Source organism: Ruditapes philippinarum, unplaced genomic scaffold (genome assembly GCF_026571515.1).
Source record: "Ruditapes philippinarum isolate M1 unplaced genomic scaffold, ASM2657151v2 ctg2104_1_1_1_1, whole genome shotgun sequence".
Lineage (NCBI taxonomy): Eukaryota > Metazoa > Mollusca > Bivalvia > Venerida > Veneridae > Ruditapes > Ruditapes philippinarum.
In genome coordinates, this window is record NW_026860666.1 from 153,965 (window position 1) to 298,143 (window position 144,179).

General features: G+C 33.3%; 2 protein-coding genes, 1 long non-coding RNA gene and 1 other non-coding gene across 4 annotated transcripts; all 4 read left to right on the forward strand.

Annotated features, from left to right (window-relative positions):
* The first annotated feature begins 12,757 nt into the window (after nt 1-12,757).
* LOC132712979 (uncharacterized) lies at nt 12,758-21,054 on the forward strand. Its single transcript, XM_060695421.1, has 4 exons — nt 12,758-13,377; nt 16,015-16,167; nt 17,333-17,660; nt 18,312-21,054. The coding sequence occupies exons 1-4, from the start codon at nt 12,835-12,837 to the stop codon at nt 20,903-20,905; spliced, it is 3,618 nt and encodes a 1,205-aa protein (XP_060551404.1). The 5' UTR covers nt 12,758-12,834; the 3' UTR covers nt 20,906-21,054.
* A 3,759-nt stretch (nt 21,055-24,813) lies between these two features.
* Nucleotides 24,814-30,676, forward strand: LOC132712980 (uncharacterized). Its single transcript, XR_009623389.1, has 4 exons — nt 24,814-24,974; nt 26,088-26,158; nt 26,744-26,822; nt 27,957-30,676. It is a non-coding gene; the product is annotated as an uncharacterized LOC132712980 (long non-coding RNA).
* Nucleotides 30,677-33,849: 3,173 nt separating this feature from the next.
* On the forward strand, nt 33,850-34,067 carry LOC132712983 (small nucleolar RNA U3). The gene has a single exon (XR_009623390.1). It is a non-coding gene; the product is annotated as a small nucleolar RNA U3 (small nucleolar RNA).
* A 5,720-nt stretch (nt 34,068-39,787) lies between these two features.
* LOC132712974 (stalled ribosome sensor GCN1-like) lies at nt 39,788-106,307 on the forward strand. The gene is made up of 51 exons (XM_060695416.1): nt 39,788-39,939; nt 40,028-40,130; nt 43,501-43,699; nt 46,471-46,573; nt 47,048-47,146; nt 50,566-50,700; nt 50,973-51,041; nt 51,591-51,699; nt 52,780-52,854; nt 53,158-53,286; nt 54,030-54,182; nt 54,637-54,734; nt 55,463-55,538; nt 57,032-57,184; nt 58,438-58,530; nt 59,126-59,201; nt 59,737-59,896; nt 61,336-61,525; nt 61,970-62,094; nt 62,950-63,128; nt 64,181-64,274; nt 64,978-65,094; nt 67,326-67,518; nt 69,687-70,009; nt 70,669-70,896; nt 75,326-75,453; nt 76,371-76,563; nt 78,800-79,036; nt 79,428-79,622; nt 81,337-81,583; nt 81,966-82,087; nt 82,548-82,662; nt 83,392-83,556; nt 84,095-84,315; nt 84,987-85,194; nt 85,974-86,170; nt 87,072-87,261; nt 89,655-89,941; nt 90,355-90,519; nt 90,826-90,987; nt 91,494-91,589; nt 93,926-94,069; nt 94,465-94,734; nt 95,344-95,469; nt 96,014-96,244; nt 97,955-98,148; nt 101,599-101,810; nt 102,449-102,594; nt 103,481-103,582; nt 105,192-105,410; nt 105,817-106,307. The coding sequence occupies exons 1-51, from the start codon at nt 39,916-39,918 to the stop codon at nt 105,943-105,945; spliced, it is 8,004 nt and encodes a 2,667-aa protein (XP_060551399.1). The 5' UTR covers nt 39,788-39,915; the 3' UTR covers nt 105,946-106,307.
* The last annotated feature ends 37,872 nt before the right edge of the window (nt 106,308-144,179 follow it).

The window sequence follows — 144,179 nt, forward strand, 5'->3', positions numbered from 1 at the left end:
TTAAGGACTAGTCATTATTCCGGATGTTTTGTAAATCAATCAAATTTTCATAATTATACATATCGTATGCACTGTCCATGACAGAAGGGCCAGATATAAGTTTTTAAAAAAATGCTTTCACTGATGCCTACCTGGTACAGAAAGTAATTAAAATACAAACAAGACTTACAAGACAATATTAAAATCCACATGTTAATAAGCAATATGGACTTTATTTTCAAAATGTCCGTTACATGTTTCGCTCCAAATGGTATATCATGTTAAACAAGAAAGTCTTTGATGCAAAGCATCAAATGGCGTCCAAACAAGAAATGCAGCAAGTGACGATGAACTAGAAGACTTTTGATTGCCAGATATTCCTCTAAAACATTGTTCATCATGAACTTTGGTCGGCTTGCTAAAAATAAAAATATTAAATGTATTTTCTTTGGAACATACAAAAACATTAGTCAAATTGAACAAAGTCTGTTTTTATTATAATTGTAACAAATATACAAACATCATATAAAAATAAAAACAAAAGAGACTAATATTGTAACATAACAGGCATTTTTTCTATCAAATTAAGAAAAATGCTTTGTTTTGGTGCCTTGGTCTTAAAATACAGTAGCTTCATTTAAGTCTCAGATAAATACTGAAAGAAGAACACACTCACTGGAATAAAAAAGTTGGAATGAAGTTCTAAAAGACCAAGTTCAAGATTTGTTTTCTTATACGCGTTAACAAAAATAATGGTACAATATAAAATCATGATTAGAATAAATTTACATTTCATGTTGATAATATTATATTGAAACATTATTTATCAATGGAAGACTGTTACCTGTATTTTAGACAGGTATCATAGGGTATGAGGAAATTAACTAACATCATGTTCATGCGAGTCAAAGATATAAAAGCTTCTTGACACTAGTAATATATAAAGAGCTAATTGGGAGATGAATCTACTATTTTGTTGAATTGCTTCAAAATCCTCGTCTGACCCACCAGTGTGTTTACATTTTTTAGTGTAAAAAGTATTTACTTGTCTATACATACCTGTCATATAATTATGTAATTGATAACATTTATCTAATTTCATTTTTATTGTTGTTTTGCGTTTTGTTTGTTTTTTATATTGCTTTCTTTTGTTGTTTTTTTATATTATTTTTTCTGTACCACATTTAAATATTGAACCGTTCGTTTTGTGAATGATGTTATCTTGTCTCGTGTTTTGTTTGTTTGTTCTATTGCTTTATTTTTTTATTTTTTCTGTGCCACTTAAATATTGAACAGTTTTTTTTTTTGCAAATGATCAAATGATCTTATTTACATGTAAAGCCATGTAAAATAGGCCACAAAACTCATAAATAACTGTACAAGGCAATAATTGTCTGAATATAAATTTAAGGATGATAATTTTTTATCACTCTTTACCATGTTGTTAAACTTGTTATTTCTTGTTTTGATATTTGACTTATTATGCAAAATTTTATATAAAATTTCCGGACTCTTCATATTTGTTGAACTAATAAATATTGTCCTGTCTTTAAATTAAAAGTAATGATGCACCAGCCATTTTTGGTAAAGAGTTCAGTTGCATAAAAGCATAAAGTACTAAGTCTTTACATCTCTTTCAAATTCAAATTTAACAAAAAACAAAATATTTTTTTATCCATGCTTAACTCAATTACTTGTAATTATTTTGTTTTCATGTATATGATTTTCTTTGTAAATAATGCTAATTGTTTGTCTTTATGTGCTTGTCAAATTTTGTAAATGTTACTAATTGTCCCTTTTTGAATCAGTATTATTTCATACCATGCCTTTTGCTACAGACTTAATATAAAGTTTATAGAAAACAGTAATATTTATCGACACTAAAGAAAATACAATTCTCTATAATTTTCAAGACACATTTCCGTAGTAATCTTAATCATAAACGCTGCATCAACACTCTTATTATGACTACCATTGATTCATTTTTTATTCGATTTTTTTTTTAAAGTTCCCATTTTAAATGTAATGCCCCCCAAATATTTTTGTGAAGGGTTGACACAAAAACAATTTTATATTCGTTCTGGCTCAATACCTTATTAAAAGGTTTAAAAACCCCCAGCTATCGTTGATGCAGCAAATATACAATGTCACAGGGCGGAACCTGGGAACAATTTCAAGTAACCCTTGGGTATCAACACCCTTTTTAAAACCCGGATTTTTTACTTTCTCAATGGGTATCAAAAATTTACTTTGGCTGGAGATATTTATTCTAATCTGGGCCCTCTGCTTTAAAAAAACTCTTTGCAACCCCAAACCCCTCTTTTTTTGTATTTTTTTAGCTTTAAAAATGGGGAAGTTTATTGTTTAAATTTCAGAGTCTTAGACCTAACTTTATATACTTTAACCCCAAAAAACAGCCCCTTGGTATTTTTTATTTTTTCAGAAAACCCGGCTGGGGTCCGAAGGCAAACAAACATTGAAATTCAAAAATTTCCCCAAACCCCGGTTCGTTTCGACAGGGAAAGACAGAAATCGGGGGGGGAGCATTATGTAGAGAGGGTTTTTAAAATTTCATACAAATTTTGATTTTTTCCCGTACTTTGGGATCGAATGTGTAAAGGGTTGGGAATTGATATAAACAGCTTTAAAATTTTTCTAGTTTTATTTATTTGACCCCCCAAACCAACAATCAACCAAAATTTGGCCCTTTTTCTTTTTAAAATGTTTTAGGGGGAACATTTTAAAGAGAGATCTGACAAAATCCCGGGGCCCTTTGGGGATTTTTAACCCGAAATCTTCTAATTCTAATTTTAAAAAAAACGTCTAACTTATGCCCCTTTCAAAGCAGTTTCACCCGACGGTTTGATCCCCCAAACGGGCCCTTTAATTTTTTAAATTTACTCGCTGTTATGATCGTTGTCATGCGTGATTTTATTTCTGGTTTTCTGTGTAAACGGCCATCGTTGACAGAAAGCAAACTCAAATGGGTTGGATCGGTGATAAAAATGCTGAAAATACTATCGTTTTTATCGTTTGTTAATCGCAGCTAAATCGGACGTAACGCTTATTAATCGGTGTTTGATAGCTGGTCATCAGTGGTTAAACACTTTCCGTCAGATATGGCCGGTGATTCATATTTGGTTATCTTTGTCCGATCGGCGATATCGGTGATTAAGAGCTTGTATATCTCGTGATATAGTTTGCTGTTGGTTATTTGTAAAATATTTTCACCGATCAAGAATTTTAAACGTTTAAAAATCCCAATCGGTAATTTTTTACCGATAAAATCTGGAAACAAAGTGATCCCTCGGAAGCATTAATCACAACAAAATTATAAGAGAATTGCAGACTCGGTTTGATTGAGTCTGTACATTGAGGGATAATGAATACGTGCAAACATTCCCTCACGCCCCCTAGCACCGGCTTGAAGCGGTACTCAATTCTCAACACTTAATAGTGCTGGCATCAATGATCCCGAAGGACCAGAAAAAATATAACAACACTGAACTTATTCTTTCCCCAAAAGCAGTTGATTAGATGGAAAAACAGGCGAACCATTAGGTGATATCGGTGTTAAATACGTTGTTAACTCCATAATTTGGCTAAAACAAACTACCGATCAATCGCGATGCTCTGTTTTAACTACATCATTTTTGGATCTTCATATCACTATCAAAAAACAATTCGATTCACACGAAAATCTATGATAAAAGAGATGACTTTGATTTTAGTATAGTTAATTATCCTCATTTGGATGGAGACGTACCGCATGCAACATCTTACGGGGTTTATATATCTCAGTTAATTAGATTCGCTAGAGCTTGTAGCAACGTAAAGGATTTTAACGAGCGAAATATTTTCATTACCGGTAAGCTACTAAAACAGGGCTACCGCTATTATAAATTACGTAAATATTTTACAAAATTTTACAATCGTAACTTTGATTTAATTTCAAAATTCAATAGTGATCTAAAAACACTTCTGTGACAAGGGATATGACAGCCTGATTTTTACGGGGATGTTGTTTACAAACTTCGTAAGATCTTGGGTCATTGTAATTTTTCTGTTGTGTTTACTAAAACTATTAAACGTTTTATTAAAAGGGGTTATGACCCTACTATTTTGAGACATACCGCATGCTTAGTGTTCAACCCATTTACAGTTGGACACTACGCTTTCCTCTTTTGATTTACAATCTGACGGGCCCCAAGGGGAAAACTATTTTGAGGGCAGTTCTTAAAAACCCTTTTGGGGGGAAATTTCCTTAATTTTGTCTTTTGTCTTGCTTCGTCGGGCCCCTGTAGGGGTTTTTTTGGCCCTGTCTTTTTTTTAAGAAAAATTCCCAGTCCTTTTTTTATGGCATTTTGGTTTTTTTATATTTCTCATTATCATTTTGGTGTTTTAAATTATTTAAAACCTTTTTAAACCCTAACAACGGTTTAGAAATTTCACTTGGCGGGATTTCATTTTTTTTACACTTCTTTTTATAGAACATAAATGGGGCTAAGACGAGGTTTTGGGGCACCATAAAGGTTTTTAAAATCCCCATTAAATCATTATTAGCCGGGGGAAACCCTTCCCCAAGGGGGCGCCCCCCGGTTTTTAGATGTATGTCTATGTTGTTTTATACTGTTTTGGTGACATTTTTGCTTGAGTCTCTTGTTGTTTCTCGTCTACGGTAAGTATCTTCCCCTTTGTCCCTAGTTTTTATTTATTTTATTTATTCCCCCCTTCCCCGTGTCTCATGTCCCCTTCCCCTGTGCCTTTTGACTTTATGGGCCTAATATTAAATCATTTATTTGTTTTCTTTTAGTTCCTTATCAGTTACTTATTATTTATTCTTATGTAGTGGTTTGCATACCCGTGCTCTGCCTTATGCCCTGTCCTATTTTTCTTTGGGGTCCTCCTGGGCTCCTTGCCGCTGGCGCTTGTTGCTGGGTCGGGTGGGGGCTGCGTTCATTGAACGCCGCCTTTCCTTGTCGATCTTGTTTATCATATTCTGTGTAACTGGGGTGTTACAGAAAGCTCTTGCACACTACTCGATGTAATGTTTGTAAAGAACACAAATCATATCTTAATTAACATGTTTTGTTGCAGACCCATTTATTCCAGATGTTATTCGTTTTTATTGTCCAGTTGTATCAGAAATGAAATTTTCGAAACCAAAGGGTACCACATACAAACGCAAAATATGGTTTTATGATAGGGGTGATTACTCTGGCTACAGAAATGAAATTAACTCAGCAGACAGGCAATCCATTATAAACACTGACAATGATATAGATGAAACAGTCAACCGAATAACTAGTATCATATTAAACGCCGCAGAAAACAATATTCCTAACATAATAGTAACAATAAGACCACATGATATTCCATGGATGACCAACAAAATACGTAAACTAATAAGAAAACGCAAAAAGGCCCATAAAAAGCAAAACATATGAATACAGAGTTATCTTAGCAACAATATAGAACAATCAGAAATGCGGTTACCAAACAAATAAGATAAGGAAAAATGAATTTCAAAATAAATTAATTGAACAAATAAACTCATCAGATACTTCAACGAAAAATTGTTTAAAACTGACAAAATCTTTCACACAAAGACAATCAAAACCAGCAATCCTAGTCCTCCTTGATAACGGAATTTCTGCAAATAATGACAAAGAGAAGGTAGAACTACTAAATAATTTCTTTTGTACATAATCAAACATTGACGTTCAAAACACATAACTCCCAAATCTGAACTTGCATTCCCCAAATTACAATTACAGAAGAAGATGTCAAAGATGCTCGTTAATTGACCCATCGAAAGCCTGTGGGCCAGATCTTATTCATCCCTGATTACTGAGAAAAGGATCGTCTGTTCTGTCTAAACCTATGGCTGACTTTTTCAACATGCTACTTTCAAAATGTACCTTTCCTACCTTCTGGAAAATAGCAAATGTCACTGCTATATTTAAAAAGAATGACCCATCTAAGCCTTCGAACTACCGACCCATTTCTCTTTTAAGCTGTATAGGTAAACTAATGGAGAGGTGTATTCACAAATACTTGTACAACTATATTATTACCAACAACCTCCTCACGTCTTATAAATCCGGTTTCATCAAAGGTGACTCCAACATTAATCAAATTACATACATATACAACGATATTTGCAAGGCTCTGAAGGAAGGCTTGGAGTTTCGCGCTGTGTTTTGCGATATTTTTAAAGCATTCGACCGAGTATGGCATCGAGGTCTCCTCAATTGGAATAAACGGCTACCTTCTTAACTTGTTCACTTCCTATCTCTCTGATCGCAAACAACGCGTTGTATACGCTAATTGTTCTTCTAACTTGTCATCAATAAATGCCGGCGTACCCCAGGGATCGATCCTCGGACCTCTTCTTTTCTTGATATATATAAACGATATTGTTGACGATGTAAATTCGAGCATACGACTTTTTGCAGACGACACGAGCCTTCATATCATTGTAGAGAATCAAATAGAGGCAGACAAGAATTTAAATGATGACCTTCAAAAAACTCATGAATGGTCAAAGGCTTGGCTGGTCATTTTTAATCCGTCCAAAACAGAATTCATGATAGTTTCAAGAAAAATAAAACAAGTAAACCATTCCCCAATTGAAATGAATGGAATTCCAATCAAACGTGTACAAAATAGCACACATCTTGGTGTTACCCTTTCTGAAAATGTTAAATACTGCGAAAAGCTTGGCAGAGAGAATGCATCATCAGATCAATGAAATTTCTCCTCAATCGTTAAAGCTTGGAAAGAATGTATATGTCTTTTATCCGCCCTATCCTTGAGTACACCGATGTTACATGGGATAACTCCTCGAACATGTTAAAAAATGAAATTGAAACAGTTCAAAACGAGGCAGCAAGAATAGTAACAATTGCAACAAAATTATGTAATATAAGTAAACTACTAAACGACATCAAATGGGATACCCTGGCCGAAAGGCGTAAACAGCATAAACTAGTTTTATTCTTAAAAATGTACAATGGAATTACTCCAAAGAAGAATGGAACTTACTACCTGTAGAGAAATTCATCCTCTGTTGCTGCCGTCAAAATCTAACCAGTGTTTGAACTTGTGCTACTTGTGTTTCTAAATTCAAAATTTTACCATTTCATGTTTCAATGTTGAATTCTGCTTAAGCCGGTGCTAGGGGCTGTTGACGGTAGTTTGTAAGTTACAGTACCGTCCATGAACAGGCTCAATCAAACCGAGCCTGCAACATTTTCAATTTTGTCGTTTTGGGCTTTCTTTAGAGATTCTTATTTTCTCTATTTTATCGCAACATCAGCGTTGTTTGTGCCGTGATGAGGCTGTAAAAAGTCACCCCGTACATTCAATCAGAGATGTTATATTTCCGATCCTTAAAGATCGTTTAGCATGACATTATGGTTGTGCTTGTGGTATTTTTAGTTTTTACCTTTCGGCTTCTTCAAGTTGGGTGGTTCCCATATTCCTTCTTGAATAATATTGAATCACCCTAAGGATATGTTGCCTGCATTTTCACTTTGTCTTTTGACGTCTTATCTGTGATATGCAGGTTTCTTAACCTCTGATCCCCTTTCAAAATTCCATTTTATTTAGCTCCGCTCATTGTTTTCTTGTTTAGAACACACGCTTTTTATTACTTGGGGACCATGCGGTGCTTTTCATGGAATGACACGAAAGTGTCACATTGAAGGTTCCATGATAACCGCCGTATGAACACATCTGCGGATGTTTCTAAATTCAAAATTTCTCGTTAAATGTTGAATTCTGCTTAAGCCGGTGCTAGGGGTCGTGGACGGTAGTTTGCGCTTTACAGTACCGTCCATGAAGAGGCTCAATCAAACCGAGCCTGCAACATTTTCAATTTTGTCGTTTTGGGCTTTCTTTAGGGATTCTTATTTTCGCTAGTTTGTGATGCTGCCATCTAAATGTAACCAGTCTCTGAGCTTGTGATGCTGCCGTCGAAGTCAAACCAGGATCTTAGCTTGTGGTGCTGCCATCGAAATCTTACCAGGATCTGAGCTTGTAGTTCTGTCGTCGAAATCTAACCAGGATCTGAGCTTGTAGTTCTGTCGTCGAAATCTAACCACTGTTTGAACTTGTGGTGATGCCCTCGAAATCTAACAAGTGTCTGAGCTTGTGGTTATGTCGCCGAAATCTAACCAGGATCTGAACTTGTGATGCTGTCACCGAAATCAAACCAGTCTCTTAAGTCAGTAACGGAATTAGGCCCAGGCCTCAGGGCTGCAGCCCCTTCCTCCCTGAATATATTCGTGTCAGTTTCATGCATTATCTAGTCAATAAAGCAATTGGGAACATCCATCATATTTCTAACGTTTTGGGGTTTGCAATTATTATATACATGTAAATATCGAACTCGAGCGCTATCTTACAATATCATGGTCTGGGGCTGCATAAGGTAATTGTGGCCTTGAGTGATTGTTACTCTCCTGCCCGGGGGGATCAGCAGAGATCTTTCTTGAATAAATTCGGAATTCTGGAAACAAAGTGATCCCTCGGATGCATTAATCACAACAAAATAACATAAGAATTGCAGACTCGGTTTGATTGAGTCTGTACATGAGGGATAATGAATAAGTGCAACATCCCTCACGCCCCCTAGCACCGGCTTGAGCGGTACTCAATTCTCAACACTTTATAGTGTTGGCATCAATGATCCCGAGGGACCAGAAAATATAACAACACTGAAGTGAAGTACGGGGCAACTTTTTACGGCTGCCACACGGCACTTGACACCTGCTGTTGTGAAGTTCAAAATTCTGGAAACAAAGTGATCCCTCGGATGCATTAATCACAACAAAATAACATAAGAATTGCAGACTCGGTTTGATTGAGTCTGTACATGAGGGATAATGAATAAGTGCAACATCCCTCACGCCCCCTAGCACCGGCTTGAGCGGTACTCAATTCTCAACACTTTATAGTGTTGGCATCAATGAAGACGGAACGGCATATTCGATAACTTTAATTATTACTTTCCAAAGTCCAGTTTTCAAAAGTGACAAAAAGGTGTGTTATGCCTCAGCCACAAATAAGAAACGGCAGCCGGGTGGCATCTATTTCTCCAAAATATCACAATATATGCCGTCGTTCGTCCGGCGGCAGTGACATTCGGACGGCAGCCCATCGGACGGGCCCCGTCGAGTTATAAGTACAACTTAAAAGCTAACGGCGTCCGGGCGATAATTTTTGGGGTCAGTGAGTTAAAGAAATGATCGGGCGGATACCGTCCGGCGGACAGGCGGTTCCCGGGCGATTTTTTTTTTGGATCGGGCAATTGTTTTTGATTCAAAAAATGCAAAAAAGTCACCGTCCGATTTAAGAAATCCGGGCGGACATCTCCCGGCCCTCGCCCGGGGCTCGAACAGACACCAGTTGGCGAACGATTATCGCTGAGTACCCAGACGATTCATGAGCAGGCACCGGGTGGTCATCGGTTTGAAATCCGGCGACCGGGCGGCTTGAGTTTGTGAAATTGTAATTGCGGCTTGAGTGTGTTGTTATTGTCTCAAAAATGCATTTTTGTGAATTCCAATGGATTTAACATGAACTTTTTCTTCAATTAAAGGCAAAATATAATTGTTGCAGCAGCATTATATGACGAGGATCAGCACAGTGGTGGCCTTTAGAATAGGTTTGAGTTGGTGAAGCAACGGCTGTAGTCTGGAGTTCCTTCCCCTTATACTCCGCTATACTTTCCTTCGGAAATGAAGACAGGGAAAAAAGACTACCACGACTGCAGAGAAGGATTACCTATGCCTCTAGCAAGTGCGTTCTTTGCTGGCATATTGACAACTGGCTGATTTATAAAAGAATATCATAATATATCAAGCTTTTACAGCCCGGCCCGGTTTTTTTTCTTTTCTTTTTTTTTCTTTTTTCTTTCTTTTCTTTTATTCTTTTTCTTTTTTTGTCAAATATAGTCTTATCTTGGGTAAACTTCGATGCATTTATTTACCTTGTCCTACATTAGTTTACACTTTCTTGCGATTATCTGTGATAATCTTTAAAAGAAAAAAATAATAAGAGGGCCATAATGGCCCTCAATACAAAACTCTCCATGACAAGGAACAAGTAATATTGTAAACTATAACCACAAACAGATATAGAATCTAAGTCTTAAACTGATATCAAAAAGTTCAATCTGAAATAGTGCAGGAGTAAAATCTTTACTGGTTGCTATTGCTAAGGGAAAACAACAGTTCCAAAAGATATGTACATATAAGGAAAATCAATGACCACCCCCCCCCAAAGGCGGGGCCAATTTTGACCCGAGGGCATTTATTTAAACAAACTTGGTAGACTTCCATATGAAGATTTGTCATGTTAAATATCTAAGCTCTATCTTTCGGGTTTAAAAGAAGATTTTTTTTAAAAGTTTTTACTATATACACATAAGGAAAATCAATTTTGACCCTAGAACTTTTAATTGAACAACTTTGTAGACATCCACTAGAAGATTTTTCTCGCTTATATGTAAGCTCTAGATAGCTCTTTGGGCTCTTTGGTTTTCTTTAAAAGACGATTTTTAAAGTTGTTTTTTTTTAACTTTTCTTTCGGTTGCCATGGCAACCAGAGAGTTTTGCATGAAATTAGAATATTTTAACAAATATTTAAGTTGAGCACCAAAGGAATATTCCTGTGAAGTTTTGATGAAATTGACTCATTGGTTTAGGAGGAGATGTCGTTTAAATTTAAGTAAAAGTTTACGGAAGGATGGACGCAGGACGAATTTTGATCACAAAATCTCACCTTGCCACTTTGTGACAGGTGAGCTCAAAAGTCAAGAGTCAAGGTATAAAACGGGAAAAAACTCACGTGCGAGTACTTAATACCTCTTATCTGTTTTTACAGTAACTGTATTCATTTAAACAGACAAACAGTTAAGTATAGTTTTATTATAGCAGCCATAAAAATATTATTGTTTAAATTACGATATGTATCAAATTAAATTTTTACTCCGTCATTAAACTTCCTATATTTCTGTCTTATGGTGAAACAGAAATCATGCTGTACAATTTCTTCTTCTTTAAATCTTGAACATACCCGAATTTTATAAATTAAAGGCAATGGAAGCATGTATCGACAGCTAATTTGACACAGTTTTCTTAATATGTATACATTTCGATAATAGACCGACGTGCAGGATGTCATGCCATAGCTAATAAGATGCTGACTATATCTACTCTGAATATATATTTATTTCTGATGAACGATAAAATAAACAACTCGTGGAAGCTTTAAAATGACCTGCTTGTTCAAGCGTTTTCGTTTTGAAAGATGACATGTTTACATATTAAATAAAAGAAAAGACGGGGATTACCCTAGAAAATGAAACTAAAAAGAGCGCATGCTCATACTTTTTAAGCAGACGGATCGATAGTTGTGATAGTTTATAACCAAACTATGTCATACACGCTTTAAAAGTAAAACGTTTACATCAACCGGACTGGATAAAGGAATGAGTAACTATATTTTAGATTGCACATTTTCTCTTTCCACATTGTTATAATTATATTCTTAACGTTTCTATCAGGACTGTGCATGGAATGGTTTGCGCTAGTTAATTAATTTGAAAATTTTCAAACTGTTTTGGAAATTATGAAATTATGGATATTAAGTGTGATAAACAAACCCTACAATGGTGCGCTTGAGTAGCTTTTTGTCATATTTTGCTTTGCCCTGATCGGTTATTATCTCAAAAAAACAACATCAATCTAAAGGATCGAGAACCGTTGTAGGCCGCTTGAAGTAAGGACTGCTTAAAAAAAAATAATTTAAAATTGGCGTTTACGTACGTATAGTATAAAGGTAAGGTTATATTTATATATATATTCTCAATGGTCGTATGTTTGATAACATAGAAAATAAAGACGAAAACAGACAGTTTACACAGATAAACAAAAAATAAAATAAAAATTATAAAGTTGTCGTGCGTGTATATAATTGTTGCTTATTCTACATACAAGTCAAGGTCAAAAGTAGTACGTACAAGTTATATCCGCCCTATCTTATTGACGATCAACAAATATGTGCATTGAAAGCATTGTTTTAGAACATTACATTAATTTTGCTTTATGTTTTTTCAATTGAACAAAAGCATATTTAATTGATGGCTATGTAATAGTCCACTCTGGTAGTTATGGATAAAAATCTTGATGCAATATGCCTTTCAAATGTCATTATCGACTGAAGCGCATTACAAAATGTTTTTAAAATCTAAATTCCTTACTTAAGGAACGGATCGATAAAAATGGAAGAGATGTGGAATAAAACAAATGGGAGAGGACTTAAATGTTGGTAATTAATAAATGTGATTTGCTTGTATAGGAATGTTAAAGATTGCACGTTGTGACTCAGAAACGAATATACTTTATTACTTTAGAAGGAGCAAACATGAGTTTTATAACGTTACCATAGTGGTTTAGACCCTGTTAGAGGATTGTTACCTGCCGAAAGTAGCGTTAAGTGTAAAGTTAATTGTCATAAAAGTAGCAAAACAAAGTAGAATTTTGACTTTTATACAAAATACTGATTCACTATAGATGCGCTAACTGCCTAGAAGCAACAGAAGAAAAAGATGGTTTAGGTAACTGGCCAAAGAGTAACTTTATAACTATAACCTTGGATAAGAATTAAATTAAAGTTATTCCTGTGGCATAATGTGTTTTTATTTATATGTTTTCTCACACACGAAAGTATTTTTTTCTACATTACAGTGCCATACGACGATGTGCAAATAATATAGACAAATAGAAATAAGAAAAGGGAAATAAAAAGTCTCTGAAGTGTGATATCGTTTTGCGCAGAATCATCATGGCAGCTGTACAAAAGCCAGTCTTGTCCGAAATGAAGTTCCATAACTGGATAAAAAATGGAGTTGTTTTAGTACTAACGAAAGAAGGACTACAGGATATTGTTGCAAATGAAATAACAAATTTTCATGATGAACTTTATCGTGACAAAACTACAAAAACAAAAATAACAACACCTTGTAAGACTTGCTTGACAGAAAATGTCGTAAAATGTTCTTCCAAGAATAAGATCTGTAGATTCTATCAACGGAAATGTGTTAACGTCCATAAAACATGCCCTTTTGGTGTTTGTCAAAACGTGAGAGATGGTATTGAAGATGCACACAGATTTAACCGACCCTCGTGGAAGAATACCGATGCCCGGCAATGGTCTGACGCACCTTGGCAGATAGCCAAATGTTTCATGTCCACTGATGGTTATGAATCTTCACTTTCGGCTGCAGAAACAGATTTTAATGGCATAATCAATGTGATAATAAATTGTAAAAGGTTTGACAGCAAGGTACAGACAGATTTATCAAACAACAACAATATTTTCTGCAAGGTAACTTTACATTTTTAGCTCAACTATACGAAAGCTGTCCTACTCGCCTCGGCGTCGGCGTCCAGATTTCAGATTAAAGTTTTGGTGCAGTAAAATCTTTTTCACTCTAACTTTTTTATTGTCAATTCAAACTTCAAATATATGTACCTTATCATCAACCACATCGTATGTGACAAGGTTCATAACTCTTGCACCAATATTTTCAGATTTATCTCCCCTTTAACTTAGAATTTTCCTTAAAATATTATTTTTACTGTTACTTCTTTATTTCTGAAGGGATCAACTTCATACTTCAAATATATGTTCCTTATCATCAACCAAATCTTATGTGACAATATCAGTATCAATATTGCAAGAATTATCTCACCATAAACGTAGATTTCTTTACTTGAAAACTGTTGTTTACTACTTATCATCAACCACATCTTATGTGACAAGGTTCATTACTCTTGAAGCAATATTTTCAGATTTATCTCCCTTTGAACATAGAATTTTCTTAAAGAAATATTATAACTTCTTTACATTTTAAGGTATCTACTTCAAAGTTGAAACTTCAAATATATAAATTTCTTATCATTACACACATGTTGTGTGAAAAGATTCATAACTCTAGCGTGACTATTTCCAGAATTAATTATTTCCCCTTGAACTTTTATTTGATGTTAAAAATGTTATTTTTTACTATAACTTCTTGTCATATGGTGTTATTAAACGCAAGCTCCTGTATTCCCAGAATTATCTTTATTTTATTTTTGAACTTAGAAATCATTTGTACATTAATTTTTTTAGTATTATCTTTATTATTATAAATGGTATCTTCTCTCCACTTAAGATAAATAATTGTGCATTGTCTTTACTCACATCATGCATGACAAAGTTCATAACTCTAGCTTCTTTTTTCAAGAGTTATTTCCTCTTTGAACGTATAATATTTCTTTAAAAACGTTTCTGTTTTTGAAGGGATCAACTTCAGATTTCAAATTGCTGTCTTTTATACATTTATTGACAAGATCATATGAACATTATGTTGTGCAAAAAGTGCTGTCTTGATATTGATACAGCAATACATATATATTTATATCATAATTGATTTTTCTCACATAGTTGTGTCTTCCTTACAGCGCCAAGTATTTAATTAGTCGAGCTTCGCTGTCTCCCGTGACAGCTCTTGTTAAGAATATGTTGAAGTCGAGCATAGTAGACTGTTCCACCATGACATAATGCGAGTATTTCACTATGTGCGACTGCAAATAATATATAAATATTTAAAATTGGCAGACCAGCGTCAAATATTTTTTACCTCTTAACAATGTTCAATAATAAAGATTCAGCATTTTTGTACTTCAAAAATGAACTCGACAACATGTAAAATTTGAGATATCTGGCACTTAGAAATCTTTATTATGTCAGTGATAATCATTTAAGGGGCATATTTATAGGAAGAAGATAATAATTTGAAGATGGTTTGATAGTAGTCCTTGTGTGTGTAAGGTCAAAATGGTATCTATATTTTCTAGTTATGATTCTTGAAATATAATGCTATTTCAGTAAAACCACACTGAGAAGTAATTTATTTTGAAGATATTGAGGATTTACTTTGCTGTTTATCATAATTATAACTGCCTTGTGCCCTGTCCTGGTTTTGTTTGGGGTCCTCCTGGGCTCCTGGCCACTGGTCCTTGTTGCTGCATCTTGTGGGGGTTGCGTTCATTGAACGCCGCCTTTCCTTGTTGATCATGTTATCATACTTTATTACAGTTTGTTTATCATATACCAACTGATTCGTTGTAACGGTTACCGAAGCTAAAATATACATCTTCGCATGAACAATTGGTTGAATCATCACCAAACTTTATCTGAAGTAATAGAAAGAACATCAAAACACGAGGCTATCTGATTTGTACAAGGGGGCGTAGACGCCGAGTATAAATCAGATTGCTAAGTGTTTTGGTGTTAAATATATCAGGTTTCCTCTTTTTAGCCGTCGGTAGGGTTAACATAAAAATAACATCTCTAGACATTTTTTCTCATGATGCAATGGATGAATCTTTAGCACACCTGCATGGGCTGAATCATTCCTGGGTATGTGGCTCCTCTCTTCTGATTATTTTAGTATAAATTAGAAGCCGCTATAGCTAATCATAGCAATATAAATAAACATCTCGGGACTTACTGTATAGATCATCATAAAATGTGGTATATAGCATCCATAGATGGTCCTTTAGACATAATTGGTCGGTACTTGCTAGGGGCATCGAATGCGAAAACACTTATTAACAAATTCTCATTGTGTTGTTGTTTTCTTTTATGATCCACTTTCAAGTTTGCACACATAGTTTTCATTTGTCTGTTTATAGGGATCCCAAAACAACATGATTTTGTATGAGCCATAAGTAATAAGTGTCAAATGTAATTTTGGTGGGAAAAATGCTTTTTCTCACAAACAAGCGGTTGTTTAACGGGTAAACCTCAGCTATTGTTTGTACTGAGGAAATCATTTAAACTAAATCATATTGTAGACCACTGATGTAGATGAACAACTAATTTCCATCATTCTCGTGCCTTTTTTCGTTTCGAAGGTAGCAATGTAAAATGTTTGTTTGAATTGTTTTTAGTCTTCTTCTTTTCGTTTTCTAGGCTAGAGCAATAGGTAATAAACATAGACATCATCATGGCTATGAACTGTCGAGTAAGGAATTTCAAGACAACATCAGCATACTTATTAAGGTATTGGAGGACTTTGTACAAAGTAACCAAAAAGCTGAGTCAGCCATAAAGAGCATCAGAGAGGTGACTATTACACGGCACATAATATTCATAATATCATTTTTTATACTGCTACAAGTATTTATTTTACTATTATAAAATGTATTGTGGTTTACATTTTCAAGTTTGCCGTGTAAGGCTTTCTTTAGCGATACTTATTTTCTCTATTTTATTGCCACATCAGCGTTGTTTGTGCCGTGTGTAGGCTTAAAAAGTCGCCCCGTACATAATATTTTCGATCCTTGAAGATCGTTTAGCACTACATAATTGTTGTTTGTGGTACTTTTTAGTTCTTACTTTTCGGCTTTTTTTCAACTTGGGTGGTTCCAATATTCCTACTTGAATAATGTTGAATCACCCTTAGGCTATATTGCCTGCTTTTGACATCTTATCTGTGATATGCAGGCTTCATAACCTCTGATCCCCTTTCAAAATTCCATTTTCTTTAGTTCCGCCGGTTGTTTTCTCGTTTCGGGCAAACGCTTCCTATTACTTGGGGCCATACGCTGCTTTTCATTGGATGGCACAGATGTTTCTGAATTCAAAATTTAACCATTTCGTGTTTAAATGTTAAATTCTGCTAAAGCTGGTGCTAGGGGGCGTGGACGGTAGTTTGCACTTGACAGTACCGTCCATGAACAGGCTCAATTAAACCGAGCATGCTACATTTTCAATTTTGCCGTTTTGGGCTTCTTTGAGGATTCTTATTGTCTCCATTTATATGTATAGCAGATAATGCATTGTTCTTGAACAAAATATCATTATTCATCATATAAATGTTCATACTAAGTCATTTGGAACTATATCAACATTTGTTTTCAAAAAAGAAAAATTATATCCGAATGATAAATTTCTGTTGCTTTTATCCTCATTTGAAATTCTTATCTAAAATGTTACCATTGTATATCAATTCACTTAAAAATGTCTCTAATATAGTAGCGGCAAATAAGAGTAAGGTTATGTTAGCTGATTTGAGAGTATCTTCTATTTAAATCGCGCAGACACAAATATAGTTCTATTCAAACTCTAGTGTATACTTACAACATATAGTTATAATTAATTATACAAAGCCTGGCATGTTCAGACAAATAGATTCTCAAAGTAGTATATTTTACTTTGTTTTGACATATTACATAAGCAAGCAATATTTTTTTATCTAGTATTGGAAACGAATATCTCTTTATTTTAGCTAAGTTCTGACTCATGGACCATAACAGATACTAGTAGAGACATCACAAAGTATCTTCAAGACGCTATAGACGAGGCTAAAGAAAGTATCGACAAGTCAAAGCAAAATCTCTTGGATGCGGCAAAGCAATCTATCAAATCGAATGCGCAGGAAGGTATCAGTGAAGTTTTAGGGGAACTTCGACAACTTTTCTCTAAACACAAAAGTGAAATAGAACATGCAGTCAGACGTGGTATCAAGAGAATAAGAAGAGAATCTGAAACGGCGCTTGAAGAAATGCAAAAGAAACAAAAACAAGACAATGCCGTTTACACGAAACAAAAAGACGGTGGGTAAATTTAAGTAGCTAAGAAAGTGACTATATCTCTATCAATTTTCTTTAATACTCAAAATGTTTGTCATGTCTTTGAAGGTCGTTCTGCTCGACATTATTGTTGCGTTTACATGTTATACGGTATATTTAATTTCTTCTTTTCGGCCTTAGGGTGGTTCCAGTTTTCCTACTTGAAGATTGTATTATCTTCAGGATGTATGTCTGATTTTTATTTGTCTTTTGACGTCTTGTCTGTGATATGCCGGCTTCATAACGCAATATACCCTTTTAAAATTCCATTGTTTTTAGTTCCGCCCATTGTTTTCTCGTTTAGGGCACACGCATTTTTAAGCTCCCCGAAGGGAGAGCATATAGTCGCCGCTTTGTCAGTCCGTCTGGATGGCCGTCCGTCTGTCCCTCTGTCCTTCCGTTTGAATTTCTTTGTTAGACATAACTCTGAAACTACTAGAGGTATCAACAAGAAACTTTGTAGGTAGATAGACCTCATTGAGTAAGAATGCAGTGCAAAATAACCATAACTCTTCCTTAAATTTGGAGTAACTGGCCTTTGCTCATTTTTACACTTTGAACTTTGTCCGGGACATAACTCTGAAACCTTTTGTATTACATGGCAATGTCTTTACTAAATGTAATTGTTTATTTCAGAGATCCGCAATCGTTTGATTCAAACATATAAACACCAGTGCTCTAATCTCCCAGTTTCTTCTCTTCTGGAGGAGGAAAATTTACCCTTATTAACATTCTATGTCAAGCCATATATGCGACAGTTAGAACATCACAAAATTCAGAAGGAAGAAGTACCAGTAGAAACATACAACAACATATTTCATAAACATGGTAAAAAGTGTAGAAGTATATACGTGACTGGCGATGCTGGCATTGGAAAAACTGCATTTTGTCAGAGGCTTGCATTGCTGTGGAGTATTGCTCAAGTTCATCCAAAGTTAGACGTTGAGGACGAATCTGTGAAGGAAGACGCTGAAATCATTGGTGATTTTGATTTCCTGTTTTACATATCTTTGAGAGATACCTCTTTTTGCCATATAGAAGACATTATTCAACATCAACTGATGGGTACTTTAGATAGAAAGGAAGTTCTCTTGGAAATTCTTAACACAGAAAAATGTATCGTTGTGTTGGATGGACTTGATGAGTGGACACATCCATTAAAAAGAAAACATTGTCCAGGAAATATTAAAATTCCACATAGGCCTGCAGTAGAAAAATGTGTTTATCTGACAACTAGTAGACCATACAAACTTGAACGTTTGCGATTAAGTTCGCAAGAAATCGACCAGCAGATAGAAATTTTACCAATGGAAGAAGGTGTTGGATTCACATTTGTTGAACTTCTAATCGATTGCTTGAATGAGAAATGTGGTCTTCAAAAAGATCCCGAGGAATTCATTAAAAATGTTGCTGAAAACAAACTTGAAGATCTATTGGATGTACCTCTGCTTACTACTCATCTTGTATGTCTTTGGTTTGATGGTGAGCTGACACAAATGTCACTGTCAGAAGTATACGCAAATACATTAGAAATGATGTTTCAACGATCACTACAGAAAGAGACTAGAAATGAGGCTATACAATATCCATCAATAAATGAAAAGCCAGATACTAGAGTTCCTAAATGTCTGTCTAAATTGACAAATGTTGGAAAGCATGTATCTTTGCTGTATAGACTTGGTCGCCTTGCATTTGAAGCTCTGTTTATAGAAACAGAATCTAGTCTGATTTTCAAAGGTTCAGATTTAGAGAGATATGAATTAACGGAAGATGTGGTTTCTTACCTATGTTCAGTTGGCGTTCTCTCAAAGAACAAAGCAATAGGTTTTCTAACGAAGAGGAAACACACACTGTCGTTTCCCCATAAACTATATCAGGAGTTCATGGGTGCTTTGTACATTTCAATGAGCGTAAATAAAGAAGATGAAATACGCAAAACTATTGTAAAGGCTTGCAAGACATTGCAAGATCTTAAGAAGTTTTCTAATGTCTTCGTCTTTTTAGCTAGTTTAGCTCCCTCAGCCATTGAGACATTGTTCCACACGATGAATGTGTTTTTATCGAAAGAAGTGTCGAATTACAGGGAATTTTCTTGCTCAGTAATGTTCAATTTCATTTCGCAGCGTCGCAAACAAGTAGAATATGATGTGCAAACCGTACAAGACCTAGCTGAGAAATGTTTTGAAGAGTGCAAGCGATCTGGTGGGGAAAGTATCAATATGAACTTAGAGGATGTATTCATTTATAAAAGAAATGCACCAATAATTTGGAAATTGCTTCGGTCAAACAAGAGAACCATAAAATCAATGTTTGCAGCCGGAATTACGGAAATAGAAATCACACCAGTGCTGTCGGAGCTCGTAAGACTTGAAGTAAGATTCATTAACTCAGGTTCAGAGTTTCAGCATTACAATCAATTGATTGAGTTATCCAAAGGCACATTGAAAAATCTGTCTGTTAGTTACTGCCATCAAATTTCGGACATACCGTTCCATACGTGTGAGAATTTGACATCACTGTACTTCCATGACGTCAAAATCAGACACGGCCATCTTGTTGAACTAATAAGATTCGTCTCTGAGAAACATGACATGTCTCAAATTGGACTGGATTGTGTTGAATGTGAAGACGATGGTGATAAATGTATTCTTGGAAATCTTGACCTGCGGAATCACACGAAAATTTTCTTGTTAGGCATTGGTGGCATAAACATTAAAAACGTGTTGGTAAATGTTGAAGAGTTGTATAGGCTTAGGTTAAACAATACAGAAAAAGGTGAGCCTGCTCCCTGGTCAAAACCTCTTTTGGACGATTTGACCTGTGCACCAGTCTTGAAGAAATTTTTTGTCAGTAACATTACTGATGATGATACAATTGGAGCATTGGTTAGAATGATTTACTCACTACAGAAGCTCAAGTACCTATATATTTTAAAAATGAACTTTGGTGACCATATACTTTCTGTAGATCCAGAAGGGGAAGATGTGGAAATTGAAATGTCCCATGTTACTCTGAGCAATGAATCATTTCGTTGTTTTATCCGCAGTATTGCAAACGCCCTGAAGGAGATAACCGTGAATTTATTGTTTTATGAGATACCAGGGACGACTCGGGAAGACATTGTTAAATACATTAAGTCAATCCGGACCTTGCACGTAATTAGGAATACTGAATACAATATGAAATTCATTAAGAGATCTAATTCGATACAAGACCAAAGTAACCCATGATTGAAAAGAATGGGAATATTTAGAGTGCACTGTGTATAAAACATAATGACAAAACCAACATAATGGGTTTGCAACCAGCATGGATTCAGACCAGCCTGCGCATCCGCGCAGTCTGATCGGGATCCATGATGTTCGCTTACCAACCGTATTACAAGTAGAGAAACTGATGGCGAACAGCATGGATCCTGATCAGACTGCGCGGATGCGCATTTGTTCTTATTCAAAAACTATAGTTCTTTATTTTCACTTTTCAAGTCGGAAAAATATTAAATAAATCAGATAATGTTGTTGTTGTATAGTTGAAGTTTAATTGTCAATATTTTTTCAAGCAAGATGGTAAACTTTTGTAATTTTTTTGTATTTATGTCCTGAATATAGTCAAGTTTAATAATATAAAGTGTTAAACGCCTTTGGAAAAAGTGTCAGTTATACGTCTAATACTTTAAAGAAATATATGACTAGATACCGGATTCTGTTCCTTACAAGCAAAGCACAAAAACATCTTTTAGAAACTTAACTACTAGTAGTATGGACCTGAATAAAAATCACCTACATCTCTTCCCATAAATAATCCTCCATCCTGTAACCGAAATACGCGATACTGTAACACGTTCCCTACGGTGGTAACAGGGACATCATCTGTCATAAAAACCTTTAGAGAGTTGTTTCCCCTGGACCAGTGTGATTTCCCGCCAGTTTGATCACAGTTGAGGAACAGTCTTTTATTTTTTTTAATTTATGGATTATTATTATTATTATTATTATTATTAAGAATTAACAGCACACTGGAGAGAGTGAGAACAGTGCGTTTGATGTAAACACTTTGTAAATTGTGGTTAACTAGAAAGTTGATTGTCTATTGAATTCGTCTAAGATACATGTTGTGCCAACAAAAATAAATAAAGATTCAGAACCTGCCAAATCCTTTATTCACCCTTTATTATTGAATGTAATAGGATGATCTTACGGTAATCTAAGTTAACAGTTTATCTATAAGTTATGAGTTACTATCTTTCATTCTTATTGCATGGTATATACAATATTATTGTCAACCAATCAAATTGTTGCAGTGAATACATACTAAAAAGTATAAATAAGCTGACATTGGCAATGTTAGCGATGTTAGGTACTGTACCTACTCTGGTCAGTATTGTCAAACAACATTGACCTGGCACTCTTGCATTTGACCCCATAGTCGGTAAATTCCGTAAACGTTATCTATTGTAAATCGATATGAATGTTAAATGATCTAAATTACAAATCCTTCTTAGCACAGTCGTAAAGTGCTTTCACTTCAAGAATATAGACGCACACTCGTAGTTCAGTCACTTTTATATATTTTTTTTCTTATTTTAAAATTGCTATTTCTCTCTTAACTCGTGCAAAACGTTTTGAGTTTTGGTTGTGTATGAATTTAATTTGTATTATGGACGTGCTGTCATTTTTATTAATTAAAGATAATGTAATGAAATAAAAAATAAAATTGTATAAAAACACTACTTAAAAGGTATCCTAAAAACAAGATGTAGTAAAACGATTTCAAATTAATTCTTGCAAGTTAATTTCAAAACGTGGTGTTGGTAAGGTATCGAACCAGAGAATTTGAGATCAGTAGTCAGGCATCTATACCAATACACCACAATTCATTGACGTGTGAAGTTAATAGAGATATCGATATATTCGTTAGATACCACTGTTTATCACCTGACCTTTACGGAAATTAATGAAGTGCCAGGTCAATATTGTTGGACAATACTACAAGTCTTAGCCTTGAAACATTAAACTGGACTTAGTCCTAAACACAAACATTTACGTTTATTATATAATCGACCACATATAAAAATATCATAAATATAATCTTAATTAAATAATAAGTAGAGTTATTTTTAATATAAAACTAAATATCATTTGATAAGTATAATTATTAAAAATTTTAGGGTTATTCATATATTAAAAGCATTGAGTGGAAATGTTTTTAATTGTTGTTGTTGTTTAGTCCATCACCTTAATATAGAGACACTTATATAAGTCTACTGAGCCCTGGGAATATTACTCCAGTTATAATTTGTAATCGTTTGGTCTCCGTGTAAATCATTGATTCTCATTAGAACCTGACCACTATTACATTGGTGCCGTGACCAGGATTCGAACCTGGGTTGTCGCGGCCACAACGCGAAGTACTAACCACTATACGATTTACTGTTGATTTACGAGCTTTAAATTCCGTAACAATATTTGATGCATACCCTCTTCCTAGAATTGATCAGACACTAGATCGCCCAGCAAATAGCCATTATTATCATTTATTAGACCTAGCTAGCGGTTATTGGCAATTAAAGTTAAACGAATTTGATGCTCAAAAGAACCTGACCACTATTACAGATAAATTTCAAAGGAGTTACAATTATTTTCTCGCATTTTCAATAACGATGCATTTCAAATTTAATCTGATGCATGGTTACACTGTACACAGAAGCTAGAAATATGTGGAAATATAGAGGTAAACATTGATATGTTATAATACAAATCAGAGGTTTAACATATCTAAACTGTTGGATTTGCGATTGGCCGATTGATGTTATGATATATTTATTCTCTACATATGCATATACAATGCACGGAAATCACGTGCACTCACAAGCAAAAGCATTAAACGTGTAACTTTGTTCCTTATTTCAACACATGTGCCTGAACATTGCAGAAAGCTTTTTTATCATATTCATTTTCATAAAAAAAAGTCAGAAAATATTTTACGCTGGTAAATTTACTTTATATATAGTCATAGAATATTTTTGTTATAGCTGGGACAGAGCAACGTTTAATTATATTCTGTCCCAGGTTATATGTGTTACATTATAACGAATATATATATATACAGTTGAGTTCACACTAAACTTCCCACCCTTGTGCACTTCTAGTGCACTAGAGCTGAACTAGAAGTGCACACCGTGTGCACTTCTAGTGCACTAGACCATATGACCAGGCTGGTCAGGGAAGGTGACACCTAAATGGTTTATTAGATAATTGCATATCAAGTGACAGGGGGCATCCATTGTTAAGCTGCTGTAAGAAAAAAAACTTTGGGAATATAAGGCTTATTCATGAATATAAATAAGTGAATTTCAAAATCAGCAGTTTTAACATTTTAGGTGCATGATATCATGTTAAAGCTTAAAATTATTTTTTTTTTATTTATCACTGTTTATTGTAATCATATTTTTAGTAACCAGTATTTAACTGTAAGTGTAAAATAATACCTGTATCTGAATAAAAATTGGTAGAGACAAAAATTAATGTTCTTTATTCTTTGTTGTAATTATGGATGTAACACTTAAGTAAAGTTTTATATATGTATTTAAAGATCCTGTATGTTTTGTGATTGATATTGTTACTGTGTGTATACTACATTTGCAAAAAATTATATATGTAAAACAATTTTAAAACAATTTTAAAACATCGAACAATATGTAAAATATGTACTGCAAACATTTGTGCACATTATATTAAATCAATAAATTATATGCATTCATTTCTTATTGGAAAATTTGACTTAGAATTTATAGAACATTAATTTCTAATTACCTCCCTTAATTAACATGAAATGTAAATTTGGTAATATCTTTACAAATAAGGTTTTTTTTGGAACTTACCGTATTCATAAATCTTCATTTGAGCATTATATTTAGTTTATGATATAAAACCATAAAAAATGAGTTACAGGATCTTTTATTAATGCACATGTATTTAATTATTATGAAAATAAGTCAGTTGACGTAAAATTTTAGCTAAGAATTTATGAAGTAAAATTAATATATATTTTAAGACATTTATGTGTAATGCGCTGAGCGATAAATTAGGCATTAAGAGCCAACAAGCAGCCAACCAATTAAATTGCTACACATGCCCGCATTCGGTAAACGCACCAAACGTGGCAAATATCGATCAATATTGAGCACAAGTTTATCATTTCAAGATGGATGCTGTTCGTGTGCTGACGTTGCTTGCACTGTCAAGTTTTGTATTTTGTGATTCAATTAAGGACCAGGTCGTCGTCAAAGCAGTTGTTGAGGTATATTTTAACCCTATTTTATATTTCCATTAATGCAAAATTTAATGCCACGCGGAAATAAGCGTTTGGTCTCCATTTTACTATTAAATGGTATAGTAATCGGACATGTCATACATTTAACAATGTTTAATGGCATTATATGAAATCAAAGCACAATATATTGGCTTTATTTCCCTAAATTGTGAAGGAACTAATGGCTTTCTAATTTGTGAGGAACAAACGCAAGTTTTCTTGAAATTGTGAGAGAGAATGTGTGATATTTACATGTAATTCTGTTTATTTGATTTAAAACTTTTAATTTGATTTGAAACATTGATTTTTGATGCAATGGTCAAATCTCTTATACAGTTGTAAGTGGAATTTCTTTACGTTGTGATGATTTTATTTTGGAATTGTGAAGGGGCCTTTATTAAAGTAAAAAAATAACTCGTTTCTTGCTATAAATTAATTAAATTATTTGAAAATTGAGAATGGATGAGAATTAATAACGATTCCGCCCCCACTGATGAGTTGTGGACTATATCCTGTTCCACTCGTCCCACTTTAGTGACGATCCACCCCACTTCAAAATTACCATTTAAAATGTACTTTAAATTATTAAAAATTAAGGAATGTAAGTGTTATATTTGTGAAATCTGGTCACAGACACACAGAGAAAATAATTGTTTAGTTTTATGAATGACCTGCTTGTTTTGTGTTATTGATAAACTTTAACAAGTGGGGTCTAACAAACAATAACAATAAAAACAAACAATTTAGCAGTCAATGAAATTGAACTTGCTCTCAGGACCAGGGCAATTTAGCTTATTCATGCTCGATGGTTGATAAAAGTTATACAAATTTTCACAATAAGAGATGGAAAAAAAAAAGTGTTTACAAATGTTACATTTTAACACAACTCACAAATGATTGAGATTTTCCATAAAATGGCGATAACTTTTCCATGCTCAAATATTTGCAAAGAATTTCAATTTGCAAAAAATTGCAAATATTATAATGTAGCGTAATTTTACTTATAATTGCATTATTGATATCTATTGTTTATTTGAATTGATTGTGTTTATTGGAATTGATCGGGTCTATTTCATATGATTGAGTTTATTTCATTTGCAGAGCTGCTCCGGATGACGATTGAATCGTTTACCAGAGGTTAAGAAGTTCATTTATGAGGACGTCCCTCTGTTGTATCCTTTCAAACAAACAACTATTATATCAAATAGAGGGGAATGTAAATAATATTTGAGCCGCGTCATGACAAAACCAACATAATGGGTTTGCGATCAGCATGGATCCAGATCCAAGCTGTCTCGCTAGGCTAGAGATGTTGAGTCGGAGTACAGTTCAATAATTGTGTTCAGGTGCAGTTAAGTGTCTGATGTAATGTATAGTTAGGCTCTTGGAAAAAATTTCCTTCTGTCAGTGAAGCTTGTAAATTGCCAATTGAGCTTAATTATTGTATTACAATGAAACAAATAAAAAAAGAAAATATTAATTACTGTACATAATGTAATAGGACATACCTCCACCAGGGGTAACTGATATTAATAACTATTGTTTTGCCATAAATCTTCTTAACATTATGTTCTACTGTTGAACAATAATTCAATGGTTTCCATAAAAAGATAGTTTTGCTCATCTTTGAAAAACAAAGAAATTGACATTGTCAGCTTCAAATTTTGCTTATTCGTGTCTCTACATTGAAGGTGTTACTTCAAAATGTATATGAAAGTTATGAATCATAAACAGTATGATCTTTAACATATGTTCAGTCACGATGTTTACTTTAAGCCAAAGGGCGGAGCTCCGCCTGTCCTTCAGCTTGTAAATAAAGATGAGGAAGTTGTAGAGGTAAGTATTTTTGTTCAAATAAGTAAAGTAAAGTAAAGTAAAGTAAAGTAAAGTAAAGTAAAGTAAAGTAAAGTAAAGTAAAGTAAAGTAAAGTAAAGTAAAGTAAAAGTAAAAGTAAAAGTAAAAGTAAAAGTAAAAGTAAAGTAAAGTAAAGTAAAGTAAAGTAACGACTTTATTTAACGAGGCTTACACATTCAGTTTCCCGATCTTCCATGTGGGCCTCAGCAAATTGCTTGTTATAAACCTGTAACCTGCTGAATTTGTACAATTTAAGGTGTGTTTTTTTTTTCTTTTGGAGAAGAGCCAATAGCCTGTTGACTTTGGGAAGATCAAATCAATTGTGTAGGAAACTATAAGCTTATAGACACAGTTTGGTTTATCATAATCTTTCCTGGAACTAACCACTACTGAGCAATGAGTGTAAAGTTTATAACTCAAAGAAACAACAGCTTGCGTCTAAAAAAGTTTGAACACATGCCGCTATGAAATCCTTGATTATAAGTATGATATGTGTTAACCACTCGGCAATTCATTAAAGGGTCTCCACTGAGGTTTTTTGACATGACGGCACAGGAAATATTTTTTTGAGTTTAATGTTCCATTTGATGTATACATATAAAGACAAAAAACTTGTGTGCAAAATTTCAGATCATTCGCTCACTACGTTTTTCCAGAGTGTTTATTCTAAGTGTGGAAAATGACTCAAAAGTGAAAAGTGTTGCACCACTTTTTACTCAAATCTGGCTAAAAATAGCACATTAGAACGATTTTTAATTTATTATTTAGACCATTTTAAACTTCTCGTTTGCATATTTTTCTGTTTACATTGCCTTGCTGATCTACATAAGAAATTCAAATTTCGTCTTTTTAGACTTTTGGACCTGACAGTGGTTATATCTTATTGGGTTATATATATTGAATGTTTATTGTTTTTGGTTATATTCCATTAGGTTATATAGATATGAAGCACCAGCCTTGTAAAAATTTGTGCTAGTTTTGTCGAATTTATTGTAAACTGCTATCATCTTGGTATCTCAGTCTCCTCTTTCATGCAAAAAGACGAGCCATAATTCATTAGATTATGAAAATTATCTGATTTACATAATAATTGATTGCTTTCTTTTTATATTTCAGGAAATTAGTTTAGATAAAAAATCTCGTGAAGATTGTAATAATCTTTTAGAGTTACTTGGCTTCGTCAAGAAAGAGAGCGAAGATGATGATATAGACAACGATGATCGGAGCAAACCGGTTTATTACACGCAGGAACAGATCAGACAGAAAGGTGTCCGAGATCATCATGCTCGCGAGGAAGGTGACAAGGAAATAGATGATGAAAGAGACGAGTTATAATTCATCAATGTTGTAGGAAATTTTTTTTTTTTAAGTATTTGTAAAATCTTTCGTTTCAGTCATTGTTCATTATGCCATAGATTGATTCTTCCTTATTTTTGACAGTTGTTTTTGGTGTTGTTTTTTTTTCTTTTGAGGCGTTATGTATGTGCTCCCCTAAAAAATTGATTTTTTTTAATCAATAATAAGATCTGTAATAGTGAATATGAGAAGTGAAAATTTTAAGATCACATAACATGTGTTAAAAAAATAGAATAAAATATTTACTACTTGTATCTTATACAATTACTTGTTTTATATTAAAGGTCAAAATTTAAATATTTTGCCATCTGGCCAATCATACATGTCATGTATTTTCAATGCTGAATGCAGTTCAAAATTAATTAATAAATTAATTACAAATTCATGTGATAACTAGTTTAGAAATTGCTTAACTCATTTGTCACTTTTGACAACTTTTACATAGTTCTGTGCATAATTGTATACCTCTTTCTTCCATATTTTCATGGTACACTGCATAAATTTTATGAAGGTTTAAAATATGGTGTATGTTGTATTACTGTTTACTGTATGGCTGGATGTTGTATAAATGTCTGTTTTAATTCTGTTATAAGATACAGAAAGTAAAATTGAAGATTAACATGAATAACAGAATTAGGTTTATCTTGGAATCAAAACTGAGACTTTATGATTATTGTGCCAGTAAATATAAAAACTTTTTTTTTTGTTAATCTGAAAGTTTATATACTATGAACCTGAGATATCTGGCAGGAATAATTTCTTTATAATAAATGCAGGCTAACCTGGGCAGAGTTACAATATAACCAGGCTCTATACCATAAGTTGTTGAATAGGGTTGATAAAAAACACTGTGTGAAGAGTAAATTTAACTGAGTAAGGAAAGAACAAATTTTATTTGCTGAGTGTCAATCTACAAGTATATACATTGTATAGGGTGAGCGTAACCATGGTTATTTGTTCTATATTAAGGATTAGATTTTGTGATAACAACATGTGCTGTATAGTAATGAAAATCTGTTACACCAAAGCTTATATATAGTTAAGAATATTGTAACATCTTGTTAGAATATAAAGCCTGTATTGTTTTATGTTAGAAAACTGGATATAATACTGGGATTTATTTAGCTAGCTATGCTATAAACGGTTGTTAATCAAATATTTCTATTAGCATATAATGGTAATGAGGCAATTTTGTAGGGAAAAATGTGTGATATATAATTGATGAGTATAAAATATGAGGGTTTTTTTAATAGTAAAAAAAGATCATGAAATTGTTACAATTGTATAAGTAAATTAAGATGAATATTATTTGTATGTGTATATGTATATTAATGTACTAGCAGTCAAACAGTGCTAATTAAGTATGATTGTAAATTATTTTTACCTTTAACTGTGAATGTTTTATCACCAAATTGCAATTCTTTGTATTGTGTAATTGACAAATAATGGCATTAGGTAGGTAAATGTAAGATGATTTTTTAACAATGTTGAAATTGTGTTCATGTATGCATTTATCACTAACGTTTTATGCAAGATATCATTTCTGTTTGATGTGTATCATTAAAGGCACATTATGCCTCAAAAATCTGTATCTTTAAAGAAACAGAAACGACAAAAATGTATTTAATAATGTTTTAATAATGGATTTAGAGCATATGAGATGTTTAAGCAGAAAGTACCGCTGAATTTGCAATAATGTGCCCTAAAAGGTAGCACAATGTTAAGAAAGTAGTATATTGACAACCATACAAAATACTAATTCCCTATCAATATAGCAATTGCCAACAAAGCAAAAGAAGCAAAAATAGTTCATCTATATAGCAAATGAGTATGTTGTGGAAACCGTAACAAGATACCAAAAATAAAAAGGTTTTGAGAAATAAAAATGATGGCATTTCTGAAGAATAATGGGCCTTTGATGCATCTAGAACAGTATTTATGATTAAATGAAAGTGTTATTGTATAAGAACACTCATATGTGATGTGAACTCATTTAAAGGCCAGCATATTTATATCAACGAAACCTATGTATATAATTAAGTGAAAAAATGCAAAGTGGGTAATATGGACAGCATTTGTATTATATATGCAATGTATACATGAAATAGCTGGATTTAGTGTTATGATTTCGTTTCTATAGTTACCTCAGTCACGCTTATAATATTTCATCTTATCATCATGTGTTTTGATTTTTGAATTTCTTGGTTATGTTCCTTTTCAAACCAACTTTTGTCATCGTTCTATCCAAGAACGCGGGAGAATGTATTGATGACGTCATCTGTGTAACGCTGTATGGCCTGCAGAAGACCGATGTATTACCCTACGGCCTCCTGTCTTCTTCAGAATTTTGTCAAAGTTCGATTTATTGGATCAGCCAGTTTGTGCTATTTTATGATTTTATAAGGGACTGTGTCCCTTGCTTTTGTTATGTTGTTTATAATCATGTCAAATGGTATATACCAATGATAATGAGAAAATAAGAATAAAAAAAATATAAAATAAAAAGATTTTTATTGTTATTTGTACACAAATTGATTAAATATTTTAGATGAGCATTTATGATATGGCGATTTCCCAGCACCCATTTTGTTAAATTATCGACTCTGATTGGCTGTCATAGGGCTATCCTGAACCCTCTTGTTGGATACTTTATGACGGTGATTGTTGTCTAAAGAATGCTACAGTCTGGAGAATACAGCATGCCTATTTAACAAAGAAAGACATGTATTGACCTTGTTTTTAAACTGCATGCCTCCAGATACTAAGATTTTAGTAAAGTAAAAAGATTCTAGTAATAAAGTACATTATGTGCGATCAATAACCGGTTTTGCAGGATTTATATTCATATTTCTAATGCCTGACTAACGCAGTAATGCCTGTTTTTGCATGTTTTGACCTCTTCTAGCAATTTTAGCGGGTTGTATGTATAAATTACTTTCTTTGTTCACTTCACAATATTTTAGTTTTCAATACATTTTTTAAATATTAATAAAAATTAGCATGAATCTTGAGGCATGCTGCTTTAAACATTTATTTCATTTTAGAGCGTTATGTCCGCACGTTCAGCTCAGTAATCAAGGGAGTCTCTGGCTTGATCCTCGGACAAGGCGTCATTGCTCCTTGACAGCCGATGTCTGGCCGGACATTGATCCTAATGGTCATTTGTCTCTCACCGATGATTCAAAACATCATGTGGAATTAGTAGTCGGTCACTTGCGGAGAAATTGGTAATTATTGCACTTGTTACTTATCCTGGCAAACCGGTTAGGGTGATCGAACCGCCGAGATATGACAAAAAATGAGTAAACATCAGCTTTACCCCCCCCCCCCCCCAACCCCGCGAAAAAAACAACAAACAAACAAACATTGTAAAGCGTTCACTTTAACGACTAGTATGACATGGCTTGTTATATAATATGTGAGAAATAAACGCCCATCAATATATTTCATGTCTGACCAAATAAAGAAAATAAATATGTAACTGTATAATTATACAAGTAGTAGAAGCAAAATTAATTAATGCTAACTAGAGTTGTGAGGACGTGCTGTGATCTTCATTATTGAATACATATCTTTTTCTCTTATAATTCTTTTTGAGGAAGCAAGCTTGCGTTACAGAAGGTAAGGGGTACTTATCCAGTACACTTGTGCCTGACATAATACACGGATGTCACTCGTTTGTAACACTGGACAAGCGCCTTGCACCTGTCCAACACATAGTTTTTTTTAATCATTTTACTGGTCAAAATGTATTACAAATGTGAGGTTTTTTCTACTTTACATGTCCCTCTAATTGTATCATCGCATGTTAGTTTTCATGATAAAAGAAGAGGTCGTAAATCAATGGTCTCATCGTAGAAGATAAGATATCAATTAATTTAATGCTAAATGAAGCTATATATAATCGTCCTAGACCGCTTGCATTAGAAAAAAATTAATTTTGTTCATGCATGTATTCAATTTATAGTCGGTACTAAAGATTGGCTATCACGACCCACTTAATATGTCGAATTTACACTGGGATTCTAGTTTTACTCTTAACATGAGTTTTTGTGTGATTTGTCTGCCCTTTTTGGATTTAGGACCAGTCCATGTAAAATGTTAGGTATTTCAATATCAAAGTACAAAAAATGAGCTACCAACTGTACTGAGGCTGCTTTCGATCCCTACCTGGTTAATGTTTAACTGCAGATATTTGTTAGATAATATAATAAGTGCTAATAAGAAACCGTTATGATTTACATTTAAATTTTGATAAAGTGGAAGATCGTATCAGGGAGTAAAACGGAACAGACAAATTAGGAAATTCATCAAGATTTTCTACACATGTTCAAACAGAAACAAATCAATGGTAAATGTTATAAGTGATCATGTTTGTCCATCCTTAAATTAAGTTACCTCTCCGTGCGTAAGTTAGATCTACCTCTCCGTGCTGTTAAGAAGAAAAAATACCAAAAGGTTATTTAAATAATGCAATTACACTAAATCATATGTGCTCGGTTTCTACTCTAATAGCCCGTATAGCATTGCATCAGAGACATAGATATAGACATATCTATGTCTCTGATTGCATGATAGTTTTCATTAAGTGACTTTTAAGGAAAGATGAGTCATGTCATCCTGTTAGAAACAACTGGTTTGTGTAAAGTGCCATTACACAGGATCTTGGATTCCGAAGACAAGAAAAACAAATCCGCAATTTGAGTTGAAAGGTCAGTTGGAGATCGAAGTTGCGAACCCATTGGATCCGGCGATATGAGTCCCAACTAAATTTATGGCTATATTTTTCACATTGCGCGCCAATGTAATGCACACGTGCACACGCCTTTAACAGCACGTGCTCATGAAAGTGAGGTCTAATTCTGGTGCTTTAAAGTTGATCAGCCTTTCATGCTATTTTTATGAGATTTTGAGAGAGAAAGATGTTTTAATTGTAACAAATTATTTCGATAAGTGGACTACTGCTATTCTGATGCGTAGAAATTTGAAGATAACCCACTGGGTAGAAAAATGTTTATAAAAATCATAAATCCAATTCTATCTTAATATAAAACACAAACATATTCAAAATACCAGCTGGACTGGGAATATTAAAACACTCTTTATAAATATTTCTGAATGTACGGCATACTAAGTAAGGGAGATAGTTAGCTACTAGTGTAGTTGAACAACAACCTTCTATCTCCCTTTAAACTATAGTCACAGCATGACTTTATGCTTAATGTAATTAAAGCCGTGATAAAGTTAAAGAATGTAAATATTAGGACGTTATTTGTTGATTTAATCCTGAACTATTTAATAAAACCACTTTGCGTTGAAACAGCGTAGAATACATATAATTATTAAATGTAAAATGATATATAAAGAAGGTATGCAACAAAAATATAATTAGTATTATATTACCTCCCTTACATACAAAAAATAAAGATATTTTCAACCAATATGATTTAATTCTAACATTTTAAGAAATTTACATAATACTTTTGGCATTAAAATATTTATATCTTCCATTTAAGAAGGTAACTTTTCTGAAATAAGTCGTCAACAAATTACGACATAAGTATGTTTTTATTATTATAACATTGTAATTCAAAGGCATGTATGCATTAAAATTTAACTTAGTATTTATACAGCACAATTTAACTATTTGGCTAAGACCTTACTCTTAGGGATCATTTCTATAGTAAGTGTCGCCAGGACGTCAGGTTAAACTGACGAGACCCAAACCCACGATGAGGAGACAGAGCATTCCTTTCTGAGCGCGAAGCGGGTTACGGCTGTTCTCTCACGGGAACTCGGCTGAAGCCATTGATGACCGTTCCCTTCCCCCATAAGTGGGGAAGTGGAGGAAAGGAATGCATTCTGAGTGGTTTGGGTCAATTTGAAACTTTTTTCATCTTCATATCTCACAGAAAACAAACCTGTATATATTTCAGATCAATGGAACAAAATGCCACATAATGGCTATGTTACATTTTTTAATGGAGTGAGTCAGAATTAAATGCTGGTCAGTTATTTTAATAAAAAATTCAAATGATCGACAAAGCAATATGTTATGTCGCGAACATGAAATAGCTGAATTGTCAGTAATTGATCAATGTAATCTAGCCTTTTTTTTTTAAAAAAATAAATAATCTTTTACTTCTAAATTTAGTGTATGTTAGATGCCTATCACGTGAAGAGATCGGTGTAGAATGTAAAATAAATTACAATTAAATCCGGATGACTCCAGATGAGCCGTAATTTTCAAAGAAAATTAAATTTGAGAACTGTGCTTAAATTTTAAGAAAAGTAAAATGTTTTAAGATTCAAGTAATGATTTAAATGTTATACGCGATTAAGGGCGGATTTTACGGTATTTTTCACCATATTTCTATAGCGTTACTAACGCAATAAAGGCTAATTTTGCTAATTTTGACCTATTTTTGGTAATTTATGTGGATTGCAAGAGCTGTTTGCAACGTGTAAAATTATTTTCTTTGTTCACTTCACAATATTTTCCTTTTAAAAACATTTTCAAAATTTTCCTGAAAATTAGCATGAATCTGGAGGCATGCTGCTTTAAAATGCAAATTTTTGTACGGCCACTGTAACAAATAGAGTTTGAAGTGGCTACCCCCCCCATTGTTCTTACATAGCAAATTTCCTTACTGGATGCAATTATTGTCTTTCATGAATAGAATTAATTCAATCAAAAGTGCCATAGAAATTTTAATATTACCTGTTGTTCCCATAGTCACGTAGTTCCTTTTTCATTGTTAGAACAAAAATAGAGAAAAATAGAATCTTTAAAGAATGCCTAAAACGGCATAATATCATTGTAAATAATGCAAGCTCGGTTTGTTTGAGCCTGTTCATTAAAGGTAATGGTAATTGCAATTTACCGCCCACGCCCCATATAGCACGGACACATTTAAACATGAAAATGGTAGAATTTTTAATTTATATAGAAACATGCGCAGAAGGGCTCATACTGTGGTTATCTTGGAACTTTCAATGTAACGTTTGTGCCATTCCGTGAAAAGCGGTGTATGGTTTCCAAGTAAAAGGCAAGGTATGCCTAAACGAAAAAAAAATATAGGCAACTAAACAAACAAATGGAATTTTTAAAAGGGGATCAGAGGTTATGATAACACTCGGTCCCACAGACGGATTACACATCCTATAATACCCCCTCCTTTCCTGTACCGTGGTAGATAATTCAATTGCAAATTTAAAATAAGATAAAAATATAAAGTTTCAAAATTTATAATGATAGGAGGACGCAACAATGAGACCAAGTCTTCCCTTACATTAAATCCTTAAAGGTCCAATATGCTTCAGAAATTATTTCATTTTTATTCTGTTTTAGTTTCAAAAAAAAATATATATTGGCCAATTACATTAATCATCTTATGTTTCTGTTGCTTTCTGGTAGTTAGTACAATTAAAGTGATTTAGAAGTCAAAATACTACTGTGCTTACATTTTGCGTCTGTCATGACAATTTGTCACCTTAATGCAATAACTGGTTAAATCCTATTATATTTAAGTTACTACACTAAGGTGACGAAATAATTTCACTTTCAGTACTACTTACATCAGGTAATAAGCATCTACGTGTAACATGCTCCAAAAGCATAATTTTGACATTATAAAACTAATGTTTGCTTTTTCTAAAGAAAATATTTTTTTTTCGTTTCTGAGACATAATGTGCCTTTAAACCCTTTAAACCAAAGAAGACAAGAAGGAACTTTCTGCATATTAATTATTTTTATGAAATCATTCCTTTGTAACGAACGAAACGAACAATTATCCAAATGGTCTGAATTTGTTTTTTTGTTTGTGTGTTTTTTTGTTTTGTTTTTGTTTTTTTTCGTTGTTGTTGTTTCTTTTTTTTTCTGACAGGGATAATTGCGAAAAGAATCTATTTCAATTCTATAATAAATTATAACGTAAGCAATGTAACACCCATTTTAGGAAAAGAAATTTATTTCAGGCCTTACATGCACACATGGCTCAAGTATATGAGCAGAAATTTATATCATAGCCGGACTGTTATTGGTGTACCAACAAAATAAGTAATAGTTATAGTACATGAAACGAGTCGACATCAAGGGACGTTTCTGCTAAAAAATGGCGAGGCCGTTAGGCCGCCACAATTTTTTTGCAGAAACATCCCGAGATGTCACCCAGCCAGTGTATAAAGAGTTTCATATACAACTGTTTTATCGCAATGGCATAATGTTTTCTTTTTTGTTCTTATTTTTATTCTTATTTTACAGTCACAATTTATTTATGATTGATATTGTATTTTCTTATCTTGCCTATGACAGCATGTATAACGTTTACTAAGTACTATGATGTTAACTATAAATTTCAACGATAAAGATTCCTAAGAAAATATATGTATATGTAAAGATCTACATTTTTGAAATGAGAAAAAAAGCATTTTCTAAATTTATTCGGCAGAAAATGCAGCAAACATAATTGTGTTTTTTTTCCCTCCTCAGCAGTGCATGGTAACTAACATAATGGACATGGTGTTATTGAAAGATTTGAAAGACAAAACAATGAGATCAGCACAAAATCACTTCAGAGATTCAATATATATACATGTATATGCAAAAACAGTTTAATGAAGTGGCAGTCCCGCTTATTTCATTATCAAATGACATCGCCCGTGCACGTGAAACAGAACAAACAATTAATAATGATCGATATGTTAATTTGTTAACATGCCCATCTCGTATCAATTTTAAGTTTTGTGTGTGTATTTGAGTTTATTTATACCCCACTGTGATAGGGCGTTTACCACAACTTTTCCGCGCAACGTCAAAATATCATACTTCTGACCGTGACACCGTATATTTCTGGACAAAATATTAATGGCGGGATAACCAAATTGCAGGTAATAGCTAACAAAATATCTTACTGCTGGATGTTGCAAAATTATTCCAATTGTTTAAGTACTCCGTCGAATTTTTGAAACAATTTATCGTTAATCTACAGCACAACACAATTCACAAAAAAATTACATTCTTCGAAGAAATAGTGTTTACAAAAGATCGTGTCTACCTCAACATGACTCGTACTTGTCACAAAAACATGTGTTAAAACGACGATGTATTTGTTCTATGACCTTACGAGCTCGTGTATACATTATGGTTAGGCATAAATTCAAGTTCCATACAAAATTGTGTGTTTCTATTGTTAATTTTAGGGAATATATGTTGTAAAAGGGCCTATTGACTCGAATATTGGAGCACCGTACAACACTGAATTTAAACACCGCATTCTTTTTCCGTTTGACCGATAAATACTGGAACCGTTTTCATTTGCACCATACTTTATAAGTAACTGTTAATTGACCTGTTGTTATGTTATGTTGCTGTTATCATATGTTATTTTATGGAAAACTTCTGAAGGTCTGGTCTATGTAAATAATTCTAGTTAGATAAGTGCAATGGTATCTATATAGATAAGTAAGTCGATATCTTTTCTTTTTTCGAACTTATTCAAACGAATAAACCCCACATGGAAAGATCATTCTTCGATGAGGTTACCAAGCATTGTGTTGTGGAAAGTGTTTCTTTCAATTATCATTTCCCAACAGATTCAGATGATTCTGCCGTGCATGTTGCCAAAATTATTTTGTAGGTTTCATCGGTTGACATTAAATCGGTTATAGGAATGTTTTTGAATTTAATTGTTGATGCAAATTATAAGATGAATTCTACTGAGTGTTTTAAAAGTTTTTTTTATGAAAACCCGATATGAATTGGATTTCAGTGTTTTTTAATCGTGCACTGAACCACAAAGTTTGCATCGGTTCACCACCTTGTACATGTATATACTATTAAACTGAATCATATTTTTCACTTGATTTTTTAATTTATTCACTTTGCTTTATCTCTTGCATCACAGTAAAGTGATTTTATTATGTTTTTTTTTTCTGATTGGTTATCCGAAACTCATGATGTCCAGTAACGACCATATGGAGATGTATTGTTACATTTTTTCTTCACGGAAACAATTTTATCTATGCTTGGTAACCTCATCGAAGAATGATCTTTCCATGTGGGTTTTTTCCGTATGAATAAGTTCGAAAAGTATCTATATAGATACCATTGCACTTACCTAACTGGTATTATTTACATAGACCAGACCTTCAGAAGTTTTCCATAAAATAACATATGATTATAACAGCAACATAACATAACAGCAGGTCAATTAATAGTTACTTATAAAGTATGGTGCAAATGAAAACGGTTCCAGTATATATCGGTCAAACGAAAAAAGAATGCGGTGTTTGAATTCAGTGTTGTACGGTGCTCCAATATTCGAGTCAATAGGCCTTTTTTCAACATATATTCCCTAAAATTTACAATAGAAACACACAATTTTGTATGGCACTTGAATTCATGCCTAACCATAATGTATACACGAGCTCGTAAGGTCATAGAACAAATACATCGTCGTTTTAACACATGTTTTTGTGACAAGTACGAGTCATGTTGAGGTAGACACGATCTTTTGTTAACACTATTTCTTCGAAGTATGTAATTTTTTTGTGAATTGTGTTGTGCTAGATTAACGATAAATTGTTTCAAAAATTCGATGGAGTACTTAAACAATCGGAATAATTTTGCAATGTCCAGCAGTAACGAAGATGTTTTGTAAAATATTACCTGCAATGTGGTTATCCCGCCATTAATATTTTGTCCAGAAATATACGGTGTCACGGTCAGAAGTATGATATTTTGACGTTGCGCGGAAAAGTTGTGGTAAACGCCCTATCACCGTGTACCTGCCACCGCTGCCCATATGGGCGAGTCCTCCAGAACAGTATTAGTTAGTTTAGATTTTGGAGGATAGTTCAGAAAGATGCCCCAATCTCAGAAGCTTCTCCTAGTTCTTTAGCGTGTCAAGTGTTCAAGCACTGTACGAAACCTTTAATATAGTCTCATCCGAAAGACTGCATGGTTAGTAATTTTAGTTGGCCAGCCCGAGAATCGAACCCACAGTGTCAAGACTACAGCTAGGTCTCGCACTCTGACCAATTGAGCTATGCAACCTGATTAATTTTAGTCTGTTCAGGGTACATCTATATCGCAAATATATACCAAGAAGGCAAGATCTATTCCAAGACGTTTTTAGTGGACCTACATCTCGTAGGGTAAGTATTTTAATTGTTAAGATCTCGATAAATTTACAGTGATATCTCTTACCTACTGTAAAGGTCTTATCTAAAAAGATTGTAGGGCCAAATTTGATATCTTAACGATTGAATAATGTTATAAAAATAACATTTTTTTCACCTCCACTTCTCCCATGAAATCTTTGTAGATGTGCAGCTAGACTATTATGTCACTGGCCAGAACAAAATGATTATTTGATTTAAGTAAAACATAGTGGGTCAGTCAAATAAAACTTTTGTACGCACAATTAAAATTTTGATTAACATAGGTTTATTCGCTCTTCACGTTTTATATCAATTTCAGATCATTGCGAAATTTGTATCACTATTAGGTAGCTGAAGTCCTCTTGAATTGATGCACATAAGTTTAATTTAATTATCGTATTTAAATTATAAAATGTATAAATATTAAACAATGAAGTCAGAAAATGATAAAGTAAACAAATTTCTATGGAAATTTATTGAATTATAAATTATTCATAGTTGGTTTATGAAAATAATATTAACATTGTGTGCATTACTTTTGATTGCACAACAAGCATGGCGGACCATGTGTCCACATCGGTAAGTTCCTGGCAATCCGGCGTCGATTTTCTGCTTTCACATTTGCTTTACTCGAAATTTTCAATGAATTGCATATTTATCCTTTCAGACTGCGGAACTTCTGAAGAAATTTTCGAAGCAAGTCTTATCTACCAGCACAAAAGAACGTACCGAAGTTGTAGAAAGTGTCGCAAAATGTGTTGCAGAAACAGGTACCCCACCCACATGATGCCACATCCGTCTATCTGTCAGCAGTAACCTGAACACAATTTCAAAATTTAATAGATTGAATTATCAGATTCTTCTTTTCTGAAATTACACTGTCATTTTTCTTCTTTGTGTATTATTCATTAACATGTTCTGATGAATTATTTCCAAATATTTTTTTATAGATTTATATCTAATCTAGAGCTGTTTACTAATTACAGCAACTATATTTAGTCTGAAGAGCCGTACAGAGTTAAGATCTTCTTAGGATCCCAGGTTCAAGTCCTGGTCAGACTAAAAAATTTTCATCCACAGACATTTGGCGCCCAACTTATCGCAACTGTGTTATTAAACTCTTAAGTCAATTCACATTTCTGTTCCCATTAGAAATAAACATATAGTATATATATATATATGCTTTATTCTCATTGATTAGTGCCTTCTCATCGATTTGTGACCTAAATAATTGTCTGGAATAAATACTTCTGCAAGGACATACACCATCAGAAAACTACACAAGTTTTATTAGACTCTCAATTTGACAATTCTATCCAATCAAAATGCTTAATTGAACAGGTGTAAATGAGCCTACTCTACAATCAGCTGATGACTTAATTACTTTAAAATATTCGATATGGATGTTTTAATTTATCAAACACTTACAATTAAGCCAAAAAAATATTCATTTTGCTGTTAAAATTTACTTAAGACTTTGAAACATATATTGTTAAGACTTTGAAACATATATTGATCACATCGGACTGAAAATAACCATGCAAACATTTAGTGGTGTGAGCATCTATATTTTGATGACGTCACAGGGTGAATCGGATTTCACGAATCAGATGCTCTAATCTTTGAGCGGTTGTTTTTAGAAGTAATTTAAAAATTTTGAACTTTTAGATAATGAATTTATTTAACAAATGCACTTATTGAACTGTATGCAGGGCTCATCCGGAAGGGCGATTCAGGCGAAAACTTCGCCGTGTATATTTCCATTTCGCTCTCCCAATTGATCAAAGAGAAGTCAACATCGCCGATAAAATCTAAATTCCCAAAGAGTAATTACTTGGCGATGTAAAGAACAGAGATTGTATCCGCCCATATGACGACTGCTAATTATCATTATCCAATCAGAGCGTCGCTTTTTACTACCCGTCTACCTGTATGCAAAGCGATATACCGCCTACTCTAATCAGTAAATAATGAGAGCATGGGCCCGAAACGGGTACAATTATGTGACAGTTTTGCGAGTTTAATATTGGATTAGGCGATAATTATAGATTTTTTTCCCGATCATCTAAACACGTGCAAATCTTCCCTAATTGATATACATGCGGTGTTTAATCCGAGTAAAGGCGATGTGCAATGGGTTTTTCACGGCTATCACAAAACTGTTAGTCAATTTAAAATAATCAATTTCACTAATGATCAGCGACTGGATTAAAAACTTAATCATATTTTGAATGATTTCAGTCCGTTAACATCAATTAAAAATTGTTATGTCGCTCACGTCATGGCTACGAAATACCCAAAACTAGCAGTAAAAGAAAGTTACTGATTCTGATACATCTACGCGAAAATTTAAGAAAGCCAAAATCTTACGATTGGTATATTGTAGACAATGAGGATGTTTGGCATTGTTATCTTTGTAGAAATGCCAAATTTGACACAGCTTACGCACATGGGCACGACATCCCGGAAAAATAACGAATCATGATCGGCATGCTACATATCGGTCGTATATCATGTGTACATGTATATAACAACAAAATTTGTCAGGAAAGAAGTGTTCTTATTGTTTCAATATAGATATGTGTTTTAATGTCATACATATGACGCTCAGATTAAGATTTATCAATATTGTAAATATCAAAAAGCATTATTTATAAAGATATTACGAGTTTAACATTTCATGAAAATAAAGGGAGGTAATTAGAAATTTATTTTCTATAATTTCTCAGTCAAATTTTTCAATAACAAATGAATGTATGTTATTTTAGTGATCAAATATAATGTGCACAAATGTTTGCAGTACATATTTTACATATTCTTCGATGTTTGAAAATTGTTTTATAAGCATAATTATATGCACATAAATATGGCATTACAACCTACAGGGACATAAAAGAATTTCTGTAATCAGAACAGAACAGACAGATATTGTTAATCAATATCCAATGTAATAAAAGTGAGGAACGTAATAATATAAAATTAGTTTATACATCATATTTTCTCTTACACATTATTATCAATAAATCTACTTGAAAATACATAAACAAATATTTAGAGAAAGCTTATAAATAGCTGATAAATAGATTGTGTTAATATTATAGTTAAAGGATGTCTAGCCATGCATGTTAATGCATACACATTGGGTTGTTTCCCTTCTCCCTATTTTTCGCGAGATAGTCACTTCTCCCTAAAATTTCCACCCAGGATGAGCCCTGTGTATGTATGTCTGATATTTGTTGTGCAAGTGCAATTTTTCCAAATAAGAGTCACGAATCAACGAGAGAAAAGCATATATATCTATCTTCCAATAATGTTAAACCCCTCGCGGGTACTTAGACATGACTCTAGACTAGTCACTTCAGAGATGTTAATGAGAAACAAGGGAATATCGGGGAACCAGTCCCAAGCTCTTATCAAAGACACCCATTGGTTATTTTCCATGCCCATTGTATAACACTGATACATGCGAGGATTACCTGGATTTCTTACCAGTACACCTCTAGTTAGGTGGGAAACTGAAAGTGTCTTTGAAAATTCCCAAGGGTGTAACCCAGGATCGAACCCGTAAATATATTTTTATATAAAGCAGGGGAGTATGTTAAAATCTAAAACAGTTCACTTTTTTGGGGAAACTATGTGTAAGTGTCCTTATAGCACAATCATTAGAGCACTGCTTCCTATAATATCATATGGTGAAAGAATGTAAAATACAACACTGTTTATCATGATTAATCATGATTGTTATTTATAGGCAGGGATTTTTTCCAAGATTTTTGGAACATAATCCATACCCATGGAATTGGGAATTTCAGCAATATTTTGTTAAAAATTGGGAAAGAAAGCATGAGCGAAATTTTGCAGTGATTAAATTGTGTGAAAACAATCACTGTCTAGGACATATAAGCACTATTACAGTGAAGAAGCCCTTATTTTCAAAGATATTAGGATTCTTTATTCAATATTTTTATTTTTGTAACTTTCAATTGGGAATATTTTCCTGTAGATTGGGAAAATAATATACTAGTTTCAATTGGGAATATGACCCAATAACGGCTATAAAATAAGCCAAAATAATCCCTGATGGGTAGCCACATTTAATAGTGTACACATTTTAATATGATATCTGATATATATTAACAGATTTGCCAGAGCAAGCCTTGAAAGGAATCTTCAAGTTTTTATACCCAACAATATGTGTATACAGAGATCCACATTCATTACGGTCAGCTCGTAGACTTGTAACCGCTGCTGTAGAAAAGTATCCAGCTATATCTATCAAACTCTTGGCAGCATGCCTGGGAACTTATGCCGAATCACAGAAAAAGATTGCCAATGCAAGGTGAAAATGTTATCTTTTTTTAAAATTGATTTGTAAAGTTAAAAAGCAATGCAGCATTGAAGAAACTAGTAATGAGGATATTAATACTATTTGAATGTATGAAATACTTAATATTTTATTTATTTATTAATTTTTTTTGATGATTTTTCATGTTGATTAAAGGCTTAAAAAAGAACTGCATTCACACATATTTTTTATTTCTAAAGTTTACAGTTGTAGATTTAAAAAGATTACAATTGAGGAAATTAAACAGTTAATTATGAATCTTTTTGTTTTCTGTAGTAGAGATTACTTTATTTGTATCAATAATGATACATTTACATGAATAAAGTAACAAAAGTTATTTAATGTTGACATGGCTACTTTATATAAATGTCACATGGCATTCTAACATTCTAAGGACTCTGTCCATGTTCACAAAGGTGAGGAAAAAATGTATATATCATTAAATGACTGAACTTATTCAATAGAAAATTTTACATACTTTCATTGACATCGAGGCATGTTTTATTATCCCCCGCCGATGAAATCGGGAGGGGGATATAGTTTTGGCGTTGTCCGTCCGTCCTTCCGTCCGTCCGTCCATCCGTCCGTCCGTCCGAATTTCGTTTCCGGAGTAGTTCTCTGCAACTAATGGCTGGAATTCAACGAAACTTTATGGGAATGTTGATCAGCATGTGAAGTTGTGCACCTGGGTATTTTCGTCTGGATATTTTTAGTATTTTTAGAGTTATTGCCCTTGACTTAGTAAAAATTTTTTTTTCGTTTCCGGAGTAGTTCTCTGCAACTAATGGCTGGAATTCAACGAAACTTTATGGGAATGTTGATCAGCATGTGAAGTTGTGCACCTGGGTATTTTAGTCTGGATATTTTTAGTATTTTTAGAGTTATTGCCCTTGACTTAGTAAAAAATTTTTTTTTCATTTCCGGAGTAGTTCTCTGCAACTAATGGCTGGAATTCAACGAAACTTTATGGGAATGTTGATCAGCATGTGAAGTTGTGCACCTGGGTATTTTCGTCTGGATATTTTTAGTATTTTTAGAGTTATTGCCCTTGACTTAGTAAAATTTTGTAATTTTCAACTTGTGTTGCATGTAACTCAAAAAGTATTTGACCTAGAGTCATGAAACTTTACAGGAATGTTGATCAGTATGTGTAGTTGTGCACCTGGGTATTTTCGTCTGGATATTTTTAGTATTTTTAGAGTTATTGCCCTTGACTTAGTAAAATTTTGTAATTTTCAACTTGTGTCGCATGTAACTCAAAAAGTATTTGACCTAGAGTCATGAAACTTTACAGGGATGTTGATCAGCATGTGTAGTTGTGCACCTGGGTATTTTCGTCTGGATATTATAAGTATTTTTAGAGTTATTGCCCTTGACTTAGTAAAATTTTGTAATTTTCAACTTGTGTCGCACATAACTCAAAAAGGATTTGACCTAGAGTCATGAAACTTTACAGGAATGTTGATCAGCATGTGTAGTTGTGCACCTGGGTATTTTCGTCTGGATTTATTTAGTATTTTTAGAGTTATTGCCCTTGACTTAGAAAATGTTTGCAGTTTTCAACATGTGTCGCATGTAACTCAAAAAGGATTTGACATAGAGTCATTAAACCTTATTGGAAAGTTGCTCAGCATATTTAGTGTGTTCCTGGGGTTTCGCTTGTGGATTTATCCAGTATTTGTAGAGTTATTTCCCTTGACTTAGTAAAAACTGTTTCATTATGTTGTTATTTGATCCTTGAGTGTTAGAATCGACCAACTTTACAGGAATAATGATCAACATCACTAAATTACAGGAATAATGATTCACCTCACTGTGAAGCTATGAACCTGGGACTTTGCATGTGGATTTTTTTTCAGTTTTGTTAGAGTTATTGCCCTTGAATTACAGTAGTATAAATTTGCAATTTTCAACTTGGGGTTTGCTTGGGGATTTATTCAGTATTTGTAAAGTTCTTGCCCTTTACTTAGTAAAAAGATTTTTTGTTTTCAAAAAATATTTGACCTAGAGTCATAAGATTGACAGAACAGTGGCGCGGTGGGGGCACCCGTGTCCTATGGACACATTTCTAGTTTTTATTAAAGAAGAATTAAAATGATTTGTTACAATAACATTTAAAAATATTTGAAAATTGTGAGATGCCTTGAATATGGCAATAAAGTCTGGAGATTAAGATGTTTTTACATCTAGGTGAGCTATTGTGATCCCCCACCGTCCGTTGTCGTGCGTCATCAGCAATTTCTTTAAACAACATCTCCTCAGAAACAAATGACTGCACAGCAACCAAACTTTACAGGAATGATCCTAGGGTGGTCCCCTGCCAAAGTTGATCAAATGGTTCCGGTCTGTTGCATAAGTAGGTCACAGGGCCAGAAAAGGAGTTTCAAAAATGCAAAATTAAAAAATCTTGTCTGAAAATACAAGGCCTAGAGCTTTGATATTTGGTATATGATATAACCTATAGGTCCTCTACCAAAATTGTTCAAATTTTAGCCCTGGGGTCAAAATTGGCCCCACTCCAGGGGGTCATAGATTTTCCTTATATGTATATAGTGAAAACTTTAAAAAAATTCTTGTTTGACAGTACAAGGCTTCAAGTTCAAAGAATATTACAGTTTATGCCATGATTAATATATAAATAAAGCCTTATGTCTTCAGTTGTTGTGTTAATAATAACCAGTACTCGGCGGGGGATATAAATTCAACGAATTTGCTTGTTTGTGTTATTTCAAATGTAACCTTAAAAGTTCTATTTATAAATGCAGTCGGACATCAGCTGGGGACACGTTGGTAGCCCTTTCCTGGTCATGTATTGGTTTGAAATATGGATTCAAGAATGATGTTGGAGATGACCTGCTTAAAAGACTGGTAAACTAATTTTTATTATAAAAACCTCTTAAAGTTTTATTTCATGACATAAATAAAGTTTTGATATGAGTAATGAATTTAATCCTTAGACTGCCAGTAGCTACAGAATTAATGCATGGCCAAGATAAGACAGGTCTTCCAGCTTCTTGTTGGTACCTGATAAATATACCTGAAATTCAGTATTTTATTGGCAGTCAGCAAATTATGCTACTGAGTGTCTGCTTAAAACAAAGTCAGTATACTGTATTGTGACAGAAAAGTTAATAGAGGACAACCACTATTATACTGACAACAAATAAAAGCTATATTATTGTAGTATATATAAATTGTCTTTGTTTTTAAATATCAAAAGTTGAAAGTAATAAGGTATTGGTTGAATGATTTTAAACTAGATTCAGCTAATAGATTTTAAAAATGTAAGAAAAATTATAAAATCAATTGATTATGATATTGAATTTTATTTTTGTTCCGCAGGTTGAGGTGCAGCTTGGTATTGTGTATGGAGTACTAGCTGGACAAAATACCACCATCACTAAGTCAGCATATAGACATCTCACCTCAGTCTGGAAACAGGTAATTATCCGGCACCCTGGTACTGTTGTACTACTGGCTGGTCCTGCTTTAAACTTATATTATGTATTATTATGCCCCCATTTCGAAGAAAGGGGGTATATTGCTTTGCACTTGTCGGTCCGTCGGTCCGTAGACCAAATGGTTTCCGAGTGATAACTAAAGAACCCTTAGGCCTAGGAACTTCAAACTTGGTATGGTGATTGGTCATGACCAGTAGATGACCCCTATTGATTTTGGGGTCAAGGGGTCAAAGGTCAAGGTCACATTGACCTTGAAAGCAAAAACGGTTTCCGATCAATAACTAAAGAACCTTAAGGCCTAGGAACTTCAAACTTGGTATGGTGATTGGTCATGACCAGTAGATGACCCCTATTGATTTTGGGGTCAAAGGTCAAGGTCACATTGACCTTGAAAGCAAAAACGGTTTCCGATCAATAACTAAAGAACCTTAAGGCCTAGGAACTTCAAACTTGGTATGGTGATTGGTCATGATCAGTAGATGACCCCTATTGATTTTGGGGTCAAGGGGTCAAAGGTCACGGTCACATTGACCTTGTAGGTAAAAACGGTTTCCAATCAATAACTAAAGAACCTTAAGGCCTAGGAACTTCAAACTTGGTATGGTGATTGGTTATGACCAATCAGATGACCCCTATTGATTTTGGGGTTAAGGGGTCAAAGGTCAAGGTCACATTGACCTTGTAGGTAAAAACGGTTTCCGATCAATAATGAAAGAACCCTTAGGCCTAGGGACTTCAAACTTGAGATGGTGATTGGTCATGACCAGTAGATGACCCCTATTGATTTTGGGGTCAAGGGGTCAAAGTTCAAGGTCACATTGACCTTGAAAGCAAAAACGGTTTCCGATCAATAACTAAAGAACCTTAAGGCCTAGGAACTTCAAACTTGGTATGGTGATTGGTCATGACCAGTAGATGACCCCTATTGATTTTGGGGTCAAGGGGTCAAAGGTCAAGGTCACATTGACCTTGAAAGCAAAAACAGTTTCCGATCAATAACTAAAGAACCTTAAGGCCTAGGAACTTCAAACTTGGTATGGTGATTGGTCATGATCAGTAGATGACCCCTATTGATTTTGGGGTCAAAGGTCAAGGTCACATTGACCTTGTAGGTAAAAACGGTTTCCAATCAATAACTAAAGAACCTTAAGGCCTAGGAACTTCAAACTTGGTATGGTGATTGGTTATGACCAATCAGATGACCCCTATTGATTTTGGGGTTAAGGGGTCAAAGGTCAAGGTCACATTGACCTTGTAGGTAAAAACGGTTTCCGATCAATAATGAAAGAACCCTAAGGCCTAGGGACTTCAAACTTGAGATGGTGATTGGTCATGATCAGTAGATGACCCCTATTGATTTTGGGGTCAAAGGTCAAGGTCACATTGACCTTTTAGGTAAAAACGGTTTCCGATCAATAACAAAAGAACCCTTAGGCCTAGGAACTTCAAACTTGGTATGGTGATTGGTCATGACCAGCAGATGACCCTATTGATTTTGGGTTAAGGGGTTAAAGGGCAAGGTCACATTGACCTTGTAGGTAAAAATGCTTTCCGATCAATAACTTAAGAACCCTTATGCCTAGAACTTCAAACTTGGTATGGTGATTGGTCATGACCAGCAGATGACCTATTGATTTTGGGGTCAAGGGGTCAAAGGTCAAGGTCACATTGACCTTGTAGGTAAAAACGGTTTCCGATCAATTAACTAAAAACGCTTAGGCCTAGGAACTTCAACCTTTGTGTGATGATTGGTCATGACCAGCAGATGACCCCTATTGAGTTTTAGGTGAAGGGGTCAAACGTCAAGGTCACATTGACCTTGTAAGTAAAAACGGTTTCTGATCAATAACTCAAGAACACTTAGGCCTAGGAACTTCAAGCTTGGTATGGTGATTTGTCATGACCAGCAGATTACTCCTATTGATTTTGGGATTAAGGGGTCAAAGGTCAAGGTCACAATGACCTTGTAAGTAAAAACGGTTTCTGATCAAAAACTAAAGAACGCTTCGGCCTAGGAACTTCAAACTTGGCATGGTGATTGGTCATGACCAGCAGATGACCCCTATTGATTTTGGGGTCAAAGGTCAAGGTCACATTGACCTTGTATGTTAAAACGGTTTCCGATCAATAATAAGAGAACCCTTAGGCCTAGGAACTTCAACCTAGGCATGGTGATTGGTCATGACCAGCAGATGACCCCTATTGATTTTGGGGTCAAGGGGTCAAAGGTCAAGGTCACATTGACCTTGTAGGTAAAAACGGTTTCTGATCAATTTACTAAAAACGCCTAGGCCTAGGAACTTCAAACTTTGTATGATGATTGGTCGTGACCAGCAGATGACCCCTATTGAGTTTTGGGTCAAGGGGTCAAAGGTTAAGGTCATGACCAGTAGATACTTGATAACCCTTATTAATTGTTTGACTGTTTAACTGGGTCAGAAGTCATGCATAATAACCTTATCACATGACTAATTGGCTGCTGATAGGGGGCATACATGTTTTACAAACATATCTTGTTAGATTAAGAGTATTTCATTGAGAAAAATGCTCACTCAGTAGCTAGAAGTTTAAAATCTTACCTGCTGGTGGCCTGAGTGAACGGCTAGTGTGAAATAAAGGTAAAATTATACGGGAAGCAGTACTCAGTTATGGCATATGCATGGTTTTGAGTTATGGCATATGCAAGGGATCTAGGTTTTGAGCCCTAGTGGGGAAATCGTATGTTTCTTTTATAATGTATATATGACACCAGTAATGGAAAGTTATGGGCGTGATTCAAATAAATTTAAAACTTTCATTATCGAGGCAAATAAATATTGATATTTTGAAAAATGTTTCAGATTTGTTGAGTAGTTTAAACATTATTTAAGCTTTATAGTGAAGGAAGCATGTCACTTATTTAAACTATCAAGAGCCAGCTTATAGGATTGGAACTTACCAGGACTGGTGTCATTTCAGGAAACACGGTTGTCCCTATAGGGCCAGAACCCACAATACCTGGGCTAAGGAACATACATTTTAAACACTTTTTAGATAAAAAAACATGTATATATAAGATGTATCAGAACTGTCAATGTTAATGCATTTTAGAGATCTAGTTTTCATTGCTGGTTTTATCACTGACTTAGTTATTCAAGTATACATTGAGCTGGGCCATCCATGCTACTCAGGAGCCTGTTTTTGCATGTTATAATGCAGAAAGGGGCACCTGAGGTCTTCCACCACTAGTAAAGCTTGAAAGTTGCCATATGACCTATACTGTTTCGGTGTGACAAAACAACCAACAAAAGAAAATAAAAATACAGTGAGCTTTTGGTGACTATAATGTTAAAACATGTACTTTCAGTGTCTGACACTATCTGTCCATTGCTTTTAGTATATTTAATCTACTATTTGCAGGGACCTGCTGTGGTTGAGAAGTATGGGGCTTTCCTGGAGAATTTGGAACACTCTATGTACAGTATTTGCCTTATCAGTATGCACATGAAGTTTCTCTTTTCTAGTAAAATGGAAGAAGTCCTGAATTCACGAAAGGTAAATTTTTTTCCAAACTTGTTCTTGATTACTTAAATGTATAATTTTTTGGGGAAAAAATATAGCAAGGTGCCTGAATGATTAAGATTTCTGAATTTCCACATTTCCATTTATGTTCTTGGTTTGGATCATTTTAGGGGTGCTAATTCTCTTCATTTTGAAAGCTACTCAGGTTGTTGACATATTGTCACATGTAGTAGTTTTTACCTAATTTTATGATTCATTGAAAATGTAAATACTTAATAATAATTAATGGTTGTTTAAATTTTCAGGAAGTATTTTTGGAGGCCTATTTGAAGCATGTTATTGGCTGCCGCAGTAGACCACCTCTTGCTGTTCTTGTATGTTTAACATTCCTTATTTTGAATCTTTATATTAATATTTCTTACAGTACAAATAGATATATTTTATTTGCTGAAACAGAGATTTCTTTCATATAAAGATTCCTGATTTGGATAAGTTTTTGTACAGTGTTGACTTGTTTACCTCAAACCACTTGCCCCTCACCGCTGTGAGTTTGAATCCTACCAGGGACTTTGGATCTTTTCATGTAAGAAGTTATCCAGCTAGCTTAGGGATGTGCCTGTTAGTGCACAGACAGGCACCTGAGGTCTTCCTTCACTGGTAGAGCTGGACTGTCAACATATCACCTTAACAGTGTTTTAGTGACATGAAACCCAACTAAAAAAAATATACAGACATTGACATATTTACTTGGGGTTGAGAAATAATTTCTTGATATTAGGCACAAACTTTAAATTAATTGCTATTATATTATACTTAATTTTGAAGCAAGAGTTATGTGATTTATAGTCTGCCCTGTTTTAAGAGAGTATCTTTGTGTAATCTGCCAATCTGTGAAAGAAATTTACAAGTGTTACGTATTTTAGCTGGCAAGTGATGACATATTACGGCACTGCAGTCACGCTACATTCAAGGACAAGGTGTGGCCAGCAACACAGAAAGCTCTTCTACGTAACCCGGAAATCATTCTTCAAGGTACTTACCCTAAACTCTAGAAATACCCGACCACACCTTTCATTATTTCATACCTTATGTTTATATCACACTTAGGAATTTTGTATAGAAGCTAGAGAAAGGCAGTACTGATATACCAATGTAAATTACAAATTGTATTTATTATAGAATTATGAATAGAAAAGATTGTTTGCTTCTGTCCGCCCTCTTGGCTCAATTATGAGAACATCCAGGGGATGTTGGTTTGATCCACAAGTTAGGTAGAATTTCTCTGTGACAATTGGTCTTGGACATTGAGTCTTACAGTCTTTTGTCTCTCTCACCACTGATTCAGAAGAAAGATTAGAAATAGGTCACTTGGGGGAAAATTTGTGTTTAAAGGTTAGTTATCTGCTCAAGTGGGCTGTCTCATGAGATAATGATAAAAAATGTGTTAAAACCAAACAAACAAACTTTGTTTCTTTCATCATATATATCCCCCCCCCTTTCCCCTCTTGGTATGCTCATCTTGTAAATTGGATACTTTAGGATCTAATGTGAGCTAAATTAGCATTAATGGTTTCTGATAAGGCAATGAGTCTGAAATGATAAAATGTGCACCTTCTGTCTTTTACCATCAATTCTAGAATTATTTTTTTCATGATTGTCATTAAGAAGTGGCTGTAGAGCAAAATTACCGTACCGTCTCAATTGCATTTTGGTTCATTTCAAAACTATGAAAACACTTTTTGTTGTATGTGTTGAAAGACCCTGATGTGAAAATGGACCCTCTCAGATTCAAAAATTTAATGACAACTTTCTTTACTATGCTTAGACACTGTATGAATCAAATAAATCTGAGCATTTAAATATGGCTTATATGGGAATAAAATTGAAGTTGAGGCTCTAACAAAGACCAATACATGTTTGTCGGCTTTACAGATATGGAAAAATGCTTTCAAAGTCACTCGTCCTGCAGGACTAGTAGCTTCTAAATCCAATGTGCAGTCAACATTTTTCTCTTGCATCTGGTTCTTTGAAATTCTTTTTATAATTTAGGAGCGGACAAGTGGAATTTTTTATCTCTATTTTAATGAAACAGTTGTACATCTTGTATTTCAGCATTTGGATACATGTTGGCAGGACTACAGTTAGATCTCAGTCAGTATGCCATGGAGATTGTGAAACCACTTGGAGGTTAGTTAATAAGCAATCAGACTTTTCCAGGCTCTTGTTTCACATGCAACATATTTATATGAAATATCAGCATCTGTTTCTCTTCAAATTAGATATTGTTCCTACCCAGTCAATTTCAACTCTATTTTCTTAAGAAATGTTTGGTTAAATAAAAAATATACATTTACAAAATGATAATTTGACAGTGAGCCATGTGACATACAGCATTGAAACAGCATCAAAGGTATTATCAAATCTGCTATACAAATTAAGTGAGTGAAATTAACACAAGTATGAATGAATATTTGATATGTTTTACTACAGTGCAGCTGACGTCAAAAGATAGTTCAGTGAGAGAAGAAGCATGCGGTGCTATGTTAAATCTTGCCACCCAGTGTAGTGACCATGAGATTGTAGAGAAAGTTACAAAACATCTGTTTGCTGTACTCAATGGTATGTTCCTTTCTTATGGATGAAAAAAAAACAAAACTTTTTTTGTTTAAAGTGGATTGGTCTACAATGGGCATATTTTTTCAAAAGTATTTCAAATATTGCTAAAAAAGTTATGGAAATGTATCATTTAGATATTCTTATGAAATGTTGCTTAAAAAACTGTTGATAAAAGATGTAAGTGATGTAGAAATGAACATTTATGTGATGAATGTTGATATTTTGTTCTAGAAGGTTTTATTGTCTGATTTGTAAATATATCTGATATATAAATATATGAAATATCCCATCATGTGTCTCGCACTTGCCAACAAATACCAAATATTCCTTTGTAGTTTTGTTGTTATATCTAATACAGAATAATTTCAGAGTAATTGTTCATTGTTCATTAAAGATCTTCCATTATAGACCAATTCACTTTAATATTTTCCATGATCAATATCTTAGATTCACTTGTCCATTTTTCATTTTTATGGACCAAAACAATAATTTTAGCAAATTGTTTCTAGAATAAGTACTGACTTAATAAGCAAATAGTGCAGACCATAATAAGACTGCATAGATTTGTCCTACCAGTTCATCTTGATTCGTACTGGTCACAGATGCATAAAATTAGTTTCTACCAGCAGACTGAAGGTTAATTATTGTATTTCAAAGTAAATTTGCTTATATTTTTTTCTTTTGGATAATAGAAGTATTATTAAGTATTTTATTCATTCTGTTACATAAATGATGTTTTTTCCCAGGATCAGAAGGTAAATTATCCCTGACAGAACAGAAGGTCAGTGTACTACAAGCTGTAGGAAACATGAGCAAGAATACAGTTAGTGGCGCCCCCACACTGCAGAATCTTAGTACATCTATAGTAGAACTCTTTATTCCAGTATTGTCATCTGAAGGTAAGTTATCAGTTACTTCCCTTTAATTACATGTTTTTTATGAGATTTTCATTATGCATAATTGGCTGTATTTATTGTCTTGCAATTAGTAACTGTCAGCACTGATTGACCATTACAATATTAGATTTAGAGTTGACATCTTTGCAGTTTTGGTCAGGCTCTATTTTATGCTGACCAACTTCCAGATTTTTAATCACTAAAAGAAATTCGTAAATAGTATAATAAGAATAATATGATATCTTTGTACAAAAATTTAAATGAGAGAATAAGACCTAAGAAATACTTTCAATATTGCTATGAGATAATATAATTACTATTATAAGAATAAAATGATATATGAGTACAAAGTATTAAATGAGAGTTAAATAAGACCTAAGAAATACTTTCAATATTGCCTTGTGATAAGAGACAAAGTTGTTTGTTTTGTCTAATTGATGGTGATTTTATTTTACAGTACATGAAGGTACGTTGATTCATGCACTGTCAATGATGTCACAGTGGTGCAGTAAGTTTTACACTCAGGTACCTGACAAACTGATGTTGTGGTTCAAGGTAATACATGTTATTTTATGCTTACCAGTGAAATACCTGGTTTTACCTGTGAAATAAAATCTATATTTCTCACAGTTTAGCTCTCACACTGTGACTGATATAGCTTTATCAAAAATATTTTTTGCTATGCTTTTAAATTATCCAAGGCCAAATGGTTACGGATGTTGACTTCAAACCACTTGCGTCTCACCGCTGTAGATTTGACTTAAGATTCTTCATGTGAGAAAGCTATCCAGCAAGCTTACAGAACATCGAGGGTTCTACTCAAGTACTTGTTTGCGTCAGGGGCACCTGAGGTCTTCCTTCACCAGTGAAGCTGGAGTGTCGCCATATGACCATTACTGTGTTAACTGTTAGTGCAACATTAAACCAACCCCAAAAAACAATAAAAAAAATCTCCTGCCCGCCTGTGTGTACCTGCATTTGAGGTAAAGGAGATATTTAAGCATAAGTAAAACAGAAGAGAACAACAGGTTCATCAATTAAGAAAGAAAATACATTGTAGTTCACAACCTTGAAATGTTGGAATGTTTGTTGATGGACAAATTTCATCTTGCTGATTCTTTTATACTTGAACAAAACATAGCACAGGACAAAAAGCTGTATTCTATAGTATTGAAATATCACCCTGCCATCTAAAGTAGAAAATAAAATACCAACAAATGCTGAGATATTAAATTCTTGAGCTTGTTATTTATGATAATATTTACATATTTTGTGTTTTTCAGAAAGGAATAACACTGAAATCTTCCACATCACCAGTAAGAAATGCATACATTCTTTGTATGAATGCATCTTTTCATGGTAGGTTGATCTTGGAAAAACTATTTGTGGATTAGTTAAAATAGTAATGCAGATATTATCTACCCTTTTGACAACTTGGACCAAGGTTATAAAGAAATTTTCTAACTCAAACTCAGATCTGAGGCATTTGATTGGTCAGAAACTGGCAATGAAAGTGCACTGACCAATGAAAATCCTGAGATTCGAAATATCTCAGAAAAAAATGTTTAATAATTTTGTGGCCTGATCTCGAGGTGATGAAACTTCCTTCTGAGATTTGTCTCAAATCTCAGGATTTTCAGTGGTCTATCTTCATTCTGTGCTAGTTTCTGACCAATCAAATGCCTGAGATTTTAGTTTGACATAACTTTGTACCAGGTTTAGTATGCCTAGTTTGTATATTTAATCATAGAATTATGTAAATTGGGATAAAATTAGACCTTTATGAAAACCAAATGTTCAATTTTGAAGAAATTTCTATACTGGTTGGGGAGATAACTTCGGCTGGTTGATAAACTCGGCTTTTTATAATTAAATCGAGTTATCGTAATTTTTAATCTAATCAAGCTCACCGTCTCATACTATCGCTGGAATTCGACAATATCTGGAAATTTTGTCAAGTTTGGTAAGATATTTAAAAAATAACACAGACTTTTACAAAGCATGCCTATAAAAAGTACGGGAATCCCATTGTTGTGCGCATGTGCAGCAGATGCTCATTTTGAGGCCCGCACAGGGGTACTTTTATATATTGACCGACTACCGGTAAAGCAGACAACGTTTACGTATACATTTTGTAGATGAAATTCAGACTCGCTTTTGTCTTGCTAACTCAGAAAAAAGGCTGATTACACAATTGTAATCTTTAAGTGGAATAGATTGAAAGACTGATGTTAAATTCTCCTTTTATATGTTAATGTGTAGGTTGAATACCACTAAATTAATTTCTTCTTCACTCTGTTTAGCTTAGCAAAAATAAATTTGAATCACTAATTCTTTCACTACACATTTCGTTAATAAATGATAATGCATGTGTTTTTACGTAAAAAATGATTTATATGTTACATATTACGTTGCATATAAATATCGTGTTATCATAGATATTCATTATACTAACGTAATGCTCAACAATTTTGGTAACAAATATTTTTTATTTGACATAAATGAACAGCAAAGAAATAATAAAATGTCTAAACATGTTATTTTACGTTTTAACTTACTCATTTAAGAAGAAAAACAAAGAGCCGGAATTATCTACTCGCACGCGTTTAAAATATCCTTTTTACGGAACTCTTCCAGGGCCTCTCAAAATTACCCGTTATGTTTCTAAATATAACTTTTATGGTGATACCGGAAAATCGAAGCGCTGAAGTTTATTATGGTGCAAGATTCATCAGAATACGTAAACAAATAAATGAAATATGCCCCCAAAACACTGATTTTCGGCCGAGTTTATCTCCCAAACCAGTATTGTATGTAGGATTAATAAATTGAAATGTTTGTTATAATTTTAGGTGATACACTTATGCAAGGTGTTGACATGATACCAGTCTTGTTACAGTCTATAGAGAAAGCTGTGAGCCAGTCTACACAGGTTGCCTTGGTAACAGAAGCTGTGTCTGCTGCAAATATTCTTATTAAACTCTCATTGGTGGATATTAACGCAGGTATGAAGTAACTATAGGAAAACATATGTTGATTATTATATTTTAGAATTTTTCCTTGAATTAGGGAGAATATAACTGTAACTGCACTTTCATGCCCGCTAAGCTCGACAAAAAGAGTCAAATTTGTAATCCAGGGGTCAATGGTTCGATCCTTGGGCAAGGCGAAATTTCTAAATGACAAATGATCTCTGACCTTGACTAACTGTCATCCATTTGTCAGGGTTGATTCAGAAATTATGTGGGATAAGTGGTTGGTTCATTGAGGAGACATTGGTGATTACCGGCTTGTTATCCAGGAAAGCTTGTAAGGACTAACTGCCAAAATATAACAACAAAAAATATAAGAAAAATGGCTTGATAACTAGATAAACAAACAAAACAATTTCACTAGAATTTTTTGTACATGAATGTTACAGTTTTTGCATAGTTTGATATGACTGATATTCACTCATGTTGAATAGACTACATTAAGAAGAGATAGACAGACCACATTTAAAAATGTCCATAAAAAACAAAACAAAACTTGAGCTTTTGACACCATTCTTATTGGTGAAAACAAAGTGATCTTGGTTATTGGTATAGGATAAACTTTGTTCTAAGGGACCAATTGTTTGCTTGAAATGGCAACTGACAGTGTATGATAATTGAATATGGCTGATAATACAAGTTGACAAAATGAAGTTCTATACCAATTGGTATGAAATAAATGAATGAATCATTTAATACTGCTTTTGTTTTGTATTCTATCTTTACTCCATCTTATGTGACAATAGGTAGAGCATTAGTTAAGTTATGCAGGGGGTCACTGGTTCGATACTTGTGCAAGGTGTAATTACTCTATAACTATTGATCTAGAACATCGAGTCTAAATGGTCATTTGTATCTCACCGCTGATTAAGAAATCATGTGAGATTAGTAGGCATTCACTTGCCGTGACAACCCAGGTTCGTGTCCTGGTCACGGCACCATAAAATGTGAGGACGAGATCATGAGAAAACTAAGTGTTGTGTTCGGTTTGTTTCTTTATTAACACTGAATGTTTACATACATAGAAAGTGACATAGCATATAATAACATAAACAAATTTTTCGGACAAAAGCCACGTTATGTGACTTCGCGCCAAAGCTACAAAATTTGTCATTACTGGTTAGTTATCCAGGATGGCTGGTTAGGTGGAGCGTCTGCTGAGATTTTAAGATGTTAAGATTGGCGTTAAACACAGAAAACAATATAGATCTATATTATATTTTCAGAGAGTAAACTCGGTCCCTTGTGGAATGTGGTATTGGACTGTGATAAACAGATACTAGTCAACGAGAAATATCTCAGCTCAGTTACAGATTCAGGTAACTTCTGTTTGTATACTTTACTTGACAAGCTACCATTGCAGTTTGGCACTTAAGTGCACTACAATCATATATAGACCATAATGTCCCAAACATACAGGTATATCCCAGAGTTGTGTATGATTTTGACACATAAAAAAAAAAAATAATAAAATGTAAATTTTGTTTAATTTACAAATCTGCTTTGATGTAATGTTTAGCCAATGAAGAATATTTCTTTGCAAACACCTTTCTGTGATCAATGATGTAATCAAGTTATTGTCATATTTAACGATTACCACATTAAATACCTGAAATGGAGTCACCTATCTTTCAATCTGAACAAAACCGTTCATCATTTTTTAGTGAAAATTCCAAAAGAAATAGCAACTGAAAAGTAATCAATGCTAGATCATGATAGACTTTATCTTCGTCAGCACTGGTTGATTTAGGATCAGTTAATGCGAACAGGCTTAGGGTTAATATTGTACAAATTTTGTTGTGCAAATTTTGTATTTACTACCAAGTAAGAAAAGTAAAATTCTATGTTACAAATAGCCCACACCTATCCCCTAAAACACAGGAATGTATAATGTTGTTATATTTAAATCTTCAGCATTGGAAGGTGTTGTCAGTTTGTCAGAAAAACTCATTCTGGAGTTTCCCAGTAAAATGACTGAAAAAATATCAAGGTAAGATTAAAACATATCTGTAATACATGGGGGAAAATAAATATTTTGTTAAGAATTTAAAGTATAGTAATATGCAGTATAGAATTCTTGAGAAAGAAGCAATGCATTTAATAAGATAATGTATAGAGTAAAAGTTCAGTTATTTCTTAAATGATTTTGCAATTTTCTATGAATGTATCAATATTTAATTGTAACAGATGTAAAAAAAATTGAAAAGTGACTTTACTGTCCTTGATGATAGATTTCTATAAGTGCAACAAATGTTTTTACATCATAACTTATGAGCATAACTTATGATAAAGTTTTCTTTAACTGTAACAAATATTTTTTATAGCATATCTTATCATAAAGTTTACATATTTGTAAATGTAACAAATTGTTTTATAGCATAACTTATGATAAAGTATTTCTAAGTGCTACAAATGCTTTTATAGAATTATTTGTGATAAAGTAGGTGTAAAAAATCTTCTTACTATGTTGGGTGTAATTGTAATTGAGTACAATATTAACAATTTAAGTTTTTATTGTATTACAGACCCTATTACAAGGCTATAGTATACTGTATAACCAGGAAATCGTATGGTATAAGAAAGTTCACCATGAACAGTGTGAAGAGAATACTATCTTTGCTAGGTGGTACAGCTATAGCTCTCTCTATGATACAAGTATTTGATGAGTTCCTACAAACACAAAAGGTAAAAATGTGACTAATGCACTATACTAATTATGGAACTGTTTCTGTAATATGCCTGGAAAATATATTTCTTAGGAAGCTAATAGCATTAGGTTTGTTCATCTTTGCATCACATATTCCATTGGTTATAAAATTGTTTGTATAATGCACTTGGAACATATATTTCTGGGGAAGCTTAAAGCGTTAGGTTTGTTCATCCTTGCATTACATTTTCCAGTTATCAAGACAGATATTGTCTTATGTTTGGTATGTATGTGAATACATAATGGCTATACTACATAGATGACTTAATTTGCCAAGTAGCGCATATTTCATTTTAACTCAGTTTAAAGGAAAAAAAACTACTGAAAAAATATATCAGAATCAAAGAGAAAGAAAATAGCTCAGGCTTAGCAGAAAATAGTTCCCTACTTAGGGTTGTGTGCTTTTCATAAAACCAGACAAGGTTCACAAACTGACAGCTTTACCCGAATTAAAGGAAATATGTTCACTTTATTTCTTTATAGATATACATATATACGATAACACACTTCATAACTTGATCAGCATTAAACAAAGGAAATCTGTGAAGCAATGCCAGAATAGGTCTAGAAATTCCCAAGACATTTACATGTAGTATTATGTTCATTTCTTTAAACCATTTAAACAAATTAAGTATAAATTTTAACAGGAAATTGTTTAAAATTGACAAAATACCGTATAAGTACTTTTTTCTGCGGGAACTTTATTTCTGCTATTTCTGCGGTTCATAACGATACTGCAGATTTAAAAACTGCAGAAAATTAAGTCTTACCCTATGTCGGAACATGTCAACTATCAGTACTGTATAATTACATTACCATGTACTGTTATCGTCTTTCGTAGATGGGATTTTTTCTTTATTTATCGTTAGAAAAAAAGTTACTTTACTTGTTCTTTTTGTTTAAATAAATATCATGTTTGTATGATTTTCGCTCACCATAAGCTCGATTTTTTTTTGGAAAATAAAACTATTGTAGTTTGACGGGTGCAATAAACATACCCTTTTGTATTTGTACAATATCTTGTGTCTACGTGCTTTTTTTTTTACCATTGCTTATTTTTCACACTTGCAGTATTACAATTAAATGCTGTCATAAAACGCTGTTGATTTATTTGTTTATTAACGTTTATATACCGATACATGATGATTACGATGAAACACATTATAAGTCGTCTGCATGTTTACCGGAAGTAACGTACATGTTACATAAACAAATCTTGAAATGATGTTTGTTTGTATCGGTTAATTTTGTAAAAATACCTAAATTAAAACGCAGAAATAAAAAACATCAATGCGAGAATGATGACATCGCAGAAATAAGATACGCAGAAATTTAAACCACTTATTTTAACAAAAATCGCAGAATATTAAGCCCGCAGAAATAAGTACTTATACGGTATATGTTATGTTTATTTTAGGTGATTGACGTAGACATGTTGAAGTGTGAAGATACAGAAAGAGATTCTGTATTAGAACAGATGAAGTATGTGTCGCCACGGATATTGTCAGCTGCCATCTTTTCTCTCAGTGCTGTACCAAAACCAGAAGTAAAGGATGCCGTGGCCATTGCTAAATCTGTACTAGTCACTGCACACCATCCTTGTATTGGTTAGTCATTTCATACCAAATTGATTCATGATAGTTTAAGAAGTGTGGATTTTGTAGGGTAAAACTTCTGTCACTAGGGAAACAGTTTGATTGCTAGGGAATAATTCTGTTGGTTGGCAGGAATAGTGACATCATAAACAATCAATAACAGTCATATCTTATTTTATTCAAACTTCTATGGAGGATTAATCACAGTGCGTTTTTGAAAATAAAGTATATAATAAAAAAAACTACCAACATAAGCTGTGGATATTGATTGATAGATTTTGTTACCATTTAAAAAAATCTATTAATGGATTAAGGCACATCAACTTATATTTAACAATATCTTAATACATACATGTTGAGAATGACAATTTTCATCTAATATATTGATATTTTGTTACATTAGATAAAGTGTATAATTTGATAAAGTGTAGAATGAATCTTGTTTATTTATTTCAGTGTCCTACAGTCCAGATAGATGGACGGACATTTTGTTTGCCTTGAACCTTGATGCGAGAAGTTTTGTAAAAAGTAACTGTGATTTTTGTCTCAGTATTGTTGATTCAGACACAGAGTTGACAGAGGTAAATTAATATTCTTTGTTAGATATAATGGATATAGAGGATATTGAATGATTGTAAGTTCAATACTGAATTTATTGAACTAGTTGTATAAAGTTATTTATGTGTCTTTACACTATGTTTGTAAAATGCAAATGACGTCACATCAAAATATATGCACCGAGTCGCAAAATCAGCATGGGTATGTGATAAATTTCTGTAAGTGAATCTCTCAATCCCTGTTATTTTATACATTGATAGATAAATGACTATTATAGCGCAGTAGAATCTATAATGTTACCTTATAGCCTTCAGTTTTTTCATGTGAGAAAGGTCAAAATTGTTCTAATCAGGTGTAATTTTTGTCTGAAATAATTCATGCATGAAGAACCACTTTGGATCATAACCATTACAAAGAGAAATGTTGCCATATGACTGACTTTTGACGTTGGCATTATTGAAATACAGACTGGGACCTTTCTGGCATACTAGTTAAGGTTGCTGCCTTTAAACCATTGGCCCCTCACTGCTGTAGTTTCAAATCTTGCCTAGGACTTTGCATTCTTTCTGATGGGGAAATTTTCCAGCTAGCTTATGGAAGGTCAGTGGGTATGCTTGGATGTCTGTTTATTCCTTAAGGGACATCTGAGGTCTTCCTCCACAAAGAAAGCTGGAGAGTTGCTAAATGACCTTAACAGTTTTGGTGTTGAAACCCAACCAAAAATATAAATATAAAATGAAGCTGAAAAAGAAGACACCTTATCTTAGCTGTATTTGAAAAAAAGAAATTTTTAATTCATCTATCTATCTTCCATTAATGTCAAACCCCTCGCGGGGACGTTGACATGTTCATTTGTATTTGTGCTTGATTTATTACAGAGCGTATTAAATGCTGTACAAACACTGGTCAGGATTGCATCAGATGTTGTGTTGCCAGGTTTTGTTACCAAGATAACCTTGTTGCTAGGCAACGATGCCCTAGTTACAGTAACCAAGGACGAGTATGGTGCTTATCTATGTAATGAAGGGGAACTATATGACAAACACCTGGCAGAAAGGTATATGTTAATGCTCATCCCTCACATTTCATAGGATGAGCGGGTATTTTGATTTGCAGATGACATTCTCACAATATGTCAGTGGAACAAAATGTTTGCATGCAAGAACCATTTGTGAACCATTTGACCAACTAAGTTTTAAACTTCACAGGGTGGTTGCCCAGATTTTGTTACACTTTCTAAGTGTTTCTCGGATCGTTGTGTCAAATTTTAGGGTCAATGTTAACTTGAATTAGCCCATTTCTTATTCACTATGGTTAAATTTTACCTTTAGCCTTCACAAATCGTATAGTGGTTGCCATTGTTAGTAAGAAGTCTACTATTGTATTTGGGGTATGTAGTTCAAGGTCATTGTGACATGTAAAACCTTATGTAACTACTATTTTCATTCTGGTATAAATGAAGTGCAGTATAACCTAAAGTTTTCAAACTTTGCAATTGGTTAGCCCTTGTTGATGAAATAATCTGTATTGCTTTCATATTTAATGTTTTTAAAATGACTAACCGGAATAAGATGGCTTGACAGTCAGCAATAGTTTTGTAGTAAATTTCTATTTTAACATATATTGGCAATTGATTTAAGAATAATGAACACTGTTATTGTATCTACTCTGCATGTACAAGCATTATATGAAACAGAAATTTTGTTGCAAAAACATGTCAAACTTTTTGTATGCATTGATTGCTTAATTGTTGACAACAGGGTTTTTTTTCCAGGATTTTGGGAACATGACCCATACCCATGGAATTGGGAACTTCGATGATGTTTTGTTAAAAATTGGGGAAAAAATGCAAAATTAAATTTTGCAAAGAATCAATGTCTAGGCTGGCATCTTCAAACATTTCAGCACCATAACAGTGAAGTCGCGCTTATTTTCAAAGATTTTAGAATTTGTTATTCAGTATTTTTATTTTGTACTTTACAATTGGGAATTTTTTCCTGTGAATTGGGAAAATAATATTCTATTTTCAATTGATAATATGACTGAATATGGGCTATAAAATAAGCCAAAAAAATTCCCTGGACAATAATGATAATATTTTTTATTCAGTTTAAAGATGAATACTGTACAAAATCAGAATATAAGGCGGGAGAACAAATTATATTCCTACAAGGAACAAATGGAGGAGATGGAATTAAGGAAGGTATGTCCTTATTGCCTAGCAACATATTATATTTTAGATTAACATATTTACTACTCACTGTTACGGTTTAGAATCCTGCCAGGGGCTTTTGGTTCTTTTGTGAGGAAGGTAGGGGCGTCCACGGCTGAGTGGTTACGGTTGTTGATTTCAAACAACTCGTACCCCATTCCTGTGTGTTATAATTCTGACAGGGAATTTTTAAAAAAAAATTTGTGTGAGGAACCTATTCAGATAGCATACAGAACGTCTGTGTTTCTACACAGGTGCCTATTTGTACCTGAAATTATGCATGGAAGTGTACCTACGGTCTTCCTGCATCAATAAAACTGGAATGTAGCCATATGACCAATTCTTTATTGGTGCAACATAAAACCTAACAAAAAAATGTGAGAAGCTAGCTTACAGGTCAGTAATTCTACTTGGTTGCATGCTTGTGCCGGGAATCATGCATGAATGGTCAGCTGAAGTTTTAACTGAAGCAGTAAAACTGGAAATCTGTCATTTTACCATCACAAAAGATCATTTTAAAATAAAGTACACTGTTACCTATTCAGTCTGTAAATACTTTGAAATTGTTTTTCTAAAAAATGATGAAAAGTCTTTTCCAACTTGAAAGATTGACAAGTCTATATAAGATAATAAGTGTGGTAAAGTTTAATTATTTCATGTTTTAGCTGACAGATTTATATTGTACATATTACAGGAGCTAGAGAAAAAGAAAGGTAAACCAAAGGAGAAACCAAAATTAACAAAGAAACAGGAGGAAGTGTTACAAGCCCAGCTACAGAAAGAATCTGAGATAAGGGCAAGACTCATTGAGGTATGTATATGCACTTTTTATACGCTCGTTTGAAAAACGGGATGTATTATGGGAACGCCCCTGGCGGGCGGGCGGCGTCCAATTTTGTCCGGAGCATATCTCCTACATGTATGGAGGGATTTTAATGAAACTTAATAGAAATGTTCACCACTATGAGGAGCAGTGTCGCGCACATGAACCAGGTCTCTAGGTCAAAGGTCAAGGTCACACTTAGAGCTCATTGAAAAATGCTTGTCCAGAGCAAAACTTCCACATGTATAGAGGGATTTCAATATTACTTGGCAAAAATTTTCACCATTGTGAGGCGGAGTGTCGCGCGCAAGATTCAGGTCCTTGCGGCCAAGGTCAAGGTCACACATAGAGGTCAAAGTTCAGATAAAAATATGAAGATGTGTATATGGACCATTTAGTCATCATTTATTGAGGGATTGTAACACAAATGGTCATTATCAAGACTATGGCTGTGATACATATAATTTAGGTCAATATATACAAGGTCAAGGTCACTAAAGATGATGAAATATACAGATTTTGTCCAGAGCATATCTCCTACACGCATGGAGGGATTTTAATGAAATTTCATAGAAATGTTCACCATTATGAGAAGCCATGTCACGCACATGAACTAGGTCTTTAGGTCAAAGGTCAAGGTCACACTTAGAGCTCATTGAAAAATGCTTGTCCGGAGCAAAACTTCCAAATGCATAGAGGGATTTCAATATAACTTGGCACAAATGTTCACCATTGTGAGGCGAAGTGTCGCGCACAAAATTCAGGTCCCGGCAGCCAAGGTCAAGGCCACACAGAGGTCAAAGTTTAGATAAAAATATGAAGATGTGTATAGGGACGATTTAATCATCATTTATTGAGGGATTGTAACACAAATGGTCATTATCATGACTACGGCTATGACACATGTACTTTAGGTCAATATATGCAAGGTCAAGGTCACTAAAGATGGTGAAATATCCAGATTTTGTCTGGAGCATATCTCCTACATGTATGGAAGAATTTTTATAATACTTTCTGGAAATGTTCACCACCATGATATGTATTGCTCCATGCATGATCCAGGTCTCCAGGTCAAAGGTCAAGGTCACACTTAGAGCTCATTGAAAAACGCTTGTCCGGAGCAAAACTTCTACATTCATTGGGGGATTTCAATATAACTTGGCACAAATGTTCACCATTGTGAGGCTGAGTGTCGCACGCAAAATTCAGATCCCTGCGACCAAAGTTAAGGTTACACATAGAGGTCAAAGTTCAGATAAAAATTTGAAGATGTGTATAGGGACCATTTAGTCATCATTTATTAATGGATTGTAGCACAAATGGTAACTATCATGACTACAGGTGTGACACATTTAATTTAGGTTAATATTTGCAAGGTCAAGGTCACTGGAGATGATTAAATATCCAGATGTTGTCCGGAGCATATTTTCTACATGCATGGAGGAATTTTAATGTTACTTTATAGAATTGTTCACCACCATGAGACGTAGTGCCCTGCACATGAACCAAGTCTCTAGGTCAAAGGTGAAGGTCACAGTAAGAGCTCATAGCAAAACGCTTGTCTGGAGCAAAACTTCTACATGCATAGAGGGATTTCAATATAATTTGGCACAAATGTTCATCATTGTGAGGCTGAGTGCCGTGCATAAAATTCAGGTCCCTGCGACCAAGGTCAAGGTCACACATCCTGTGCATATCTTCCCTACTGATTTGTTTTAAGGTTCATTTAACAACACAGTGCCAAGGATAAAAACTTGCTTGCTAGATAACACTTATCCATAATGCCCCCATCTCCATCTAACGCTTTCGTAAACGGGCGTATTTTGTGACTATGGCACCCTTGTTTTCCTATGGTGATAAATTCTTTGCAAACTGGTGAAATACAGAGACTTAAGGGGACTATGTCGTTTGTTTTTGTGGGCATAAATCAGGTTGTGTGTCTAACAAACCATCTTTGTACAATGTGTGATTCCCTGCCATGAATACTAGGCCATCAACTTATTCTTGCCCCCATTACTTAGGCGGGAGGCGCATGGATAAGTCCTTGTCTGTCTGTACGTCACTTTGTCAGTAGACTGAAAAAAAAATCAGTGAAATGTGGAGGCATTCATTTCCTATGGACAAGTTTCTAGTTTTGTGATTAGATTTATATATAAATATTATAACAGTTACATGTATATATTTAATGAATATTAAGATTGGAAATTTATATTTTACAGCTGAACAAGGATCTATGTAAAGGCTGTCAACTTCTTAGTTCTTTGATAAAAGGAAATGGTATGGATACAGGATTATATATGAAGGAGTTATGTCGTCTGCTGGTTCCATTACTGAGGTCACCTTTAGCTGCACCTCAGGCTTGTGTAGTGTTTGTTGAGCTGGGAGCAAGTGCCTTTGATGATGAGCAATTTGGTAACTAACTATTTTAACGTGTTTTAAATTTTAATTAGTTTTCATTTTTTCCTTCTTAGACTACTATTAAAAACAAACTAAAAAAAAAAAAAAAAAAAAAACTACACGGAAACTACATACTGATGTAAACATTTACTGCAGTCTTCGACTTAACCCACTCGACCGACGACCGAGTCGAGTAAATTTGCCGGTGGTCGAGTGAAAATTCCAAGCTGGTAGCCCGTCTGGTCGAGGGCTTTTTTCATATCCAAATTAAGAAAATGTTGGAAATATGCAGAGCTCCAGATAGCATGTTTTGGCTTTATGAAAATACAATATATTTCTGCTGAATTGGATGGAAGACTAAAAGTACTATTGTCAACACTGCTGTAAGTTGAAAACGAAAGTAGCAGGAAGTGACATCGAGTAAAAAGGGAAGGTAACTCTTGGGAGTTTCTGAAATGAAATTATTGATAAAGTTAAATTTGGTGTAATCATCGTAGGACTTAACCTAATATTCAATTTGTTTAGACATATATTATAATGTTTTTGCTACAAAATAAAGAAAAATGTTGTACTTGCCACTTTAGTTATTGGAAAACATATTTCTCCCTTGCCATCTGCAGTTTTGTACTCAATATTTTCATACCAAGTTTTCAGATACGGACAATTTCCTCAAAGACTAATTCTTTGTGTATAAAAGTTTTAATTACAGTATGTAAAGAAAGGAACTTTTTAGAAGGCAATGAAATTTGATAACAAAACAATGCAAATTCTTTTTATAAATTTTACCCCAGAATTTTCATTTTACTCTAGATTTTGATGGGTAAACCACCTTGGCCCTAAAAATTATTTGCAGCTTTATTGAACTTTAAACGCTTATGAAATATTATTGATTGTTAGACATTTATTAGGCGTCATCTCATGCTTCACAATATGTCTTTTCTCTTGTATTTTGAAGGCACTAAGCCAAAAAGGAACACACCAAAAAAAATAAAAGTAATACGAAAAGGAATATAAATATGTTGTCAATGCATGTATCAGCCGACATGGTTACAGTTAACGAGGAGAAGAGTATTTTCAGTTTTTTAAACAATTTTTTTCAGTGTCTGTGGACAATGCCACAGAAATATCAAAATATCTTCTTTTTATATGTAGTTTAAACTCTTCTTATTTAAATAATGAAAGGAAGAAAAGTTGATTAGTTGATATTTTAATAATGTTAAATGGTATATAAAACATATAGAAAGTGTTATTTTTGTACAAAATGTATGCAAAAAATACCATTTTGGTTCGGGCTAGTTAAAATGTGTTCGGGCTAGTGAAATTTGTAAGCTGCTAGCCCGACTGGGCTAGTGCTGATAAAAAATTAAGGCGAAGACTGTTACTGCTAAATAGAATATAGAGACAATGACATTTTAAGTACTCCAACTGATCTCACCACTATTGGCAAATGCATCATGCACAGAAACCATCTGCCAGCATGAATATCTCATGTACAGCAATAACAATGAACTTATCATTAATGTAAATGTAATATATGGGCTATTCACCAGCAGATGAGACTTTTAATTGGTAATATAAACTACTGGGACTTGTTGGCATTCAGCCAAAATCACTTCTATATTTAGTAACAATGTGTTTAATTTTAGTAACAAATGTCATAAATTGTGGCCACTTTTTCTATACTTAAGTAGCAAAAGTTTGGAATAAATTTCTCCTAATGAAAGGTCAAGTATTGACAGAAATTAGTAGACATAAATAAAATATTGAAAACCTGTCCTGGTGTTCAAGTGTTTTACAGTTTTACTTAAACTTATATTGGTATTTTTGAAAATGAATAAACCAAATTTATTCATTACTAGTCTGAAAATTAATTTTCTTGACAGAATGTGAGTGTAATCCTAGCATTATCTGGATGATTTAAGATTGATTTTTGTTATTATACAAAATAAATAAGTAAATATACAAAATGAGTGATGTTTCAAAGGAGATGACTGTTAAAACATTAATCTAAAAAAGAAAAGAAAAAAAACGCTGAATTGCTTCACTAGAATGGAAAGTTGAATTAATAACAATTATCAACACTTTGTGTTCCATTAACCTTTGATATAGATGCTGCATTAGATGTGAAAAATTAAACTATAAACTAAATATATCATGTAATAATTTATTATTTAATGTTACAGGTACTTTACTCAGTAACTCTACACTGCGTCTTTTGAACCCGGACTATGAATGGGACACTGCATGGTCACAAGAACCTGTCAGTAAACAGGCCACAAGGGTGATAGAAATTCTCTACTCGGAATCTGTGTACGAGAGTTCATCATACGAGAGTGAGACATCCGGGACACTATATCATGCTACAAGCTTTGCGTTCATGTACTATTTCTTGAGTTGTGTATTAGTGAATAACGGGGAGGCTGTAGGGAAGGATGAAAGTTTGATGGGAAAGGTGTTGAAGTTGATAGCTGGACACGCTCAAATACGACATTCTGAAAGCCGACCAGTAAGTACAATAAATCTTTTAGATTTTGTAAAATGTATATTAAAAAAAACAAAAAAACTAGATAAGACAAACTTACTTTGTCAGATAGGCAGTCAGAAACAATACTGAATAAGACAGAAATAGCTTGTGTGAAATTTGCATGGAGGGGCTGTATTCAACAAGTAAAATTTTGCATGAAGGGACTTTCCTTGATAAGTAAAATCTTTTATGGAGGGGCAGTCCTGGACAAGTAAAATTTTGCATGGAGGGGAAGTCCTATAAGTAAAAATTTTAATGGAAGGGCAGTCCTGGACAAGTAAAATTTTGCATTGAGGGGAAGTCCTTTAGTTTGTCTTATTCGGAGAAAAAGTCGAGCTATTATGATTGCTGCGCTATCATTGTTCAAAAACTTTGGTATCTTATTATTAAAATATCTAAAAATTATCAACATAAAACTTAGAATACTTGCTTATCATGACATGGTGCAGTTGTCAGACACGGGGCATTATACTGAAAGCTATAATGGAGTTATGCCCCTTTTTCTAACTCAGATTTTTTGTCAACAAAAGTGGTTGTTTTAACAGACAAGCATAAACACCGCATGCAATGCTCTTGTACTTTGTTGGTGTGACTGGAAACTAAACCATAATAATAGTCAATATCATTATATATTCTTTCAGCAAAATGGTCCAAGTTTATTCCCAGTGAAAGAGTTACTACAATTATTGATCCGTGTTATTGGAGTATCCACACCGAAGATACAACAGTTAGCGGACATGGCTCTTGTAGAAGTGGCGAAATCTGTGAATGGAGATAAGGGATGTGCTAAGATAGGAAGTGACGAGATTAAAGTACTCCTAGATTCTTTAAAGTCAACTTGCACAGCATCCAGGGAAGCTGCCTTACAGGTTGGTATATTCCGTAGTTGGTCAGGTTCCTAAAATTTGAGTTAAAAATGCCCAGATTATGGCTTTTTTTCTTCCCAACATTCCTTTGTTCAACAGTTGTGTAATTGTGTCAGTTACTTAATTCGAAATTTATTGATACCCCCGCACAACAAAGTTGTAAGGGGGGTATACTGGAATCAGGTTGTCCGTCCGGCCGTCCGTCGGTTTTTTCTTGTCCGCCCAATAACTTAAGATTCCTTTGACCCTTAGTCTTCATATTTGGCATGGAGGTTAGTCATGATTAGTAGATGACCCCTATTGATTTTGAGGTCACCAGGTCAAATGTCAAGGTCACAGGGGCCTTGACTTCAAAAAGCTTGTCCGCCCAATAACTTAAGATTCCTTTGACCTACAGTCTTCATATTTGGCATGGAGGTTAGTCATGATTAGTAGATGACCCCTATTGATTTTGAGGTCAAAGGTCAAGGTCACAGGGGCCGTGACTTCAAAAAGCTTGTCCGCTCAATAACTTAAGATTCCTTTGACCCACAGTCTTCATATTTGGCATGGAGGTTAGTCATGATTAGTAGATGACCCCTATTGACTTTGAGGTCACCAGGTCAAAGGTCAAGGTCACAGGGGCCTTGATTTCAAAAAGCTTGTCCGCCCAATAACTTAAGATTCCTTTGACCTACAGCCTTCATATTTGGCATGGAGGTTAGTCATGATTAGTAGATGACCCCTATTGATTTTGAGGTCACCAGGTCAAAGGTCAAGGTCACAGGGGCCGTGACTTCAAAAAGCTTGTCCGCTCAATAACTTAAGATTCCTTTGACCCACAGTCTTCATATTTGGCATGGAGGTTAGTCATGATTAGAAGATGACCCCTTTTGACTTTGAGGTCACCAGGTCAAAGGTCAAGGTCACAGGGGCCGTGACTTCAAAAAGCTTGTCTGCTCAATAACTTAAGATTCCTTTGACCCACAGTCTTCATATTTGGCATGGATGTTAGTCATGATAAGTAGATGACCCCTATTGATTTTGAGGTCACCAGGTCAAAGGTCAAGGTCACAGGGGCCTTGACCATAAAAAGCTTGTCTGTTCAATAACTTTAGATTCCTTTGACCCACAGTCTTCATATTTTGAATGGAGGTTAGTCATGATTAGTAGATGACACCTTTTGATTTTGAGGTCACTTGATCAAAGGTCAAGGTCACAGGGACTTTGACTTCAAAAAGTTTGTCGACCCATTAACTTAAGATTCCTTTGACCCACAGTCTTCATATTTGGCATGGATGTTGATCATGACCATAAGGTGACCCCTATTGATTTTGAGGTCACTGGGTCAAAGGTCAAGGTCACAGGGACCTTGACAAAAAAAAGCTTTTCTTCTCAATCTGTCCGCAGTGTATTGATTTTGACATTTTCACATTTGAAGCATGTAGAATACATAACTTAGCAATGCACTGGCTTAGTAACCTCAGATTTGGCAGGTTGTCCTTGAGCTCTAAATGGCCACTGTTGATTCTGACAAAGTGGTATGCGGGGGTATTCACGCCATGATAGTGGCAGTTCTAGTTTAGTTTGATTGTGTTGGAAGCTATTAGTTTATTGAAACGCTCTCAAATCTTTTTCTGGAACTAACCAGTATTTAGCAATATGTGAAAAGTTTCTTGCTCAGGGGAAACAACGACTTGCCCTTGACAGGGTTTAAACCCACGTGTCAGTTGCAATCAATTTGCGTTCTATTTAGGATGGGTTCCATGACAAAAATATTTTAAAAGTAATTAACTTAACAGGGCTGCCGATTTTCCGCGGATTTGCGGAAATCCGCGGATTTCGTGAGCTCCTGGTCCCGTGTTCACTAAGAAAAGATCAGGATCAGGATCAAGTGATCCTGATTTTATTTTCATTGTTTAACGTTACTAAAATTATTTGTGTTTTGTTGAATTAAATTGTAAATATTCAAATTGTAAAAATATGCTGATTTGCAAAGAAAACAAACTATTTTGGGATAAAATCAACAAATAACAAAACAAATACAAAATATTTGGATCAAAATAAGGATCAATTTTAGGATCAGGATCAATTTTTGGATCAACTGCAGGGCACTCGTTTGGCCATTTTTGGGGCCGAATATCGGCCCCATTCCCCTCTCAAAATCATATGCTTTTTTCCCTATTTCAGTAGAAAATTCCCCTTAAAAAAATTGTAGTGTTAGTGTTTGATATTTAACAAAAAAAAGTGATGTTTTGATTTCATAAAAATAAAATATATTTCTGTTTAACTTTCAATGGATTGAAAACTAAAATACAGTTGTCAACAACGCTGTATGTTAAAACCGAAAGTAGCAGGAAGTGAGAAATGTACAAGGGAGGTAACTCTCGTAAAAATTATTGACAAAATTAATGTGGCAGATAATCATCGTAGGAGTTTACCTTATATTTAATTTGTTTAGAGAATAGACATACATTGTCATATTCTGCTAGTAAATAAACAAAACTAAATTTAATTTAATTTCTGTCAGTTGTTGTTGGAAAAAACGTATTTCTCTTGCAGTTTTGTACTCAAATATTTTCGTACCAAATATTTTCGTACCCAGTTTTACAGTTACAGACAATTTCCTCTGGAACCAAAACCTTTCTTAGAAAAAGCATAAAACTTTCTTGTTTATTATTATTTAATTCTTATATCAATTCACATTGTTATAATTGTTTCAATCTAAAGAACAGGCAGAAATATGTAGAAAATAGATTAAGAACTGACCAGTGCAGATTGCAAAATAGTGTGATACATTTTTAACTTTAAAAATAAAGAAAACATTAATGACTATGATAGGAAATAATTTTGCTGTGTTTCCATAACTTGGGTACAACATACCCTTGCCTAGGAAAGTCCACAGGCGCTAGTCACATAATCAAATATTTTACATAATCGGTCTATATATGTATATAAAGATATCTTTATATACATATATAGACCGATTATGTAAAATATTTGATTATGTGACTAGCGCCTGTGGGAAAGTCTGCCTTTCCAGAGCTTGTTGCACTGAATCAATATTTTTGTAAGTTTTTTTTAAAAACAGCAACAACAAAAACAACTGTCAATTTTAATTTTTTATCAAAAACAAAAATGCATTATGCTTGTTATAGATTTTAATATAACCCTTACGTTTTTCAGAATTTGCATTTTACCCCTCACTTTAGAATTTGAGGGGTATAAAACCCTTGGCCAAAAACATATATCTGAAGCTCTGATTGATGTCTGAGTCAGTCAAGTGCAATAAGAAAGCAATAAAGAAAACAATGACATAGCCTATTTCAAGAAAAACTTTATGTTAACTTATATGTTTTATATGTTAGGTCTATAGTAATAAATATACTTTATAGCTATTGTAAGTAATGGTAGGAAATTGTGCCAAGAGTAAGTGTAAAACCTAAATTTAAAAAACTCATATATGGCTTAAAATTCCCCTTTTTGTCTTAAAATGACGCAAAATTCCCCTTTCTGAGGGTATGGGTACCTGTCCCCAAAAGTTGTCTAGTGCCCTGAACTGTAAAATGCCCATATCTTGCAAAATTAACAATTAATTTATTCTAAAATTTCATATACTTGCTATTTCAGGTCCAGTTTTATCAAATTTATAATTAGATATTTATCTATGAGGAAACACAATGAAGAATATTAGGGTTTTTAAATTTGATCCTGATCTTGATCCTGATCCTTAAATCTTTGTGAACACGGGGCCTGGGTCATTTTTGAGATCAATGTAAATTGGACAAAGACAATAAATTCATTCGTCATATTTTATACAGTACCCAAAAACCGGCACTTTTCGGCTTTTATCGTTACGCTAGCCGCCTATGGTACGTCTGTAAGCGCTTTTCTCATTGGTCAAATCGAGTCTTTTCCGGCATTCTATTTTAGAATAACCAATCAAATTACAGTTTACATTGTCGCTCTTGTCTGTTGTCAAAATGTCGGATATTTGTTTTGAGGGCTGATGAAAACCTGAAGTCCAACTAAAGTGTCTCTGAATGGCTTTAAAGGCAACCAAGGAAGTCAAATTTAGAGTCCAGGAAATTGATTTTAGGGCATACCAAATCATCAGAATCCAGGAGCTTCCTGGGGCTTCGCCCCCTGGGCCCCCACCAGGGCTCTGCCCTGGACCCGCAAAGGGGGCTTGCTCAGCCTTGACCCCGGCGTATTTTCCTCGGATTTTGCAATTTGGTGTTGGCAGCCCTGACTTAATCGAACTCAAAATTTAATTAGACTATTTTGATGTTAATAATTTATTTTCAAGCTTTTCTTTTTTGTCCATCTGTATCTTAGATATGTCACTTAGTTTTAAGAAAGTCAACCACATATTTTAAGATTGCATGTATAAAACCTTAGATGATATTCTTCATAACTTAACACTTTTATGTTTTACTGTTTCCTATTACAGGCATTACTGTGTTTGTCGAATGTATTACCCAACATAGATGATAACTTTGAGCTAGGTTTAATGATAGCACAGAGAGTATGGGTAGCTTGTTATGATGTGGAGACTGATGTAAAAACTCTTGCAGAAAGGTTTGTTTGTCTGATTTTATGCCAATTTTAGCAGATTTGTTTGGTTTTATGCCAATTTTAAGACATTTGTTTGGTTAAATGCCAATTTTAGCACATTTGTCTGGGTTTTTTTAGTGCCAATTTTAGCACATTTGTCTGGTTTTATGCCAATTTTAGCACACTTGTCTTCTTTTTATGCCAATTTTAGCATATTTGTCAGGTTTTCATGCCAATTTTAGCACATTTGACTGGTATCATGCCAATTTTAGCACATTTGTCTGGTTTTAGACCAGTTTATGCACATTTGTCTGGTTTTATGCCAATTTTAGCACATATTTCTGGTTTGATGCCAATTTTTGAACATTTTCTGGTTTAATGCAAATTTTAGCACATCTGGTTTTATACTAATTTCTGCACATTTATCTGGATTTACACCAATTTCAGCACATCTGTCTGGTTTTATGCAAATTTTAGTACATTTGCCTGGTTTTACACCAATTTTAGTACATTTGTCTGGTTTTGTTCCAATTTTAGCACATTTAACTTTGTTTTAAGTCAGTTTTAGCACAATTGTCTGGTATCATGACAATTTTAGCACATTTGTCTGGTTTTATGCCATTTTTTGAACATTTTTCTGGTTTAATGCAAATTTTAGCACATCTGGTTTTATACTAATTTTAGCACATTTGTCTGGTTTTACACCAATTTCAGCACATCTGTCTGGTTTTATGCCAATTTTAGCAAATTGTCAGGTTTTCATGCCAATTTTAACACATTTGTCTGGTTTTATTCCAATTATAGCATATTTGTCAGGTTTTAAATCAATTTTAGCACATTTGTCTGGTTTTATGCCAATTTTTGAACTTTATCTGGTTTAATGCAAATTTACACCCTTTAAAGGTCAGAATGTGTAAAAGAATGATTTCTTTAAATTTTAGTTTACGAGATGAGCTAGATATTGAAGAGCCATTTGAGGATATGTGTACCCCTCTGGTGGATGATGTCATACATCCTGAAGAAATCGTGAGGAAAGCTGCGGCCCAATGTCTCGCCAAAACACTGGAATGTCATACAGAATATATAGATGCCACCATTGAACAGTTGCTGCGGAAGTATGACGACAAGTTAGAGGTGAACTTTGATCTTTAATTTGTTTAAATGTTGTCTTGTTTTAAGTATTGAAATAATATCAAGTGAATTTTTAGCTCGACTATTCGCAGAATAATCAAGCTAATGCAGTCACCCATTTGTCGGCGTCCCTGTGGTTAAGTTTTTGCATGTAAGCTGGTATCTCCATAACTACTGAAGGGAATGGATTGAAACTTCACACACTTGTTCTCTGTGATTATCCAAGATGATTGGCACAAGTCCCATAACTCTGATTTGCTTTTTAGCTCGCCTGTCACAAAGTGACAGGGTGAGCTTTTATGATCCCTTTTCGTCCGGAGCCCGTCCATCATCCGTCCGTCGTCCGTCTGTTAACTTTTACTGTAAATGACATCTCCTCATAAACCACTAAGCCAATTTCATCCATACTTCACAGGAATGTTCCTTTGGTGGTCACCTTTAAAAATTGTTCAAAGAATTTAATTCCATGCAGAACTCTGGTTGCCATGGCAACCGAAAGAAAAAACTTTAAATATCTTCTTTTAAAAAACCCTAAGAGCTAGAGCTAAGATATTCAGCATGAAACATCTTCTAATGAGTGTCTACCAAGTTTGTTCAAATAAAAGCCAGGGGGTCAAAATTGGCCCCGCCCCAGGGGTCATTGATTTTCCCTATATGCATATAGTAAAAACTTAAAAAATCTTCTTTTAAAGAACCCAAAGAGCTAGAGCTAAGATATTCAGCATGAAACATCTTCTAATGAGTGTCTACCAAGTTTGTTCAAATAAAAGCCCTGGGGTCAAAATTGGCCCCGCACCAGGGGGTCATTGATTTTCCCAATATGCATATAGGAGAAACTTATAAAATCTTCTTTTAAAGAACTCAAAGAGCTAGAGCTAAGATATTTAGCATGAAACATGTTCTAATGGGTGTCTACCAAGTTTGTTCAAATAAAAGCCCTGGGGTCAAAATTGGCCCCCCCGGGGGGTCATTGATTTTCCTTATATGTGTATAGCAAAAACTTAAAAAATCTTCTTTGAAAAAACCCAAATAGCTAGAGTTTAGATATTAAGCATGAAACATGTTCTAGTGAGTGTCTACAAAGTTTGTTCAAATTAAAGCCCTGGGGTCATAACTGGCCCGGCCCCAGGCGTGTCATTGTTTTTAACTATATGTGTATAGTAAAAACTTAAAATAACTTCTTTATAAAAAACCCAATGAGCTAGAGCTTAGATGTTTAGCATGAAACATCTTCTTATGGGTGTCTACCCAGTTTGTTCAAATAAAAGCCCTCGGGTGAAAATTGGCCTGCTGGAGGGGGAGGGGGAGATCATTGTTTTGTTCAAAGAAAAGCCCTTGGGTTTAAACTGGTCCGCTCCGGGAGCCTTTATACAGGTGAGCGACCTCAGGGCCATCATGGCCCTCTTGTTTACATAATTATGCCCCTTTTTCGACTTAGAAATTCTTGGTTAAGTTTTTGTGTGTAAGCTGGTATCTCCATAACTACTGAAGGGAATGGATTGAAACTTCACACACTTGTTCTCTGTGATTATCTAAGATGATTGGCACAAGTCCCATAACTCTGGTTTGCTTTTTTACATAATTATGCCCCTTTTTCGACTTAGAAATTCTAGGTAAATTTTTGCTTGTAAGCTGGCATCTCCTACTGAAGAGTTTGTACTTTTTCGGACAATTTTATGTATTCATATAGGTAAGCATTATTATACTCAATGAAACACACTTGTGACAACTTTTCGAATAGTCGAGTGTTACTGTCCTCCGACAGTTCTTGTTGAACATTCTAACATGTTTTAAAATATTCCTCTATCAAATAGATAGGGCAATCAAGTGTATTATTACACAATATATGCACAGAATAGAAAAGGAATGTTTACACACCGTATGACATCATATCTGATATCAATAAACCAAATAACGTCAGCAGAAATACTTCTACCCTTAATGCAGTTCAACATATTTATTATCAATTCTCTTTTTTAATAGCATGTTAGAATGGAAAAAGATATTAAATTTTCTTGCATTATAGCTTATCGTTCAATGCATATCAGCCTTCATGATTATGTTCCTGCACATTACTATTTCCAAAATTTAGAAAAATGATTCTTCAGTTATAATTGAAAAATATTTAGTTATTACTGAAATTATTAAATTTATATTTTGAAAATAGCCAGTTATTATGTAAAAATTATTTAGGAATAACCAGCATGCGGCTTACATTTCTGTTATAATGTTACTTTAGATGCCACCACCAATACTGGATGAGTTTGGTCGTGCAATATCCACACAGCTGATGGACGAGTGGCCAGCACGAACTGGGGTTGCCATGGCACTAGGATACATAGCTCCTATACTACCCCAGGAGCAGTTACTCCCCCTGTTCAATTTCTACGTACCTAAGGGACTTGGTGACAGAAGTGCCGAGGTCAGATCTCAGATGAGGTCAGCGGCCCTCTCAACAATCAATGTTCATGGAAAGGTATAATTTTAAGCATAAAACAGTTCTGTTTATTTTATCAAGTTTAAATTCTATTTTCTTGAACTTTTTAGAGAAAATGTAAATGCTTTTAAGTGCTCAGTGAGGTTTGTTTTAGGAAATGGAAAGATGATATATTTAAAGGATAAAAAATAATTTTTTATCTCCAAATATTGTCTTACAATTTTATAGTGTTTAAAGAATTTCTTTCAAATAGCATGTTATATGAATTATTGTTATATTTATACCTCTGTACTTTTGAACATGTATGTTGTTGAATTAAAATATTGCTGTCCATTAATTTAATTAGCTTATTTGTTATACATTTGGGGACAATGTCATGTTATATTGTCATCATTTTGACTTGCATGTGTTATACATACATGTATTTCAGGACAATGTTGCCGTGTTACTACCCGTGTTTGAGGAGTTTCTCACGAGCGCGCCGGGCACAGCTGGGTACGATGCTGTAAGACAGAGTATCGTCATTCTCATGGGCTCCCTGGCCAAACATTTAGATAAAGATAACCCGAAAGTAAAACCCATTGTTGGTCAGCTTATAGCTGCTTTATCAACTCCATCACAAGAGGTAAGTGGTTATACTCTGGTAGCAAAATATAAATAGATTTGAAGCTTTAAAATGTTGTAGGTAAAGTTACAAGATACGATTCTAGAATTTGATGATTGTGGAATAATGATAATGTTAAAATGCATACACATTATTGTCAAAGCCAGTCTTATATATGCTATAATATATATCTAGTTAAGCGGACAATTCTTTTCCCGATCTTCTATTTTTTTTAAACGAACATCACTGTCGCGTTATAAATAGCTCTCTGGTGCTGTTTTCAAGAAGGTTTAACAGTGATATGATGCACTTTTCCAAGATAAAGTTATTGAAATACTTAGTTTAAAACAACACAGAATTGTTTTCCCAGTAAAAAAAGAAGCTGAAGCCACTTTAAGGAGAACGTTTCAATTATTTTACAAAGTGATGATGCAATAGGAGTTTGAAGGGGTTGGTTTTTGTGTCGCCTCTACGGAGTAGTGGAGACATATAGGGATCACTTCTCCGTCGTCTGTCTGTCTGTCCGTCTGTTTGTCTATCCGTTCATCACAAAACTTGTCCGGACTACCCCTCATAAACTACTGGTGCAATTTCATCCAAACTTTACGGGAATGACCAGTACCAAGTCTAGTTGTGCATATTGTCAGCATTTTCCAGTTTAATGATTTTTGTCAGAATTATGGCCCTATAATAATTTTTATGCCCCCACAGAGTGGGAGCATATAGTGTTGCACTTGTCCGTCCGTCCGTACGTCTGTCCGTACGTCCCGAAATCTTGTGAACGCAACTCCTCTTAAACCAGATGGCAGATTTTGCTGAAACTTCCAGGGATGAACAACCTTAATGTGTAGATGGTAGTAAAGGAAGGAATTTTTGCTGCGACCAAATTTAACAGAATTATGGCCCTTTGTTGATTTTTTCACTATATACTATGTAGAAATTTTGTGAACGCAACTCCTCTTTAACCGGATGGCAGATTTTGCTTAATTTTCCAGGGATGAACATTCAACAACCTTAATGTGTTGATGGTAGTAAAGAAAGGAATTTTTGCTGCGACCAAATTTAACAGAATTATGGCCCTTTGTTGATTTTTTCACTATAAACTATGCAGAAATTTTGTGAACGCAACTCCTCTTAAACCGGATGGCAGATTTTGCTTAAACTTCCAGGGATGAACAACCTTAATGTGTAGATGGTAGTAAAGAAAGGAATTTTTGCTGCGACTAAATTTAACAGAATAATGGCCCTTTGTTGATTTTTAGTTTTCAACTTGTGGCATATGTAGTCCAAAAAATATTTGACCTAGAGTCATAAGATTGACAGAACAGTGGCGTGTGGGGGCATCCGTGTCCTATGGACACATTTCTAGTTATTTTTAAAGTTTGTCCGGACTACTTCTCTTATACCACTAATGCAATTTTAATGAAACTTTACAGGATTGATCTGTAGCTCAAGTCCTTGCGCATATTGCACGGGTTTTCCGGTTGAATGATTTTTGGCTGAGTTATGGCCCTTTGAAAAAAAGGTGTGTTTTTTTGTGTGTTGCCAGATACACAAAAGCTTGTCCGGACTACTCCTCATTAACTGCTGGTGCAATTTTATCCAAACTTTACAGGAATGATCAGTACCAATTTTAGTTGTGCACTGTCCGTCTGTCACAAAACTTGTCCCAACATGAAATTGGCCATCATGAGGCGACACATGTGATCACTGATCGCTCTTGTTTTGCCTGTAGGTACAAGAGGCTGTAGCAAACTGCCTACCACCATTAGTTCCAGCTGTTAAATCTAACGCACCAGAACTCGTACAGAAATTGATGGACCTTCTACTAGAGTCGGATAACTACGGGGAACGTAAGGGGGCAGCTTATGGACTGGCTGGTCTTGTCAGAGGGCTGGGAATTACTGCACTGAAACAACTTGAGATTATGACAACATTGGAGGATGCAGTGAAAGATAAGAAAAATCCCAGAAGGAGGGAAGGTGAGTAAAGAAGAATCAGTTGAATAATTTAGCATGGAGATTATAAAACTTTTCTTTTATAGCTCTGTCTCAAATTTCAGGATTTTCATTGATTTGTGTAGATTCTGTGGATGCTTTTCTGACCAAGCAAATGCCTGAAATCTAAGTTTGAACTTAGAAAAAAAAATCAAAACCTTTCACCCTGAACTGGATTTAGTATGTTTCTGGTAACTTAGTTTTCATATATTACTCTCAGTAGACTTTTTTTGCAGAATTTTAGAAGTAAAATTATAAAATTAAAAAAGTCAGATTTTCTTCACCCTACAATGGTTAGTACATGTAATTATTATCCTAACACATAAAAAGGGTTTAATAATGTTCAAACATTTATTATATGTTACAGGAGCATTGTTTGCATATGAGATGATGTGTACGATGTTGGGTAAACTGTTTGAACCATATGTTGTACATATTTTACCACATCTATTGCTCTGCTTCGGTGATGCCAGTCAGTACGTGCGAGAGGTAACTACACTTATATTCTATCAGCAAAAATATCACAGGTCAGAACTGTTCACTATTTAGGAGAGAGGAGGTGTAAGCGGCTGAATAGCTCAGTTGGTAGAGCTACAGTAAGGTATTCTGAGGGTACAGGGTTCGAGTCCCTGTGACATTGGGCGCCCAACAGGGGGCGGTGACTTCTTATTAATTCATATTGCTCTGTAACCCTCATAAATTTGAGGATGAATTTCAATATAAGCAGCCAGATGGTAAACTTCTCCATATTTAAAATTATTCACAGAAGAGGCATTAAGAGTTTATCTCCTCTATTTGTTAAGCCAAAAAAAAAGAACAGTGGCCATGTGTTTAAAGTATCTGCCTTTCAACCCAAACCTTAAAAGTACCAGTGTGGCTGTGCTTTAAAACCCAAGCACAGAAACATTATTAAACTTTTAATATTGAAATATTTATCATTATTTATAAGGCTGCTGACGAGACGGCAAAGGCAGTTATGGCAATGTTGACAGCTCATGGTGTTAAACTTGTCCTACCATCACTTCTCAAAGGTCTGGAAGAGGACTCGTGGAGAACCAAGGCTGGTATGTCAATATGTTCATATATATGTTGAAATATTTTTGTGATAATTTGTTAAAGAAAGAATTTAGCTAGATATGTGATAGGTGTGAAAAAAGCTCTTGTCTGTTTGTTATCAAATTATTACTTAACTATTGATGGGGCATCTGTGGCCGAGTGGTTAAGGACGTTGACATCAAACCACTTGCCCCTCACCCCAGTGGGATCGAATCCAGATAAGAACTTTGATTCTTTCATGTGAGGAAGCTATCCAGCTAGCTTATGGCACGTAAGTGGTTCTACTCAGGTGCCTGTTCCTGCCTGAAATAAAGCACAGAGGGGCACCTGAGGTCTTCCTCCATCAGTAAAGCTGGAAGGTTACCATACATCCTATACTGTGTTGGTCTGATGAAAAGCCCTATCAAACAAACAAACAAATCTATCTATTGAGGTTGTGATATTTACTTTCAGTTCTTGTAATAAGCATGTATCTTTGATAGTCTGTAAATAAATCACAGCAGTTTTAAAGAATATTTTCTATCAATACCCTGTGGATTTCATGAAATAAATTTGGGCATGAATAAATTTTATTTTATTTCTAGTTGATTTTTACTGCAGGGAAACTGGTTTATATTTTACAAATTTTCATAAAACTTTTTCAATTTTTGTGTCTAAACAAAAAGTGAAATGTCTTTATTTTCTTATAGAAATTTTTTTTTGAACGGAATTAAGTAAGATAATTTTGTTTAATACAGTGCATGGGGTTACTGGATCTATGGGTACTGTGCACCCAAAATTGTCTGCATTTTACCAATATTTACCCGGGAATTCGAGGTTCTCACCATCACACCCGTGTACAGAAAATGTTCCAGGGTTCCGACAGATCGGAAATGTCTCAAAAGGAAATCCTGAAATTCAAGGTTGGTTCCCAGTAATTTCTACATGGAGATATATAAACAAATAATTCAGGAATGGATTGTGAAAGTTTTACTGTAAAAAATATTTTTTTTTACATTAGGAGATAAATACATTTTTCTCTCACTACTGTGGGTTCGAATCCCAGCAGGGACTTTGGATTCTTTCTGTTAGGAAGTTATCCAGCTATCTTATTGAAATTCAGTGGTTCTACTCAAGTGCCGTTTTTGCCTGAAATAATGCATGAAAGGGCACTCCAGATCTTCCTCCACCAGTAAAGCTGGAACATCGCCATATGACCTATAATGTGTAGATGTGATGTAAACCCCAATCAAAAAACAAAAACAAACATTTTTCTCTCTTGAAAATTTAAACCTTTTGATTACAAAGCCAGTGACACCAATGTTGTAATAAAAATGTCATGTTGTCATTTCACTGTTTAAAGACTGAAGACTTAATCAGGTTATAATAAAAAGGGTATGATTCTATTGTATGGCAGGTGTATAGATAAAAGAAATTTGTTAATTGTCATTTTATTTACAGCAATTGTACCCGTGTTACTGGATGCATTACAAGACCCAGCTAGGAAGACCAGTATGTGTTTACAGAACCTGCTGGAGACAAAGTTCGTACATTTTATAGATGCTCCATCACTGGCTTTAATCATGCCTGTAGTAGAACGTGCCTTCCAGGACAGGGCAACAGAAACCAGGAAAATGGCCGCACAGATTATTGGCAATATGTACTCTCTCACAGATCAGAAGGTATATTTTATACTGTATAATTATGACACTGACTCTTTGTACAGGACTGTTATAACTCCCTCCCTTTAGAAATTACAATAAATATTGGGTTTGAATGCAAAACTTTTAATATACCTTACCTTGCTCTATACCCATTGTTATATCATAGACCTGTAACATTCAAATAGTATAAATTAGACCATGCATTCAAATAAGATTCTATGGAAGGTCATACGTATAATTGTGTCCATTAAGATTTTGTAAGGGCATTTAAAGATCTCTAGTGAAAGACTGTTAAGGAGGGTTGTTGGCTAATAAATGATTTTGTGTATAACATTTTTTTACCAGAGACCTTATTTGTCAAGTAACTGTAAAGAAAAATCATCCTGGATAATTGCAAATAATTGAAATTAATTTAATATTGCATGATATTTTGTTCATTGTGTAGTAAAAATTTTGATTTGTGTTTGTAACCCGAGGAGTGGTGAAACCCTCAATCCATGGATGATTAAATCATGATGAGTTAATGGTATACCGTATATTCCAGTTACAACCATATTTCTTCATGTATCACCGACACTGGTTAGTTCCTGGAAACAGATTAAAAAATGTTTAATATAAGTTACAGGAACTTGTGCAAGAATCAAGTGTAAAAGATATGTTTTAACAAAGATTTTCTGTATATATTTCAGGATTTAGACCCATACATAGACAAGGTTATCCCAGGTTTGAAACAGTCTCTGCTGGACCCTGTACCAGAAGTTAGGGCTGTATCAGCTCACGCCCTAGGTGCTATGGTGAAAGGTATGGGCGGTCAGAAGTTTGATGAGCTGATGAACTGGTTGATGGAGACACTGAAGTCGGAAGGAAGCTCGGTGGACAGATCTGGTGCTGCTCAAGGTGTGTGTCCATCAGTCTTCAAATTGCATTATTATTAATCTGAAATCACTGAAGGATTATTTTACCTCCATTTGTATTTAAATGTCATTGAATTCTTCCAAATAATGCTGATCAGCTAGGTTTCAGATGACAGGTGTTTTACATCGGTGTTTGTCCTGTTTTGAAATTATCTGTAGAGGACATTTGATTTTTTCTTTCACCATAAGAGCTGAGAAGTTGACATGTGAAGTTTGAAAAGTTTGTAAGATTAAAAAATACCTGACCAAATTAATAAAATAATTGAACCACATATAAAAGTGACAACTATTATGATTTTTGGTCCTAAGTAAAAATTTGTCAGTTATTTTTGTCACGGTTCAAACTCTTCACTAATTAGCGGAGATAGTGCAAGCGGCCGTATAGCTCAGTCGGTAGAGCCTCAGTACAGTATTCCAAAGGTCCCGAGTTTGAGTCCGGTCAGGCTGCACATTTTTTTAACCCTGTGACATTTTAAATGATATTATTTATATGTTGAATTTTCCTTCACATGTTCAAGCATTAAGAAGTTTATGAATGGTGAAAATTAGTGGTAATGTTTGTTTCTTTGCTTGCTATACAAATATATCTTAGAGTACTATTTAAAAATTAACAAAGTAGCTAGATTTTTGTCTGTTGAACTTAAGTTAAAAGATTTATCTGTTGTTGTTATTAAGGTGGTAATTATCAGTCCTCAGTTGAAAATGTCATGTTTGTTCCCTAGATATAATTAATAATTAATATTACAACATCGTTACTTACAGGTCTCAGTGAAGTGTTGGGAGGAATGGGTTTGGCTGACATGCACAAATTGATGCCGCAGGTCATACACACGGCAGAACGCACAGACATCCCGCCTCACGTACGTGACGGCTACATCATGATGTATATCTACCTGCCATCTGTATTCAAAGAAGAGTTCAAAGAATATGTAGGACCTATAATCCCATCTATTCTTCAGGTATGTTTTGTTTAAGTCTATGATTTATAGTAAATACTGGTGTTTTCAAGAAGAGGGCATCGTTGTTCTGTTAAATACCTTTTAAACTTAACCTTTATATAGTCAAATATCTTGTCAGGATACAGTGCATTATGACCTGCCTTGAATACTTGCAGTTCTATTATTAAGCCAAATTTTTCCAAAAAATGTAAAGGAAACAATGCAACTTGACTTAAATACTTGCAGTTTTATTAATAACCAAAAAAACCAAACATATTAATTCTTTATATGTACAAGAGTTGTCAATAGTTGCCAAACTATAAATTAAGTATCATTGTAAGGGAAGTACTTGGTATTAATCATTAGTCAGTCAATATGAACAATGTTGTACAAGAAATAGAGACATTTTCCCCTGCCTTTATTCAGCAAAGTATTTGTATGAGCATTTCTAGTCACTGGAATTCATTTAACCAGTGTTTATGATAAAGTAAACAGCTGTTTAGAGTGATGAGAACATTTGATGACTGAAAATAAAGTTTAATAAATAGAAGCATGGTTAGTTTAATAAGGAGAGCATCAAATTTTAAATCCAGGGGCATCTGATTTGATCCTCGGGCACGGCGAAAATATTTTGTGACAGTTATTCCAAACATTGGGTCTAATGGTTATTTGTCTCTCACCACCGCTGCAGAAATCATGTGGAATTGTAATCGTCACTTGCGAAGAAATTAGTTAATATTATTCCAGAAAATGGGTTAGTAGGACCAACGACTGAAATGTGAACAAAAATGGGTTAAAATTGGTGTAAAAGCCTCCAAGCAACCTGATTTATAAAAAAACTACACTAACCTGAATTAAATATTTGTTATATTATTTGTAGGCCTTGGTCAATGAATTAAATATTTGTTGTATATATTTGTAGGCCCTGGCTGACGAGTCAGAGTATGTACGAGAGACAGCATTAAAGGCCGGTCAGAGAATTATCAACATGTACGCTAACACGGCTATAGAGTTATTGTTACCGGAACTAGAGAAGGGATTGTTTGATGATAACTGGAGAATCCGGTACAGCTCGGTACAGCTACTGGGTGATCTGTTGTATAGTATCTCAGGTATGTGAGTGTGTCAAATGATTTACTTTTGACCCTACTGATTTTATGTTTAAAGGCACAGTATGCCTGGGAAAATTTATATTTTTCTTGCTTTAGAAATCTCAAAGATGTGTCTAACAGTGTTTTAATTATGTATTTAGAGCATGTTAGGATTTTAATAAATGAAGAAAGTAGGCTGAATCTGCAGTAATGTGTTGTTAAGGTAGCAAAATGTAGACAAATTAGTATTTTGACTTCCATACAAAATACTTATTCACTGACAGAGCAAAGAATCAAAAGTTAGTTCATCCATTGGCAAATTAAGTTAGTATATTATGGAAATTGTAACAAATTATCAAAAATAAAAAGTTTTGAGAAGAAAAAAAATGAAAGCATTTCTGAGGCATACTGGGCCTTTAAAAATACATAGAATTAATTATCCATCAATATAGAGGTCAGTGTAAGGATGTAACTATTCACTTAACTTTAATACAAAATGAGCTACAACAAAAGGCTCATGACAGGGGAAAAAGACAGAGTGGACTGTTCAAATTAATTTACAACTTAATAACTTAATAGACAGAAGTGTTTGTTGTTTTTTTTTCACACATTACCAGCTTGTTATAAATGAAAAATGGAATATTCTTTTTGATTAAAAATTATTTTGATAGTTATGCAAAACATGAAATTCACGAATTCGAAAACCTAGCTAAACGCCGTTTTCCGGTACTTTCTGTACATAGCTCTGGGGAATTCACCTAATGGAGTGTAATAGCGAACTCGATGTTTTCGGCCTTTTTTTAAATTAAATTGAAATAAAACAGTTATTTCTTTTTAAGAAAATAATTGAATATCATTGTATGAATGATTCCATACCAAAAATAAAGTAAATACACAAATTTACGCAAAAAATAACCTTATTTATTATGGAAGATTCCACTACGCCAGTTTAAATTTTATTGATTTTCATTATAAACAATTTATTTTTTACAAAAATTTGCAATATATATTAAAGGAATATTGATAATTTTCAAAAACATAAACTTTTTTCACCTTAATCGGTAAAATAATGATAGAAAAATAGAAATATCATGTAACTGTGTTATGTACTTCATTTGATGTAATTCCCCAGAGCTAAATCCGCAACGTACCGGAAAACGGTGTTTAGCTAGGTTTTCGAAAAGGTCAATAAGTTGTTGTTTAACCTTGTATGGGTTGAAACTTTTATTTATCAAATAGCTTTTAATTTCATATTAATGTAATGCAATATAGTTTTAAAACAAAATTGTGGTTTTTACATGTCTTGACAGAAGAAACAACATTAATAATAGAGATGTTTTTAAGTGTAGCTTACAATTTGAAAAATTCATTGATCATTTGATATTTTTGGTGATCAACAGCAATGTATTTTCAAACTTCCTTGTAAGATATTTTCCCTATAAATAAAATGCAAATTAAATGAATTAAGTGTATTTCTCATAGTGAATATTGTCTGATGTTTACAAGTTCCTCGTATCATGATAAAATGTCCTTGTGTAATGTCTGATATGAATTTAGGCTATAAATAGAAGGTCTAATGGAAAAACCCATATTTCTGTATCTAAAAATAGATTATTGCTATTTTTGAATCATTATCAAGATATCTTGAGTTATGTTCTATCCTAGGTGTAGTTTAAATCTCAAAAAGACGCACATGTAACATATTTGATCATGTACATGTAGTTAAATATAAAACAGTAATTGTTAAATCTTTTTCATGTAAAAATGTCTGTCACTTTTGATTCTATTCTATTTTCTGGTCTGAGTTTATGATTTTTTCTTGTGACAAGATTTAAAGCCAATGTTTTTTGTTGTTAAACTGTTATGTAAATTGTAAAGTGATCAGTGTGTTGTAGACTTGAGGGTATGGTATATATATAGCTGTATATTACAGTATTAATGGGTGGACCGGAAACAGTAGGTTACCAATATTTCACTTACATATGCCCTGCTGCTACAATTAGTCCACTTATGTTTTCTTTTATTCTTCTTACCATTTCATTTTAGACCAACCAGTTTAGGCTGAAATGTAAAATAGTTTCCTAAAAGGGTATGATTATGTTTTAGAAATGTATTTACCTTTGTTCAGGTTATAACAGATTAAATGATCATAGTTTATTCTGCATTATTATAATATGATTTTGAGCCGTGAAAATAGATAGGTGTATCTCTCTGTAGGGAAAGTTGTCTTTGAATTGAACATAGTATACGAGTCTATGGTAATATACAAATGTATATGTATTTACTATTTTTTGTGTACCAGGTAAATATCAATAGATTATTTAACAGCGACACACTACAGATCAGAAGCAGTTATATGATGCAAAAAACAGGACTGGTGAAGAATAATAAAATTTATTGTTAATATATTTCAGGTGTGTCAGGTAAAATGTCCACGGAGAGTGCAGGCGAGGATGACAACTTCGGTACAGAATCATCCCAACAGCTTATACACAAGATCCTGGGCTCAGAATGTCGCAATCGTATCTTATCGGGACTTTATATGGGTCGGTCAGACTCCGCCCTCCTCGTACGACAGGCTGCATTACACGTTTGGAAAGTTATTGTGCCAAATACACCCCGTACCTTACGAGAAATTCTGTCTACATTATTTTCTCTTTTACTGGGTTGTTTGGCCAGCACTAGTCATGATAAAAGACAGGTATGTATGTTTACTTCTAAATTGCTTACTTTTAATGAATTATGTTTTGACTTAAATGTAAATCTGGTCCAGAATTACAAATAAATTATCAAAATTTATTAGCTTTATGAAATTGCATATCTAAGATATATGTGTTGACAGTGCTATATTTTCCAGTAATGTTTGTGAACAGTCAATATCATCTGGACTAATGGCGTCTGTGAATTATAGCTGAGGAAATATTTTTGAATTATAAATTTATACAGGTGCTTGTTTGTGCCTAAAATAAGACTTTTAGGGACACCTATTTTATTTTTCTGCTTGAACAGCTGGAATGTATTACCTTGACCTTTTCAGTGTTTGTGTGACTTACAAAAATCCAACCCAATAAAAATAAATTCAAGTACTTGCAATAATGATGATTGTGTATTCAGGTTGCAGCTCGTACACTGGGTGACTTGGTACGTAAATTAGGAGAGCGAGTGTTACCGGAGATTATACCTATATTGGAGCATGGCTTGGACTCGGAACAGAGTGATCAGAGACAGGGAGTGTGTATCGGACTGAGGGAGATAATGTCTTCTACACAGAAAGATCATGTTAGTAAACGACAAATGACAAAACTTGATTGAGTTTATAAGGCGCCAGCCAATACACACAAATATTAATAAAACATATTGGTTATTAAAAAAGTATAGTTAAACAGTACTTATAACATTGCAGGTAAAGAGGTGCCTTTCTGAGCTCCATTAAACTTTTCTGCACTATTGAGGCAAAACTTGATGATGCTTTAAAAGTGTTTATTTCAAGTTCTTCAATAATTATCGATTGTAGCCACCTTTGAAAAGAATTGAATCGACCTATTTTATATGTATGTCTAGTAAATGGATTGTTCTGTTACCCAGGTGATGTTCTATGCAGACAGTCTAATACCGACCGTGAAGCGCGCCCTGGTGGATCCTTTACCAGAAGTTCGAGAAGCAGCCGCCAGTACGTTTGATGGTTTACATACAAATATCGGACAGAGAGCTCTCGATGATATTCTACCAGATCTTCTTAATAAATTGGTAGGTATTATATTTATTTTTCTCTTCGATATTTAATTGACCAAGTGCAATCGATCCTGGTAGTTTCCTAAACATATGATGGCATTGTGATTTACTTCTATGCAGCTTGATTATAATATTACATACATATTATATTTATAACAGAAATTGTAAAATTCATCATGAAAGCCCTGCTCTGACATCCTGTTACATACAGTCATATAAACAACATACTCTACACCACTGAGCATAAACATCTATCCGGTCACAGGCAAGCCATCATTTCCTTGATGAAGAAACTTTACACTCATTGGTCACTTTGAGGAATATACTGGAGAGTGTGTCTATAAGCTTTTAGCTTCCAACACAATCAAACTAAGATAAATCCTGTATTAACTAAAAAAATGAAGATGTCGGAATTTGTGCTTTAATCCAATGAGGTTGTACTTAAAGCTTTCAATGTTGTATTTATAGTAATTTGGATAAGGGCACATGTATGTAATATATATAATACAAATTTATTACAGGGAGATGATCCAGAATTATCAGAGAGAGCATTAGACGGTCTTACACAAGTTATGATAGTTAAAAGTAGAGTAGTCCTGCCTTATCTTGTCCCACAGGTATTATAGTTGTTTTTCTTCCTTATATTTTAAAATGTCATCTTCTTTATGTCTCTATAATATTGTGTTTTGAAAGAATTTGGTAATGTATTACAATCAAACCTGTGAAATAAGGCCACCTTATGGCGAGACTAAAACTGGCCTTTACAGACAAGTGGTCTTAATTTGGGGAGGAGGTATTCTGTTCTATTAAATCAATGGACCGTTGTTAAAAATGGTTTTTATCCACAGAATGATATTTAATTGGAGGTGGTCCTTACCACTGGTTTGACTGTATATGTATAGATAATCTTTTTTAACAACATTTTACCCATTCTCAAACAATCTGAGGCAACTACAGGAATAGTTTTGTTCATGTTTATCAGTAAATCATTATTACAGAGTAGAATCTTTGATGATTTATATATAAGGGATATAACTGTCTGTGTATTTAAAAACAGTTTTTGTTTATTATTAAAAGATAAATGTTACCAAGGAGATGTAACTCATGATATCTTATAAATAAACTTGATAAAACAGAGTCTGAGAATTTAAAGTATTTTTGTTAGTATTGCTCTGAGCATATCCCACCCTTATAAAAATTTTTACATTGATGTTGAATTCAGTTTTATTATCTGGACTATTCGATAAGAATAAGTAGAGCTATTGTAGTCACCCGAGCGTCTGCTTTGGCGTAACCACTTATGTTAAAGTTTTTGTAATACCTCAAATATTTTTCAAAGTCCATTGACATATGGCTTTGAAACTTTGCACACTTGTTCACCATCATGACCCCAACCTGTAAACAGGAGGAGGTAACTGTATCAAGCATTTTGACAGAATTATGCCCCTTTTTAGCTCGACTATACGAAGTATATGGATAGCTGTCGCCGTCGGCGTCCGCGTCCAGATTTCAGATTAAAGTTTTGGTGCAGTAAAATATTTTTCACTATAACTTTGTCATTTCTTAAAATATCAACTTCAAACTTCAAATATATGTTCCTTATCATCAACCACATCTTATGTGACAAGGTTCATAACTCTAGCACCAATATTTTCAGATTTATCTCCCCTTGAACTTAGAATTTTCCTTAAAAAATACTATTTTTTACTGTTACTTCTTTATTTCTTAAGGGATCAACCTCATACTTCAAATATATGTACCTTATCGTCATCCCCATCTTATGTGACAAGGTTCATAACTCTAGCACAAATATTTTCAGATTTATCTCCCCTTGAACTTAGAATTTTCCTTAAAAAATACTATTTTTTACTGTTACTTATTTATTTCTAAAGGGATCAACTTCATACTTCAAATATATGTAACTTATCATCATCCACATCTTATGTGGCAAGGTTCATAACTCTAGCACTAATATTGCAAGAATTATCTCCCCATAAACTTAGATTTTTTTACTAGAAAAATGTTATTTTTTACTTTTTTAGTGTTAAAGGTATCTACCTCAAACTTCAAATACTTATTCCTTATCATCAATTACATTTTATGTGACAATGTTCGTAACTCTTGAAGCAATATTTACAGATTTATCTTTCTTTGAACTTAGGATTTTCTTTAAGAAATATTATAACTTCTTTACTTTTTAAGGTATCTACTTCAAACTTCAAATATATATTTCTTGTCATTACACACATGTTGTGTGAAAGGTTCATAACTCTAGCATGACTTAGTCTAGAATTATTCCCCTTGATCTTGGAATTTATGTTAACAAAGGATATTTTTTTACTATAACTTAATACATAATTATACATAATTGTTTTTTCTTTCATAGTTTTGTCCTCCTTACTGCGTCCAGTATTTTATTAGTCGAGCTTGGCTGTCTCCTGTGACAGCTCTTGTTTGACTTAGAATTTACGTTAAAGTTTTTGTAATACCTCAAATATTTTCAAAGTCCATTGACATATGGCTTTGAAACTTTGTACACTTGTTCACCATCATGAACCTAACCTGTAGACAGGAGGAGGTAACTGTATCAAGCATTTTGACAGAATTATGCCCCTTTTTCGACTTAGAATTTTCTTTAAAGTTTTGTAATACCTCAAATATTTTCAAAGTCTATTGACATATAAACAAGTTGAAATTTTATTCTCTTGTTTGAGAGCTTAATAGGACTGTCTCTAAGGCCTATAACTGTAATATGGATTTAAAGAACAATTTTGCCCTTTTTTTTACTTCGAAAATTTTACATTATCAAGGCTTTTTTGCTATCAAGCACTAAGAATAGTCGGTCGTTGTTGTCCTACCGACAGCTCTTGTTTGTTAACCATATCCAAGCTCCAGTTCAAATAATAAAATTATGCATTGTATATATTTGAAACATTATTTATAATATTCACAGTTGACAACACCTCCAGTTAATACTCGAGCCCTATCCTATCTAGCATCAGTATCTGGCGAGGCCCTGACTAAACATCTGCCTAGAATTCTACCTGCTCTCATGTCTGCACTCAGTGAGAAAGCAGGTACTGCGGAAGAACCTCAAGTAAGTGCTGTTTTTATGCTTACTGTATTAAATTTTGAAATTATTCATTGAAAGTTTAGTAGATATTAAAGGGGTGGGGGTATTATATTTGAAAAAAGTTTGGTCATTTTATGTAGTTGTTGGGAAAATAAGAACCAGCTAGAAGGAAGGAAACTTGATGAAGTTGATTTTGTAGCCCTTAATATCTTGCAAGAGTTAAACATTACAATATTGAAATTCATACAGTAAGTTGTATAGCGAAGTGTTCATGCAAATAGATGAAAGCAGTTATAAAAATAATTTGTGTTATAAATTGGCCATGAAATTGTACACTTTGCTGATGAAATCTCTTCCTCATAAAAAAATCAACAAAAAAAAACTTCTTGTTATATAATTTTCTTTCCATTTTGTTACAGGAGTTAGAGTATTGTAAGAATGTAGTGCTGTCAGTTGAAGATGATTTTGGGGTTCGTACCATCATGGAGGAGCTGCTGAGCGCGTCGGCATCGAAGGATCCTGACAGGTGCCGAGCCTCGCTCACCATCCTACACGCGTTCTGTGAGAACACTAGGATAGACTATGATGAGTTCCTGCCACAGTTGTTCCGTGGTCTGATTGGTCAGTTTGTGAGGAAGGAGGAGCCAGTCTTGTTAGCAGCCTGGGAATGTTTGAATGCTGTTACTAAGGTAACACATAGTCAACAGTGATGAGGAACTCTTTGTACTATAAATCTGTGAATTATTTTGAATACCTATTTCTTTATTTCTGTGAGTTTGGTTCAGACCTTACCATGAATGAAAAAATTTATTTGTAAAAGGAAGCTATAGTTTATATGTTGCTTAATGTACAAAAACATTTGGTGGTTCTATTTTGATACCTTCTCACACCTGGAACACTGCTTAAAAAAGGTATTAAAAGTCACGTAACATCTGTAGTTTGGAATTCTCAATATGACAGTGTTTATGGGAATTAATCAGCTAGCAGAAACCATTGTATGTCTTACCTGAGTTGTCATTAAAACACTTGTCCCTAATGTGCAGTTAGAGAGTTCAATGCAAGTTGTAACTGAATAATCTTTTTTAAAAAGTTAAAATTGTGTTGCTAAGGAAATTGTAATTAACTACCTAAGATTTCTTGAAATGTTGTTAAAGAAAAAAATATAATATAATTATATTTCCTGGTTAAGGGAACAGTGTACCTGTATATGTAAATTTATAAGTTTAGGCTGTTCCATTGAATGGATAATACAAAAAAGAATACAACATGTACAAGTTGACATTTTGTGTATAATTCAGAAATTGAACACGACAGCTATGTTAGATCAGACACAGAATCATATACAGAATGTACGTCAGGCAATAAGATATGCTGCGGCTGATATGAAAGGACAGGAATTACCGGGCTTCAGTATCCCCAAAAAGGTGACAAGTTTGTTATATCAGGTTTTCTTTTAGCTTTGTACTGAAGACCACAAGTGCCCCTCCATAAAATTATTTCTGGCTATATGACCTTAGTGTTAGTGCGATATAAAATCGTAAAACACAACTAAAAAAAAAATTCTTTCAGCAGTTTAGGAACATACCCTAGGAATTTTGTGGTGTTATCTCAAAACTAGGAATTTATATGTGGTCTTCAGTATTCGTTGACAATTTTAAAACATTTTTTCTGAGGATTAATTGTGTATGCTTTTAAATTATCTTTTTAATCCCATAAGTCTATGTTCAAAATTGTTTTTTTAATCACTTTAAAAAAGCAAATACTGTAACATTATGAGCCTTTATGTTGATTTGTATAGCCCATAATCGCACCACAATGTAGACTCATCGTTTTGTCCATTCTATGTTGATAACTTCAAAGCTTGGTTAAAACATCTTGCAAGAGCCCTTGTACTTTAATGAAACATACCTCTGTATGGGAGATTTAGTTTAATGATATATAAAAGTCGGTATTTTGTTCTGTTTACAGGGTATAACACCGGTGTTGCCAATCTTCAGAGAGGGAATTTTAAACGGTTCTCAAGATATGAAGGAACAAGCCGCCATTGCTCTCGGGGAGCTGATTGAGAAAACAAGTGCCGAGGCTTTAAAACCGTCGGTAGTTAATATTACCGGTCCACTTATTAGAATTCTCGGTGACCGATTTGCCTGGGGTGTAAAAACAGCCGTGTTAGAGACACTTACTCTCTTACTCTCAAAGGTAAGTTGTTGTTAAAGTACATTTCCATTAGAATTGAAGTTTTTAAAAGAGACTGGATAAAAAGTAAATTTCCATTAGAATCGAAAGCTTTAAAAGAGACTGGATAAAAAGTAAATTTCCATTAGAATCAAAAGTTTTAAAAGATACTGGATAAAAAGTATATTTCCCTTAGAATCGAAAGTTTTAAAAGAGACTGGATAAAAAGTATATTTCCATTAGAATCGAAAGCTTTAAAAGAGACTGGATAAAAAGTATATTTCCATTAGAATCAAAGTTTTAAAAGAGACTGGATAAAAAGTATATTTCCATTAGAATCGAGATAAAAAGTATATTTCCATTAGAATCGAGATAAAAAGTATATTTCCATTAGAATCGAGATAAAAAGTATATTTCCATTAGAATCAAAAGCTTTAAAAGAGACTGGATAAAAGTGTATTTCCATTAGAATCGAAAGCTTTAAGAGACTGGATAAAAAGTATATTTCCATTAGAATCGAAAGCTTTAAAAGAGACTGGATAAAAAGTATATTTCCCTTAGAATCGAAAGCTTTAAAAGAGACTGGATAAAAAGTATATTTCCCTTAGAATCGAAAGCTTTAAAAGAGACTGGATAAAAAGTATATTTCCCTTAGAATCGAAAGCTTTAAAAGAGACTGGATAAAAAGTATATTTCCATTAGAATCAAAGTTTTAAAAGAGACTGGATAAAAAGTATATTTCCCTTAGAATCGAAAGCTTTAAAAGAGACTGGATAAAAAGTATATTTCCCTTAGAATCGAAAGCTTTAAAAGAGACTGGATAAAAAGTATATTTCCATTAGAATCAAAGTTTTAAAAGAGACTGGATAAAAAGTATATTTCCATTAGAATCGAGATTAAAAGAATATTTTCATTAGAATCGAGATAAAAAGTATATTTCCATTAGAATCGAGATAAAAAGTATATTTCCATTAGAATCGAGATAAAAAGTATATTTCCATTAGAATCAAAAGCTTTAGAAGAGACTGGATAAAAGTGTATTTCCATTAGAATCGAAAGCTTTAAGAGACTGGATAAAAAGTATATTTCCATTAGAATCGAAAGCTTTAAAAGAGACTGGATAAAAAGTATATTTCCCTTAGAATCGAAAGCTTTAAAAGAGACTGGATAAAAAGTATATTTCCCTTAGAATCGAAAGCTTTAAAAGAGACTGGATAAAAAGTATATTTCCCTTAGAATCGAAAGCTTTAAAAGAGACTGGATAAAAAGTATATTTCCATTAAAATCGAAAGCTTTGAAAGAGACTGGATAGAGAAGGGTGACATATATTTATTATACTATTTTAATTAGTATGTATATTGTAAAAGAAGTAAAAGTAAAGATATTTTTTAGTCTCCAGTGGATAGTATCAAGCAATGGGGGCAGATTCACTGACTACAGCTTTACCCATGGTCATTGAGCTACAAGAAGCCATTTATAGACCTACTTTGATAGTCTTAATGTGCTTATGGCAACTCGCCGTCAACATTATGGGCTCTGTCAATAAATTCCATCCTCTCGGGTACCCATTTACACCAGGGTTAAATGATGCAATGATAAATTTCTTACTCCTGGAATTAGCAGTGTATAAAAGCTGTCAATACCAAAGGTATTTCATGTCAGTTATTTGTTCCATAAGATATTTAGTTGGGCATAACAATTATATATGAAAATATTTTCTTTTTTCTGAAACAGGTAGGAGTGATGCTAAAACCATTTTTACCGCAACTCCAAACAACGTTTTTGAAAGCTTTGAATGACCCAAACAGAGCTGTAAGACTGAAGGCAGCGGCAGCTTTAGGCAAACTTATAGTGATACATACTAGGGTAGATCCTTTATTTACCGAGTTACATACTGGCATCAAAACAGCTGAAGATATCAGTGTCAGGTAATTTCATTAGTTCATTAGTTTTACCCTAGGAATTTACCCGCTGAATTTCTTAAGTGGACTTGCCTGGCTTCCATGTTGGGTATGTCCACTATCAGTTTTAGGGTTATCAAGAAAAAAATAAAGTTGAAATTGATTCAGCAAACATTATAGAGCCTGATTACTACACATATATGCAGGCTAGCCTGGCTCTATACTGGTGGGAAAAGCAAGTTACTTTCAGTTCCGACAGGCTATAAGCTAATTACTTTTATAAGAAGCCAAACTTTGATAAATATATAAAAAAAGAGTCTTATTTTGTTGCTCTATTTTTAGCTCACCTCACCACGAAGTGGTCAAGGTGAGGTATAGTGATGAGGCTATGTCCGGCGTTGTTCGTCGTCAACAGTCTAGCAGTCACAGTTTTGATTGTATCATCAAACTTTGTCAGAATGTTTGTCTCAATGAAGTACAGATCAAGTTCGAAGATGGGTTATCTCGGGTCAAAAACTAGGTCACAGGAGCTAAAAATAGAAAAAAACTTGTTAACACTCTAGTTGCTACACTGTTTTGATCCAAATATCCTGGAAATTGGTCTGAATGTTTGTTTTGATGATTTCTTGGTCAAGTTCGAAGATGGGTCATTTTTTGACTCAATTATTATCAAACTTGGTAAGGATGCTTGTCTAGGTCATTTTTTGGATGAGTTCGAACATGGGTCATCTCGGATGAAAAACTAGGTCACAGGAGCTAAAAATAGAAAAACCTTGTTAACACTAGCGGTCACATTTTTGCCTGAATCATCATCAAACTTGGTCAGGATGCTAATCTAGTTGATAGCTCAGATGAGTTCGAACATGGGTCATCTCGGATGAACACTCTAGTGGCTACTGTTTTGATCCAAATATCCTGTAAATTGGTCTGAAAGTTTGTTTTGATGATTTCTAGGTAAAGTTGGAATATGGGTCACCTGGGGTCAAAAACTAGGTCACACTGCCCAAATATGTAAAAACATTGTTAACATTCTCAGTGGTCACATTTTTGACTCAATTATCATCAAACTTGGTCAGGATGCTTGTCTAGGTAATTGCCCGGATGAGTTTGATGGGTCAGGTGAGTGATCTAGGGCCATCATGGCCCTCTTGTTTCACTTAGACCATACAGTATAAAAAATTCAGTTTTATGTGTCGTATTTTCACCCTCCTTTGTTTTTTGGCGAAAATACAACATGTATAGTAAATCAGCCATCATAGACAGGCACCATATGTGCAGTGTGAACCCCAAAATATTCTAATACAAATAATTAAGATTATCTTGTCTTTGCTTAAAAGTTTTTATTAAGAAAATTATCTTAAAAATATACTGTATTCATACATGTACTGTATTCCTGCATTCATCTCACAGTTCACTGGTTTAATGGGAGGAGATTGTTTATTAATCCAAATTTGATATTGCCCACAGGGAACTTTATATAGTAATTCACTTTCCACACAATCATAATTACAGTATTTTTGTAATTGATTGATGCTATATTGTTACATAAAACTATCAATGAAAGTAAATTACTGTATAATAATGACACTGATATAATTGTGTTGGATAATAATGAATAGAAAATTGAACAGAAATTCTCTTCTATTACACTATGAATTGTGGTATAATTTTATACACTGATTAACTTTTTCACTTTTTCATCTTCTTTTATGGAATTCAATCATGATATATAATGAATGAACCCCAAAATGTAGAAATTTTACTGATATAATGATAGGAATGCACAAATTAAAACATTAATTAAAAGTTCATGAATACAGCATTATGAAGATAAATGCTATTAAAACAATATTTATATTTTTAAAGTCAGTCAGACTACAAGGTAATAATAAGATAAAAACATTTAAACATACAATGTAATTTCTTATTTATCTATATGCACAGGGATTTCTGATTTACTCAATGTGAATAATGTATACATTGTTGAGTCCAATACTGATTCTACTGGACTCTACACTGCTGAAAACCCCTCTATTGGATTTGGTTAACACCCTGTCCAGTACTTGTCCAATAGTTTGCATTCACTTAAGACAAATTGTCATTTTTTAGCAGTAAGGGATTCAGGCCTAATTCAGGCCTTTGCTTGTTGTATAGAACCAGTCCAGTCTGCACATCTAAGCAGTTTCACCTGCCTCTATACTTTTTGGTAGTTTTTAGCTCAACTTTTCCAAAAAATACAGAGAGTTATTGTACTCACTCACTGTTTGATGTGAAGAATTGTATCTCCAAAAGTACTCAAGGGAATGGATTGAAACTTATTTGAGGCCACTGACCAAGGCCCGTAACTAATAGAAATTTTGACAGAATTATTGCTCTATAATATAGGAAATTCTACATTATCCATGCATTTGTTTTACTATTTAGCTCTAAGAATATCTGTTCTGATCCAAATATCCTGGAAATTGATCAGGAAGGTTGTTTTGATGATTTCTGGGTCGAGTTCATAATTATATGGTCCATCTTTGGTCAAAAACCAGGTCACAGATGCTAAAAATAGAAAAATCTTGTTAAAACTCTAGTAATATTGTGGAAATTGATCAGGACGGTTGTTTTGATTATTTCTAGGTCAGGTTTATATATGGGTCATCTTCGTTCAAAAACTAGGTCACAGGTGCTAAAAATAGAAAAATCTTGTTAAAGCAGCACACCTCCACATTCATGCTAATTTTCTTGAAATTTTGAAAATGTATTTGACTGTATAAAATTGTTAAGTTACCAAAGAAAGGCAATTTACACATTATCAATGGCACTTATAACCTATATAAATTACTATAAAGAGGTCAAAATATGCAAAAATAGCCCTTACTGTGTTAGTAACGCAGTATAAATATGGTTATAAATACTGAAACAATCGGTCATTAATTGCACTTAACATGTGAATTTTTACTAGAATTTTGAATCTTTATACCTTTCCTAAAATCTTAGTACATTTTTCTCAGGTTTGATGTTATCGAAATATTTTTGCTCATCTGGAGGCGTGCAGCTTTAATACTCTAGTGGCGGCAGATTTGATCCAAATATCCTGGAAATTGGTCTGCAAATTTATTTTGATGATTTCTAGGTTAAGTCTAATATGGGTCAAATGGGATCAAAAACTAGGTCACACTGCCCAAATATTGAAAAACCTTGTTAACACTCGTAAGAGTTCACATTTTTCACTTATTTGTCATCAAACTGGGTTAGAATGCTTGTCTAAGTAATTGCTCGGATGAGTACGATGGGTCAGGTGAGCTATCTAGGGCCATCTTGGCCCTCTTGTTTTTTTTTCCATGAAAATACACCTTTTTAGTTATATATATGTAAGACATGAAGTGTAATATTTTAGGGTAATAAAGCAATAAAAAAGCATTTGATAGTGATTATTCTTCTTTCTTATAACTCAAAGGAACTTTTGATGATTTTATTGTTTACCAACAGGGACACGATGTTACAGGCATTAAGGTTTTGTTTAATGGGTGCTGGAGGGAAGATGTCAGCAGTTAATCGTAAACAACTGACGCCTACACTTACTGACATGATGGGATGTACGGATGACTCTACACGTATGGTGGCATCTGGGTGTGTCGGTGTACTGTGTTTGTCCCTGGCCGATGATGAACTTACAGATTTATTATCTCAACAGTTACTTGGTATGTTCAAAGATATATGATATTGTTTGAATGATTGTTGTATTTTAAATGATAAATTTAAATATTGAAATTTCATGACTAGATCTTTGGCAGAGTAGTTAAGATTGTTGACTTCAAACCACTTTCCCCCTCAAGGTTGTTAATTTGAAGTGGGACAGGGTTTTGGTTTCTTTCATGTGAGGAAGCTATCCAGCTAGCTTACAGGACATCAATAGTTCTACACAGGTGACTGAAATAATTTATGGAGGGACACCAGAAATTTTCTCCACAAGTAAAGCTGGAAAATCTCAGTATGACTTACACTGTGTTGGTGCCACATTAAACCCAACAATTGAAAAAACCAACTAGATAATAGCATTTTATTCATCATTTGACCATTTGGTCCCTCGCCACTGAATCAGAAATCATATGGTATAAGCAGCCTGGCATTGTGGAGAATATGGTAATTACTGCTGACATATCCAAGTAAGCTGGTTTGGTTGATTAACCATTGAGATTAGACCAAAAATGTATTAAAATTGGTTATAAATTTAAAAAAAACTCCAAAAGCAAAAAAAACAAAAAACACTTGCAAATATATGTATTACACATTAAAATATTTGATATATAATTGATGTTTTTATTTGATGTATAATTAGATACGAGCTCGTCTGTAGACTGGACGTTAAGACATGGTAGAGGGACAGCGTTAAGTATAGCAATAAAAGAGGCACCAGACAAAATATGGACCGGAAGGTCGGATAATGTTAGAAAAACCGTAATTAATCTAACTGAAGCTGATAGAGTAAGTATTAATTCCATACAAATTTTCAAGTAAACTCTCTACATCAACTGTTAAATACAATTTCACTTGACAAATTTTTCTAACATAAACTGTTATTTTTGCTATTATTTTACTATTTCTCGACACAGTAATACCATCTTTGACTAAATTATTTTGTTCAAGATTATCTTTTTTTTCTGTGTTACAATCATGACATTGTCTCAGTGCACCATTTAGCAAAACACATAAAAAAAACCCAGCAATAGCGGACATTAATTTTGAACACTGAAAAGAAAAGAGTTAAGTTAGGACCCTATAGTCTAGATTAAAGCGAGGTCCCTGTAGTCTATAGAGTAAAGTGAAGGAGACCTGTTACATCTGTTTATATTTGAATGATTCATTGTTACCAAGGTTATATATACCATTTAGCAGGTACAAGCTGGGATAAGTACAATATTGACAAGTTATTACACAATCACAGTGTTACTTTGATATCATTTAAAAGGTCACCAGCTTTTCTTATGTTCTTTGATCAACCAGCTATACCGTTAGAACTCGCCCATAAAATCAAGTATATCACAGTATTATATCGTTGTTTACAAGAAATGTACTGCAACATTAAGTGTAACTGTGAATGGCGGCATATGTTGTATGAAGGTTTATTGCTTTATCCAACTTAATTACCCTGTATTAAAATGCCAATAAACTGAACTTGCCTCCAAGGAAGCAAAAAAATAACGGCACTTGAATGTCTAGCTACTTGTCCTGTCTACACAGATCAGTGAATGAGACGGGGAATACTCCCACAGACAAGCTCTCAAATTTTACGTTAATCACTAATTAGTTTGTATTAATTAGATTGTCTAATTGTTTTATTGATTAATTTGTATATATATTTACGTTTCAGATACCTTTATGTACAAGTGGATACAGATGCCTAGGTTATTTATTAAGCTATCTTATAAAACAAAATGAAATAGAGAAAGACCTTATCACTTCACTAATGAAGGTAATTATTTCACACATACATTAAGGATGTATTTATCATTCGGGACAACCTTTTAATAGTCGGTTGTTATGCTCACAATTCTTTTGGGTGGGGGAGGAGGTGTGTTGGAGTGTATATAGGTTCACCATTGTCCATCCATAGTCTGACAAATCAGTGAAATGTGGGGGCATCAATTTCTTATGGACACATTTCTAGTTTGATCAGTATTGTTAAGTAAGGCCAGCCTGATTGCATATGATGAATTTATAATACTGTTCAGTTAGCTAAATAGATGAAAGCGTTGGACTGTGAATTAGGTGATCATGAATTGATTCCCAGACGGTGCAGGTCACTTTCTTTGGCATTGATCATGAAATCCTTTTTATGGTCATTTACATACCTCTGCTCTTGCATGTAAAGAAGTAATCAGTTCCTTGAGAAAGTGAAGGCAACTGGTACTTGTCAAATGTTTGACAGCCTGCCCAGGAACGATTTGGTGGCTGAACTGTGTTCTGGTGAATTCAATGTGGCTTACTGTCGTGATCCAGAGTGAAAACTACCACCACCACCATCATATCATGTATTTATCATATATGAGCCGCGTCACAACAAAACCAACATATTGTGTTTGCGACCAGCATGGATCCAGACCAGCCTGCTCATCCGTGCAGAAGAAAGCATAACAACTGAACTGGTCTGGATCCATGCTGGTCGCAAACGCACTATGTTGGTTTCGTCGTGATGCGGCTCATAGATATTGTTTTAATACAAGTTTATCTGAGAAATAAAAATACTTACCTGTAGAACCTAACTTTGTATAAATACCACTGTTTGTAGTGTAGTTGTACGGTCTATTTATAGATAAATGTAGTATATTTATAAATGTTTATATTGGGATGAAACAAACACATTATATTAGATGGTACAAAAACAGAACATAGTAGTTTTATTTTTGGCTGCTGTTTTTGATGTTGAAGTGGAGTGAGTAGATCAGATGTGTGGTAATTATCTTGTTAATGGTGCTCTGGAACAAATTAACACTAGGAAACTGATGTATTTAGAAGTGAAGTGTTTATTTTCTGAATGACATTGAGTGTGTGATTGAACTAAGTTATTTGGAACGATTAGATAATGAATTTTACTTGAAAAAAATTTTTTAGTAATTTTTTTACAAGATTATTACAAGAGACACCTGTGTTTATTATGTTATCGAGCTAGCATGCAAAAGGTCGGTGGTTCTACTCATTGTGCTTAAAAAAAAAACCTTGGAAGGGCACCTGTAAGATTTATGAATTATTTCATACATTATTTGTAATTGAATTAAATTCCTTACCTTGCTAAACTTATGTAATGAAATTGTCCTGTATTTAGTTCGGAACTGACCATTGTTACTTTTAAGCTCGACAAAACAATAAGGAGAACTCTTGTACTCACCCAGGTGCCGGCATATCACTTTAGTAAATTTTTTGCATGCAAGTTGGTATTTTCAAAACTACTCAAGGACGTAAAACCCAAAACAAACAAACAAAAATCATGTAACTTAATAGCATCTGACTTCTATAAAATATTCAGGTAAAATCTTTAATACATGATTATAGTTGTATGTAACAATTCTTAACTTTGTTTCCAGGGTTTAAAACATGATTCAAACGACATAAAACAAATGATCGGACAGATCGTGTCATATATAATGTCAAAAACAACGGAGGCGTTAGACCCTGGGGTATGTAAAATGATGGTCTCACCACTGGTGATGGGAACTAAGGAGAAGAACACTGTTGTACGAACTAACTCGGAACATGCATTAGTCTCTCTATTACAACTTAGAAAAGGCGATTCTTACTATAAGGTGAGTTTTGATATTCTCTTTTGTTAGTTTAAAGGCCGATTCTGCCTCAGAAATGCTACCATTTTTTATTTTCTCGAAACATTTTATTTTTGGTATCTTGCAACAGGTTCCAAAAAAAACTCATTTGCCATATAGATTATTATATATATTAGAGTAGCGGCGTGGCTGAGTAGTTGACGCATCAGACTAGTAATCTAAGGATTTCTGACCGCGTGGATTCAAACCCTGTCAGGGGCAAGCCCTTGTTTCCTTGAGCAAGAAACTTTACATTCATTGCTCAGTACTGGTTGGTTCCAGAAACAGATTCGAGAGTGTTTCAATAAGCTTACAGCTTCCAACTCAATCAAACTAAAATAAATTTGTATAACTAAAAGATTATATTAAATGATATATATTTACATTGCAGACTGTGATTGCGATGTTAGACTCTGGAATGCAGGACTCTGTGCAAGAAGTAATGACAAAATCGCTGAGAAAGATCGCAAGTCAGCCAGAATCCCCAACAGATCAAATGGACGACACTATTCTTGTATAGCAGGACCTTAAATATGACTTAGTACATAAATTATTTGACATTTATAAATAAATTATTTTAATTATCTTATAGACAGAGAAAGATTTCATTCAAGTTCCAGAGTTTTTTCAGATTCAAATCTGTGGTTTGTGATGGTGATTTTTTTCACAATTTGGAATGTGTGTAATTATGCTGACTCTGATATTTGAAAATATTTGTTACTTTATATGTGAAAAATGAAGGATAAGTTTATCGTTCAAAAATACTTGAGAATGATTAATGCTCATTTACCAGTTTCATGTATACAATAAAACATTAAAAATAGGCAAAGCATTGAACAGTGGTCATCTGATTACACTAAAGAAACTAGCATTGAACTATCTATATGTGAGTAACCTAAAAATTAGGAGAAAGATATCCCATTACCACAAACAAAAGTATAAGCAATATTTTCTGATTTGCTCACAAATATGTTAGTGTAGTAAACACTATAAGAATTATTTGCCCTGCTTGTAAGGTTTATTTGTGAAGGCAGACTTACTATATTTAAGACAAACTTACTGTAATTGATTACATGAAGTTATACTATATATTTGTCATTATAATTTTTTTCTCAAAACTGTGAAATTTCCTGATATGGACAGTGTATTAAATGAAAGGAAACTATTATATAATTATTGCTACATACTTGTATATATATGCTGTCTCATTTAATATTATCCTTGATTAAGTCAAACCAAGCTTGCAAGAGTATGAGGGTGTATGTGGCCTCCTGGTTTAGCTCATTGATTTTAAATCACTTACCTGTCACTGCTGTGGACTTGAATCCTGACTCTGTTATGTGATCTATGCAGCTAGCTTATGGGACATTGGTTGTTCTACTGAGGTGCCCGTTTGTGTTTGCTTGAAAGAATGCTTTGAAGGGCACCTGAGGTCTTCCTCTAAAATTAAAGCTGGAAAGTCACCATATGACCTTTTCTGTGATGGTGAGATGTACAACTCAGCCAACCAAGCTTGAAAGATTAAATTTCTTTTGTGATGGTTCAACCTTAAAGGTTCCCATTTCAATTGTTATATTATTACCAGATTTCATGGTTGTACCAGGGTATTGCTCTTAACATAAATCTGTATTCATTGTGAGTGCTGTAATATGGTTAACTTAATATCAATTAATATATAAGATCTAATGAAGGCCAGTTCTCATTGTCAAGCAATGGAAGGATTATAACTTTTAAAGATTTTAAAGTGTTAGCTTTGTCTCAGATCTAAATATTCAAAATTATATACAATTGTACTAAAATATTCTTTGTTAAGAATATTTATTTTTATTTGATTATCAAAGTATGTTGTTTGATACAAATAAATCAAATATGCAACCCTGTATTAAGAAAAAGTGCATACAATTACTATCTTGTCTGTGTTGTTCACCCCTTTTAACCGTAATTACACTGATAAACTTAAATGGACCTGGCCATCTGGACAAAAACCATTCCTTTCAGAGGAAAATTCAAAATATGTACTGACTTAAATAGCAACTACTGCAGATGGCATGTATGTACCTGTTGACTTTAGTGTCACTAATCACATGGGTGAATTCATTTGCCACCAGTAGGCTAAGAGTTAATTGTGTGACCCTTTGCAGATTTGAATGAGAACCTAATTCACATGTATTAAAATGACCATGACCAATGTATGAGATAACAATCAATATTAGGGAATTCCATAGTTAGGTGGTTGCGGTTGATTTCAAACCAGTTGGGATTTTAAATGTGAGAAAGCTATTCAGCTAGCTTACAGAACCTTGGTGGTTCTTGTATGCTCGTTTCTTTCTGAAATAATGTACAGAAGGGTAACCAGTAAAGCTGGCATGCACCATATAGTCTATACTATGTTGATGCAATGTAAAATCCAACCAAAAAATAAACCCTCTTAGGTAAAAAAAAATCCGGAGTTAAACTATAACATTGCATTATAGTCACATGTTAAATATTTATATTTGTATTTTCTTAACACAAGAATGGTCTATCCTAATTTCAAACAAGTTCCTTCTTTAGTGTGAGAGAAATATATATTTACATGTATACATGTATGTATATATATATATTCCTGGTTTTATTGTCATTTTGATAATTACATGTATTGAAGCATGATAGTGCTCTTATATTTCATTTGCCATACTGGTTGATGTACATGTATATCTGTAAACCGTCAGATATATATATTTATATCATTTTATATGTCTATAGTTTGGGCTTTGTTAGATTGCTTACTTGTATATTGGATACATGTTTTATCTATTGTGTATCTTTTATCTGTAACAAGGACTGTTCAAAGGGTTATAAAGCTACAGCTGATGCAATTTCTTGTAAAACAAATTCAAAAACGGTACAATCAGCTGACTAATAAACAGATTTATCATTTCTGAAGAGTTTTGTTAATTAACACACATGTATCTTAAGTTAAAAGAACAAAGTACATGTATTCCTTTATTCAAGTTATACAATTGATGTTTTAACTAGGGTTTAGTAATGATGACACATTAAAAACGTCCATTTTCTTTCAAATTTTTAAACATTATTTTTATCATATCACACTTCAAGTATGATTGTGATAATTAAAAAAAAATCGTGCAACATGACCCAAAAATACATTTTATCTCAAATCTGACTAAGATTTGCAGGAAAAAAATCAATTTTCAATCCAATTTTGAGTAAATATCTATATTATCTTTACTAGCATGTTTTAACTTTTTAATGCCCCAGTTATTCTAAGTTAGAATTTCAAAATTTAGTTTTTTTGGACCTCAGTGAGGCACCTTTAATATAGTGTTATACCCTTATTATTTGCATGTAAATATTTTTGCAAAAATGCTCTGTTCAGTTTTTATTTTAAACTTTTTTTTTGTTTCAATGATATTTGAGGAAAGTCATTTCTTGATAAGTTTTTAATTTAACAGCATCCCATTGTTTATGTAAAAACAAATCTGCAAATTCCTCTTAATACTATTTCCATTTTCTTGCATACATACAATGTATAACATGATAAACTTGTATATATATATATATATATATATATACAATGTTTTAAAATCAGTTAAGATATAGTCGGTTACAGTAAAAATATAACACTAGCTATATAAGCTATTTTCCGACATAAATATATAAAAATCAGTTATATATTATCCGTTTAGTTTGTTCGTGTAATTGCATGTCTTTCTGTTTGCCTTGAGAAAAAAATATGTCAAACATTGCGTGTTAAACTTGATATTTAACTGGTTTCTTAAACTGTAAACAAATGATTAAAATCGAAATAAAATCGTTTACAATTTAAAGAAGTGTTGCTAAATTTAATAAGCGTAAAGCAATCTATATTACTAATAATTTTTATAGACCTTTTGTTCATATCCAGTGAATTATTGAATATGAAATAAAGAACAAACGCAACGGACTATACGTAGTGTTAAAGAAATGTTCTATGCATTTCACCAGCAAACTATGTTTTTATTGAAAATATGAACAAATTATCAAATTTCGTCAACGTTGTTCACCCCAACTCCTTTTGTACTTCTCGGACATTGGTTCTAATGGTCATTTGTCTCTTACCACTGATTCACAAATCATATGGGATTATTGGTCCATTTTTTGCGGAGAAATTGATACAAAATAATTACTATGAAGTTATTTTGATAGGTGGATATGACCAAAATATGTTGAAATGGGCGTAAAAGACAAACATATTCAATAGACTTGTTCAGCAAAGAAATTACACTATTACCTTAGTATTGTATCACCAGTATGTTAAAAACATGTTGAATTGTTACAGCCAATCTCTTTTTTATAGTAGGTCCAAACTGCAGAATTATAACTTGGAAACTCTTACCCCGCTAGAATCTAGTACAAGCATTTTGAAGTGACCTATGATTTCATGGAATATGTTGTCGATTTGAAATGTTAAATGTGCCAAAGTCTGCAGCAGAACTGCATTTCTAAATAGAAAATATATAGCCGACAACCGGACAATATGCTTACATTGGAAAACGTTGCATGCAGATCATTTACGTTTGACAATTCAATGACTGACTTAATATACTCTTAGAAAATGCTCACAGTGTATCTAATCTGAAAGAGCTAATGGAAAGTCGGTGGTTCTACGTACATGAAATACTAGATGTACTAGTAATGTATGAAGTTGTGTCTGAGGTCAATCTCCACAAACCTAGAAAGTCGCCACATACATGTCATAGAAAATAACCGATATTTTAGCATATCTACAGAAGCATAGCGTACAACTTTACTCATTGTTATAACAGCTTGAGCGGGAAACAAACAAAAAATCGTTTGTGTGGTCTTTAGAGAAATTGTTTCAAAATAGTTGCCCTCACCGCTGTGGGTTCGAATCCCGACAGGGACGTTGGATTCTTTCATGCGAGGAAGCTATCCAGCTAGCTTACTACTCAGGTGCCCGTTCGTGCCTGAAATAATTCACGGAATGGCACTTCATCAGTAACGCTGGAACGTCCCCATATGGCCTATACTGTGCCGGTGTGACGTAAACCCCAATCAAACAAACAAAACAAATCAAAATAGCCAGACAAGTAGTGTTTTCCAATTATTAAAAGGAAAGTTTTCCAGGCTAAATATGTCGCCCAACAGTCTTTCCATTCACTACTAAATAGGAAATAAAAACAACAACTAACTTAAAGATATTGTGTTAACTGTTCTATGAAATATCATTTATAGAAACAAAACAACTTAAAGCTCTTATTAAAACTGATTAAATTGTGAGGTGAATGAGTACAAGTTAGATGTTATGTCTATAGCTGAATCTCCATGTCTAAAGCGATATGTCTTCCATTACGAATCTCACCATTTCCTGTTGCTTCCATTCAGTTTTTTTAATTATCGATAGAAGACTCTACAAGTACTTTAACTACAAATTTAAAGTCGATCCCTAGATTTGTAAAGGTATTGATGAACTGTTTAGATCAACTGATTCTTCAACTAGTCATTGATGGAAAAGTTGTGTTCAAGGCATGCTCTAATGACCGCTTTCTAGAGTATATAATTCACCTGTATCTAGGTATTATGAAAGCTATTGAAGGGGTTAAAATCTGACAAGGTTTTGCTTGTTAGCTCACCACTCGCCAATATATTTTCTAACTTGTACAATAGTGAATCAAATTCGTAATAATATGGTTAGAGTTAGGGTTGAAATAATCAGCTATGTGCAAGGTGTCAATGTCTTACTCAAACATGTAAGATAAACTGACGTCATTTTTATTTAAGGCAAGCTGAATGGCAAGAAAAATAAAATTTAAAAATTTAAAATTGATAATAAAGGGAAACGTAAATATGCAGGCTTTCAAAGTTGCTGATCCCCTTTCTAAATTTCATTTTATTTAGTTTTGACTATTTTTTCTCGTTTAGTCGAGCGTCGCTATTTAAGGAATGCAAAGGACTTGTTGCATCGAAAGTTGACAAATTCACCGACGGATTTGAACACACCTGTAGGCATTGCTTAATTTCAATGGATCCTGCTTGAGCCAATATTATGGGCTGCGGTCAATATTAAGATTTTTCTTCCTTGCATTTCTTCGTTTAATGAAAGGGTACAATCTGATATTTTTGTCAGCTATAATTATATAGCTATATATTTGCTATCTATAGATTGTAAAATTATTATTCATATTTTGATTAAAATTATTACAGAATACGGAGAATGAAAGAAATTTGTCTGTATAGTTTATCTAATGTGAACCTTATTTAAATCACCAGACATATCTTTACTCATTTTTTGATATTTTACGGTATTTTGTAAAATATTGTTCGCATTCATGTTATAGTTTTTTGTACAATATTATATATCACATGTAGTTATATATTACTACATGCAAAAATGCTCCATATCAAGTGGTTGAGCCTCAATAAAAAAACATGTTTATAAATGTTACCTCAGTTAATTATGAATTCAACAACATGTTATTATGAAAGTATGCCTTGCAACAGACCCAATCAAACCGAACCTGCAACAGTTTTGTGCGTGCTTAAGAGATTCCGTTTTCTCTATTTGTGCCGTGTGGAGGCCGTAAAAAGTCGCCCCGTACATAAAACCAATGGATCTAAATTTTCGATCCTTGAAGACTGTTCGGCACGACATTATTGTTGTATGTACATTTGGTATTGTGGAATTTTTAGTTCATTTATTTGTCTTTTTTCAACTTGGGTGGTTCCAGTATACCTACTTGAAAAACTGTATAATCACCCTTGGGATATGGTGCCTGCTTTTTAAATTTATCTTTTGACGTCATTTCTGTGATATGCAGGCTTCATATAACCTCTGATCTCATTTTGTTTTGTTCCGCTCATTGTTTTCTCGTTATGAACGCACGCTTTCTTTTACTTGGGGACCGACCATACGCCGCTTGAAAGGTTCAATGGTAACCACCGTATGAACACATCTGCGGATGTTTCTAAATTCAAAATTTCACGATTTTCATGATTAAATGTTGAAATCTGCTTAAGCCGGCGGACGATAATTTGTACATGACATCAAACCGAGACATTTTCAATTTTGTCGTTTGGGGCGTTCTTTAGGCATTCCGTTTTCTCTACTAGTATTATTTTGCGGCTATGACAACGCCAAGATTTGACCAAAATGTGTTGAAACAAGACCAATAAAGAAGAAAACTAAAATGTTACTGTTGTCTACTTTTTTATATCAGCACTCCGATAACTAGTTGAGATAAATCGGAAAAAGTAGTTTGAAAATGATGCTTTAATTCATATACAAGTCGTATGGTGGAAGTTGAAAAAGTTGATACTTAATATCTGTAGATATTCTGTTGTTAATGTAATGGTACCTCCTGAAAGTAACGACACACTTACGTAGAAAGTGCAATAGTTTAACAGAGCAATTAGCATTTGTTTCAAACTAGCGTAAACTCTTGAGAACACTTTGATCATAATGATGTGTGATCGTTTACCTAGTAGATGCACGTGATAAAACTTGAAGCATTGGATACGATAACGCTTTAGTTTCCTGTCGGATAATTATTGAGTGTATTAACATATTTATTATATGTTCTACAAGATCGGTAAAGGTTTGAACAATAGCAATCAGTCAAAAGTTTAAGAAGTCACGGTTCCTCCTCTGCCAACATAAAATAGTCATTTGATGTTTGGAATAAATAAATACATGAACAAAAAATATGTAACCTATATTGTAATATATATAATCGTAAATAAAAGTCTTGCATCTCCATAGCCGAAGTTGATGGCCAATGTTTGTAATGGGACAGGGGGTGACAAGATGCACGCTAGATGTTAATAATTTTCGGTTGGGACAGAACGTATATGTTTCGTACACAACACAATTCAAAGTTGTTGTTGACATGGTTGATTGACAGTATCTTCGACGTGTGAACTCATCTGCGGATGTTTCTTAATTACACTGTTATCATATCTAGTTGTTGAATTATGCTCAATTCAATCTAGAGGATTTGTACAGTTAATAATCAAACATAATGGAACTGAGCCGGAAACGTTTTCACAAATTTTTGACGTTTTGGACTACCGGTATTTTAAAAACCTTTTTTCAACTTTTTGAACTACAATTAGGTCGTGCATTGTTGAATCTGATATCGGTAAATTACGCATGTTGTTAATGTAGATAAACTTCCTGAAGAATATGATACAGTTAACAAGACAGGATAACTAGTCTTGTAAAACAATTAACATTTGTTACGCTAATTAAAATTGTTATGTATGCAACATATTACATGTATATAAATTATATCTGACCAGTTGGTATTTCCAATATTATCATTGTTCTATTTTTAGAACATAAACTACATGTATGTACTAGAACGTTCTTAACTGTTGTAGAAAACTCATGCATTATATTTAGATAGAAATTTCTGGAATGATCTTTATTGGTGAAGTTGCTAGATTATGATTACTGTAGTACATGGAAGACTATTCTAGAAACTTCTTAGTTAATATATATAAGGAGACATTTTTCATTACTCTTACCTTTTTAGTCATCAGTGATCTTTTAAGTCATCAATATATTTGGAGTATTATTTAACTTGGAAATTAAGTGATTTATTGGAGCTTGGATTAGTAATTATTCTTGTGGATTTTATTGTGGGAATTTATTCTAAAGTGTTCTTGGATTTAACTTGGATTTAACTGTGCTATTGAAAAAGGATCATTCCAGGATCAGACTAGACATTTGTAATTTTTATTTGGACTTCAGGTATTTGTAAAGATAATTTGTTATTTTATTTTTCTCTAATAATTTTTCTGTAATAAATTTGTTATTGTTACAAGTTTGTTGCTGGCTCGTTACGCCTGGCTCGTAACAGAAATTGGGGGCTCGTCCGGGATTTGAATATTTCTTTTTGGCTACAATATTGGAAATTATTACCGTTTATTTTACATTTTATTATTACCGTATTTACTCATCTGAGTTGATATCATAATTGTTCTATTAAGTGTAAATTTCATTTTGAAATTTTTGAAACACATCACTTTCTGAGTTTAAAACCAGCAACAAGCAGTCATGTCTTTTAATTTAGAAAAGTTTGTAGCTGAACCTTCCCAGGAGGTATTAGATTTGGCTAAGAAAACTGATTTGCTCGATCTTGCTAAAAAGTATAATTTATCAGAAATTAAATCTTCAATGCGTAAACAAGAAATAAATTAAAAATCTTCTGATTCATTATTTTGTGGATGAAGATATTTTTGGACAAGATGCACTTTCTCTGATTGTTGAAACAAACCCAGAAATTAAGATAAAAGAGCTTGAACTTCAATTTAAATTTGAACTAGAAAAAATGAAATTAGAAAAAGAAAGGGAAGAAAGGCAGTTACAGTTAGACAAAGAAAGGGAAGAAAGGCAGTTACAGTTAGAAAAAGAAAGGGAAGAAAGGCAGTTACAGTTAGAAAAAGAAAGGGAAGAAAGACTGTTAGAAAAAGAAAGGGAAGAAAAAGAAAGGGAAAGGCAGTTTGAAAAAGAAAGAGAAGAGAGAGAATTTCAGTTAAAAATGAGAGAATTAGAAATCAAAGAGAGAGCAAATCAGTTTGAACATAGAATCAATTCAAAATTTGATGTCACTAAAAATATTAGGCTTGTTCCCCCTTTCCAAGAAAAAGAAGTTGATAAGTATTTTCTTCATTTTGAAAAGGTTGCTGAAAATTTAAAATGGCCAAGAGAGCACTGGACATTACTTTTACAGAGTGTCTTAATTGGTAAAGCTCGTGGAATCTATACACAACTAACTGTTGAACAAAGCTCTAATTATGATAATGTAAAAAGAATTAATTCTGAAAGGTTATAAGTTAGTACCAGAGGCCTACAGGCAAAAATTCAGAAATTCTAAGAAAGAAATTGGTCAAACCCATGTCGAATTTGCAAGGGAAAAAGAACAACTTTTTGATCGGTGGTGTCTATCTAAGAAAATTAATAAAAATCATGAAAAGCTCAGACAGCTCATGTTAGTTGAAGAGTTTAAACGTTGTATTCACTCTGATGTTAAATCTTTCTTAGATGAAAAACAGGTAGAAACTTTAGAAGAAGCTGCCCGTCTAGCTGATGATTATTCTTTAACCCACAAAGTCTCATTTATAAATAAAGGGAAGTCCACACCCTCACATTTTAATTCGAAGTTCAGTTCTGGTAATCTATCTGGCTCATCTAGTCAGTCAAATACTCCCAAACCAAAGTCATCTGATGAACATAAAGGTCATAGTCCCTTATCTCGTCCTACATGCAATTATTGCAAGAAAACTGGACATCTTATTTCTGATTGCTTTACCTTAAAAAGGAGGCAACAACAACGTGATGAGGCCAAACCTACAGGTCTTACCACTTCAAGGTCTGAACCTCAGTCTTGTATTGATAACAATGCAATTTTGAAGGTCAAAGAACCCAAGTCTGATTCTATAATGGAGATTTATGAACCATTCCTTTCGGAAGGTTCCGTGTCACTTATCGGTGATACTTGCCCACCTACTCCTATTAAAATTTTAAGAGACACAGGAGCTTCTCAATCTCTTATTTTAGCAGATACACTGCCTTTTTTCTGAGAAGACTTCTTCTGGATCTAGTGTCCTTATTCAGGGTGTAGAGTGTGGTTTTTCTAATGTCCCTCTCCATAATATTTATTTGTCCTCAGATTTGGTAACTGGGCCGGTGGCTGTAGGTATAAGATCTTTCTTACCCTTTAAAGGTGTTCATTTATTGCTAGGTAATGACTTAGCTGGAGATAAGGTAGTGGTTAATCCACTTGTAACTGACACTCCTTGTGTGGATCAGATCCCTGACCCCATTGAGCAGGAAATTCCTGACCTTTACCCTTCATGTGCAGTTACTCGAGCTATGGCTAAGAATGCCATTCAAGAAAATAATTTTTGTTCAGATATTGACTTAGCTGATACTTTTATAGGTCAGTCATTTGATAATGAAATAAATTTTTCTCTTACTCCTACTCTGCCTGAAACTCAGACAGATGCTTCAATATCTGACTTTTCTACACCAAGATCTAAAGATCAAGGTCATGACATGCTGTCAAGGTCACAGCTTATCCAGGAACAACAAAATGATCCTGAGATTTCAGTCCTTTTTCAAAAGGCTTTTAGTGAAGATGAAGCTTTACAAGTCCCTGTTTGTTATTATGAAAAGAATGGGATTTTAATGACAAAATGGCGACCGCCCGATGTCCCTGCTGAAGAGGAGTGGACAGTTTATCACCAAATTGTGGTCCCTAAATCATATCGCCAGGAAATATTAAGCTTGGCTCATGAAACACCCATGGCAGGTCATTTAGGTGTTAATAAAACCTACCATAAAATTCTCAATCATTTTTATTGGCCTGGCCTTAAAGCAGATGTATCTAGGTACTGTAAATCTTGTCATACTTGTCAGATGGTTGGCAAACCTAACCAGACTATACCTAAAGCTCATTTACAGCCTATTCCTGCATTTGATGAACCTTTTAGTAGAGTTATTATTGACTGTGTAGGTCCGTTACCAAAAACTAAATCAGGTTCTCAGTATTTATTAACTATTATGTGTGCTTCTACGCGCTTCCCTGAAGCTATTCCTTTAAGGAATATTAAAGCCAAAACTATTGTCAAGGCTCTTGTGAAGTTTTTCACATTTGTTGGTTTACCTAAGTCAGTACAGTCTGATCAAGGGTCAAACTTTATGTCTGGTATTTTCCAGCAGGTCATGCATGAGTTAGGTATTACTCAATATAGGTCTTCAGCCTATCATCCTGAAAGTCAAGGTGCATTAGAAAGATTTCACCAGACTCTGAAAAATATGATTAGGTCATATTGTTTTGACACTGAAAAAGACTGGGATGAAGGCATCCATTTATTGTTATTTGCTGTAAGAGAATCTGTTCAGGAATCTCTTGGCTTCAGCCCTTTTGAATTAATATTTGGTCACACTGTCCGAGGACCCTTAAAACTTCTTAAAGAGAAATTCCTGTCTGAAGATAACATATCTTTTAAATTTGCTTCAGTATGTTTCAGATTTTAGAAATAGGTTGACTAATGCATGTGAGTTAGCTAGGCTTAATTTAAAATCAACACAAAGTAAAATGAAATTAAGGTATGATGATGAGAATGCTCAGGAAAGAAGTTTTAACCCTGGTGATAGAGTACTTGCTCTTTTACCTATACCTGGAAAACCATTACAGGCAAGATACTTTGGTCCTTATTACTATTGAAAAGAAAGTCAGTGACCTTAATTATATTATTAATACTCCTGGGAGGCGAAAGCAAAAACAAATGTGTCACATAAATATGTTAAAAGAATATTTTTGACAGAGATAGCAAAATTAGTAAACCTATATCTTTTGTAAACTCTGTTCCACAAAATCAATGTTCAGTTGAATCTAATAGTTATGAAAATTTTTGAAAAGTCTGATCCTGGTTCAGCAAAGCTTGAAAACTCTGATATTATGAAAAATCTGGATGAAAAAACTTGCTCACTTAGAAACCGTCGAAACGAGATGAACTGAAACAGCTTATTTATGATATGAACACTTATTTCCTGATATTCCCACACGGACTGACAAAATACATTCATGACGTCATTCTTTTGAAAACTCTGAACCAATTAAAACAACATCCATATAGAACAAATCCTGTAAAACAAAAGTACCTAAGACAAGAAGTTCAGTATTTATTGGATAATGACTTTATGAACCAAGTCAGGAGCAGTTACAGCTCTCCATGTATTCTTGCTACCGAAATCAAATGGAACATATAGAATGTGTACAGATTATCGTAAAGTGAACTCTGTAACAAAAACTGATTTCATTTCCTTTACCAAGAATTGATGAGCTGTATTGACAAAATTGGAAAAGCAAAATATGTAAACAAAGTTTGATCTTCTAAAAGGATTCTGGCAAGTTCCACTTACTGATAGAGCTAAAGAAATATCAGCCTTTGTAACACCAAGACGGCTTATATCAATATATAAAGTCATGCCCTTTGGTAGAAAAACTCACCAGCAACTTTTTTCAGAGGCTTATAAACACTTTTGGTAATATCTGGTCTACACGGATGTGATTGATGACGCAATCATCTACTCTGATGAATGGAGGAACATCTCACAACTATAAGAGCATTCTTCGACCGACTTAGTGATGCTAAATTGACAGTTAATCTTTGCAAAAAGTGAATTTTGTCATGCAATTTTAACCTTTTTTAGGACATTGTAGTGGGACAGGGTAAAGTTAAACCAATAGCAAAGCTAAGATCAAAGCTATCTCTGAGTTTCTGTGCCTACTTGTAAAAGACAACTGATGCGATTTCTTGGTATGGCAGGGGTATTATTCGTAATTTTTGAAATAATTTTTCGGTTATTGCAGAACCATTGACAAATTTTGCTAAAGAAAAGAAACAAATTCATTTGGAATGACAAGTTGTCAAATGGCATTTGACAGCCTGAAAAGCCATACTTAAGAGTGCACCAGTTCTCTCTTGGCACCAAATTTTAATTAAAACTTTAAGTTTAGCTGTAGATGCTAGTGACATAGGTGCTGGAAGTGTATTGATCCAAGAAGACAACAATGGTGTTGACCATCCTGTTTGTTACTTTTCTTAAAAAGTTTAATGAACATCAGAAAAATTACTCTACTATAGAGAAAGAGTGCCTTGCTCTATTTCTTGCTATTCAGCATTTTTGAAGTTTATCTAACTTCTTCAAAGTTTACTTGTTGTTGTCTTTAGTTGATCACAATCCCCTCACTTTCTTGCATGAACTTAAAAACAAAAATCAAAGGTTGTTGAGGTGGAGCTTATTTTTGCAAGAATATAGTCTTGACATTAGACACATTAAAGGGAAAGATAATTTGATCCCTGATGCACTTTCACGTGTCTAAAACTGTTATTTGCAGTATTTTTAAAATTAACATTTACATGTATATGATATGATTGATTATTTTTTTTGTTGTTGTTTGCTATTGTTTTGTAATAGCATTTATATGATATGATTGGTTATGTTTTTGTTGTTGTTTGCTATTGTTTGTAATACACATATATATGAATGTATAAAATTGTTTAACATTTCTCCATATGTTATTTGTAAGTTACATTGTTTGAATTTATGTAAAAGAAATATTCATTTCATTAATATTTCTTTTTCTTGAAGAGGGGAAGTGTTATGTATGCAACATATTACATGTATATAAATTATATCTGACCAGTTGGTATTTCCAATATTATCATTGTTCTATTTTTAGAACATAAACTACATGTATGTACTAGAACGTTCTTAACTGTTGTAGAAAACTCATGCATTATATTTAGATAGAAATTTCTGGAATGATCTTTATTGGTGAAGTTGCTAGATTATGATTACTGTAGTAAATGGAAGACTATTCTAGAAACTTCTTAGTTAATATATATAAGGAGACATTTTTTCATTACTCTTACCTTTTTAGTCATCAGTGATCTTTTAAGTCATCAATATATTTGGAGTATTATTTAACTTGGAAATTAAGTGATTTATTGGAGCTTGGATTAGTAATTATTCTTGTGGATTTTATTGTGGGAATTTATTCTAAAGTGTTCTTGGATTTAACTTGGATTTAACTGTGCTATTGAAAAAGGATCATTCCAGGATCAGACTAGACATTTGTAATTTTTATTTGGACTTCAGGTATTTGTAAAGATAATTTGTTATTTTATTTTTCTCTAATAATTTTTCTGTAATAAATTTGTTATTGTTACAAGTTTGTTGCTGGCTTTTCTTTCTCGTTACGCCTGGCTCGTAACAAAATGCACTGATAGCATTTGTAGGTCGTTACCAAGATATGTCTGTCTGATGAAGATAATGTGTAATAAAACTTTAATTTATAAGATAACCTTTCAATTTCCTGTCGTATACATCAAGTTTTGTAATTATTAACTTGTAGTTCTTTTTCTTATATAATTACAAGCACACTACTCCAGTCCTCTACAAATTGTTATGTCAGAGACGATTTACCTTGGAATCATTATATGCGATAATATATAAGTCATGGTGCTTTAAACAAACTATTGCTTAGCATGCCTTCAACGCACGACGAACATGCTATTATACATATTTATTTAATTAAGTAAACGTTTTACTATTCTTTTTTTCATGTAATTACCAACAGACTCAGTATACTTAATTATTAAAGATTCATGATTACCGATGATATTAATATGCAAAAATCAATATTTCTGAAACGTAAATACTCATGTGTGAAATATATATGTATCAGACATAAAATATCTATTAACCAACTTTATGTAATACATGTACATCATTATGTTATAAAGATATGCTATTATTCTGAGGAAAAGTAATGTGAGCCTGGGTTCTGTTATATTGCCCTCAGTGTAATCTGATATAACGAGCAATAACAATAAAAGTAAAAAACACAGTTAGACATACATGTATTTTAAACCGGTCTCACAATATTGAGCGCCAGGAGTGAACTGTTTTCCAACAACAAATGCGATGCAGACCTGCGATAAAGGAAGTATACTGGACGAAGCTTTCATCAAGGCATGTAAGATATATAGACATATTAATATACTGCTGTGTCTCATGCTGTTATTCATTTTTTTACTTTTTATTTTTGGTATTTTGTTACAGCTTCCGAAACGGTTCTTATTTGTCAGATAAATAGAGGATATTGAATGAGTGTAAGTTCAATACTGAATTTATTGCACGAGTTGAAAATTATTTTATTCAACGAGTGCAATAAATTCAGTAATAAACTTACACGAATTTAATATTCTATTTATCACATACCCAAAATAAAGACCGTTTTAAGTGAAATAAGAGTCATTTTTCATTGACGCGCCTATAGTATAACGCTAACATTTAGCGCGTCTTTACACTATGTTTGTATAACGCTAATGACGTCACGTCAAAATATATGCACGGCCGTGCAATACCATATTTACGGAGTCGCAAAATCGGCACGGGTGTGTGATAAACATGTATATAGCGTATCATCTATTTTCAGGAACAATTGCTGATAGGTAGATGAGTTTTCCTATATATCAAGCAACCTAAGTTTATCATCATTATTGTTTCAGAGGGAAGATTGTTGCTGTGCTTTGACTATTTAACTCCTCCTTATATTTTCAATCAGAAATGTTTTACGTGTGTATTTTATAACAACGCTCTTTGTGTGTGTTTATTTTTTTGGTGTTGTTGTTGTTTTTGGTCCTCCAATATCACATTTTCTTAATTGGCGGTTTATCATTAAGACTTAATAAATATGTCGCCGTTTTTTTAGATTTATCTTTAACGACAGGCTTCGTAACCTCATTAACCTGTTCATTGTTTTTTCTCATATAAAGTAAACGAACCATACGTCTTCTTTCATATAATGACAAACCCTACTGAAATGAGTAAGAATGGAGGATTCATTTGCATCTCAAGCTGTATTGGTACCAGTTACCTATGACCTATATATGTATGCAAAATCAATTTAAATCTAAAAACATAAATTTACTTCTTTAGTCGATCTTTGATCTTATATAAATATCGAAATAAATGTTTAATTAGACAATTATCTAATTGGTGAACTATAAAATAGAGAAAAACAGAATCCCTAACACCGGCTTAAGCAGAATTCAACATTTAACACGAAAATAGTGAAATTTTGAATTTAGAAACATCCGCAGATGCTGCATTTGTCTTGCAGTTTGTCATACTGTAAATGGTTACATTATGATATGGTTTCTTAAAATGTATACATTAATTAGCCTATTTATCGACATTCCTGATCTTTATTAGGATTAAATAAGTTTTTCATGTAATAAAAAGTAAGATACTCAATTACAGAATATAGTTCATCACGACATGTTCCATTTAGTTTGTCATTTATCTCACAGTCGCCAGCTAACAAGCAAAGCCTTATGATTTCTATCTTTATCATTGAGACTTTTCTTACATACAGTTAATGGATAAACACAAGCAAAGCGGTCATTAGAGCATGCCTTGAACACAACTTTTCCATCAATAACAAGTTTAAGAATCTGTTGAAGACTAAATAGTTCATCAATATCTTTACAATACCAGTGATTGACTTTAAATTTGTTGATAATGTACTTGTAGAGTCTTTTATCAATAATTACAAAAGGTGAATGGAAGCAACAGGATATGGCAAAGTTCGCTACGGAAGACATATCGCTTTAGACATGGACATTCAGCTATAGACATAACAACTAATTGTCACTCAATCGCCTTACTTTCAAAGCTGTGCTAAAATGAGCTATAAGATATCTAAATAACAGCATGGTCAATATTTGATGATAAAAGTTATTGAACAAGGAGCAATTGATAAATATCTAGAATTTGTCAAAGCTGTTTTAGTTAAATTCTAAGCTGAAATTAATTTGAATAATTGTTTATTTACTGCTTAGTCAAACTATAATAATGTGATATCCGTGTGTTAGGATATCGTCAAAACCTTTATTTTCAACCATACATCAATCTGAGTCACAAGGTTAAGACATTTTCTAAGCTCAAACTCTGGTTTTTCGGTATTTGATTGCTCAGAAACCATCTCAGAATGAACACTGACCAATGAATTCTGAGGTTTTAAAAAGTTTTTTAACCTCGAGGGCAGCTGTATAGAAATAAGATTGAAGAAACAAATAGCACTTGTTTCTTACAAGGAACATTGATAAAACCTTAAATTTAGAATTTGTAAATTATTTACTTTATATTATCTTTATTGATCAGAGAAATTCACACAGATTTTACATGGTCTTTATTGTCAAATATTTATTATAAGCAAAAAAGTTTTATTCCGTAATTTACATGTTTTTGTCTCATATCAAGCTTCATATAATATCATTTTATAAGGCAAAGCAAATTTTTGTTATGCGTCGACAATTTAAACAGTGCGTTTTGTCGTCTTACATGTTATCTTTTTATGGTCATTCTGTATTTTCGTACCATGATCCATTTCGAAAATGTAGCCTCACAATGTGTTTTAAACGTCTAGTGTGAACTAGATTTTGGATTTTGATGAATTCTAGTAATGCATGAATCTTCTATCACTTTCTGATATTCGTAATAGATGACAATCATCTTGAATTTTTTGGAAACGTTTGAAATGTAAGTTCGTTTAAAAACTAAAATATTAAAACGACTATGTTATATAAGTAGCACTTATTGGTTTGTATTTCGATTTAAAAGCCACACGACATTAGCGCATTGCACTTATTGATGATAAAGTTCAGCAATGTACTTGAGTTTGTTGCGCAAAACATTACAACTTAAAGAACAAGGGGGTACAACGTGCAATTAAATTATCCGGTGTATTACAAGTATCTGCAGATTTTCAATCTTTAATTGTATATAAACATTTTGGAAATAATGGTTCTCAAAATCATTTTCATGTTCTTCTACGAAACCTGATGAATTTTGAGAATGTTATCTTGTTTAAAATATGAATCGTTTATCTTTGTTTCCTGAATTATATCGAAATTAGTATTTAAATTAATAAAATAACAAGTTGTCCGTACTGTATGTGTGCAGTTACTGTCATAAAATTTCATTATTCACAATACATGCTGAGATATAAAGGATACTGCGTTATTGTTTCCTCCTCACAAAGGTTTTCGTAAAAACAGAAAGATAGCCTGCAACAGAATCTTGAGTTTGCTGAGCAGAAAAACTTCATATATATTAGAATATTTTGAGCGGAATCAAGTATTTATCACGTACAGAATATGTTTATACATGTACATGTATTATGAAAATAAACAACAAAAACATTGTTGTGCGATGGGGCTGATCACTCTGACAATTCCTCTTACGCCTGCCACACAAATCAAAGGTTGTTGAGTTTCATCATCATAAGTCCATGCACCACAGTAATAATTCTCATCTTGAGAAGGATCTGCATATGCCTGAAGTAGTTTGATATGTCCCTCTGGCTTACTTTCATACAATGTCACTCTGTTATGTCCTACTGTAATAAAAAGAAGAGGATCTTTTTCTCCATGAAAGGTGCTGATTCGAAAAAGTATTTAGTTTCATTTGCTTGTCTCAAACTGGGTGAATTATTTCAAGTGTTTAGCTACTGATTTAACTGGTCCTTATATAATCTTGTCACCTTAATAGTAATAATACATGATTACAAGATAAATGAAAATGATCTCTCTCTTTGCATGATTCTTTATCACACTGGAAAGTCATTTAATTCTTTCATCTATTGATGCATACATACAAGGTATAACATAATAAACATGTTTTTATATACAATGTTTTAAAATCAGTTAAGATAATCTTTTTTTATAGTTGGTTACCGTAACAAATATAATAACACTGTTTATATAATCTATTTTCCGACATAAATATATAAAAATCAGCGTTTAGTTTGTTCGTAGAAGTGCATGTCTTTATTTTTGCGTTGCAAGAAAAGTATGTCAAACATTGTGTGTTAAACTTGATATTTAACTGGTTTCTTGAACTGTAAACAAATGATTATAATCGAAATAAAATCGTTTACAATTTAATTAAGTGTTGCTATCTTTAATAAGCCTGACTTTGGTATCTTAAAGCAATCTATCATACTAATAGTTTTTAGTGACCTTCTTGTTTATATCCAGTGAATTATTAAATATCAAATATGAAGAACAAACGCATCGGACTATACGTAGTGTTAAAGAAATGTTCTATGCATTTCACCAGCAAACTGCATGTTTTATTTTATTTTTTTTTTTTCAGGCCCCACATGGGGTAACCCCATTTATTCGCTTCGTCATATAACCATTTGTGGGTCGAAGCACATCCCACAGTGGTTTTACAATTATTTGTTTTCATGCAAATGAACGGTTATACCAGATGTGGAACCAATGTAATGAAAGAAAAAAACAAAAATTAGAAAAAAAAAATCAAAAAGAAAACACACACGCAAACACACACACACACACACACACACACACACACACACACACACACACACACACACACACACACACACACACAATAACAACAACAACAACAAAAAACACAAAGAGACAAGGACGACACATGCATTCATAATCGCACTCATAACCGTATTTTTTTTAAGAAATAGTTTCAAAAGCATCAACAGTATATAAAATTTAAAGCATGCTATTTTGGCTTGAATTATTTCTTAATTACTTAAACTCAAAAACAGTACTTTTCAGTGTAGAAATAATATTTTCTCAGCTGACATTTTTCTTTTTTAAAATAGAAAAATAAATTTTCTAAAAAGACTCCAAACATTTTTAAACTTCGGTAATCTATTATTTATGATTGCTACCTCTTTATCAGTCTTGAGCTTTTGTGTTATAAAGTTTTTGGCTGCAATCATTGATAAAGAAAGATCAAGCATTTTACACTGATAAATATACATTTTAAAGTATACTAAAAATAAGTTTTTTGCGTTAGATAAATCATCCTTTGCATTATAGCCAAACATCATTTCTTTTATACCCAAAGATAAAAAAGGTGCTTCATTTATTTTAAGAAATTCCTTTATAAATTTTTTGACAATGGGACACATCCAGAATAGATGCTCAATGCTTTCAACATCATTACTACAAAAAGAACATAAAGGACTTTCTTTATAATTAATTTTGTATAAAAGATGATTGGTTCCAATAATCCTGTGTAAAATTCTTGTTTGGAACCATTGCAACTTAGCACATTTTGTAATTCTAAAAGGCATTTCGAATATAATTTTCCATTCGTTTTCACTAAAAGCTAAATTAAGATTATTTGTCCATTTTTCGATACTTGTTGGCTTTGATTTGTTTTTATTTAATATATTATAGAAAGGTTTTGCTCCATTTATGTCTGATATAATATCTTTAAAGTATAGCGGTATGTCTGGGCCAATGCTTTTCTGTTGGATGTTATAGATTATATTATATTTATTTAAAAATTGCTTTACTGATAGAATCATACCGTTGAAAATTAAGATATTAGATTGGACATTGTATCTTTTAATAAATTCATTATAAGATAAAAACTTTCCATCAGATATAAGGTGTTCTATGTTACAAACTCCAGCATCGAACCATGATTTTAAATATACGCTTTTTGAACCAATTAATATGTTATTGTTATAAAATAAAGGATGTTTTCCGAAAGAATGATTTTCGATTGGAATTAATTCAATATAGCGTGAAAATGCTGTAAAAGTGTCCTTCCAAAAAAGATTGTTTGTTTCTTTTGCAAGTTTATCAAAATAATGGTTTCCGCAGTGAAAAATCTTTTGCATATCTATTTTGTCGTAAAAAATACTTTTCCAACTAGCATTTGAGATTATTCTTTTAAACCATGTTATTTTTAATGACATGATAAAGGCAGAAATATTTATCATCTGCAAGCCGCCCTCATCATAGTTTTTTACAATAACGGAAGACTTAATTTTTACATTTCCTTGCCAAATAAAGTCATAAAACATTTTATTTAATACACTGATTACATTTTCAGAAGGGTTTGGTAGTGAAATGAATAAATGATTAAGAGATGAAATCAAAAGAGATTTAATGACAGCAATTTTACCTATTGGTGTGAGAATTCTTCTTTTCCAATTTTGAATAACCTTTCGGATATTTTCTATTCTTTCGCTATAGTTTAAATCTATTATTTTACTTAAGTCAACATGAAAATTTATGCCTAGCATTTTAAATTGATGTTGATTCCAAGACAATTTCCATCTTGTTTTTATACTGTTTTGAGAATATTTCATTTTTCCTATCCACACAACCTTAGTTTTATCAAAATTAACATTAAGTCCCGATAGTTGTGCAAAATCTGACAAGATTTCCAAAGATTTATTTAAAGACGCACTTGATCCATCTAAAATCATTGTTGTGTCATCTGCAAATTGTGACAATTTATGTTCTACATTATTAATGTTTATTCCTTTAATAATCTTATCATTTCTTATTTTTAAAGCTAGAACTTCAGCACATAATAAAAAAAATATAACATGAAAGAGGATCTCCTTGTCGGTAGCCTCTACCTATTTTTACAAAATTTGATAAAAACCCACATTGATTAACAGCAGAAGTTGCATCTTTATATAAAATATCAAACTATTTTTTTATAGACGGACCAAAGTTTAAAAAAAGGACAGAGTATGATGTACAAATGACCAAGAGAGTGAATCAAAAGCTTTTTTCAAAATCTATTAAAAGGAAAAGTCCAGGATTGTTTTTTCTGCATTATACTGCATGATATCATAGATAAGACGGGTATTTTCTCCAATATATCTTCCTTTGATGAAACCTGTTTGATCTTTATTTATTAGTTTATCTAGAGTAAGTTTTTATTCGATTCGCTATGCAACCTGCAGCAATTTTGTATACGGTATTTAGAAGTGTTATAGGTCTCCAATTTTTCACGAATTGTTTAGGTTTATTTTCTTTTGGAATACATGTTATTACACCTTGTGTTTGGGTCACTGACAATTTATTTGAAGTATAAGCATCATTGATAGCTCTTACCACAAAAGGACCTAAATTTTTCCAGAATACCTTATAAAAATCTGCACTAAAGCCTGATGTCCCCGGGCTTTTATTATTTGCCATATTTTGTAAAACTTTACTAGCTTCTTCATAATTTATATAGCCTTCTAATACATTGGATTCCGATTCACTTAAAACCGGTGCATCTATATTTTCCACAAATTGTAAAAAATTGATCATTTGCATCATATGCTGATTTTTTTGCTGAAAAGAGTTCTATAAAAATCTTCAATTTCTTTTAATATTAACTTTTGATCATTAAGAATACTACCGTCGTCTTTTTGAATCTTATGTATAGTCTTAGTTATGTAACTATGTTTTTCTAAACCGCAAAAAAAATTTGAAGGCTTTTCTCCTTCTAACGTCCATTTTGCTCTTGACCTTATAAGAAAACCTTGAAGCTGAATATTATTAAGTTCTTTTAAATTATTTTGCAATTCTTGCAATCGGTTAAGTTTATCGTCTGACAAGTTTGATTCGATTTCATGTATTTCATTTATTATTCTTTTTTCATCATTTCTTTCTTTTTTCTTAAGATAACTGCTGTAAGATATAGCTGTCCCTCTCAGTTCCATTAAAAGTGTTTCTAAAAACAACTGATCGTTTATCGTAAACTGAATTTCATCATTTGGTATTTCCGATATATTTTCAAGGTTATATATAGGTAAAGCATACTGTTTTTTAATATCAACTATTTTTGTCTGTATTTTATTCAAATAATCTATATCTTTTAAAAGGGAATTATTATGTTTCCATAGACCTTTTCCGTGTATAAAGTCATTAAACTTTATCTTCATTATAACAATTGAATGATCTGACTGATAGCTTGTCGCAATTTTAATATTTTCTACATGAGGGAAAATTGTTTCAGTTACCAGGAAAAAATCAAGGCGTGCTTGTTGGAGTGGAGTCGGTTTACGCCACGTGTATCTGTTCAGATTTGGAAAAAATTCTCTGAATGGATCAACAAGATTTCGCTGATCAATATTTTGTAATATAAAATTTCTAGCTTTAATATTATTTACAAATTTATAGTTATAATAATCTTTGTCAGGATCTAGAACTAAGTTAAAATCTCCACACAGGATATAAGAATCGTTTCCTATTCTGTCAATGATATCAAACAGTTCACTGTAAAAAATTGGTTGATCTGTATTTGGACCATAAAGATTTATAAGGGTTAATCTTTTTTCCTCAATTGTTAAGTCTAAAACAATAAAGTTTCCTTTGTTATCAATATGTTTGCTATGAATATTATATTCAATATTTTTATTAAAAAGAATTGCAACTCCCCGTGAATTAGATGTCCCTTGGCTCAGGAAACATTCACTATTCCATTCACAGTATATATTTTTATTCATATTTAACGTTAAGTGTGTATCTTGTAGACAGTAAATACTGCAATTTTTCTGCTTCAAAAATCTAAATAACTCAATTCTCTTTTTTGAACCGTTAAGACCTCTACAATTCAAAGATAGGATATTTAGGCTACTTGAATTCATCTAAAACGTATATTTGAAAAAGAAAAAAAATACATGCTTCAAGGAAGGTAATGTGAACAAAACACAAACAAATCAATAAATCATTCATACATACATAAACAGTTACAGACACACACACACATATATACAAAATAAACACAGAAAGGACAATTGTTCCCAGTATAAAACTTGAGAAAAATAAATAAATCACTTATAGACTGGATATATTTTTCATTTTGTATAAATACAAAAAAGTGAGTGTAAAATGAACCCAGATGGCTGGACTATTCTTCTTTTTCTTCTGTATATAAACAAGTGCTTGAAAGACACTGTCTTCTTTTAACCAGAATAATTTAGTTTAAATAAATATAGCTTAAATAAAAAAAGTAATTTGAAAAATCGAGCTAAAATTAAGATAGAAGCGTCTGATATTTTCTTAAAAGCTTACATTTATTTCTTAGAAAAATAAAAAACATAAAAAGAACAATGGTAGACAATTTACTTTGAGTAAAAAAAAATATACAGAAAAATGCGTAAAAAAGTTTCATTGTGAGAAAAAAAAGAGAACAGTTCAAACCAATAGATATTAATTTTGGGCATCATATATATTTAAGCATACAGTAAATGCTAAGTGTTGATTCTTGCAGAGATATAACTTTAAGGCATAATATGCACTTTTATAAAACTGACTTCTAAGTATTTATGCATTTAATTATTATGTGTTGCATGAATAGAGTGATGGAGAAAAAAACAAAAACAAAATTTTTTAAAGCACAATGAATAGTGTATCACTAAATTAAAGTTATATTGAAAAAGAACCTCAAAGTAATGTCTTTGCGAAAAAGCGAAAAACAAAACGAAACAGAAAAGATCATTACAGAGAGATTAAAAAAAAACAACAACAAAAAAACATGTTTAAACATACTAAAAAAAATCTTCAAACCACTTGCCCCTCACCGCTGTGGATTCGAATCCCGACAGGGACTTTGGATTCTTTCATATGAGGAAGCTATCCAGCTAGCTTATGTAACGTCGGTGGTTCTTCTCGGGTGCCCGTTCGTGCCTGAAATGATTCACGGAAGGGCACCTGAGGTCTTCCTCTACAAGTAAAGCTGGAACGTCGCCATATGACCTATACTGTGTCACGTAAAACCCAATCAAACAAACAAATTGTATGGGATAAGTGCTCCATTACTTGCGGAAAAATTGAGACAAAAAATGGTTACTATGAAGATAGGTGGATATGACCAAAACATGTTGAAATGGGCGTTAAATACAAACATATTCATTAGACTTGTTCAGCAAAGAAATTTCACTATAAGCTTAGTTTTGTATCAGTTTAAGTATGTTAAAAATATGTTGAATTGTTACAGCCCATCTCTTTTGTATAGTAGGTCCAAACTGCAGAATTATAACTTGGAAACCCACTTAATCCGCTAGAATCTAGTACAATCATTTAGAAGTGATCTACTTCTAAATGTGACCTATGATTTCATAGAATATGTTGTCGATTTGAAATGTTAAATGTGCCAAAGTCTTTATAAAAGGTGCATTTCTGAAATAAGAAACAAATGCTGACAACAGTACAATATGCTTACAATAGGAAAACGGTGCATGCAGATCATTTACGTTTGACAATTTAATGATTGACTTAATATAGAAAACAGTCATAGTTAATAGCTCACACAGATTACACGTGCACCTAGATTTAATCTGAAAGATCTTATAGAAAGTCGGTGGTTTGATTGGGTTTTACGTCACACCGACACAGTATAGGTCATTTGGCGACGTTCCAGCTCTTTACTGGTGGAGGAAGACCTCAGGTGCCTTTCCGTGCTTTATTTCAGGCACGAACGGGCACCTGAGTAGAACCACCGACGTTCCGTAAGCTAGCTGGATAGCTTCCTCACATGAAGCTATCCTCACATGAAAGAATCCAAAGTCCCTGTCGGGGATTCGAACCCACAGCGGTGAGGGAGTCAACGACCTTAACCATTCGGCCACGGACGCCCAACGTACATGAAATACTAGATATTCTAGTAGTGTATGAAGTTGAAAGTCTGAGGTCAACCTCCACAAACCTAGAAAGTCGCCACATACATGTCATGGAAAATAACAGATATTTTAGCATATCTACAGAAGCTGACTGTACAACTTTATCCGTTGTTATAAAAACAGATTGAGCGGGAGACAAAAAAAATCGTTTGTGTGGTGTTTAGAGAAATTATTCAAAATAGTCAGACAAGTAGTGTTTTCCAATTGTTAAAAGGAATGTTTTCCAGGCTAAACGTGTCGCTTGTAAATCAATGCCGAATAGTTTTTCCATTCACTACTCAAAAGAAAGTTTCTGACATTGTGAAAGCAAATGAAAACAAAACCCAAAAAACTTAAAGATATTGTGTTAACTGTTCTATTAAATATCATTTATAGAATAAAAAACTTAAAGCTCTTTAAAACAGCTTTGATTGCGAGGTGAATGAGTACCAATTAGATATTCTGTCTATAGCTGAATTTCCATGTCTAAAGCGATAGCTCTTCCATTACGAATCTCACCATTTCCTGTTGCTTCCATTCATCTTTTGTAAATTATCGATAGAAGACTCTACAAGTACTTTATCTACAAATTTAAAGTCGATCAGGTATTGATGAAATGTTTAGATGTCAATTGATTCTTAAACTAGTCATTGATGGAATAGTTATGTTCAAGGCATGCTCTAATGACCGCTTTCTAGAGTATATAATTCAGCTGTATGTAAGGTATTAAAGGGTTAAAATCTGACAAGGTTTTGCTTGTTAACTCACCACTCGCCAATATATCTTCTAACTTGTATAATAGTGAGTCAAATTTGCAATAATATGGTTAGAGTTAGGGTTGATATAATCAGCTATTTGTAAGGGGTCAATGTCTTACTCTAACATGTAAGATACACTGACGTCATTTTTATTTAAGGGAAGCTGAATGCCAAGAAAAAAATATATATATAAATATCCGTAGCATAAGAAATAAGTTTGATTATATTAAGACAAATTTTCTTGATTATGATATTGTCTGTTTTACAGAAAGTAAATTGTCATTTGATATTCCAAACGACTCCTTACATCTAGATGGTTTCGATAAGATGTATCGCAAAGATAATACCGCCCATTCTGGTGGTCTTTTAATTTACGTGTCCTCTGGCATTTACTCAAAAAGAATTTTAGAATTAGAAGTTATTTTACCTGAATCTATTTGGCTGGAAATTAAAACGGAATTTAAAACGTATTTACTCTGTAATTTATACAGGCCACCTAACGCAAGCGTTGAAATTTGGGATAGGATTAATATTAGTATGGAAAATGCACTAGAAACTTGTAATAATATTATTTTAGTTGGCGACTTAAATGAGGACCAACTCAATTCAAACAATAACAAATTGCGTAATATACTTCTTTTAAATAATATGGAAAATGTTATAACTGAAGCCACTAGAATTACTCCTTACTCGCAAACTCTATTAGATCCTATTGGAATGTCGTCTTCTTTAGAATGTTTATTCTCGGGTGTTTATATTACAGACAAGTTAATCAGTGACCATTTTGGAACATTTGCCTATATTAGAACAAGAAATCAAATTAATGATCCTTTTAAAAGACGAGTCTGGAACTATAAAAGAGCAAATTTCGAACAACTTAATGAAAAGATTCAAAACACTGACTGGTCATTTCTGACACTCACTGATATTAATACTGCAACAAAACAATTTACAGATAAGTTTTTAAATTTGGCGAAAACGTGTATTCCTACCACTATGGCAACTATCCGTCCAAAAGATAAACCTTGGTACAATTCTGAAATTAGGAAAACCACTAAAAGACGAAATAAACAAAAACGAAAAGCTATTTCTACCAGAAAATACGAAGACTGGGTCGGATATAAAACTTTAAGAAATAAGGTTAATAACATGATAAAGCATGCTAAAGAAGAGTTCTTTAATAATATCGAATTTACTTTGAGTGATTGTAGTTCAACGAATCCGCGTCAATATTGGAAACTGGTTAAATTATTAGTCAAAGAAAATTCCCCAAATTGTAAATGATTGCCCCCATTAATAAAAGATGATAATTCCCTAGCCTTTTCTGATAAAGATAAGACCGATACACTTAATGATTTTTTCGTATCTATTTCAACTATTGATGACTCTAATACCTCTTTACCACCGCTAATATATAAGACGAATAAACAGCTCGATAGTTTCAGCATTACCAATCAAGATATTATTGACGTTCTTTCAAATCTTATTATTAATAAGGCAAGTGGACCTGATGAAATAAGCCATCGTATGTTAAAGGAGACTCGTTTTACTATTTGTGAACCCCTAAAAATATTATTCAACATGTCTGTCAATCTTAATATGTACCCAGATAGCTGGAAAACTGCAAATGTTATGCCTTTATTTAAAAAGGGTGATAGCTCAATGCCGTCAAATTATCGACCAGTTTCACTTATTAGTTGTATAGGTAAAGTTATGGAACGAATTATGTTTAAGTATATCTATAACTATTTTCATGAAAATAATCTAATCTATAAAAATCAGTCAGGTTTCCTACCTGGACATTCTACAGTGTATCAATTAATTGACATTTACAATCAAATTTGCAAAGCATTTGATGACAAGAAATCGACTTGCATCGTTTTTTGTGATATTAGTAAAGCCTTTGATCGTGTATGGCATAAGGGTTTGATTTTCAAATTAAAACAATATGGAATTACAGACAATATTCTTAAATGGATGTCTAGTTACTTAATAAGTCGAAAACAAAAAGTATTCGTTGGATCTACTTTTTCTGAGGAAAGAACTATTAATGCCGGCGTGCCACAGGGCTCAGTACTTGGACCTCTACTTTTTCTTATTTACGTGAACGACATTGCAGATTCTCTGTCTAGTGTAACACGTTTATTTGCCGACGATAGTTCATTATCAGTTAGTTCTAATAATATTAATCATATCGAATCAACATTAAATGACGACCTAAATATATTATCAAAATGGGCAAAACAATGGCTTGTTAAATTTAATCCGACTAAAACAGAAGTATTATTTCTCTCTCTTAATAGACAAAACGTGAACGTACCTACACTTTTCTTTGATAATACACGCTTAACGTTTGTTGACAACCATAAACACTTGGGTATTACATTTAGCAAAGATGGTTCATGGCATGAACATATTACAAATATAGCATCTTCCGCCGCAAAAGTTTTAGGATCTATGCGTATGTTAAAGTTTAAGCTTAAACGGAAAACTTTGAATCAAATATATATATCTTATCTTAGACCAATTATTGAATATGCATCGATTGTTTGGGATAGCTGCACAGTTTATGAAAAAGATCTTTTAGACAAAATTCAGTATGACGCTGCACGAATTGTAACTGGCTTAACAAGATCTGTATCAATAGAACGTTTACTAAAAGAAATAGGGTGGGTTTCATTATCAGACAGAAGAAACATGCAGAAATTAATTTTGGTATATAAATATAGCCGTGGAGAATTACCCTGTTATCTGTCTGAACTTTTTCCAAATACCGTTTTAGAAGCAAATACATACAATTTGAGAAACAATTCTGACTATGCTACTATGGCACGCCGGCTTGAAATCTATGCTTAATCTACAATACCTTCATCTATCAAACTTTGGAACAATTTGGACACTCATTCTCGTACTGTAGACTCATTATCAGCTTTTAAACGTAATCTAAAAGAAAAATTTAAACCCCCAATAGTTCCCCCATTCTTCATTTCTGGTGAAAGATTTTCACAGGTCCATCATGCAAGAATACGTAATAAATGTAGTAACCTAAACTCCGACTTATTTTACAACCACTTACGTGATAATCAAAAATGTGACTGTGGATATACCATAGAGGATGCAGAACACTATTTTTTCAAATGTCCGTTATTTCATCAACAGCGCCATCAATTATTCATTAATACCCGCCCATATCATCCTTTAAGTGTAAAGAAACTGCTGTTTGGAATTGATAACTTGTCGCCTGACGATAATGACATTATCTTTGGGCATGTTCAAAAATATATAAAGAATACGAATCGTTTTAGAACTTAATATATCTTAATGATAATTAAATATAACTCCGTGTTTCTATTTTTAATGCTGGTCCAGTAACGGAAATGGAGGCGAAACCTGTTTTTTTTTTTTTTCTTCAGAGGAAAGGTGAACAGAAGTTTGAATGTTTTTAGAATGTGTATTTTTTTTTCTATTTCATGATATTTAAACCTCATATCAATTTTTTTTTGTCGTTGTTGTTTTTTTTTCTCTCATAATATTGTCATCTAAATACTTTTAAATCAATATAGATATATATAGAAGCAAACTGTAAATATTGCTCTGATGATGCGCAAAAAACATATATTTTCTTGTTTCTTCGCCTAACACATTAATTACGTAAACAAGTTTTGTATCTTTCTAATGAACATTTTGTTATTTAAACTTGCCTGGGAAGGGCCTTCATTAATGTTGGTAAAACTTGTGGCCCAACCCATTTGCTTCAAACTGTTAACATACATGTTTCCTTACTCGTATTTATTGTATTCTGTTTTGTATTAATGTAATCTCTATGTTACATGTACATGTTTCAAGCAATAAAATATGATTAAATCAAGAAAAAAATATATTTGAAATTGATATTATAGGGAAACGTAAATATGCAGGCTTTCAAAGTTGCTGATCTCCCTATTTTTATGCCACCGCAGCATCTGCGATGGGGTGGCATATATAGCGATTCACCTCTGTGTGTGTGCGTGTGTTGGTGCGTGCGTGCGTGTGTTCTATAGATTATATGGTGAACTTAAAAATCTTCTTGTCAAAAAACCACTAGTCCAATTTTAACCAAACTTGGCAGGATTTATCCTTGGGTGAAGATCTTCCACAGTTGTTCAAAGAATTTTATTCCATGGCAGAAATCTGGTTGCCATGACAACCAAAATGAATTATAAGAATAAATTAAAAAAATCTTCTTCTAAAGACCCAAAAGGCCTAGAGCTTAGATATTTTGCATAAGGCATTGTCTGGTAGACTTCTACCAAGATTGTTCAAATTATAGCCCTGGGGTCAAAATCGGCCCCGCCCCGGGGGTCATTGATTTTCACTATATGTACATATAGTAAAAACTTAAAATACCTTCTTGTCTGAAGGTACTAGGCTTAGAGGTTTGATATTTGGTATGTGTTATTATCTGTAGGTACTCTACCAAAATTGTTTAAATTTTACCTCTAGTGTCAAAATCAGGGGGTCATAGGTTTTCCTTATATGTATATAGTAGAAACTTAAAAAATCATCTTCTCTAAATTGAAAAAGGCTAGAGGTTAGATATTTTGCATGAAACATTGTGTAGTGAACCTTTAGCAAGATTGTACAAATTATAGCCCTGGGGTCAAAATTGGCCCCACCCCCGGGGGTCATTTATTTTCACTATGTACATATAGTAAAAAATTAAAAAATCTTCTTCTCTTAAGGTACCAGGCTTAGAGCTTTGATATTTGGTATATGATATCATCTATAGGTACTCTACCAAAGTTGTTCAAATTTTGCCTCTAGTGTCAAAACTACCCCCACCCCGGGGGTCATAGGTTTTCCTTACATGTATATAGTAAAAACTTTAAAAAAAATCATCTTCTCTAATTGACAAAGGCTACAGGTTAGACATTTTGCATTAAACATTGTGCAGTGAACGTCTAGCAAGATTATTCAAATTAAAGCCCTCCATGGTCAAAATTGGCTCCGCCCCTGGTGATCATTGATTTTCAGTCACTATGTCAAGTAAAAAATTAAAAATCTTATTGTCTGAAGGTACTAATCTGCTAATAACAGATAGTTAAGTGATCTATGCATTATGGCAATCTGTATAGAAACAAAAGAAAAATTGTGTTCCTACATTACTATTTAGTGTTGTATTTATGCGGTGGCGGTTCTCGTTTAGGAAAGGCATTGTCGTTAACTTTGCGATCGTATATTTAAGGAATGCCAAGGAATTGTTGCATTGGACTTTAACGAATTCACCGCTGTATTTGAACTCACCTGCGGGCATTGCTTAATTTCAATGATTCCTTAAGAAAAACAAAAGATATATCTTCCTTGCATTTCTTGGTTTAAATGTAGAATAAATGGGAACAATCTGATATTTTGTCATTTTAATCACAGAATATTTTTGAAATCTATGAAATTCTTACTGAATATGTCTAATTTGAATACAATAATGAATTTACTATGTATGGGATCATCAATATTTTCTAACATTAAATTTGAGCATAGTATATTTCCAAAGGTATAAAGCTATATATTTTCTGTCTGTGGATTCTTAAATTATTGTTGTTATTGTGATTAAAATTATTACAAAATACCGAGAATGAAAGAAATTTGTCTGTATAAACTATTTATAGCGAATGACAGATGCGCGAAATTGCTTAAAAACCTTACTTAAATAGCAGCGGATATTTGTGTTCTGGTATATATTTTGTTAATATCAATCCATAATAGATTACATGGACACTCTTTATTACAAAATTACAAATCTTTGAAGAAACAATCATATAGATATAATCAAAGCACAGAAGGCGCTGAATTTGTTTGGGTCTCAGAATAATTGAAAATTACAAAATTGACGTATTCATAATCAAAATTATTTGAATGAATTTCCGATAATTTGCTAAAATTTTATAAAATTGCACAATATTAGAAATCTTTGACCAATCGGGAACTATTTTTTCTGTTCTCTGAGAACGTGTGAAAATTTATGCGCCTGTCAGCTGCGACTGACGGACTATTTGCGGAATTTGGTAGTATACGATATACTAGTATACGAGTCTGAAATTCTGCTAACAGTATTTGTTTGGATCTGACGACTCAAACAAATAAATAACACATAATTTTACGGTTTTAATTTTTTATATTTCATAAGACATAGCTTTATACTATTTAATATTTTTCGAATGCTTGACTCTTATGGAATTATAACTTTTTTGAAGGTTATCAATTCATCTAAGAAATGAACCAAAGTTTTTCGTAACGATTTTTGTTAAACATTGCCACCACCGGCAAGGAGCCCAGCAGGACCCCAAATAAAAACAGGACAGGGCACAAGGCAAAACACGGACGAGGTGATTACTTTAATAATACACAATAGATTTGGTGCACCAAACCTCACATGTTCCTTTTAAACGAGAAAATGTAAATAAATTGAATCCCCGCTAAGCCAAATTCTCGGTAGATATTCTGTTGGTTATTTCATGGCACTTCCTGAAAGAAACGACACACTTACGTAGACATTGCAATAGTTTAACAGAGCAATTAGCATTTGTTTCAAACTAGCGTAAACTCTTGAGAACACTTTGATGATGATGATGTGTGATCGTTTACCTAGTAGATGTATGTGATAAAACTTGAAGCATTGGATACGATAACGCTTTAGCTTCCTGTCGGATAATTATTGAGTGTATTAACATACCTATTATGTGTTCTACTTGTAAGATTTAGATTTCACTTCCCGCTTTGTAAAGGTTTGATAAACACAATAGAACTGTATCAATCTGTCAAAAGTTTAAGAAGTCACAGTACCTCCTGTGGCAGCATGAAATGGTCATTTGATGTTTGGAATAAAATAAATAAATGAACCAAAGTATATCACCCATATTGTAAAATATATTATTTTTCTATATTTGAATTTATACTAGGAGACTGTATTGTATTGAACAATATAGCTTATGACCATATAAACACATTTTTTTCGATCAAATGAAAGAATCTTAAAAATTCAACAAAAGCAACAATAATATATGAATCTACAATTGATTGACATACAAGGTCAAGAGCTAGAGAACTGGAAAATTGTTAAGAAACCACCTACAACTGGTATTTATAATTACATTAGTCATTTATATGTTTATTTAAGCCCTTAATGTCAGTTTGATTAATATTTATTTTGTAATCGTAAATAAAAGTCTTGCATCTCAACAGCCCAAGTTGATGGCCGATGTTTGTAATGGGATATTGGGTGACAAGATGCACGCTAGATGTTAATAATTTTTGGTTGGGACAGATAGTATATATTTCGTACACAACACAATTCAAAGTTGTTGTTGACATGGTTGATTGACGGTATCTTCGACGTGTGAACTCATCTGCGGGTGTTTCTAAATTACACTGTTATCATATTTAGTTGTTGAATTATGCTCATTTCAGTTCTAGGGATCGTGTAAAGTTAATGATCAAACATAATCAAACTGAGCCGGAAACGTTTGCACAAATGTTTGACGTTTTTGACTACCGGTATTTTCAAAACCTTTTTTCAACTTTTTGAACTACAATCACGTCGTGTATTGTTAAATCTGATAACGGTAAAAGACATTGCTACTGTAACACTGTTGTTAATGTAAACAAACTTCCTGAAGGATATTACACAGTTAACAAGACACGATAACAATTCTTGTAAAACAATTAACATTTGTTTAAAAGAAGTGTAAGCTAATTAAAATGCACTGATACCATTTGTAGGTCGTTACCAAGACATGTCTGTCTTATGAAGATAATGTGTAATAAAACTTTAATTGATAAGATAACCTTTCAATTTCCTGTCGTATAATTATTTTATGTAATTATAAACTTGTAGTTCTTTTTCTTATATTATTACAAGCGCCCTCACGCCCAGTGCCCTACATATTGTAATGTTTGAGACAATTAACCTTGGAATCATTATATGCGATAATATTATATCAGTCATGATGCTTTCAACAAATTATTACTTAGAACACCTTTAAAGCACAACGAACATGCTATTATACGTATTTATTTGATTAAGATACGTTTTATTCTTCTTTTTTCATGTAATTACCAACAGACTCAGTAAACTCAATTATTAAAGGTTCATGATTACCGATGATATTAATATGCAAAAATCAATATTTCTGAAACTTAAATACTCATGTGTGAAATATATATGTATCAGACATAATATCTATTAACCAACTTTTTTAATAATACATCATTATATTATAAAGATATGCTATTCTTCTGAGGAAAAGTAATGTTAGCCTGGATGAACAGTTTGCATTATGTTATATTGCCCTCAGAGTAATCTGATATAACTAGCAATAAAAATAACAAGAAAAAAAATCACAGTCAGACATACATGTATATTCAATTTCGCCAGGATTGAACTGTTTTCAAAAAATAAATGCAATGCAGACCTGTGATAAAGGAAGTAAATCAAAGCATGTTCAATATATAGACATATAAATATACTGTTGTGTCTAATGCTGTTATTTGTAATTTTACTTTGCTTTGGTCTTTTGTTATACTTTTTGTGGTTACATTAAGATATGATTTTTTCAATGTATACAATTATTACTCTATTTATCGACATTCCCGGTCTTAATTAGGATTAAGTCATTTTTCCTTTAAAAAGTAAGGTTACACAATTACAGAATATGGTTCATCACGACATGGCTCATTTAGTTCGTCATTTATCTCAAAGTTGCCAGCTAACAAGTACAGCCTTGTGATATATATCTTTATCAATAGATACCTTTCTTACATACAGTTACTGGATAAACACAAGCAAAGCGGTCATTAGAGCATGCCTTGAACACAACTTTTCCATCAATAACAGTTGAAGTCTAAATAGTTCATCAATACCTTTACAAAATCAGGGATTTACTTTAAATTAGTTTATAATATACTTGTAGAGTCTTCTATCAATTATTACAAAAGGTGAATGGAAGCAAAGACAAATCGCTTTAGACATGGACATTCGTATTTCATAACAACGCTCTCTCTCTCTCTCTCTCTGTTTATTTATTTATATTTTTTTTGGTGTTGTTGTTGTTTTTGGTCCTCCAATATCACATTTTCTTAATTGGCAGTTTTATCATTTAGACTTGAATTTTGTTGAAGCACTCGCAACATGTTGCCGCTTTTTTAAATTGATCTTGAACGTCAGGCTTCATAACCTCTGAACTCCTGGATCACTTCATTTACTTTCTCCATTAATTTTCTCATATGAAGTAAACGCTTTATTACTTGGGAACCATACGCCTTCTTTCATAGAATTTACAAAAACGTCCTGAAATGAGTAAGTATGAAGGATTCATTTGCATCTAAAACTGTGTTAGTACCAGTTACCTGTGATCTATAAACATTATACGTACACAAAACCAATTAAAATATAAAAACATAAAAATTTACTTTTTTACTCAATCTTTGACTTTATATAAATATCGAAATAAATGTTTAATTGGACAATTATCTAATTGGTGAACTATAAAACCTGCACCTGTCTTGCAGTTTGTCATACTGTAAATGGTTACATTATGATATGGTTTCTTAAAATGTATACATTAATTAGCCTATTTATCGACATTCCTGATCTTTATTAGGATTAAATAAGTTTTTCATGTAATAAAAATTTAGATACTCAATTACAGAATATAGTTCATCACGACATGTTCCATTTAGTTTGTCATTTATCTCACAGCCGCCAGCTAACAAGCACAGCCTTATGATTTCTATCTTTATCATTGAGACCTTTCTTACATACAGTTAATGGATAAACACAAGCAAAGCGGTCATTAGAGCATGCCTTGAACACAACTTTTCCATCAATAACAAGTTTAAGAATCTGTTGAAGACTAAATAGTTCATCAATATCTTTACAATACCAATGATTGACTTTAAATTTGTTGATAATGTACTTGGAGAGTCTTTTATCAATAATTACAAAAGGTGAATGGAAGCAACAGGATATGGCAAAGTTCGCTACGGAAGACATATCGCTTTAGACATGGACATTCAGCTATAGACATAACAACTAATTGTCACTCAATCGCCTTACTTTCAAAGCTGTGTTAAAATGAGCATTAAGTTATTTAAATTACAGCATGGTCAATATTTGATGATAAATGTTATTGAACAAGGAGCAATTGATAAATATCTAGAATTTGTCAAAGCTGTTTTAGTTAAAATCTTAGCTGAAATTAATTTCAATAATTGTTTATTTACTGCATAGTCAAACTATACCAATTTGATATCCGTGTGTTAGGATATCGCCAAAACCTTTATTTTCAACCATACATCAACCTGGGTCACAAGGTCATAAAGACATTTTCGAAGCTCAAACTCAGATTCTCCGGTAATTGATTCATCAGAAACCGGCTCAGAATGTACACTGGCCAATGGAATCCTCAGGTTTGAATAAAAACTCAGAGAAGGTTTTTTAACCTCAATGTTGGCTGTAAAGAAAGATTTAAGAAAGATCTTTCAAGGAGCGTTGATAAAATCTTTAATTTATTATCTGTAAATAATTCACGTTATTTTATCTAATTGATCAGACAAATTCGAACCTTTATTGTCCAGAGTTAATTATATGCAAAAAAGTTTTATTCCGTAATTTACATGTTTTTGTCTCATATCAAGCTTCATATATAAGATCTATTATGTTATAAGGCAAAGCAAATTATTGTTGTGCGTCGACAATTTAAACAGTTCGTTTTGTCGTCATACATGTTTATATTTTTATGATCATTCTGTATTTTCTTACCTTGATCTTTTCTCACCAACAATGTGTTTAACGTCCAGTGTGAACTAGATTTTAGATTTTGATAAATAATAGTACTTCATGATTCTTCCATCACTTTCTGATATTTGTAATTTGTAATAAACAAATCATCTTGAGTTATTATGTTTGAAATGCAAGTTTATTTAAAAACTAAAATATTAAAGGTATGCTATGCTGAAATTTGATATAAGAAAATATTGATAATTGCTACACAGTCTTTTTGAAAATAAAAAAATAAACATGATTTGACTTCACACAAAGTAGATTTGTTGTGTTTAAAATTCTACACACTATAGATGGTCACACTATGAATGTATAGCCCCATTAAAAGAACTGGCATTTTTGTACAGAAAGTACCAAATTTACTTGACCTGTAACAGGGAATGCAGCTTCACATACATAGTTTATTCTTCTTTTCTTACTCAAATTAGACAAAGAAATTTGTGTGATAAAAAAGTTTACTCAAGAATGAGCGTAGTATATCTTTTAAACGATTGTATTATATAAGTAGCCCTTCTGGGTTTGTATTCCGATTTAAAAGCCACACGGCATTGCACTTATTGATGATAAAGTTCAGCAATGTACTTAAGTTTGTTGAACAAAAAACATTATAACTTAAAGAACAAGGGGGTACAAAGTGCATTTATATTATGCAGGTGTACTACAGGTATCTACAGATATTTAAATCTTAAATTGTATATAAACATCTTGGAAATAATGGGTCTCAAAATCATTTTTCATGTTCTTCTACGAAACCTGATGACTATTAAGAATGTAATCTTGTTTTAAATGTGAATCGTTTATCTTTGTTTCCTGAATTTTATCGAAATTAGTATTAAAATTAATAAAATAACAAGTTGTTCGTACTGTATGTGTGCAGTTACTGACATTAAATTCCATTATTCACAATACATGCTAAGATATAAAGGATACTGCGTTATTGTTTCCTCCTCACAAAGGTTTTCGTAATAACAGAAAGATAGCAGGTAAGTAGTTCAGTAACAGCTTGAACACATCTGCGGATGTTTCTAAATTCAACATTTTCACCGTTACCATTCTGCTTAAGCCGGTGCTAGGGGTAATGGACGATAATTTGCACTTTCCAACAAGCTCAATCAAACAGAGCCGCAACAGAATCTTGAGT

Excerpts from the sequence above, each read along its gene's own strand:
- LOC132712974 (XM_060695416.1), top strand. The coding sequence starts at position 39,916 with ATGGCGGACCATGTGTCCACATCG. Across the intron at positions 46,574-47,047 it reads ATGACCTGCTTAAAAGACTG|GTTGAGGTGCAGCTTGGTAT; the intron begins GTAAACTAATTT and ends TTTGTTCCGCAG. Across the intron at positions 54,735-55,462 it reads AACTGATGTTGTGGTTCAAG|AAAGGAATAACACTGAAATC; the intron begins GTAATACATGTT and ends TGTGTTTTTCAG.
- LOC132712979 (XM_060695421.1), top strand. The coding sequence starts at position 12,835 with ATGGCAGCTGTACAAAAGCCAGTCTTGTCCGAAATGAAGTTCCATAAC. Across the intron at positions 13,378-16,014 it reads ACAACAATATTTTCTGCAAG|GCTAGAGCAATAGGTAATAA; the intron begins GTAACTTTACAT and ends TTCGTTTTCTAG. Across the intron at positions 16,168-17,332 it reads CCATAAAGAGCATCAGAGAG|CTAAGTTCTGACTCATGGAC; the intron begins GTGACTATTACA and ends TCTTTATTTTAG.